This window comes from Corapipo altera, unplaced genomic scaffold (genome assembly GCF_003945725.1).
Source record: "Corapipo altera isolate COAL_440 unplaced genomic scaffold, ASM394572v1 23, whole genome shotgun sequence".
Lineage (NCBI taxonomy): Eukaryota > Metazoa > Chordata > Aves > Passeriformes > Pipridae > Corapipo > Corapipo altera.
The window spans coordinates 22,625,066-22,740,503 of record NW_020884878.1 but is presented as its reverse complement, the minus strand read 5'-3'; the positions used below and the strand labels follow the sequence as shown (position 1 = coordinate 22,740,503).

General features: G+C 38.0%; 1 protein-coding gene across 1 annotated transcript; it reads left to right on the top strand.

The window, feature by feature from the left end:
• The first annotated feature begins 5,493 nt into the window (after nucleotides 1–5,493).
• NUBPL (nucleotide binding protein like) lies at nucleotides 5,494–89,886 on the top strand. The gene is made up of 11 exons (XM_027637989.1): nucleotides 5,494–5,631; nucleotides 6,563–6,701; nucleotides 12,279–12,313; nucleotides 24,883–24,973; nucleotides 37,924–37,963; nucleotides 38,054–38,144; nucleotides 57,692–57,785; nucleotides 70,519–70,604; nucleotides 76,140–76,260; nucleotides 79,331–79,413; nucleotides 87,706–89,886. The coding sequence occupies exons 1-11, from the start codon at nucleotides 5,494–5,496 to the stop codon at nucleotides 87,766–87,768; spliced, it is 981 nt and encodes a 326-aa protein (XP_027493790.1). The 3' UTR covers nucleotides 87,769–89,886.
• The last annotated feature ends 25,552 nt before the right edge of the window (nucleotides 89,887–115,438 follow it).

Genomic DNA, 115,438 nt, shown 5'->3' with positions numbered 1-115,438 from the left:
AAAAAATTTTGGTCCTGGTTCAGCAGTTAAGAACCAGTTTACATTGAACCTCTGGCTCAATGTAAAACCCTGAGGAAGAGTTACTTACCTTCACACTTGAGGATTAATCAGAGGATTGTGTTCCAAGAATTGGTGCTCTGGCTCCACAGTGCTGGAGTGCCTCACAGTTCTATGTGATAGTGCTTCAAACAGTTTGCACAGACACAATAAGTGTTCTTAGATCACATTTATTTTCAGCAGAGATTGATCCTTGCACACCAACCTCTGGAGCAAGCTGCTAGTGTAAGTGGTCCATATTGTGTAAGTGATCCATATGCACCCAAAGTGCATCAGTGCCCTTCTGAAATACCTTGCACTGCTAGTGCACTGGAATTTATGGGATAAGCATTGAATGACCATGGAACAAAACTGAACTGATTTAGATTAACCAGATTTTAAAAATAATAACACCGAAACAAGTAAAAATTGATGTAATGTTTCAATCAGCCTCATTGGTCAAATAAGATTAATTTGCTACACAGAACTCATTTAGGCTCAAGGTTCTGATGTTAACAAAAATGCTTCCTGTGAAACACAAGCTCATTACTGAGAAAAATGAGTGAAAAGCAGAATTAAAATGATTTCAGAAACTGTGGCTGAATGTCACTGTGACGCAGATCAGTGGTGTCAAATGGTTTACTGAAGCCTTTAGGACAGTGACCATCATTTTTATTCTGTATTTGTACAATGTCTAACACAACAGGACTCTTTCTGCCCCTGGGACTTTTATCATTGCAATTTATCTCCATCACTGGAAAAAAAAAATAGGTAGGAAAAAAGAAAGAAAATGCCAGTTTTCCCTCAATGTTTGTGAAATATATGGCAAAGATTAAGAATACTTTCAAAACCTCTGATTTTGTGTTTTTTTCAAGTGTGGAAACACTGTTAATTTGAATTAATTCCATTCATGCAAGGAATATCTATCTATCAGGTACCTAAGAAAAATTATGTAGCTTTGTTACAGAAGAGCATATTCAACAAAATAAATCTCTTAATTTTATGCACCACTTCCTTAAGGCGGGAAAAATTGCTGTAATATCAGCCGCATCTTCACTGTTACTGTAGTAAGCAATATTAGCCTGAAGAACTTGATGACTGACTTCAGAAGAGTCTAGTGCCAATTTAAATAAGGTTTTTATCTCTTCTTGACTGTGAAGGACTGCACTGACTAAAATGTCCACAGGAAAGCAATATACAAACTAAATTGGTCTCAATTCTGCCAGACCTTCTTCCTCATTTATCAAAACCAAACTAAAGTAGACAGTTGCATTTTTTTCTCAGTTTAAGGTTTGGCAATGCAATTGCATCTGATGAAGTTACTTTTGTGGTCTTATATTTATTGGAGATAGTAATACACGTGATAAAGAAAAATGAAGAAATTGTTATTGTTTCTTCTGTGTTTTCATTGTGCTTGTTAAGATGTTACAGTTTCAAGCACTGCCATATATAATGAACATTTTTCTTCTTAAACAAGGTAATATTTTTTAAGAAAGCACAGGTAAACCTCCATTGTTTTGTGTGGATATTTGAAATCAGAATCTGTTAAAATCCCTTGGTCCAAATTTACTTTGCAACAACTGCCTCTGTATCAGTGATGTTGACCTTGCTGCCTAAGCCTAGCAGAAAAAAGACATTAAAAGAGAAATTCTAATGAATGAGAGGCAGTAGTGTGAGATATAAGGACTCTCCTCATATATGCCTGCAGTTGTTTTCTCCTCTAAGGCCTGAAATTCCCTACTTACATGTTTGTAAGATGTGCCTTACTGATACATCAGGAGCCTGTTACCCCCAAGTATGACACCGAGCCAAAATGCACAAGCTCTGTCAAGCTGATGCTGATCTGTGTAGACCAGATCAGTGTCTCAGCATGAAGTAAAGCAGCCTGGATGTTGCTTTAATTTCCACGAGGAGCATAGCAAAGGTAAAGCAAAGAACTCACACCAGTGGGCATTTTGAAAAAGCTTGGGAACAACTCCAATTTAAAAAAGCATGGAAAAAAAGGGAATGTATTAACCCCAGGTGTTCTCCTTGCTCTCTAGCAGTCTGACACTCAGATGGAAACAGTCTCTAGCTTTTAAAATGCAATCACAGTGAGGGTTTTCCTCGCTTCTCCTGAAGTGCCATATTTTAGGGCATTGTATCTTATTTTACTATATTACAATATGTGGAAAATTATCTAATAATTTAATGTATTCATCTATATTTCTTAATCATGCAACATCAGCCTCATTGTCCATTACATGAGCTTTGAAAACTGGCCTAAAATTTAACTATGTAAGAATTCCTTTCTTCATGAACCAGCATTTTAAATGTATTTATCTTTAAGGTGCCAGGGCTGGCCAACCAGCCAGGGAAAAAAAAAAAACCAACAGAATCTGGGACCTCCTCCCCCCCATGCCACACGCTCACTCCAGCATGCAGTGGTATACCTTTGTGGCCAAAGATTACAGGTCTGGTCATGAAGCTAAAATGACCCCTTAGTTTTGAAGAACATTTTTTTAGCCACTCTTTAATATGATTTTTAGTTCAAATTGTGACCAAAATAGATGGCTCATATGAGAAAGAGTTTGCAGTGTGTCTTTAACTTACTATATTATTAATATGGTACTATGCAAACATCCAGAAATGAGAATGGAAACACAGGGTTCCATCAGCCTTGAAAGCTTACGGTTTTGATAATATGCTCTTTTTTTAGCTGCTTACTTCCTACTGCATACAAATCAACCTAATTATCTACCAAGTAATTTTTCAAATGTTAATTAATTTTTAAAATTTGGAGTCAGTTTGGCAACAATTTTTTCCTAGCTATACCTGGATACCTGTAATTGATTTTAGGTGGAGAAAGAATATATTTAAACACACAGCAATCTAATTTCAGACAAAAATCAATTATATTTTTATCATGTTACTGTTCAGGCTGAATAGCAATTTAAAGTCTATGAAATATTTTGTTACATTTACTTAAAGAAAACTTTATCAATTTGCATTAAAACTAAATATTGTGTCTTTCATTTTGTTGAACTATTGAAAAGTCTGAAGTGGAATTTTCTGAAAGATGCAGAGATTCCTGTAGTTTCCATTTCCATCAAGACTTGAGTCTGGCAGTAAAAACGTAGTTAATTTTTGGTTGCATTTTCTTAGACTCATATTTTAGCACTGTATGTGGACTGCAATAACATGCCGGGCAAACAACATAGAACAATATTTTCAAATGTTAAAATTTAAATGGGACACCCAGAACAACTATGAGAAATGTATAATCCATAAAACTGTCTCACAATTATTAGAGATGGTGAAACACTACTCAGTCAAACCACAATCAGTGTATTCCACTAAAGTCAAGGTATTTTGAAAATGTCGCCTTTATTGCTGAGTAAATTGATTTCCTTTCTAATGGCCAAGTCCTACTTTTCGTATTTACATTCAGTACAACTTACTGCCATATTAGCTACCCTACTATTAACAAACCAATGCTAAAAGAAATTATTAAAACTAAAAATATTGAGAATTGTTAGCTGTTTCAGTTTGTGCTAGATCAGCTTTACAAAAAAAAGCAAGCCCACAAAAATATTTGGGGATTATTCCAATCAGTGTTGGAGCTATTCTCAAAATTAAGCAGTATCTCATAGAATATTTTGCCATACTCTTTTCTTTGTATAGACTTTGAAGTGATGCCTATCTAAAGTGTATTCCTACCAGTGATCCTGCAGTACCAATTCCATTTATGTGAGATGCACAATATTTTGCACTTTAACACTGCTTCCAACTGATCAAAGTAGAAAAAACAATTATGCAAATTTCCTGCAATGCAAAAGGTAACATGGTTTTGCAGTGAAAAAAAGGTCCTCAAGGCAGATCTATATTGCAGTTTCAAAATGAAATGGCTTATTGATTTTCAGTATTCATTTGTGTTTTGGTTTGACAGTAGGGTAAATTATTGGGAAACTATTTGACCACTTCAGGTGTCTGTGCTGGCTATGCAAAATATGAGAATTGCTTAAAGCATAGGAAAAAAGTATTTTTATAATTATAATTTATGTGTTTTAGCTGAGCACTGGAAAATTGTGGGTTTGAGCAAAATGCTTGATTAGTGCTTTTAATAATAAAAGACAAGAAATAACATTTAAAATAGTAGTGAAAATTCCACTCACTGTGAAAGAGAGGAAATTTTTATCATAATAATGCTTTAAACTGATGTAAAATCCTCTGATCCATTGCATATTACAACAGATACCAACAGAAGACACTGTATTTTATAGTTGAAAACTAATGGCCTGAAACTGCCAAGATCTGAATTACTTCTGTAATACCACTCAGATGAATAAGGATTGTTCATGGAATTGTTGGGAGCAAATAATGTCAAACCGATCTAATTTCCTTCCACAAAGTGGTTGCAAGCCTTGTAAATGGGGGAGAAGCAACAGATGATGTGTCTTGAAGCTTTAAACAAATCTCACTGAATATAAGGAATAGAAATGTGGTTTTGATGAAACTTTTACTGAGAGAGGGTAAACTGGGTGGAAAACTGAAACTGTGACTAGAACAATGATCGGTGCCAAGCAATAAGACAAGAGGCAACAGGCAGAAAGTGATGCAGAGGAAGTTCCACCTCAATATGAGGAAGAACTTCTTTACTGTGTGGGGTTACTGAGAACTGGAACAGATTGCCCAGAGAGGTTGTGGAGTTTCCCGCAATGGAGATACTCAAGAACTCTCTGGATGCAGTCCTGTGTCATGGGCTCTTGGATGGCCCTGCTTGAGGAGGGAGGTTGGACCAGATGTCCCACTGTGCTCCCTTCCAACCTTACCCATTCTGTTATTCTATGCTTCAATATTAGCATTATTAAAAAAAACCAACAAAACAAAAACCAACACAAACAAAAACAAACAGGTGGCATCTGTCTTGGCTACAGGTGTCTTTGTTCTTTTACCTAATGACCCCAAGGAGAAAATGGGATATATGTATTTGTAGAGAATACAAACCAAGACAGGACCAGGCTCTCGGCCAACCATTTTGCGGGCCAAGATGAGAACTCAGAAGGCATCGACAGGCCGAGGGAGCGCTGCAGAGAGCGCCAGAACGACCCTCTGCGGGGAGAAGTACAGCATTATAAGGAGCAAGTCCGAACCAATTTGTAATGCGTGTGGTCACTCGGTGCTGATCCCTTGGCCCCATTTTCCTTACAGACAGAGGCAGGGAGCCGCCTTCCGTGCTGCTGCTTCACAGTGCCACCGCTTGTGCTCTCTGCGGGAGGACCTGGGTCTCTTCCACCCAAGTCCGGGGCCGCAGCAGTTCTCAGCGCCAGACTCTCACATCCAGCAAGCCGCTGTCTCTCCCGGGAACAGCCAGCGCCACCGCCTCCTCCGGGGCTCTGTGCCGGGCGGAGCGCGGGGCGGGCCGGGGCGCGGGCAGACGGCGCCATCTCAGCGCGCCGGAGGCGGGGCGGCGGCGGGATGGCGGGTCCCGCCTGGCGCTGGGTGCGGGGCGCTGCCCGCCTCCTCCCCGCCGGCGGCGGGCGGGCTCCGGCAGCGCCGTCGCGCGGTCCGGGTTGCGCGCCCGCCGCTTGCAGCGCTCCGTTCGCCGGCTCCGCGGTGAGTGAGGCGTGAGCTCCGCCGTGCGCCGCGTCCGCCCGGGGTGGGAGGGGAGCGGAGCGGCCGAGCGGCGGGCTGTGCTTGCGGGCGCGCTGCGGAGGGCGGCAGGCGGGGGGACCGCCGTAGTCTGGCTCTCCGTGAATGCCCTGACAGACCGTGTCCTGCGGTGGCCAGTTCGGCAGCAGTATCCCTGCGGGAGGGGATGCGGTCGCTGAAGTCTAAGTCTGTGTCTAGGGCAGTGTCGGGCTGGGCAGAGGGAGATGGGGTCTCCCTGCTTTTTGCCTGGATCTGAGTCCACTCCCAGGGAGGAGCGCGGCGCTCACCGCCTTTGGCGGTGAAATTGTACCTTCCGGGAGCAGGTGGGACGCTGCCCGCGGGGATGCTCCACTCGGCTGCTCGCTCCGTCCTGCCGCGGGGCCGCGTGTGGCTCCTCTGCCGCAGGAGCGGCGGGGAGGATGCCTGTGGCACGGCTCGGGGCGGGCACTGACGGCCCTCGGGACAGCTGCCTGTGCGGCACCGCCTGCCCTCGGCACCTCGCGTTCCTGCTGCTTCGCTGTTTGCCGTGTTTGTTGTCCCTGAAACAACTGTGCAGAAAAGACGGCTAGGTTTGGGCTCTTTTTTTAAAGCTTCGACTTTTAAAGGAGTGCTTTGGTTTATTTCAACACAAGTCCTTTTTTTTTTTTTTCTTTTAGTTTAGATGTTAAGATCGATCATATTTGAGTCTAAGCAAAATGCGACTGGGGTTACTTTTAATTGGGCCCCTTCCCTGCCCGCCGTGTGAAACAGGCTCCCTTTGGGAGAGCCCGCGTGCCAAAGGCTTTTTTTGGACTAGTAGTGACAATTTCTCAGTGTGCAGGCGGGTTCCTTCTTGTCAACTCCGCGAAAGCTGCATGTTGATGCATACCATTTACTTGCATTCTGGTTTTGTTAGTCCGGGGACGACTCTCTTGGGGACAGACGTGCCCGGATCCTGTCACGCGGGCTGCCAAAGCAGAAGCCCATAGAAGGAGTTAAGCAGGTGGTGGTCTTGGCTTCTGGAAAAGGGGGAGTTGGAAAATCAACAACAGCAGGTAAGATTTGACCTTTTTTAATTGTTGACTTTGCACATTTTCTATTACTTGGTAAAGAATATTTGGATGCTCGTGTCATTAGCTTGTAAATTGATTCCACTAACACTGCCCTTTATCTCTGTTAAGTCCCATTGCAGCCATTGAGAATCTGTTTGGGTACAGAAGTTTTGCCTTTAAATAAGATATAAATGGAGCAGACAGCTTTGAAATAGTATCTAATAGTGCAGTGTTGTCCTGAGACAGTCTGCTATAAGAGGCGATGTAAGCTGAGGTGAATGGGATCATATGGTAGTGCGGTGACACTTGCTCTAGCAGCTTAGGTGTGCCTGTACAGTGCCTCTCTGTGAGCATGGTCATGTGCTCTGTCGAGGACACTAATATTTAGAAAGGCTAAAAATCAGGACTGTCCAATTTTCTCAACTACTTATATAGCTGTTTCATAAACAAAAGAGGAAACAGTAGTTGTAAACCACAAAACTGCCTACTCCACCATTAGGTTTTAGATTAATTGTTCTCTAACTGTGCAGTTCCTAGGTGGTAGAACGAGATAATTCATGGGTTACCTGTACTGCAGAAATTTTCTTGAACTTAAACAATGATGGCAAAATGGAAAAATAATCATCATGCCAGCAACTGTGGTAGCCTTCTAAGATGGGGTTACAGTTGTGGTGGATGAGGGAAGAGTGACTGGTGTTATCTCCCTGGACTTACGTAAAGAATTTGGCTCTCTCCTGCACAGCATCCTTTTGTCTGAACTGGAGAGACTGGGATTTGATGTACAGACCACTTGGTAGATAAGGAATTGGCTGGATGGTCACATTGCATCCAGGTTTGGGTCCCCCAGCATAAGAAGGACATGGACCTGTTAGAGTGGGTCCAGATGAGTGCCACAAAGGTGATCGGAGGGCTGGAGCATCTCTGCTGTGAAGACAGGCTGAGAGAGTTGGGGTGGTTCAACTGGGAGAAAATAAGGCTCTAGGGAGACATTATAGCAGCCTTCCAGTATGCTTAAAGGGAACTTATAAAAAGGAAGGAGAGTGGCTTTTTACATGGGCAGATAGTGATAGAACAAGAGTGAATGGTTCTAAGCTTGAAGTGGAGAGATGTAGATGAGATGTTAGGAAGAAATTCTTTACTCTGAGGGTGGTGAGGCACTGGAATGGGTTGCTTAGAGAAGTGGTGGATACCCTGTCCCTGGATGTGTTCAAGGCCGGGTTGGATGGGGTTTTGCACAACCTGGTCTAGTGGAAGGTGTCCCTCTCTATAGCAGGGGTTTGGAGCTGACTGATCTTTAGAGTCCCTTCCAACTTAAACCATTCTATGATTCTGTAACAGTGAAGGTAAACTTCTTTGAAAAGGTCGTGTAAAGTGTTAGAAATTTGTTTAAAGATCTCTTTCTTAGCATCTAGATTGGAGAAGAGTCATGCTTTAGTTGAATGATGTCTACTGTTCATGTCCAGTTGTTGAGAATAACAGATGGATATAGCTTTTAATTTACCATTTTTTGTTTTGTATTTCAACCGTGCTTGAAAAGGGCTGTTGGATAATAAATACTAGAACAGACAAACATGATACCTGTACTAAAAGTAACTATACTTGGAAAAAAATAATTTCCTTTTTTTTAAAATCTATTTATCTATTATCCTATACATAGGATACACATACCTATACAAAGACATGCAAAATAATTAACACTTGCATTTCTTAACCATCAACCAAAAGGTACATCATTATAATTCATGGACTGGTTGTTTCAGGTAAAATACCAAATAACTGTTTGTCTGTCAAAAGTTTACAAAATGAACATAATTTGAAAAGTAAATTCAGACTATTCTTCTTGTGTCTGCAAACAAATGTGTGAATTCAAGTTCTGCTAACTGGCACCTATATGTAATTTCTACATAAAATATAACATATGTATAAATAATACTTAAAGCTGGGAGAGAGTTTGTTCCCATGCATTTAAAAATAAAAAATCAGGGTTCAACAAGCATTAAATAAGAGATTACAAATGTAAATGAACTGTTCAAATGTAGCTGTATTGGACAGCCTTTAATGAATGTATTCATTCATAATATTGAGAAGAAATCTATATTCTTGTTTATTATAATGAGAATAAATTTAATGATTCAGAGGAACAACAGAAGATTAGATAACTAGTATAAACAAAAGTATTGCATGGTACCATTACTGAATTATGTATTTAACATATTCTTTGTAATTGAGGTTTGTGGGAAATACGTTTGGGGAAAATTCTGCTGACACATTTTGACAGCAGGAATTTAGAAGAAAAGAGAATAGTAAGCACCTCTAATTCCTAAAGCAGTACAGAAAATAGTCTTACTGCTTGTATCTCAGAAAGCCTATCAGAGTTCTTTTTCTTGTTTTTCTCAGTGTGGTAATGTTTTAATTGCTCTGGATCTCCATTTCTGGACAAGAGGATCTGCATTCTGGTCAAATTTGTCAGGGCCATTCCTTCACCTGTTGGATAACTCTTTCTGTTTGTTGCATTTGGCTTTCATGTTGTATTCTTTGTTGCTTCCAGTGCTTTTTGGTCTTCTGAGATCAATGCAGTCAATGATTAGAAGCAGTTGTGTTATAGGAAATATATTTTTCAATGCATGTTTAAATGCGTCAGTTGTTTTTTGTTGTTGTTTCTTTTTGTCTAGTACAAGTCTTGGATTCTTTGTTTGTTTCCTGTGTTTTCTGTCACTTTCCTATCAAGTTGCTGTCTTTCAACAGCATCCTTCTGTGTTTACTCCATCTGGCCAAAGTTTAGGGTTTGTGGTGTTATGTTTTGGTTTTTTTTTTATTCTTCTGTTCCTTGTTTTGCATTAGCCTGAACATGAGAGTGCTGAAGAAAATTGATCCTGGCATGAGAAGAGGTCAATGTGTGGTCTTGAAAGAAGAGGCATTTTTTATTTATTGGAAGTCTTGCTGTTTTCAGCTGTGGAAGTAAAATAAAATTAAAGACTGATGTTCTTGCTCACATTTTGACAATCCTGAAGTTTGGGGAAAATAAAACTACTTACTATGTGGGCCTTCAGACATTTTTAGCAAAGACTAACAGGCTGAGATTTGTTAGTATTGTTCAGGAAAGCTGATACATTTTACCATGTGTTGACTTTATCTCAGTCATATTAACTCTGTTTTAACTTTTTTTTCCTCTTGCGTACTTTTGTTCTGCATGTAGGATATACTCTTATTGAAACTTTTTTGATTTTGGGCCTTCTCTACATGTTAAAATATTCTGATAAATTCTATTTCTAAATGGCGCTTACGTTGAGACATAAGTATTGAAAGCTATCTTTCAGAGTTCATCTAAATTATCTATACATATTTCATTGATGATGTATATTAACCGTGTCACAGATACAGGCACACTCAGCTGGTTCTATATACGTCTAATTTTGGACCAAGAATTTTTATTTGTGTTGTTAGCTCGGTGTTCTGAGACTTCAACCGTGCTATTCCTAGGGCCAGTTTGAATTTGGAAATTAGAAAGTACACGGTAATAAACCTTCCCACCCTTGTGCTGATTTCAAGAAGACTAGAATCGTAGAATATCCTGAGTTGAAAAGGACCCACAAGGATCATCAGAGTTCAGCTGCTGGCCCAGCTCAGGACCATCCCCAGGAGTCACACCTTGTGCCTGAGAGTATTGTCCAAATATATCTTGAACTCTGTCAGGTTTGGTGCTGTGACCACTTCCCTGGGGATCCTGTTGCAGCGCCCAGGCCCCCTCTGAGTGAAGAACCTTTTCCCAATATCCAAGGCTTCATGCCAGGTTTAGGTTGGATTAGACTAACTTGGATCAACCTGTGCATCATTCCTGATACTGGTTGGCAGGTGGAGCTGCTGGTTTAGCATGAGTGCTAAACCCATGAGTGGAGAGGCTATGGTTAGAAGTTGCCTGCTTAGAAGTTGTATAGACTTTCTGGCGTGTACTGCCTTGCTCTCCTGCACTCCTGGCTATAGGAACTTAGTAGTTAGGGCCAATATGAATGTTTAGGGTCAGGTTAGGTCCTATGCTGCATGTTTACCCCCTCTTGGAACTGACGGTAATACAAATACAAGGGAGTGCAAGATTCAGCTGGGATTCAACATCAAGTGTTCAGCTAGATATCTTGCTAAAAAACTTAGGTTTACGTGCTATACTGTTTCCCTTCTTTCCCTTCAGTAGTCAAATATTTTTTATTGAAGAAGGACTGTGGATCATAAATTAATTTTCACACATGAAAGGTGTGTAAGAAGAAGATAGATGTATTAAGTGATTTTTAAGACAGTCTCTATCTTCCTTCAGATATGAGTTGCAGTTGGTCTCCAACTTTCAGAAGATGAATTTTCCCATGATTGATTTGGGGAATAATTAATCAAGCCTATGTTTAAATAGCAAGTTGAAGAATAAAATCTATGTGCTTTATTAGCTTAGGAGTAAACAGAGGTTGTGTGCCTCTTAGAGAAAGCTGTACAGTTGTCCTTGTTAACGCCCTGACCGTTTTGTTTGAAGGAGCTTACCTTTCTCAGTGCTAAGTTCTTCCAGATGGGAATCTGGCTCCCCAGCTTGTTCTCAGAACCATTATACTCTTCTGGTAGAACAAGACTGACTGCAGCTTACCTTTGTTGAAAGGTTGTGTGGACTGACAAACAGCAATATGTAAAGAAAACAAAAGATGTTAGCCAAGAAAGAGTTGTGTGTGTTGGGTTTCTTCTTGTGGTGTGTGTTGGTTTTTTTCCTAAAACATGTTACTGCTTGCATTATAAAAATTACTATTTGTTTATACTGAAGCTTCTGGGAGGTCTTCCAACATAATTGAAGCTGGTGAGCCATTAAAGATACCATTTCTTGCATGTTATGGGAATTAAGTATTGATGGAAATATAAAAACTGTAAACAAACTCAGTCTTTTTAGTTGCTTCATCCCTTTTTGTCTGTTTCTTTAGTTGTTACAGTTGCTTTCAGGTAGATGTGATTTTGTTTTCTGCCATAAAAATCAAGTGAAAAGCATACCTTACACCTTGTTCCAGGAAACATCTGTGTTCAATATATCACAAGAAATCAATAATAGTGATATCATCTTTCTGGTCCCTGTGCTTTAATAGTTCATGCCAATACTTACCTAAATTCTAGTTTTATGAAAGTTCACTGGACACTGTTACCAGTGAAGGGTAAAGGTTATCAGTGACAGGGTGAATTTAGTTTTGTAGTACGGCATCCACGATTCAGAAGTGGGTACCTCAAAAATTTTTCCTTAATGTTGTGCTTTGGCAAAATACCGAGATTGTTTTTATTTTGCAGTGTCCTCTAGAAACTTAAGAGTTTGCAAGTTTTTGCAGATTAAGTTTGTTCACTTGTTAACAAATGTGGACTGAAATGTGAGTGCTGCTGCCACTTAAACAGAAAATATTGTAGAGGTGCAAGAAGCTAAGAACCAAGATGATGATGCAATTATTAAATAAGTGTCATGTATTTATATTATATTTTCTCATGTTAGTAATGATAATGTTCTGAATATGTAGGAATTCAGTTTTCCTGGATTTAATCTTTTTGTTTTTTTCTCTTTTCTCTTTCTTGCAGTAAATATAGCCCTTGCCTTAGCAGCAAATGATTCGGTAGGTAATTATCTAATTATCAGCCTTAATGTGAAATGTGTGTCATATATCAAGTGGTTACTGCTGAGGGCAGTCACATACATTAAATGTATTTACTCTGACAGTTAATTTCTTTATTTGTTTTTGGTGGACTTCTGAGTTTCTGTTAATTTGTTTATATTTTATCAGTACCATCTACTTAGTAGATCTCATCCTTTCTCTTGGTTTGGCTGTGTCCTTTCCCTTGTGTGTTACTGAGTTCAACTTCAATTCTACAAGAATGTATAGATGTAGTAGAGGATGCTTGTGCAGGTTGGAGACACTTAACAGATAATTAAATTCTATCAATTCAGAACACTGATTCAAAAATATAGGTCCAAAGATTTAGTTTTTCTGGAGGAATTATTATAAAAATACTTTATATATAAACAGCTATGGAAAAAAAAAGAGCTATGTATCTTCCCTAAAGCTTGGAAATACTTTTTTTTTTTAATGAAAAATTATCATTCCCCAGTTTGGTATTGCTCAAACTGTTACCTGGACTATAAATAGACGGTGGGAACCATTCAAGTGTAAAAACCACAGGTGTTCCTTATGTCCACCTGCTGCTACAGACTGGGGGTAGTTCCATTGTGCACATTTATTGCCACACATGTATACTCAGCAGCAAGCCTCATTTCCTATATGTGAGTGTATAATGCAAGTTTTGTGCTCATAAAACATGAAGTAGAAAGATCCTCAACTACTTTAATCAGATAAACGTAGCATCTTTTTAATGTTGTAAAAGATGAGTAAAAGAAAACAACATGAAGAAAGAGCGAGGTTTACATGCAATCTGCACACTTTCTGTAGGAATTTTGTATAAAGTTAAAAGAAATTTCCATAAACTCATATTTAATAAGAAGAGTGTTTAAAGCTGTTAAATGAAATATGTACTGTTTGTGATGGCATCTGATCTTGTTATTTCACAGTTTTAATTCTGTGTTTTAAATAGGCTGTTGGAGTAATTTGGTTTCAGAGAAATCTGTCATCTTGAAAGCAAAACTGCTTGAATGGTTCCTTCTAATTAACTTTAAAACATGGCATTTGCTGTAATACTTTTGTAAAACAAATGTGAGCCTGCAATGTGATCTGTTGTTGGATGGCCATTGAGTAGCTCCATGGAAATCATGGCAACTAATTGCACATAACTTTCGGTACCAGTTTGTGTTTTTAAGATTGTGTCTGATACTTTTTGAACAGGGAGATAAAGCATCTCTTAGTAATTCTGACATACACAAGTTTTGGGATTATGCCCTTTGTTAGGAGTTAAGCATCTGGCTTTAAACATAATAATGTGATATACCACTTCTGTAGCCCATTAAAACACTCATGAAGCGCACAAATAAGAGAGACCATAGTCTAGAATGATTGAAGAGGTTACTGCTGGAGTTATGCGGCAAATCAGAGACTGAGAACTAATTTTAAATGAAATTGAGCCAAGAAAGTTAAGCAAACGCAGAATGCGCCTGCCATTTCTGATGTTACGATTCTGAAGTTGCAGGCCAGTGTCTGGTGGATGTTAATCAATGAAGAGGAGCTGAAATTGATGAAACAGCTGTGACTTGCATGAACCGATGGTCCCGAGTTAGCAAGCTGCTACCTCGGTGAAATTGTGCATTGATGTCATCATCATCATGGCTGGGCTTCGCGAACGAAGATTTGCGAAGGCTCTGTCCACATTTGTTACAGGCATGCTGGTGGCTTATGAGGCATTGATGTAGCTACAAGTTAGAAAATATGAAATTAAGGTGGATTGAATAAACTCAACTCTCTCTTGCCTGTTCATGCATTAATTTTTTTTTTTATTATTATTTGTTTGTTTTTGTTTTGGGTTTTTTTGAGATAATGATGCGTACATCATGTTTATGTTTAAACTTTGGCCTCGAAGTCACTGGTGTATTCATTTGTGTACTCACATTGATTTCAGTTCACTAATTTTGTGAGTCAGGCTTTTGAAGTGAGTATCTCAGGCTTTTGAAGTGGATCTTGTTCCAGGCTAGGATTGTCCAGTGCTCTGAATTGTAGAGGTCATTGCAATGATCACTTTTCTTATGGCGAATGAAGCTGTAGTGGGTTGATCTTGGCTGGATGCCCTTAAGTGCTCACCCAGCTGCTCTATCACTACCTTTCCCAGCTGGAAAAGGGAAGAGAGAATAAGATGGAAAATGACTCGTGGGTTGGGATAAGGCACTTTACTGAAGCAGAAAAGTAAAGCTTGTGTGCAGAAAAGTGAAGTGAAAAATAATGAGGTTTATTCTCTACTTCCCATCAGCAGCAATGTCCGGCCATGTCCTGAGAAGCAGGACAGAAGCTTCAGTGACTCATAATGGTTTCTTAGCAGGCAGCCATTGGAGACAATGGATGCCCCCCTTCCTTCTCCTTTCCTAAACTTTTATATCTGAGCTGACATCATATGATATGGAATATCCCTCTGGTTAGTTTGGGTCAGCTGGCCTCGTTGTGCTCCTTCCCAGAATCTTGCCCTTGACTGGGGAAGGAACGTTACATACTGATGCTGTGCTCAGCAGAAACCAAAACACTGGTGTGTTATCATAGAATCAGCCGGGTTGGAAAGGACCTCTGAGATCATCAAGTCCTTGATCCACTTCTAGCTACCAATGCAAAGCACAGTACTGTGAGGGCTACTATGGGGAAATGAACTTCAGCTCAGCCAGACCCAATGCAGAAGTAAATAAGGAGGTTTTTTTCCCAGAGTCCACTGGTGCCTCCTGCTGAAGTTTATAGTGAATTTCTTTATCGTCAGGTACACAACAGTGTATGCCTTCATTTTACGTTTAATAACTACTGATTATGGATTACTTCCCATGGTTTTTCTTCTCTTCACTGCTTTTTAAAGTTAGTCTCTTTCAGAGGAAGCAGTAATGATTATGTGAGTAAATCAGAGCTTCAGGAGCCCCCGCAACCTATTACAGTCCTTATATCTCTTATAAGCAAAAAACAGATTTATTGAAACTGATCTTGGACTTGATGTACTGCTTAAAGGAGGAAAAAAGGATTCATGGAGGAAGATAGATCACCATGACAATAAAGGTCTGTGCTTCCTTCATTAGACACAGTCTGTTTGCGTTATAAATTCTACGTTTGTAACTCAACTGTTCTTTTTCTAAGATAATACAGGTCACAGACTGTTGAGAACAACTGTTTTCAGGTGAGGGTGATCTGTAGAAGATGCTTTCAGAGGAGACTGGATTAGAGTAGATTCTTGCTGTGTTCAGTGACAGCCGTTATGTCTTGTTTGATAGTCAAACTAGAAGATTAAAAGTCAAAGCATAAGGATTTTTTGTCCTCTTGATAAAAGAAAGCATCCTTCCCTCTTCTCTTGAATGTCTACTTTCTATAGTTAAAAAAGCAAAACCAAAACCCCACTGTTTCTACAGATACTTTTTTTTTTTAATATGGAAGCTTTTTCAGTTATTATAGTGATTGTCTGAAATACTAGGGCATCAGCAGAGGCTTGGACATTGTCATGGTCGCACGGTGTTATTGGCAGAGCTGAGATTAGAATTCGGGAGTTCTAAGTCTTGCATAGTGGTTTTCAGTCTGTTTGGCGTATTTTTACCTCATGGTTACAGAGTAAATAATTCAGTACTGGATTTCATTTAGATGCCTAGATACCATGTCCAAGACAGAGTAGGGGTTTTGGAGAGGTTTTCTTTTTTTCCTTGTTTGATTTTGGTTTTTGATTCAAAGCCAGGGAAAATAAGCAGGACAGCCTCTTATGCCTTCCTGGAATATTAGTTTTTAGGTACCCTGGGTTACCTGTTGTAGATGGATTAGTTAAGAAATGTATAAAGCTCTTGGGCTTGTACCAAGGCCTACAAATCTATACAATGTTCTTTTTGTGTTAAGAAATAACTTAAAGTCTTACCCTTGTGTCCTGTTTTAAATTGCTTTCTTAGTTTGACAGCTGATTCTTTTCATTCTTTTGATGTATCAGCAGTCAGTTGTGCTCCCCTAGGAGCGCTTGGGAAGAATTTTTGGGTTTTGTGCCAGGACGATTCATATTCAGACTAGAATGACTATTTATGAAAGCTGCCTGGCCAGAGACGATTTATTATAGTAGAAACAAGTTGAATTAATAGATGGCAGCAATAATAGGGTAGAGATTGCTTGTTTATGAACAGAGTATTTTAGTGAGCAAACACCAGCTGTGCATGACTAAGGATGGCACAAATCCAGTTGGGAGGCTGTATGCTTGTGCTGTCACTATGAGGCAAGCTCCTCAGTCAGATTTCCTTTGACTTGCCTTTTAGATGCAGGAGGATTTACATTTTTCATTATAGGATGAAATGTTTTTGTTGTGAGGGACAGAGGAGCAAGAAGTAAAACCATATGGAACAAGTTAGCATGTAAGCAGAAGCAAGTGGCTTCTGCCTGCAGTAGTGGGGACATGTGGTTAAAGGCAGCAGCTATTCTAGCCGAGCTCTGCGCCAAGGGGTTACGGGGTCATGCAGACTAGGACCAAAATTTGGGATGCATCAGGGGTGATTTGAGCTCGGGGAGTGGCCCGCGTTCCCAAGCAAGCCCGTGGGTTGCTGAGCAACGCGGGGATTTCGGCAGGGCCCGGCCCTGTCCGTGTCCGTGCGCGCGGGGAGGCGGCGGCCGGCAGGGGGCGCGCGGGCAGCGGGAGGCCGGGCACGTCGTGAGGGGGCGGCAAGGGGGGGGGAACTGCAGCGCAATCGCTGTGAAATGGCACAAGCCACTGTAGTTTTCTTTGTAAACCAGAAAACTCGCATGGATATCTGCCCAATATACACATAGGCGAGTAAGAAGTTTCTCATACATATATGGCACGTTACAGCACAGAAATGACGTAGTCAGGAGTCTTCATGGAATTCAGTATTGTGATACCAAAATTAATTTTAATTTCTTCGAAACGTGTATTTAATAAAACACACATTTTGAAACTGCTCAAAAGCCACCCAGCTTACTTTCTTTACATTCCAGCTTTCTTCCTCCCCCCAAATATTTGGCTCCTGTAACTAAGCTGTTTGTACACAGTGTAATATTTGACTGCTGCATTCATAGATGACTTCACAATGTATATACATTTCTTGCTGGTAAAGAAAAAATCCACGTGGGAGGACAAACAAATCTAGAAGAATTAGGACAATAATAGGCTCCTTCACTGAGTAATTGTAGTGTGAAAGCAGGTTTTGACCTGTTTTGTCTTCCTCCTATGCAGCTTTTCTAATTATTAGGGTTTGATTTCTAGGCATCTCTACCTCTGTTGCTTAGAGAATTAGCAGACTTTAATTGCTGTAGATAAGGTCTTCATGCTTGTTTCTTAATGCTATAAAGTGTCAATAAAGGTGGAGATGCTAGTTAGAATTGATTGGGATTATTTTGCAATGACAGCTTCTAGATCAGCTGAGAAAATGAGAGAATAAAGCTTTAAAAATCTGTCTGTTTTTCAAGTAAAACATGAGTGAAAGTAAAAATATTTTAAAACATAGACATCTTAAAATGTTTTATTTAAATCAGATAACTATATGCTTAATTTGAAGAAAATTTCCCCTTTTCTATTATGAAATATTGCCTGTAGAGTTAAATACCCGTATCCTTAGTCTTCAAGTCATTGAAAGCCTAGTGCAAATATCGCAGAGACTGATGTGAAAGATGGAGCATGTTTGTAATAATTTGACATGCTGTGAAAGTGGAGAGGCATCTTGTAGAGATGGGGTAATGTTAGGGATTCTGTTTTGGTAATTTCTTTTTCAGTGGTGCTATATTGAATTTTTTTTTAATGGGATACATAATGTGGAGGAAGGCCAAACAAGGCTGAATTACTGATATCTGATTATTAAGAAGCTTGAGTAGGAGCTAATGCAGACTGCTATTGGAAGGAAAAGGACTTTTAAACCAGTAGCAGACTGAGCGTTTAAACCAAGTTTGTGTTTCTAGGGTAGAGAACGAGGAAACTGCAGTGGTACATTTTTGGTTTTAATCCAATTTACAGCTAGGCACTTAAATATTGTGTGCAGCTAAAAGAGTTAGAGAATTAGGGATTAAAAGATGGCTATTCATTGTGTCAGTATGTCAAATGAGGAATCCGTAGTCTATCCTGATTTTAAGTTCCCTTTTGTCCTGTGTGTTGCTGCTTGCAGTTTGGGATTAGCTCTAAGTCTATAATGACATTAAAAGGGTAAATTGAGAGTCCTGGTGGTGGATTAAGAGCACCAGCTTTAAAATAACTGGCACCCTCACTTAGCAAAGCTGGAATCTCTGTCTTTGGAATGGCTGCAGCTACTGAATGCTGAGAGCACTTCTAGTGTAGGAAAGCCTTCACCATATAGAAAAACGACAGCTCATTAACCTGTGCCTCTATCCCTCCCAGGCTGAACACCAGGGAATTCTGGTGAACTGCAGAGTTTACTTCAAAGTAAAATACCATCCACTAACATCCAGTGGGGATATGTATGCCTTACCAAGTATGGAAAAAGTCTCAGATAATATGAGCAAAAATGAAATTAATGCTGTCAAAGAGTCTCTGGATGCTTAGCAGTAACGTAGGCTATGTTGATTAACAGCTATTTATAGCAGCTTCTTGAGTTGCTTTTTTTATTCTTTTTCTTTATTCTTTTTTTCCCTTTCTTTCTGTTGGTATGAAGTCTTTAATCAGGTCTGTTCCTCAATAAAGCATTTGGCAACTTGGAAGAAATTAATATCACCATATTCTCCTCTGCACACAGAATTATGTGGGGAAGGATCCTTTGTGATATGTGAATAGAACTGGTTGCATTTGGTTGAAAATTTGGTACTGGAAAGTGTAATTGATTTCATTGTTAATATTCCCTGAAAGACAAAAAAGGGAAGCTACATAAAGAAAGTGTAGGGAGAAACTAAACAGTTCTGAAGTGTCTTTTCAAAAAGCTAAGAGGACGAAAGATATGTTTCATTTTGTCATGAGTATGGACTTATGCCATCTGAACAAGGATTGTGTATAGTAAAACTTACCTGCCTAAGAGAACAAACATAATAGCAATTGAATATTTTCTAATCTGCATGAGGAAAAGCAAAGGAGGCAGAATTTACTGGTTTTTTTACAAGACCTTTCTCTGCCAGGACTTTGTCTAATATGGCCTTCAACAGCTTTATTTTTTTCCCCCAAAATAATTATAACTAAATTTAGATCTTGAAAATTGTTGGTTTAGAATACAGCTGTCTTCCAAATCTTGATTGCTTTGCTCACAAGGCAGTGGCCAGGTTCAAGGACTAAAGTGAACTTTAATTATATTGATAATCTTGCCAGAGAAGGTAAAGGAAAGGATCTTTTTAGTGAGGTTCTCTATGCCTGTATTTTGTACACTGCACAAAATGAAGCTTTGGAATTGTCATCTTTCAGGGATATATGCAAGAGTATCTTTATCTATTGATGTAGCATTTGGTTTCTTGTAAATATAGAATCTCTACCTGGTGACTGTGAAAACTTGTGTAGGTGAGAGAAATTTCTGAATTGCAGTGAAAACTTCACTGTATTGGTACTGGGTTGAGAGCTGCAGTGATTATATAACTTATAATACGTTATGCTGAATGTTTGTCAGAAATCTTTAGAGAGGTCTAATGGGGAAATTAATGTCTTGCTGAGAAGATAAATGGTAGTGAAGTAGAAAGAAGTATGTAGTCCATGATGTAAAAGCAGAAGATGAAGAGGAATTATAGTTCCTTATCACAATCCTTTATTCTGTAAATTTTTTTGGTGATCTTAAGCTCGCCAGTGATCAGATGAGACCATGGCAGCCAGTACCAGTGCTGCAGAAACAGCAAATCCTAGTGGTAGTTAGCCTACGCTAGAGAGTGTTTATCTAGAGAGGAGAGAAATCTTAAAAACATTAGTAAGAAGGTAAATGTGCACATTTCTGAGTTTTTAAGTATAGTTTTTGCTAACAAGAGAGTACTTTTGTGTTTTCATGTGCCGACAATATATTTAATTTTAATATTGTGTTCTCTGCCTGATGGGATTTTGATAAGGCTCCTATTCTGCATGAAGAAGACAATAATTCTGCATGTGTTAGTTTGTATGTTTTTTTTCAAAGTATCTTCCGGTGGCCAGGAATTACATGATTAAATCATATGGGAATGGTTACATAGTCAGTTGTATCTTGAGAATTTAAGCTGTTTAGAACTTGCAGTCATCATCATGGCTAGGCTTCGGGAATGAAGATTTGGGAAAGGCTCTATCCACATTTGTTACAAGCACGCTGGTGGCTAATGAGGCCAATACGACATAGACATGTCCGATTGCAAAAGGCACAGCAGAAAGACTCCTTAGGTGGTATATTCTGCAAGACACGATTCTTTCTGCGTTGCCTTTTCTCCTCAAGAGTGATCCTGCGTGCGTTCTCAAAGGAAGCAGCAGCGTTATAGATGGTGTGTCTCCAGACCTCCCAATTGGAGGCCAGAGTAGACCAGTTATGTTGATCAATATGGCCAAGGCTAAGATGTTGTTGCAGGGAGTCCTTGTATCTTCTCTTCAGGGCTCCTCTCATGCGGCAGCCAGTGGCAAGTTCACCATAGAGCAAGATCTTAGGGATGCAGTGGTTCTTCAGCCTTGAGATGTGTCCTGCCCAGCACAGCTGCGTTCTCAGTAACATGGCCTCAATGCTTGTGACTGCTGCTTAGAACTTGCAGTAAAGCAACAAAAATGCACAGGTCTCTAGAAAGTATTTTCCAAGTGTAGTTAACTTGAAGATTGATTCAAACTTTCATCCACAGCTGGGCAGGTGGAAGGAAAAGGACAAATGTTAACTTGAGAACAGCTGTTTTGAACTTGGTTATTGTTATGTCGTCTGGAGAGATGGAACGCTGTTTGTTTAATAGCACAGGATAGAAACACGTTTATAAGGAGAAAATGCAGCCATAAGAAGATAGTGGAGTTTTATTTCCTGAATCCTTTCCCTGCAGAGTGCCAAAGGTGGCTGTAGCAGTGGTGTATGCACTGCTCTGAAAAACACTTAGAAGCAGGGGGAGTTCTGCGTGCTTGAATGTGCTTTATGTACTGCATTTCTATTTGTATAACTAGTATTACTTAAGAAGAAAAAGATTCAGCGTCAGAATGATATGTATATGCATATGGAAATGATGTCAGAGGGCATAGGAAGAATCTTAGGGCTTTTTCCCCCCCCTCTTTTTACTTTAAGTTGCCTTCTTGGTTCGGCTTGTGATCCCCTGTAGTCTGTTTCTTCTGCCCAGATGTTCTTTTTTACCTTGTCTGATGTTATGCCTGGTTTTTTAGAATTTTTTTTAATACAGCAGTGCTTTGAAAGATGTGCTTGTTTTATATGAGGTGTGAGTTATATGGGGGAAACACAATTTATTAAAATTTAATTTAATTTTTTAATTATTGTAGCATGCATCTGGATTACATTTCAGTCAGCATGAGAAGTATCTGGTGTTGGTAATTCTGATGAACAGTTTCATGTTGTAGCATCCAGGTGTGTGCATATTATTTCTTCTCTTGGGCATTTAAAACATTGTAAATGCTGGAAGAGATGATCTGGACTGTGCTGTGCCTGCCTTAAAAGATCCCTTGGTAACTGCCATAATGTATTTCCAAGATAGTTAAACCTTGAGTAAAGGGTTATTATTGGTATTCTAGGGATGCTTAGATACTGCAAAAGGAGGGATAGCTGGGAGAAACAAAACTCAAAACCACAGCTTATTGGACCAATGCTTTGTGTATAAGCTGCTACTTTTAGGCAGTAAGAATTCTTACCTAACATGTTGAGTTGCTTGGTGAAGAAAAAAACCCCTGCCTTAGGCTATCTTTAGTGAGGTTCTGCCAGTGATTTAAAGATTTGCCAAAGGACCTTTCTCTTATAATCCGGTAGAAAGCACCGTGCTTACAGGAACACTTGTGGTTTTGTAAACGTGAGTTGTAGAAACTCGAGAATCTGTTAATTATTTTTCTGTTTGAAGACAACAGTTTTATTGAACCATATCCATGAACACAAACAGTGCATCTCGGAAACTGGCACTTTCCTTACGTCTGAGGAAGTGTGTACATTTTTTTGAGAAACTGTCAGGTTTATTGTATTTGCCTGAAACAAAGATCAGCTTTGTAATTTGGAGTACTAGCTGAATTTGGAAAGTCTTCCTAGGTAATTGAAGGATGTTTTTCTCCAGTGTGCTCATATCTATTCAGGAAATTTTGTACACTTGTAGATACCTTCCTGCTGACTCCTAGGAGTAAGTGGCCTGTACTGGTGAAGACCTGATTATGTCCAGGAGGTCATAAAATGAGTCTAATTAATTTAGATCATCTTAAATCTTCAGTCCCTTTAGGCTGAAAATAAAACTGTAGTGAGTTGTGAGATCATTGTAGCCAGTCAGTGCATAGTCACAATCCATGCTGGGGGTGGGGAGAACCCTCAAAAAATTGAGGGAAAGTATGTCAGTCAAGTGTAAAAGACTGTAGGTGTTCCAGCAAATATTTACTTTTGTTGGGAAGGAATTAAGTGGCACAGCCCTTAGATGATGTTTTGATGGGTTGGATTAGCTGCTAACACAGATAAAGGGGCTGGGTCATGAATCTTTCTAATCTGTTAAAATAATGCATTTTGTACAAGAACAAAGAAACTCTAATGCTCTGTTGATGTCTTTGAAGTCTAACATAAAAACGAGTCTTTTCAATGTTTTTGAAATCACAGCTCTCATGCAGTAGGAAAGAAGTAGAATAATTTCTTAGAGGAACTCCTGAACTTTTTTCTAGTAGTTTTCACAAGATGTTATAAAGAAAAAAATGTTTAAAAAAATCTAAATTAAATAATCCATATAATTACATGTGCTTTGCTCTGTTTAATAAAAAGTACATTGAACAACTGAACCCAAATTTGGTTGATTTTTGTAGTAAAAACTTATTTTTCAAAGTACATAGTAGATAAAATACGTTAATACTTTTTTTTTTTCACATCTTAGTTGTAAAATTTAAGATACATTTGTCTTATAATAGGTAAATTTAACACTGCAAATTGTTGAGCTGTTAAGGGTGTCTTCAGGATTCAATATCAACAGCTTTAAAAAAGAGAAGGAAAAAGAAAGCAACCTCTACAGAAGAACAATGCCTAGAAACTCAAATTATTACATATAGGTTAATGGTTGGACTTGATGATCTTGGAGGTCTTTTATAACCTAAATGATTTTATGATTCTATGATATGTTGTACTAACAAGTGTCAATCTTGCTTCTCAGTTGTCTGGTCTTCTATGAGTTAGTTTCCTTATCTTAATTGAAATTCAGATTTATTTAGTAGCAGGGGCCTCAATACTCAAGTTTTTAATCCAGGTACATTTCTCGTTTAAAAAACTGCAGTAAACAAACTGATTGTGATGCCACAGAATGTACTTCATGTTTAGAAGTTCCATTCAAGGATAAAGATGCTGTATACTTGCATTAAAAGCCTTGTTGCACTCCTCTTCTAACCAGAAACTCAATAGTTATCACTGAGCCTTTATCTTTCTGTCTTTCCCATCAAAACTGTGATAACAAAATGGCTTAATATAAGATACCAAATTAGGAAAGCATCATCCAAAAAGTGAAGCCCACATTTTGAAACACTGACAGGGGAAGTCTGATTTAGCAGTGTTGGAAAAGCTCCTATTGCTGCCTTAACCTTTTAAACATACTTGTTTGCAATTTTGCAAAATGTTGAATACAGTTAGCTTTTTATATTAGAGAAACTTGACATTCAGCACTTTAAAGGGCTTGCTCTTTACTACTTAATTTGCAGAACTTGGTAATTCATAGTGTGTCTTGCCATCTGTAGGAAAAATAGTTTTAATTTCCCCAATATATGTATGTATATCTATAAAAATGAATATAGAAAAAACTCTTCTAAGTCTAGACTACATAGTTGAAATAATTTTTATTTAAAGTTTATTGCCTGATGTACCATGTGTAGCTGAATAAACCCATTTTTAGCATACTTTTGTGTAAATATATTTGATTAAAATGTTATGCCTGCTTAATTAACTTCAGAGACTTGCATTTCAGTAACTTCAGAATGTCTGCAAAAGTTTACTCTGGCCACTTAAGTGGAAGAAAAAAATGTTTTTTATGTTTTTCACATTCATTATGGTCACTGGTGTAATTTAAATTGCATAAAGTTGAATATATTTACAAACCTAATTTGTTGGTTTTTTTTTTTTTTTACAATAAAATTTGGTACCTTTTTTCAAAAGTTAAAATATTATTTCCGTATAAATGTACGTGGAGTAGAGAGAACATTGTTCATAATGTTTGGTAATATAAAGTCTGTGGTCTAAATTATGTAAATAAGAAAATGTGCAAGTGAGGATTCTGTGTATTGGAGAATCTAGATTTTATAAAGATGTCTTACCCAACTTGTAGACATTGTTATGTTTCATTCTTCAACTGCAATTTAGAGAGAAAGGAAACAATGATAACCGATGTCTAAATCAAGATCCTATTTTTATTTCTATGGACAGTTTTGAATTTTGCTCAGCTAATAATTCAAAAAGGAAGACATGTTTTGACAATTCCTTTTTTTTTTTTTGTTCCTTACACAGACAAAAGAAGTTGGTTTACTTGATGCAGACATATATGGACCTTCAATTCCAAAAATGATGAATTTAAAAGGAAACCCTGAATTAACACCAAGTAAGTGGAAGTGATTTTTCTTCCTGTCTTCTTTGTAGAGGGATGAGCATGGTCCACTCCTTGGTGCTTCCTTGGTGTGGCACAGAAGGGATGCAAACAGAAGACTGAGTTATTTGTTTATTTATATATAGTATTGAGATTGCTTTCAGAGCTAGCTTGTACAATTTGGGAGCATATTCAGGGGCTTATTTTTTGTTAATCCACAGACTTTGGCAGTTTCGTGGATTATCACTGTAGACACTGGAAAGGCCATCTGGGAAAGGAAGGTTATTTAGTAGTTTTAAACTTGCTGTACAATATCCTGCAATAGAGGACCTTCAATTAAAGAACAAAACCCAGTAATCTAAGGAAAAAGAAAACATTAAAAGAAATAAGAGAAGGATCATTACAGGAGCTTGTACAAAATGTCATTAAAATGATTCTGTTTGGTCTCTCTTCAAATGTGCTGGGCCACTTGAGTAATTTGAAGTTGTGTGTGTGTGAATGCAGTGCAGAAGGTAAAGACATAGATAAAACTTCTACTTTTCCTTCTGCTAGGAAGAATTCTGGGGAAACATAGACTGAGGTAGGAGAGTCTTGAGAGAAATAAGGAAGACCTAAAGTAGAAAGGTTGCATCAAGTCTAGATACCTTTCAGGAATTTAACCTTCACCCAGGCCAACCAAGGATGAAACTGAAGAACAGCTTTATCTTGATACCATATTTAAATAACATTTGAGTGTAAGGCAGTGTGCTTTTTTGGGGTGGTAGAGACACTGTGGCGATATGGTTTCTTTAGTACTTTGTTTTCCTTGTCCTGTGATAAAGTGCATGCAATTATAAAAATTAAAAACATGTAACGACAGACAAAAACAGTCCCACATTGTAACACCTGGTCTACACATTAAAACATACTGGGATCCTATGAAGAAAGTAGAGATTGGTCATACTTGTCAGGGAGGGATCAAGGTTGTCTACCATTTCAGATAGGACATAAAGGCCTTTGGTGAAGTAATCAACTGCAAATATCCATTAATGTCTGTGGGCAGTAATTGCTAGGTAAAAGGGAAGTTAAATATTCCTTCTACTTCCTTTCATGCCATGATCTGTCTTTATCATAGAATCGTAGAAAGGCTTGGATTGGAAGGAACCTTTGAAGGTCATCTAGTTCAAGTCCCCGGCAATGACCAGGGACATCTTCAATTGGATCAGGTTGCTCAGAGCCCTGTCCAACCTGATCCAGTAATATATTTCCATGTACTGATGCACTGCATGTGCTTGTATAGACAGCTGTCAAATTGAGTACTTTATACATTTAGGTACCTGGCTTACAAATACAGGTTTAATTTAGATAAATTTCTAAGAGAGGAGGAAAGTACTTAGTTTTATTTGTTGGATTTTTGTTTTATCTTTTGAAGTCAAAGGCTAATTCTGCTGTGTGAAAAATAAATAACTAAACTTTTACATGTATCATCAGTAGAGTTTGACTTCCTAATACAAATTGAAGTATTCTTGCATTCATTTGTACTTTGTCACACAGGCTGTGTTTTCCCATAGTGGATTTTTTTACTATGAATTTTGCATTTGAAGTGCATCATGCGGTATGAACACGAAAAGGCCTCTTTTGTCGTGTTCATATATCTCTTTTCGTTTTTATGTGACATTGACTTTTGTTTCTCCATTTTTTTCTCTCATTGTCTGAAATATTGATTAGATAACTTAGAACTTCTTAGTCATCTTGCTCTGTATTTTATAAATCCATACAAAATTTAAATTTTCTTATGATCATACAAATGAACTTGCTAGGAATGCTAGAACTTAAGAGTATATTCAGATATTGGGCAACTCAGTTTTGCTTCAGTGACTGTAGATATTTCGGTAAACAGCTGAGAACTCACTATGAGCTTTTGTCTCAACATGTTTCAAGCATTGTTAAAAAATGCAGAATTCAATGTAATAGAAGAAAATTGGAGGATTTTCCTGAACTGAAACTGCTGCTGTTGACTTCTAAGCACTAACATTTTGATCACTAAAATATATTCATTCTTGTTCTATGTGGAATGTACAAGTAAATATCAGGATTTAAAGAACATACCTTTTTTTTTTTACCTGACAGAAAAATGAGTTTGTATCTTTCAAAAGCTTGACACATTACACAAGTCTGCTGAGAGAGACGTGTAGTAATTTGGTATGAATGATAATAGGATAGAATTTGTATTTCAGGGATTTTGTTCACTTCTCTGTGCGCTTTTAACTCTTGAGTTGGTGAAAGTGCTGTCAAAGATGGTTTAATTGTGAAAATTGGAATGTGGATGGTGTAGGAAACTGAAATTGTGAACTTCAAGGATGCCTTTAATGAGTGACACATACAATAAGCTCGCAAAGAGATGATCCATTGTAGGTGTGTGGTGAGATATATAGATATATATATAGATATATATATATATAGATATATATAATGTGTATATATAGATGTGTATATGTATATATATGTATGTATAGATACAGAAATGTGTATGACCCTTGTATTTTGGTGTAATGAGGGTTAGTGTTATCTTCTGATTTCTTACTATGTTTTCTAGAGTAAAACAAGCTCTGAACAAATTCTGCATAGCAACTGAGAAAGCCCAGGCAGTTCTGTGTAACTTGTATGTATGAACTATGTCTACACAACAATAAGTCAATTAAAAACATTTTTAATAGCATAGCAATCAAAAAATATGTTTAATGTCTAATGCTGTCTTCATTGTGAGGCCTGGATTTGAAAATGAATCTGTAGAATAATCCTGGGAAGTTCTGAGCGCTCCTGCAATCTTTGATTTCTATTTCTTTTCTCACACGAGCAGTTGAAAAGGGATTAGAGATGCCTGGTACAATACAAAATAAGTCCATGCAGTAACTATTACTGCTGAATAGAAATTATTATGGTTATGCTATTTTTATTTACGTATTCAAAATGAATTAGGAGTTCTTGTTGAGGAGAGTCTGTATAAATGGAAGATACTCCATTAATTTAATTTTGCTAGCTGTAGTACATTGGAAACTCTGCTAACATTTAATAGGCTGTCATTCAAAATACTTTAGCTAAATGGTCAGAGAAATATTGGTTAATAAGTTCACAACTGAATTTAATTAGCTAATGGAATTATCTAACTATGGAATAAATTTTAACATCAGCTACAATGTATACACAGGGCAATGCTAATAACACAAGTAACAATAGCATTTATTCTTTCCTAAATAATTTACTGAAAAGCTGTTTTCTGGCTTAGTGAACTGCATAATTTTTTTTTCTTTTAAATCTGCCATTTAAACTAGTTGGCAGAGAGTAAAAACTATTATATTGCCAAAAAAATATGGCCATTTTGCCAGACAAATAAGTTTCTTCAGTTAGCTTAAATGATTATGAAGGTTTTGGTGGGCAAATCTTTGACAGTTGACTGCTCTCTTAGTATTTCAAACCTTTGCTCATTTTATGATAGCTTCAGTGTCTCTTCTGTTTCTTAATAAAATGGTATATTCAAAAGATCAGTAGTGGGTATCTGTTTTCAAAATTTAGAATGAAAAGTAATTTCTGAGGGAAAGCTACCAGTGTTTGTAGGTGGCTCCATTGAGTCTATATAATATTGTGGCAGCTACAGAAATGGACACTTGCATTTTTTCACTGGGATACGTTTACATGTCTGCTACTCTTTAGACTGTGATAGCAGGCTCTTGTAAGAGAAAGTGAATATTTAAAATAGTTGTGACTGTTAAGATGTCTGCTGGAATATAAAGAGATTGTGGTGCATCTGTTTGAGGGTTATAAACAGAAAATTTGGAGTGGAATAGTTAAATAGAAAAAATATTGTATGTGTAGCATATTTATTGTGGTAATCATGAAGAAGTTTCTTGATCTTGCATAAGAGCTTAAATTTAAAGATACAACTTGAGGTCTCCATGTCTTTATCATGCTCTACCAATGGCACTGCATCATGATTGATTCTTTCAAAAAAGTCATATTTGCTATTGACACTACTTCATGATTTGTGAGCAAGTGTTTTTTAGATTGTATATAGTCTAATAATATCCTTTATTGATTCTATTTTCAAAGAAGTCTGAACTGAAACCCTGTGTTTTACTTTTGGTAATGTCTTATCCCAGTTTATCTGGATGGCTGAAGTAGAGTAGTCCCATGTGTCTTACATGGGACAAAATAGTAATTCAGAATGTTGTAATTAGTTGTGGTTTATATTTTGGAGGCTTTTCCATATATGATGAAGCAGTTGAAAGCGAGAAGACTACTTAAGTGTTAAATATTTTATGTGAACCTTGACTGTTACCTTCAAACCTGTAACAATTAACCTCAACTGGTTTAATACAGCTATTGATGAGTTCACTTGTGGCAAAAATTTATGATCTTTACTTTGAAGGTAAAGGAGATGGAAGATACCCAGTTCTACAAGGAATTAGTTATAGTGCATACAGTTGTTAGCTGCTGTTTAAAAAAAAAACGTGTAGGGGATTAATTTATTAAAATTTTATTCTTCATTATACATAAATTATACAATTAGAAAAAAAAAGGGCAAAAAAGTATAAGATAAAAATGTAATGTAGTAACTAAAGCCTCTTACTGAGAGCAGTCTTTTTGGATAAATGGCAAATCAAATTTTACCAAATACTATTCCAGTATAAATTACTGAAACACTGTGACCTGAAAAAATACATTTGAAGTCCTTGAAAGTGGAGTTGTATTACTCTTCATGTTGTTAATCCTGCAGTGCAGTAATTCTAAGTGATTTGATATGGATTATTAGCAGATATTCATTATATTATGAAGTTTACTCATTAAGATACAAATGGTTATTTGGTTCAACTTACACAAAAATTGGAATTAAATTGCAAAATGATTTTATTATAGGAACATGATAGATACACTTTTCATTGTACATAAATAAACAAAAGAAATTAATCATTTTTTGGTACACTGAACACATTTACCTTTTTGCTTATTTCAGAGGAATAAATGTTTCCATTGCTCTTCTCAGCTAGAAGTAAAATGGAAAGACTGTAATTAAATCTGAATTTTCTCAATATTTTTACCTTGCAATTTCACTTTCATGGTTTTTTTCCTCTCTAGGTTTCTTGCAGTATTCTCCCTCTTTCCTTCTCTGCAGTACAATGGCGTGGCTTTCCAGAATAGAGAAATAAAGCCCAATATATCAAAAACAGGAAAAAAAAGTGATTTAATCATTTCCCTACAGAGACCAGAGGCTAAAAGTGACAGTAGGAGTTTAAAAGCCAACATCTCTTTGCTTTAGTTGATAGTCCTAATCTTGTAAAGTGCACAGAACTTCACCTTAAAAGTGATGAAATTAGAATAAAATCACAGAAGGATGTAGGAGGAGATTCATATTAAATGCAAAAGGAAATATTTAATATACACAGGAACACATTTTTTTTTTAAAGTAGAGAATCAACAAATTTACTGTAGTTTTAATCTATGTCATCAGTGTCCAGTGTCAGAGTTTAACCCCAGCTGGCAACCAAGGCCCGTACAGCCACTCACTCACTCTCATAAGGAAACTAAAATCCACACACACAAGCAAAGCAAACCCAGGAATTCATTCACCACTTCCATGGGCAGGCAGGTGTTCAACCATCCCCAGGAAAACAGGATTTCATCCTGGGTAACGGTTACTTGGGAAGATGAAATGTCATCGCTCTGAACATCCCCCCTTCCTTCTTCCCCCAGCTTTATATGCTAGGCATAATGCCATGTAGTGTAGAGTAGTCCTTTGGTTAGTTCTAGTCATATGTCCCGGCTGTGTCCCCTCCCAGTTCCTTGAGTACCCCCAGCCTGCTTGCTGTTGGGTTGGGGTGAGAAGCAGAAAAGAGCTGGACTCTGTGGAAGCACTGCTCAGCAGTATCTAAAACATTCCTCTGTTATCAACACTGTTTTCAGCACAAATCCAAAACACAGCCCCATACCAGCTACTATGAAGAAAATTAACTTATCTCACTCAAAATCAGCACAATTACATATAATCCTTTGAACATTTTTTTTCTCCCATGTCTTTTCACCTAAATTTCTTTTGGTTTTGGGTCTTGTTTACAATGTTAAACCTAGAAAGGCTGAATTGACTCAAATGTATTGAGTTTCATAGTTTTGTTTTGAAAGCAATTAAAGTCCCTAGTTAACTGGAATTGTTTTTTGAAGTTGGGTCTTGGATTGAAGTAATGTGTAGTGAATGTCTGCCGCTTGGGTTCCTGCTGCTCCCTGTTCTGCACTGCTGGTGTCTGTCACCCTGTTACGTGACTGACTTGGGCAGTCCCCCCGTCACACCAGCAAGTCAGTGCTTCGGATGACATGAGCTTTCCCAGAGGTTTTGTGTGTCAGGACAGATACCTTGAACTGAATGTTGGGTTAGTCTGTTTCATTCCTCGTGGATATAATGAACTAAAAGGACCCACCCAAATTAGTCTGATAAAGCTTTTGATCCACTATAAATAATTTTTTTGGCTCCATGGGGATCTGAGAGCTTTTCAAAATGTGAGTTATTTTAGCAATTGTAAGAAAGACATTTGTGATGGAAGGTAGTGGCATGATACTTAAAACTAGTCATGTGTTACTATTTTAAACCTAACAAGTCAGTGCTGCTTTAAAATGTAATAAAAACAAAGATGTGACTAAATCACGACTTGCTTTTGAAGTATAGTCTTCCAGCAAGCAATTAATCCTTTTGCTTTTACATAGGACTGATGAAGTCATATCTGCTAAACTCTTCTGTTAATGAAAAAGCTTTTACAGAGCTTTCTTTCCTCTGCAGTCTATCAGGAGGAAAAAAAGTAGAAAACCTGCTCAGGTAATGGGACTGGTACACTCTGTAAATATGAGAACCAAATCTTTTGGGAAAAGCTGCATTTCATTATGTGTATGTTTCTTGAAATTGAACAACGAGTATGGAATAATGCTCTTGAAGTCTCATTACTAGTTTGCTTTGGTTAAGTATTTGTGATGTGTTCATGGTTAGATAACACTGTTAGTCTGGAATGTAATGGGCAATCACAGCCTTCCTTGTGTGGAGCTCTTCAAGCTTAAAATACAAATTGCAGTATTTCTGGGGCAATCCTGCAAGTAAAGTTATAATACAGTGTGAAATCAAGCTTGAAGTCTCAATTAGTCTGTCACTTACTGTAGAATATTCTGGACTTCTGGCACAAGCAGTTAAAACAAGGATTTAAAATTTGTGACTTTGACTGACCTTTTGGTGACAGCATCCTTTACCCTCTGACATAGATTGGTGTCTCTGTGTTTTATTGCAGGATACCCTGGGGCCCCGTTGCTATTCATTCCCTTTCCCTCTGCTGCATTTCTTTCCTCTTTACCACTCTGAGGGAATTCAGTTGCCTTTGCTTAGGAAACTAGTACTGCTAATGGAGTATGGTGTCTTGCTGCCCCTTCAGGTTTCTTCCTCTGCCAAATCTGCTAGCCCTGTACAGATCTCAGCTCCCTAAGGCATCCAGGGTGGCAGGAGACATCTGTATTTACACAAGTAAAGCCAACCATTTTGTTACTCTTCCTGTCCAGTGTTTCTTCTCTTTCCTCCTTTCTCCTCCTTTCCCACTCGTTTCTTACTTCTTTCCCCTTCCTGATACTGGAAAGCCTATATAGTCTGAAGCCTTTGTGTCCTTGGCTGGAACCTGGATCCTCCCTTTACAGGATGTTGGCCTTGGGAGGTGCCTTTCAAAATAAACAGCAAATAAGTTCCTTATATTTGTATGTAGTGACAGCCATGTGAGAATTATTATGTTGGATGTATGCTGTGTGTGTTGCAGTCCTAAGTTAGATTGTGATGGTATCCTGTAGTCACTGCAGGATATGAAACTGTGTACAATTAAAATCCAGATGATGCAAAATATTTTGAAATCTTATAAGTGACCATGCTGAAAACCTATTGCAGCTTGTCTGTATGTATGGCACATTGAGTTTGTGTCAGGTAATCTGGGTTAATGTACCGGACCCCAGGCTGCTCTGCAGTGTCTGTCTGACTGGCACGGTGGCCGTGTGTTTCAGTGTGCCAGATGTCTTCTGTGTTTCAGGCAGTGAGTTGTCACCAAGATGTGAAGAGCTGGGTAATAGCAATTTGTCATGAAAACCCAGCTAATGATGAGCTGTGCAAACAGCAGCAGAACCTGTAGCTTTTGTATAAACTATGATGAAGTATCAGCTTGCTCAAATTCTGATAAATATATGCAGAGGAGTTACGGTGTGGGTTTTATTTAAATAAGGTACTGTAAAAGATGGAGTACTTAAACTTATGAGCAATTCAGAAATATGCTTTTAAAGCTGCTGCTTTAAATGCTGCTAAAATGTTATTCAGAGACTTAGGTATTGTGAGCAATATGTAGTGTAACTTTCTAAGCCTTTTCTGATGTATGCTCTTTGTGCCTCAGTTTGCTTTTTAAAGTTTAAATTCTTTTAGATGTATTTGGGAGTTTCAAGTGAAAATATGTAGCTTCAGCAACGCACCTAAACTGTTCAGATCTCCTAGATGTTTATTACTTGTTCACTGCATGCTTTCCAACGCTGGAAATGCTTCAAGTGGAGCTGTGGCTCTATTAGAATATCTGACCTAGGGGAACACAGCGTAGGTCTCCAGATCCATGGGATTCTTGAATAATCTTGATTCCATCATCTGTAAATGAGATAATAATTTCCCATCTTAGAAGCATGTTGTGAGGTAAAAATGTTCATTTTAGGTGCATGAGTGTTACAGAAACAGAGCTTGTATAAAAATTAAGAATCAGGGAAGTCACATTCAGAGCGTAGCCTGGAGCTTGCAGTTGTGTCTGTGCTCGCAAAACTTCGATGTTGGTAGTGTCTTTGGAAACATTTGGAAATGTGCATGCAGTGAGGCTGTTTTCAACTGGAAAATAACACAAATGTTCTACTTTTTCATAGGTTTAGCTATGGAAGCTAGAAGAACTTTAAAACAGCAACTTTGCTGCTTAATGACCAAAATCCAGTTAGGACAGACAGGTAACTTTGAATATTAAGATTTATTGAAGACAAAGATTAAATAAAATAATTACTAGAAAGAATTATAGAAAATTTCTGATCTTACATTATAGTGGCAAGTTCCAAAAATAGCTGAGTATAATAGGAAATCTTTAACAGGGAGGAAAATCTGGGCTTCTAGTGTTCTCCTCTCTGGTTTGTTTTTTTTTTTTTGGTCTTTGAAGTGGTAAAAGAATCCCAACCTACCCTGTAGTTCAGACACTTGAAAACTCAAAGCAGCTCCTCTGCATTAGTGCTCATTGAGTCAGTGAGCTCAAAATACCTTTACTAGGATGTTACATGATCCACTATATTAATATTTAATAATTATAATATACCTTTGCTTTTCTTAAACAGTATAATGGCTCCTAAGGAGGAGTATTCTGGAATAATTATCTTTACTTGCTTTATAAGACTAAATGTAAGCTTTTGCTTGCTCTAATGTATCCATCAACAGACCTGTTCTGAAACTAAGCCAAGAATCGAAGTGGCTCCTTGTAGCTTAACCCTGCTGTGCAGCCGAGCACTTGGTAGCTGCTGCCTGAGAGTGATGGGGAGAGAACTGGAAGGGTAAAACCTAGAAAACTTGTGGGTTGAGATAAAGACAGTTTAATAGGGAAAGCAAAAGCCAGACATGCACAAGCAAAGCAAAACAAGGAATCAATTCACTGCTTCCTATGAGCAGGCAGGTGTTCAGCCATCCCCAGGAAAGTAGGGCTCCATCATGTGTAACTTACTTGGAGACAAACTCCATAACTCTGAATGTCCCCCTATGTATTTCTTCTTTCCCCAGCTTTATAAGCTGAGCGTGATGCCATGTGATATGGAATATCCCTTTGGTCAGTTGGGATCTTATGTTCTGGCTGTGTGCCATCCCCAGTTCCTTGTGCACTCTCAACCTGCTCATTGGTGGGGCGGTGTGAGAAACAAAAGGTTTTGACACTGTGCAAGCACTGCTAAGCAATAACTAAAATATCTCTATGTTATTGTCACTGTTTTTATCACAAATCCAAAACATATCACCATGTGAGCTACTATGAAGAAATTTAATTATCCGAGCCAAAATTATATATATATAGCTCTGTACCTACTTTCTGTGCTGTACTAATCCATGGCCACCATTGAACAGCTATGTCAGCCTTTTCAGAGAAGGAGTGAAGTAACTCAGTTACCTTGGCAGGATAGTCTGCAAGGCTTGATGTTTTTTGGGAGGGAAAAAAAGCTTAGTAAAAAATAATTCCAAAATGCAGAAGATCCATTTTCATTACATCAATCTCATTCTTCCCCATATGAGTAACAATCCAGCCTTCAGACCAGTCCTAGAGATCTTCTAATCAGCAATCTGCTATAATGCTGTTACAGATTTGCATGTCTGCCTGTTCTAGTGCCTTACTTTTATTCTGTCAGAAAAGGTGCTCTGTTGATCTTACTGATCTGATTTTGTATGTTCAGAGAAAACACAACATCCTTTTATTTAAGGCCATCAAGCTTACTGGAAAATTGTAAATAAGGCTATTTCATAGATCTCTTGGCATAGGTGGCATAGTATTGCTGTGTGTTGTGATTTTAAGAAATCTGTTTTGTTGTGTGTTGACTTTTTGGAGCTGTATGGAAGGTCTCTGATAACAGAGAAGCATAGTCTCAAAGCAATGGGAATTTGAGATTGTTACTGAGATCTCATTAAGCTAAATATTCTTTGCGTGTTATGTTTTAGAAGATGTTCACCAGTCCCAGGGCAAAGAAGGAGAGGGAAGACCTGTTGCTTTTGATGAGACAAGGGTGATTACCAGAGCCCACTGAAGCACTTGAGATTTGAGATAGATAGATTTAACAACAGAGGCCCCTTTGGTTGCTCTGTAGATCAGTGTTTGTCTATGCACAGCAACTCTCCTGTTTTACCCACCAAAGTGAAGGCAAGGGAGATCTCTGAACGTGTATGAGATTAGGCTGTGTACGTAGTTTCTCTGCAGAAGAAATGGTCCATGCAGGTAGTGGATGTTGAGATGTTAGCCTCTTGATATTTGACTGACATAGTGCAGAGCAATTGGATTGAACTGAGAAGTGGCTTTAGCATTTTGATAAACTTCCCAGAATAAATGTATCTTTTCCATTCGTCTTACTCTCCTGTTCCTGGTCCTCATGTGCTGAACATCAAAAATTGCCCTCCCCTTTTTGTTTCCATTTTTTTGTCTTAAAATTTTTCATGGTAAAAAATGGAGACTGTGAATCTGCAATGATATATACTCTTGCAGATACTTTTTTCTTCATACTTTTTTTAAAACCCTCTCAGATAAATACATAGTCATTTCTGTCAATATTTCTAACTTGTGGCAATGTATATGTTCTTTATAAGGACACCAAAGCAGTGCCTAGAGAGGGCTCTAGGCTGAAGTTCAGGTGTAATCAACCTCTTCATAACAAAACTGTCCTACTGCAGGGGAAGAAGTAAGACTGTGGTTCCTAGAAATTTGGTTAGACAGCATAATGCCACCAAAAGAAACCCTGACAAAACACTGAAGAGCTGCACAAGTCAAAAAGAGTTCTATGCACCGGTACAGTGTACCAGTCCAAGACAGTCTCTTTTCCAATAATAGTTCCATACTCATTTCTGAATGCAATAGTCATGCAAGTGGTTTGTTTAGCTTCCTATTTTGTTCTTTTTGATTTGTAAATCAAAACATCCAATTTATTTTCAACTGTATTTCTACAAAATTACATGTCTTGAATGCCCACTTACTTGATTGCTTGAAAGCTTTCATCTGTAGAGTTTAGCTGTTTAATTTGCGTGCTTTTGGTTGATTTTTTTGAATTTTGAGTTCAGCTTTGAATGTACTGCATTACATTCACATTGTTTTTATTTTAGTCTATCTATTTCGCTTTGGGTGCATAAAAGGTTTCTGTCTAATATTTTTTTTATTGCTTAAAGTATTCTTTCTATTTTCTGCTGGTTCCTGCCTGTGCATGCTCTTAAAAGACATCAGCTAGACCAAAGAAAATTCCTTTTGTTCTTTTGTATGTGTGTGCATGCCATTTTGAGATAAGGTGTGGAGTTAGGTAGCAGAGACTATAAAGAGGAGTTTTGGCTTTTGCAATGTTTTGTTTTGAATGCTCTCTCCTTTTGTTTACTTTCTGCTTGCTTACCCCTTTACCAGCAGTACAATTACAGCATTTCCTCCCCTATTTTTATTCTTGACACCTGAGAGCATAGGAATATGAAGCATGACAAGGACATTACCTCTGCAATATTCAAATAAGCATCTTTTGTCCTACAGAAATTTTAGAAGTCTGCAGACTACTACCAGCCTGAAGAAATCCAGGACTTCTTTCCTTGAGCTGCTGACAATGTGTAATTTAGGGGTGTCTTTATTTAGTACCTCTACTCTGGGTTCCAAAGCAGACTTAACAAAAGGAGATAAATTCCCAAAACTCTAGTGTGTTAATGGGAATGTTCTTCTGATTCGTGAGATTGATGAATAACACAGTTTAAAAAAAATATTTAAAATCCCATCATGTTGTAGGACTTTGGTTTTGTTCTGATATAAATGACTCAGTTTAGTGAAGTATTGCAAGAGTAGAAGGCTGCTTAATAGGGAATTTATGCTTCACAGCATGGAGATTTCATGAAAATAGATCAAGTTGGTTTTGGCAGCACAAAGTGACATTATATTATGGGCAAATAAATTGTTATTTTGGCAAAAGATGAATGGTATCAGTAAAATGTAACAACCTAATTAAAAGTGGGGTCAGATTCTTGTATAGGATAGGTAAATGTGTACTGAAGGGGTGAGAGGGAAAAACAGACAACTGTTTAAGAAGAGAGGAAAAACTGCTCTTAAAAGATAAAAAAATGTATAAGCGTATTTCTTTAAAAAAAACCCCAAAACCAACTCCCCTTCAAAAAAAAACCAAACCCTTGTTTGCTTCTGTTTTAGAAAATCTAATGAGGCCCCTTAAGAACTATGGAATCGCATGGTGAGCATATGTTTTAATTTAAATCTAACTTCTTTTCAGATACACTTGATATTGTGCTGGAAAGCTTAAGTTTTTGCATTGTTGTTTCAGCATGTCTATGGGTTTCTTGATAGAAGAGACTACCCCGGTTGTGTGGAGAGGGCTCATGGTAATGTCAGCTGTTGAAAAATTGTTGAGACAGGTAAGGACTTAGGTACATATTTATGTTTCAAACTAATCAGTTATTTTAAAATATATTTAACTGATACATGAGTGTCCATGACATTATTTCATATGTTAGTGGTGAGCATTTTCCTATCTTGGTCTTCATAAATTCTTAAGAATTTACTCTTAACTTCTGGTAACGGTACTTTTGCATTTACCTATCCCCTTCAAATAGAGCTGTTGTTACATGCATTTGATGAGTGAATTGCCCCAATTTGCCTGCCTTCTCATTCCATTTTATGTTTCTTTATGCATGAAAAAAAAAAAGGCATTTTGAAGTTGCCTGAGGACTTGAATGTATAGGTATCTGTGCATATCTACAGCTGTATTCCCTTATGTGCTTGTTAATTCACCAGCACTAAGAATTCCTAGATGGCATTTGACATGTGACAAGTACAGGAAAATGCAGATAGATCGTTAGTTAATAAACTTCCTGGCATGTAGAAGCAGGGTGGCTTTTTTATTTTTTTGACAGGGTTTTTTTTTCTTTTATTGTGAATAGGTCTGTGAAGTGCTAATGAGACAAACAGCTGAAAAAATGCATTAAGGTTGTGTGTTTAGACTTTGAAGTGACCCAAATTGTCCACAGCTGACATCCATTTTAGGGATCTAATGTCTACAGCTTGGAGATCACAAAGTTTCTGTATGTCGTCTTTAAATGCCTACAAGTCTTATGTTCCTTTAGCAACTGAAAAGAATATTTTTTCCAGCCTTTTTCCATTTTTACAGAATTCTCCTCTAACATGGATTTTAGAATAGTGGCACTCATTACTCTAGTTAGAAAAGCCAAAATTTTGAGAGGAACATCTTTGTCTAGAATTGGCTTCTGAAAGTAAGGGGTATGATGGCAACAGCTGTGGAAGGCTGTTCTGACCTCTTTGTGTGTTGCATTGCACTGACCAGGCTCACAAAACCAGAATGTAAAGCCTTGAAGGCAGAGCTAAAGTTAGCACCTGCTGTATTGGCATGCTCAGCCCTGAGAGAGTGAAGACTGGCAGGCACTCCAGTACCCTTACGTCAGTCAGTGGTATCCCCAGGTGGGAAGCCTGTGCCATCATTCTTGTGGAGGGTGTGGATGATGCCGTGTAATGAGCTTGTTGCTCCCTAGCAACCAGTGATGCAGATACATGCTGTCTGACCGTGCTGTGGGAATGAAACAAGTCCATCAATGCTCAGGGCATCGCTGATTTGCCTGAGAGTGGAACCTGAATTCTGAAAGAAGAAGGTTTTACAGCTAAATTTCTTCCCACATGCATTTTGCTTCTGCATGATGACCAGGATAGTCTTAAATTTGTACTGGAAAAGGTTGTTTGAATCTACTCCTTCAAAGAAAGAAGCTTACAGATCAGAGGGAAATGCAGAAGGTCTATCAGATGTACAGATGGTTTTTAGAAAAGAAATAATGGATTTTCCAGACTGAGACATGCTATTTTATTTTTAAAGCTGTACTCTCCCTTCTGATGTGGCTACTAGTCAGTCTCAAGAAGAGGTTAACTGTAGGACCAATAGTTTTATAACCTTGGACACCTAACCAAGAGAGAACAACAGCATGTGATGATGCTTTTAAAGATACTGTCATTCCATTTTATATTAGTAGTTTTGTGATTTGTTGGGGACTTTGAAAATTTTTCTTGTTTTTTTCTTTATTTGTTCTGGTTGGTCTTAGCTATTAACTTTTGTTTGACCGGATAAAGTTGCTTCTAAGAGTAAAATACTTCAGCTTGTATTTAACTTTCTAAAACCATATTTTTAAGAAATAGCTGCTTTGTCTCATTAGCTGCATAGAAACCATTTAAATTAGCTCCCTAATCTAGATTTGTAGGATAATATATGTGTAAGGGGCCCCTGTGCATTCAGGCAGGCTGATAAAATATTAAGTTCTTAAAATAATTAATTCAACCAGATAGAAAACACAGAGGTTCCTAGACTTCTGTGTTAGAATAATTCTTGGTATTTTATAATTTTTTGTTGTTGTTGTTATGTGATGGAGAGGTTTTTTATTTGTTTTAAGAGCATCAAGACTATGTGTTCACTCTGTAAATAACTTTGGATGCTTGTTTGGTTTTTTCCATATGAACAAATCTGTTTTCCAGAGTTTGTCATGCTTCAGGTACTGCAGTAAAGCATTTGAAGTTCTCAGCTTCCAAATTAATTTATGAGGATTTGTTGACTCATAATTGATCTGTGCCTGTAGTGAGTATTTAAATGCTTTTGTTTTGCTTGGAAGCTATTTAAATTTCTGAAATTCTTGCTTTGGAAAATATATTTGTTAAATATATATGTTATACTTTGTTATACTGCATGTAACCTCACTCTTTGTAATACATGTATATCTGTCCCTCTTTGGTGCGTGAACGGCTTTTCAGCACAGTCTAGAGTCCAACCTCATTATTGTCTCTTGTCAATTCTACTTTCATATGGCCAGATTGTATGTCACTTTTCAGATAAGATGTCACTTTTAAAATCTAGGCTCTCCTTTTGCAACATGTCTAATCTGAGAAGGTACCTTGGTTCCTGTGTTTGTATGGTGTCAGACTGGTAGATAACAGGCAATAATGTTGAAGACCAAAAGTAATGCTTGGTGTTTCACTGGTGATCCATATCTCGTGAGTAAGAGTTGTTTTCTGGAACACATCATACTGTTTTCCTTCAGCACAGTTTGAAGGAAATATGCCTTATAATAGAGTTAACAGTTTAGAGTACTATATTACATGCATTACCTCTATATTGATGTGTTTGTGTCAAATTAGTATATAAATGGAAAAATATAGCATACTGCTTCTATAACAAAAGTATTGGTCAATGGAAAAGAAGGACAGTGATGATTTTAAGTTGTTGAAAGAACAAGAAATACGTAAGGAAATTATTTTTCATCTGTAGCAGAAGTGAATTAGGAACAGTAATAGAATATTTGATCTGTATAAACATATTCATAATTATTTCCATTAAATATGTTTCTAGTTTACATGCCTTGAAATTATCCATAATTCTGTTGTGGCTAAGAAGTGACTTCTTTGTTAACATAATTAGATGTACTGTAGGCGCATTTACACTGCAGGGTGGTCTTTGTCACTTGTTTGGGTTTTACCTTTTCTTATTTCCCTGTCACAGTTATCTTCACGTAAAAATTCTTTCACCTCTGTTATCACTTCCTTTGAATCTTGCTTGTCTGTAGGTGAGATAGAGGGTTTTTTTGTTTACTTAAATTTTAAAAGGTAGTTCTTTTCTCAAAAGGTATAATATAAGCCCAGGTAAGGAAGTTTTGATCATTCTCCAGTGTCATCTATAGCACTGAGCTTTATCAATTCAGTTTTCACTTCACATACACTTCAGAAGCTGCCTACTCTTTTGTCTAGCCCTGTTTAGCACTTGTTCCTTCATTCTGTGTGTCTTGATTCAGTGTTATGGTATTGGGTTCAGATTAAACAAGCTACCTCAAAATGTATCATCTTGGCGTATTTGTTGTGGAAGTGATTAACCTTAGGCTAAGTACAGTAAAGATAGAATTTTTTTGAGAGTCACCTAAAGCCTGTACTTGAACAGTAATGTGTCTGAAAAGCTCTGTTGAAATAAGTATCAAGTAGACAGCTAAGAATCTTAGAAATATAAAGATTATTAAAGAAAAAAAAAAGAGAAAAAGGCAAGCAAAACTTGTTCTCTGATTTGAACTGTTTTTGTGACAAGGATTTCAAATAGTCATTACCACTGTCCCATACAGTCTGTATGGTAAGTTTTCTAGTACCATTCTCATTTTTTTTCTGAGGACATCTTGACAGGTCAGTGGCAAAGGAGCAATTGGAAGGGTGCAGGCATAATCCTGCTGTATGCCTTGCAGTATATTGTGGCAATTATTCTGCCAAAAGGTCGGGAGAGAGGAAGTGAGCAGACTGTGGGTTGTGAGATCTGGGATATTTCAAGAGCCTCTCTGAGAAAGCTGCCATAAAAGCAACGGTTGAGTGAATGGCACAGTAAAAATTTATGTATAAAGATTTGGGATTAAATTAACTTGGAAATAGTAGTAGTATTTAATTTTGGACAGCAAAGACTATGGAGGCTGTATTGTTTTGAGTTTTTGATCAGTCTGAAGTGACTGATCTCTATAGAGGAAATTACACATGTTCAATACTGGTTTTGTTTGACATATTAGCAAATTTTTTTGTACAGTTGCTACTGAGAAGTGTATATGTAGTTACTGGCATTCTTCTTTCCACCATTTAAATTGGAAAGGTTGCATATGTGGATTTGGGGGCAAATTTTCTTTAAATGTGGTTTATTTAGCTATATGTTAATGCTGCACATGGGAAGATAAAAATGGATAAGGTATTGAGAGCAAGTGTATTTATACTCAGTAAAATAGCTACAACTGACTGTTTTACTGGACACATTCTATGCAGCGTAATGTTCTGTATATGGTGCCTGTACACATCAGTCTGATTTCGTTTGGCATGTATATTCATAACACTGTGTTAAATCTTATAAATTCTTCATCCTGTAAATTTGCACAGTTTTGCACCATCTTACATGTCTGTGTGTGTAAATACATTTTTTACTAACAGAACAATGGAAAAACTAGGGAGAAAGCTTTCCAAATGAAGAGGAATAATGTGTATTTGATTTGGAAGAAATACACAACAAAAACATTTTCAGTAAAGCAGTTATATACTACATGCTGAGCCATTTGCCTGATTGATTAGTATGGTTTGCTAAGAGTTGTCCTTCGGCTTCTGTTTGTGTCCATGTACTGTCTTTTTTGTCTCACATTTTTTTTGCATTGGCTTTAGTACTTTACTGCATAGGAAATAGACCTTTGTGAAACTCAGTTTTAAGACATCTGTCTGTCCTCTGTAGTGCGTGGAGAATGATAGATTGATTGTTGTGGGTTTTTTTTTTTTTAAATCTTGCTATCAGTGTCAGCCCTGCATAATTTACAGTCTGAACTGGACTAAGAAAAATTTGAAGATGGTAGAAAAAAGCACCTTAAAGTAACAAGCTACATGTGTAGAATAATTTTGATAACCAGTTTTTTAGAAGAAAGGCAAGCAGGAATGATTTCAGGAGCGGACTCTGGAGATATGAATTTGAAAGCTAGCATGTTTTTAAGTGTTTGCTAAATAGGAATAGTGGTGGTACTTACTTACATGGAAAATTTCAAAATATGGACTACAGGAGAGACCTAATGCCATTCTTTTATTCTTTTCCACTAATAAAGAAGTCTGTTTTTTCTTTCTAACTGCTGTAGATTAGATGCAGAAGGGGACATCGGTATTGCTGCACTGAATATTGCAATGCCTAAGAGGCAGGTGCCCTGCCTTGCCCGAATGGAAAGTTAAACCAAAGCCTAGGCTGGAGCTACTACATACCTGGAGTGGTGGGAATACATCACTTGTCATTTCCAGTGGTACTATCTGAGGGATTATTTTTCTCTCCTGGATTGACCTTCATACTCTTTGGCAGTGTCTTAAAATAATAGGTGCAAGCCTTGGATTTTAAGGATAGCAAAAACTTGTTATCCTTCAGATCCATTCTCGAGCAAATTGGCAGAAAGTTCCAATTTTACTCTGTTTTGTCACTTAAATGGTAAATGTCAAAGATGAAAGCATTATAAGTGTGGGCAAAAAGCTGTATCTCAGTAGTATAAAATGAGTGAGAGTGTATTAGTGGATGAGAGGGAGTAGCAAAATGGGATTTAGCTGAGAATGGCACGTATTGGGTCGGGAGGAAGACAACAGTAACAAGCTGATGGCTCTGATTTTTTTGTACCTATATTTTAAATGAATTGAAAGGATGCCCAGAATAGTAATAGTGAATCAATGCTGCAATTTATTCTTATTGTAAATGTAAAGAGCAAGGGAAGAAAGCGCACTGCAGTGAAACCAGATGATTATTTTTTTTTAGTATGGATTTTAGCACTTTTTGGTTTAGAAAGGGTGCTCTATCAAGAGATTAACATTGAAGGCATTTAACTTGCCTAATTAATTATGGCACTAAATTCTCAAGACAGTAAAGTAGTGAGATGCTGCAGTGGGAAATTGTAGCAAAGGGGATCAGAAACATGAATAACTCTTAGTATTTGTTTTTCAAACTTTTGTAATCTTTTAATCTTTTAGTACACATTTAAAAGTCTGTGGACACTCATTTGTGTATCCACAGAGTATATGTACCAGAAGCGTATATACTTAATGCAGATTAATATTGTTCTCCTTTTTCTATATTTTGTGTTTTGGCAACATGTTTCATCTTAAGATATTTACTAATTTCAAAATTGACATATGTTTCACAATATTAATGTATTTACCCAATCTGCAAGTAATTGAGGCAGATAGTCAGTAGCAGGTTATTTACAGTTTGCATTTCATTGAGCTAAACAAAGCTGTGCTTATATTATAAACTACAATATTTATATTTACAGTGCATAATTCTGAAATACAGTAGTCTCACCAGGTGTCACACAGTGAAAAATTTGCCAGTGTTTCAGCAATTACAGAAATATTTCTTCTGTTTATTTCATATGTTATGAGTTGCCTTAGCCTGAGAGGGACATAGAGCTTGTTAGTTCAGGCTAAAGTCTGCCACCTTATAGTTAGGGGGAAAAAAAAAAAGAAAAAGTTGAGACATCGCTGTTCTTCAGAACAATAAGAGCAGTTGCGTCTTAGGGAGTTGGAATGCTTTTCCATTTTTATTTTTGTGATCCAAAGTACAAGAATGAAAAGATCAGACATTCCATCCCTACACCTAAGTATTATGTATTTGTTCTGTTTAGAAAGATCAAGATGTGCTATTGAAGATATTTTGAAAAGAGGAAAAACACTGAACTTTCAGTGCTAAAATTGCACTTTAATATGTTACTAAGATTGCATCTACTGCTGGCAGATGGTAAACAATAACTCTGAATACTTGTGAGATTTTTTTTTTTCCGAGGTTTTTAATGAGCTTTCATTTAAAACAAGGAAGGTCAGTTTTCATCCCTTGTTTTATCGGTGAAATTAAGGAAACTGTTTCAAGAGCAAGATAAGCAGAGGACCTACTCATACCTTATAAAAGAATGTTTTAAAAATTCTTATACTCATTTTTTGTTATATTTATTTTGCCAAGACTAAAGGACAAATAAATTAGTTTCTTCTCCTTCAGAACTTGCTGAAATCAATGGAAATCTTGACACTAATTTCTACACCATGCTTCAGCTGCAATGTTGGTGTTTAGAAAAGCCTGTTACAGGAATTTGTATAATCATCACTAATTTGCTCAAATGCTAATAATCGCCTGGAAAGGTCCTGTCTATCCAGAGAGAGCTGCCTTAACCAGTCGCAGTCACCATGTACATGTTTAAAGAATATGATTGTTCTTCCTGGAGATAAGAAACTAAACATTGATGCAGAGATGTACTGCAGCCAGATGTGTGGGAGATGATAGGAAGCTCCTTCTTTCCACCCCTCTGCCCTCCAGTTAGAGTACTCCTATTGTCACCCTTTGGCTTGAGTGTTCCTGTATGTTTTGAGGTGGCTGTGACTGAACCGATATGGGCTTGATTCTTTTTGTTTCCAGCTGAAGCTACAGAATCTGTTCTCTTGTCTTTCTTCCCTTAATGAAGCAGGATCCGTACAGATCCCTGTTGCTTTACTGGCTTGCGTTAGCAGCTGATACGAAAAGGGATTATAGTCTCTGAAAGGAGTTGACAATCACAGAAAGAAGTGTTAGGAAAGCCAGAAAAACACAAACCCATTAGCCAACATCTTACTGCTGTACTGGAAGCGTTTGTAGTAAATGTATTTTAACTGTCTTTGAAGATTAAAAAAAAGGCAAAAAAAAAAGCCTAAGAACATAGTGAGAATGTATTTACAGCAAACATTTCTTGGACTGGTTCCTCAGCTGTCATGACTATGACTGTGCAGTTACTGCTGCTGTGGGAACAGGCTGCGAGAGTGTTTTCTTTACTCTACTTCCTCTCTGGTCTCTCAAACAGATTACACAGGTATGCATGTGTATGCCCTCTTTTGCATAAAACAAAAATACAAAACATGCAGCTGTTTTGCTGGGTTCATTGACTAGACAGGAAGAAATGGCAGAGAGCTCATGGTGTCTCAGAATGGCTGTGCTGGGGCTAGATTTTTTTTTTCTTTTTGTTCTTTTCTCTTTGTTTCTTTTCTTTTTTCCCCTTGAGGTTTTAAAGGAAACAGTTTTGAGGTTTAAGGTTTTTTTGCAACAAAGACTTGAATTTTGTGCCTAAATGGCATCCAGCTTCATTCTTAGAAAGAGGTAGTGATTTAAGCATGATCTGAAGTGTTTGCTGAACAGGAATACTGGTGGTAGAGGAACTAGGAAAAGAGCAGGCACTGCTTGTTTTCTTTTCTAAATGAAACTTCCATTATTTATGTGAACTTTTTCAAAAAATAGAAGACACCTAATGCCACTCTTACTTTCTCTGTTCTTATCCAGTAATAAGGATGTTGTAGGTTAGATGCAAAAAGGGATGTGAGCATTGCTCTGCTGTGCCTAAGAGGTAGGTGCCCTGCCTGCAGGAATGAAAAGTTGAACCAAAGCCTAGCCTGGAGCCACTACATACCTTGTATGGTAAGAATACATCATTTATCGTTCCCAGTGGTACTGGGGGGTTACTTTGCCCTCCTGGAGGTACCTTCAGGCTCTTTGGCAGTGCTTTAGCAGATAGGTGCTGTATCTTGGAATGCTAAAGTTTAGAGCTTGGGGTGGAATAAGTGGATATTAGTGGTATAAGTCAATGGTGGTAGGTTCACTAACTGGAAGTCAACAGTACTGAAGATGTAGGAGGGCTATTAGGAAAATCCTATGGGCTGTGTCTCACTTTTTCTCTGTCCTGGATCTCAGCACCTAAATGTGACCTTATTGGACAGCTACGTGGAGTGGAGATTAAAGCTGAAATTGAACATCTTCTGTTAGTTTCTTTCTTTCAGTTGAACTTCACAGGCTTTTTCTCTGTTCACAGTAGCAGTCTTGGAAGCCTGGACATGGGGGCTGAAAGTTCGGTACTTTCTCAGTTTGGCATTTAAGACTGTATTACCTGCTGCCCAGGAGAGTGCCCTGAAATCACATACAGCAGTCAGAACCTGAACCAGAACTACAGCTGGTGATACAAGATTCTTGGGGCCAGAACTAGACACTTGAAGGGGGGACATGATCAGATCTGTGAGGAAATTCAGTTGATCTGAAGTTTTAACTTTCCAGGCGAACACCTGACCTACAGGCCTTATGTAGGGTCCTGATTGCTTCTGTGACTTTTGCATTCTTGCTTACATGGTTGCCACTTGCTTGGGAAATTAAAACTCACATCTTGCTATTCATAGATAGGTTATCTCATATGTCTAATTATGATATTAAATAGCAGCAATTATAATAACAGAACCACAGTCTTTATGATTTTGTTTTTGGTTTTAGTCTTTTGTTTTTTTGATGGCCACAAGTGCTAAGCTTTGTGTTGAATTTAGTGTTACCAGTGGCAGGTGCATTTAGAGCATACCTGCTAAATTGGGCTTGTACGACTTGCTCTTTTCTCAGAAATGTGTGTGGATCCCAAATGGGTTGAAATTTTCTGCTCAATGGAGATTGAGCAGAAAGGGTTGCTTCTGAGTGTGCAGATGGAGCTCACCAAAGCTGCTTTTTGGGCATGTTTTTTTCCCATTTTTCAGCCTTTCTTTTTCATCTTTTTGATCAAAACAAGAGTGGAACCTCTCCATCCCTGAACATTGATTGAACATTGATGTATTGTTTACCATTGCACACTAATTTTGCATAATGTATAACAATCAATATAATTGTATAAACAGCTTTTAAAGTTAATATTGAATTTATATATAAAACTGATTGCACGGAGTTGTTTTTTTTCTTTTTAATATTCCAGCTTGCATTCTGACTGCTGGAAGCTGACAGATTGATCCTTCACTGAAGCTATCCTCCCATGTCTCTTTGGCTCCTAGAAAATAACTGCAGATATCTAAGAATAGCAGCAGGGTTTGTACCAGTATTCTTTGTAGAAAGTGATTATTTCTCACATCCCAAGTGATTGACACAAATGTAAAGTAATTGTGCTTGAGGTACCAGAGATTGGTGTCGTGGGTTTTTCACCCCTCCTCCCCCTCTCTAACAAAGAAGAAGCCTTCCTTTTTTGTACTACTTATGAAGCTGCAGAAGATGTTTCTCCTCTTAGTGTGTTTTGCTCCTACAATAGTATCTTTTAAAAGAAGGATTATGTTCTCCTAGCAGAATGCTATTGTTGGAATACAGTTCTTACTATGCAGCTAAAGTGGATACCCATTTAAAGTACATTTTCTGCTAAATGTAAACAGCTTATTCTGTAGAAATTAAATAAGAACTGGAGGTAAATTAAAACCCTAGGAAGTGAATGAAAATATGAAGACTGTCCCTTGCTTGGTAGTAATCACTGTATGTCCCTGAAACTCATGGTATCAGCAGATTCAGCAAATTATTTTAATTGGATTTAGAATACAAGTAACACTTCATTGTTTCAGATTCGTAACTGAGGACACTGGTGAATGCAAAAGTATGATTCTGTAGGCATAGCCAGTATTTTGGCGATCTGTATGTGATGCTTTCACAGATTATCTGTTGTCTGATTTGTAGTAAGTGCTGTTAATACTCTAGGAATAAGACATTCAGTACATCTTTAAATTGTGGCTGTTATGTGTGTGACTGCAAAACGTGTACAATTTTAAAATGTATTTATTTTCATTTTGACATCTTATCGGTGTCTTTAATGCACTTTGTGTTCCCTTTGTAAGGACAATGTATATGCAATTTTTCTTGCTCCTTTCTGACCTAAAGGCAATTTTTTAAAAAGATAACATATACCAACTTCACAATGAGAGTTCCATGGTCATGAGTCTGCTCTACTGGCTCTCACACATGCTCCTGTTTACATCTTTTTTCACACTCTCGAATCTTCCTGTATAGTTAAAAGGTTCTATATTTTGTGCAGTATTATTGTTAGTTCTTGTTGAAATTATTTATTGTTGTGCTCTGAGATAATTAAAACATACTTTCCAATACTGTTTTCATTTTCAGGGGAGAGACTGTTTTGAATGCTATGACTGAGGAGGATATGCTTGTGAATTTAAGTACAGAAATTTTGGAGGATGAATCCTTATCCATATTTGTGAAAAACTAGTTATTTAAAAAAAAAAGGAAAACCAACATTTTATTATTGAAAATTAGTGTTTCACCCTAAGGCTACTTATTTTGAGATCTGATAAGATCTTACCAGGCAGAAGACCAGTCTCCTATGTATCAGTTCAGTCGTCTACATCTAATTGATTCTATTTCAGTTTTTCTTGCACTATTTATGGTAATATTGAAGGGTTTTCTTCAGCAGCATTTTAAGTGACTTGAATAACATCTATCATGTTATTTTTTTGGGTAGTCCTTTTTCAGAAGGCCTTAGACTGCCCTCTGTGGAAGTTCTGTTTTCTGTACAAAAAAGTCTTATACATTGTGTTTGAGAAACAGAATTTTCTGAACTTTTTAATTTAATGATTTTTAGTTTAAACTCTAATGTAAAGTCAGTGTCTCAATGGTGGGCATGAAATGGTACCCATAATAGTCTGTTGGTACCCCAATAAGGAATTGATAATTTCTTTTAATTGTACCAGAATATGAACTAAAGCTTAAGGAAGTTAAATAACTTGTGAAGAAATTTAGGAACATTGCTTTGCATAACTTAAGCATTCAGTCTTTATATATCAGCTTTTGACATCATTATAGAAACATAGGCTGAAATACATAGAGGGAGTGGACTTAATAAGCTTCTCCCTTTTGGTATTTGTTGCCAACACTTGTAATATTTCCTTCTGTTGTTGTTGTAGGGAAAATCTGAATCAGACAGCTTATATAAATTTTATAAGCTTAAATTGAGTCCTGATAATACTGCCTGAAAAATGTGTTGTTGGCTTGGAGTTTGATAGCTAAACAATGATTTTGCCTTTGGGTATTAGTAAAGAGAACTCAAAGAGAATTTGTAGTTTAGTTGATGTGTAACATCGCTGTATCTACCTGGTGATTGGTTTAATTAGATGATGGGATGCTAGCCCACTTCTGATTTGGTTACTATTATATTACTTTTGTGCTTAATTTTATTGCAAGAAGATGTAGGAATAGACATTTGCCTCATTCCATATTTATTTTCCCGATGTCATATGAGAGTAGCTGAACTACAGACAGTTCTGTGTTGTAGAATCTGAAAAAAAAGAGAAAGTGTATTTCTGAAGAAAAGTTTCTGCAAATTACGTAGCGCAAACTGTGGGTCAAGGGTAGAGAGAGCAGCGGACCAATGATCAGTCTCAAGACTGAATCCATAATAGAAGTTTGTCTCTCAAACTGTCATCTTTTAGAGAATAAACCCTGGGAAATGAGTCACATCTCATGAAAACTCTTTGTAGTTACAGCTTGAGCCTTTTATACCTGGTAGAGCTGATACAGTTTCTATCAGAACTATTCCTTTTCAGTCATCCCCAGACTCTTGTAGACATACCAGGCTGCCCCACAGGTGTGTTCATCTTCCCTTCAAGCTGACACGATGTTGACTGGGCTTTCTGAAGAAGCTTGGTGTTGACTGCCTTCTCTGTATCTCCTGGAACACCCTGCAGAGAATAACCTCTTATTGTGGTCGTCTTTGTTGTGGCCTTCTGGCAGTTTTTTAGTTTCATAGGTTATACAAATGGAGGTGACAGAAACTTCAGGTTACTGCATTTTCCTTCAGTTCTTAACATTATTAAAAGCCATCAGGGAGGAAGAGGAGAAGGCCAGTTTCTGTTTTAGTTGTCGAATTGAACAGAGCCTTGGCGTTCTTCTGAGGCACTTATTTCTAAAAGTTACTCTTAGTCTATACTGAGACTGAATAGGAGAATTTCCTTCTCATTATGGAGATCTTTGTAGCAAACTGTTCTTATGCTTCACCTCAATTTCTCTCTGAACTTGGCAGAACAGACTGCTCAGAAATACCTTAGAGGGAATTTGAACTGTTGCAGTGCATCTGTTTTTCATGGTGTTAGATTGCAAGGCTTTGAGATCAGTTAAGCACCAGAGGACAAGTCGAAGGGGCAGTTGTCTTTGTTCAGAAAGTGTTGAGTTGTGTTAAGCACTGTAGCATATCCTGTTATGATACTACCAGAGAGAAAGTTTCCACAGGAGCTAAAAATCTTCTGGTTTGTGTCTGGGGAATGTCTTCTTTCTTTATCAAATACTTGTGAAAATAAATTAAAAAAATATGATTAAAATGCCATGTGTCATTATACTATTCCTAAATTATCTGTTTTCTTACCTTGTGAAGCTAGTTACTTGTTCCCAATGTCCATGTATGTTTAAGCAGAATCTTTTAGTAATTTTTCAAGGAAATATTTTCAAATACATGTTTGTTTGTTTTTTTAAATATGTGCTTTTTATTTTAAAGAAGTACTTTATCTTAACACAGAAATACATGTGAACAGTTATATAAATCTTCATTTAAGAACGTAATTTCTTTAATTCGTTCAGCTGTCTGGCACTATTAAATCATTTATATGCACATGAAGCAGTTAGGAGGACAGATCTGGCAGGAACAGACCTTAAGCTGCCTGCAGTGTAGCTTTTGATGCTTTTCTGATACCCATGTTCAGAGTTTGGCTGGCTGCTGCCAAGTTCGCACCTGCATAATGCTTAATTGAAACTCTGCGTGTATTCCTCTTAATAAGAACAAGTAAATAATGTTTTCTGTTATTTACCAAACAACGAAACAACAGTATTATTTCAAGTCACAAGTAGCAATTCATCTTCTGTGCTAGTATTCTATCATTTCTGCCTCATGCACAGAGGATACTCAGGCTTCATTTCTCAGTAGAAATGTCATCTGTATCTCTATGCTTTACCTTGGGTTTAACTTGCTATTTGGAACCCTTACTCAAAATGCAGATCTGGTGTTTTGATTATGGATTGTCACATAAACAGAATGATTGATTAAAGTAATTTACATAGAAGAATTCGTGGTGTTTCTGAGCAAGGGAAAATACACAGAAGCACATGGCACTTAATTACATTGCTTAACAATAAATGTCAAGTTAAACCTTTTTTAAAAAAGATGAATGCTATACTTAAGGAAAATGGAATTACATTTCTATGGTTTGAAATGTTTTACATACTGTATACATTAGAGGGACAATGATATTAACAGTTCTGTACATACAAAGGTGCTGACAGATTTCAGATGGTACAAGGCAAGGTTTTTAGCTGCTGTCCACCTATTGCTTGCAGAGGGAACTCGTTTACTGTAATATGCTGTTAGTCTGAGCTCATTTACCACATTTGCATACAGACACACTTCTTGGAACTGATTGAGAACATGAGGACTAGTGGTTCTGATTTGGTAAATTTGTTGTATATAAACAGGATTTGCATTCAAATTAATGTTTTATATCACAGCCTGATTATACTTTCCATTTTAATGATGTTGAATAAATGGCTATAGTAGATTTCAGAAAGCCACTCCTCTGGTTTTATGTTCCAATTGTAAATTTAATTAAAAATGTCTTTCCCCTGTTTTTTTCTCCTATGCTGAAATTTAGTAACAGACCTGGAATTTCTTCTCCTATTAAATGAAATGCTTTGCAGACGCTGCTGAGCTCTTTGGACTGGAAGTCAGCTTAAAGAAGACAGAAGTTCTCTATCAACCTGCACCTCAGGAAGTCTTCCATCATCCCCATATCACCATTGGTCAATCAGAGCTCAAATCAGTCCAGCAGTTTAATTACCTAGGCAGTCTCATCTCCTTGGATGGTAAGATTGACGGAGAGATAGACAACAGGTTAGCAAAGGCATATAGTGCCTTTGGAAAACTCCATAAAAGAGTTTGGCGAAACAAACACTTGAAGAAGAGTACCAAGGTCAGTGTTTACAGAGCCATTGTGCTGTCTACTCTTTTATATGGATCTGAATCATGGGTCATCTACCGCCACCACCTGCGTCTCCCTAGAACACTTCCATCAGTGCTGTCCGTACAGTCCTAAACATCCACTGGTCAGATTATGTGACCAATACATCTGTTTTAGAACAAACAGCAGTCACAAGTATTGAGGCCATGTTGATGAGAACACAACTGCGCTGGGCAGGGCATGTCTCAAGGATGAAGGACCACCGCCTCCCTATGATCTTGCTTTACGGTGAACTTGCCACTGGCTGCCGCACGAGAGGAGCCCCGAAGAGAAGATACAAGGACTCCCTGCAACAACATCTCAGCCTCTGCCCATAACTGGTCTGCTCTGGCCTCCGGTCGGGAGGCCTGGAGACACACCATCTATAACGCTGCTGATGCCTTTGAGAACGCACGCAGGATCACTCTTGAGGAGAAAAGACAACACAGAAAGAATCGTACCTTGCAGAATATACCACCTAAGGAGTCTTTCTGCTGTGCCTTTTGCAACCAGACTTGTCTATCTCGTATTGACCTTATTAGCCACCAGTGTGCTTGTAACAAATGTGGATAGAGCCTTTCCCAAATCTTCGTTTGCGAAGCCTAGCCATGAAATGAAATGTACACTTCTATAACAAATTATCCAAATTACGTTAAATAATTTGTTTAATAGAAGATTTTCATACTGCTGTAGTTCTGTGGGAGGGTAACGGAGAAGCAACTGAACTCCACAGTGTTCATCATCTACCCCTTGCAGAATAGAAGCAAATAAAGAGGAAATCCACAGAGAGAAATGAGGTGACGTGCAGAGTTCCCAACCTAAGTCTGAGCAAATGCGTATGTCCAGAGGATACCACTCAGTAGTGGGCAAAAACACTAGCTCAGTTTTTTCCAGAAATTATGGCTATATTGTTGTGGTGCAGCTCTCCCTTCTTGCCCTGAATTACAAATGAAAAAGAAGAAAATGAAATCGTGAATTAACTACATCCAAAATAAAAAGCAACATTAGTTTTAATGAGGAGTGGTTTTCCAATCTAGTGTGCTATCTGACTTTCACCAGTTCAGCTCCACAGCAGTGGCATGACTCAGAGAGGTTTGTAGAGGGTAGTTCTCTCATGTGCTCAATACTTGTGCATCTTGTCATCTTTACTGGGGCCTTTTCTGAACTCGTGCGATGAAAACCTGTCGTCTTCTTACTCTGCACAGCGGCAAGACATCCTCTCCACTGCTGAAAAGAACTAATTTCTTTTTTTTCAATCCATGAATTTAAAGAAAATATGTGAATCAAGATGTTTTCAGTGCCATAAATTAAATAAAGCATTATAATTTAATTGCACTATGTGTTAACAGAGTATTTTTCCTGTTGCCTAGCAATGAGATTTGCCATGAGATTCACCATGTGCTTAAGATTCCATTTCTAACATCTGTTTCCAAAGGTTGTAACTTTATTAAAAATCATTACTCATAGGACAATCCAGAAAGTGCATGTTGGATGTTATGGGGTCACTTATTAAGGAAGCTTGAGGCAAGAAGCTCTGGGGCCCTCTTATTTCTTTACCCTTTCTCCCATTTTACTGTATGTGGTAAACTCTGGAAGTAACTTTTTGAGCAGCAATTTGTGTTTCCCCATGAAACAGAAGGTCTAGGAAAGGCTTTGAGCGCTGGTGTTTGAGGTCATCTGCATTAGCGTTGCACAAAGTAATGGAGTAGGTCTGGATATTTTCTTCGGGGGACCGTAGTGCTTGGTATGTTGGAGGATCACATGGAACCTGATGAGAAGACTAATGCTTGAAGAGATTGGAGGAGCAATACCTCTGGTAAGAGTGAAAAGAAAAGCTATAGGCCAAGCCTGGAAAGTCACTTTGTTTACAAGAGGAGCTAGCTTAAAGTTAGGGCCAGCAAGTGTATGCAAAACCAGACAGCTTTTAGCTTGGGGATAAAACCCAGTGTATTTAGTTCTTGTTCCAGTTACCTTTGATAAAGGATGGGGTTTGGATTGTCTTTACTACTCCATGAGGCAGTGCTGTACTTAAAAGGACTTGAATTTGAGTTCATGGAGAAAAGGGCTTAAAAATACTCAACATCCAAGGTTTTTTTCTGAGAATATATCTGAGAAGCAAGTGTTTTTGGCATACAAAGTTATTAGAAACCATGTCAGAATAATAGCAGTGCTCTGCTGCTCATAGTTGTGTTTCCAGACTGCATCTTGCTGCAAGGCAGAAAGCAAAAATCCGGTTTGTTCACTGTATTCTATAGAAGCATTTAAGGAAGGAGTATATGATTACTGGACTTGTAAATTTGGACTTAACAAAAGATGCCAGGACCAGCCTTCATGAGGACATGTGGGAGGAAGGTATTTTGAATTAATCCTTTTTAAAAGCTAAAACTGTCTGTAACTACCTAGTGTTTCGAAATGGTTGTGATTATTACAAAAGATCTGGGTTTGCATATTGAGCTTTATGAAGTTTACTTATAGAAGATAAGTATAAAAGAAGATAAAAACATTCCCATGTTTTTAGTTGTGAATCTTCAGGGAATGTGGATTTACTCATGTTGTAAATACTACTTTTTAACATCTATATAATTTCAATTTGTCACCTTTATAATCATTTATTTTTAATTAAGAAACATAGAAATTTGAAGTTCATGCCCTCAGGTGAGCAAAGTAATTTTTACTGGAAAAGGAGGCATTCATAAATACTGGCATTTATCTGGCATTATAAGCATGCAAGATTAGATAAGAAAACCAAAGTAAAAGACAGACTTTTATTTAGATGAACTGGCTTCTCTACCCCATGATTGTTTCAGTATGTATATTTTTGCACATATATGTAATCTTTCTTTAGGGTTATGTAGTCTCAAAATAATTATTAATATATAATTATGAATGCTAATTGCTTTTAGAAATCTGTTAGGCGTATGTCATTTTTGTTGATAAAATATAGATCATATAGATGACCTAGATCAATATTAAATGTGAAAAAGTAAAGTGCAGTATTTGCCATGGTTGACATAAATGGCATTTCCTGTTTATCGTGACTGTCTTAGGCACTACTTAGTATTCCTGAAGCCTTTGTATAGAAAATGAGGAAAGGGAGGTGTGCCTGAGAGTCCCTAATTTAGACATTTAAAGTTCGAATTTGCAACTAATCTTCCTCATCCCTCTTTTCTTATAAGTGCTCTGAAATCTTCCATCTTCATCAGCCTGCCGTGAAAAATTCCATTTCTCACTGGAGTGCACATTGTGTTAGTGATCTGGATTTCACATCGCATGTGCTTCCCTAGAAGATCATCAACCATACAAGAACTGAATGAAAATGAATGTGTTGCCCTGACAGGGTCTAGTACTACTATCATGATAATAACTAGGGCACTGGCAAAATGTTGATTGTTTTTTTGCTGTTAAAATGACCCTTGAGGGAATGTGTAAAATACAGTGCTCTAGTTTGGCATATTCCTGTATTAAAGCGGCTCGTAGGGTTGTATCTTATATATGTCGTATGAGTCAGAAACATACCATATAATTGCATTATGTCTGTGTAGAGGGGAAAATGAGGGGGAGATGTTTATGGGTCTTTATTTTTAATCTGGTTTTGATTTCTAAAGCTTCTGTAATGCAGAGATGAAACACCTTATACATTACTGCTGGCTAGTGAGATTGTACTGGTATTAACCTGCACCATGTCAGAATTGATTTGAGGATCTCCCAAAGCTTAGTTAGACTGTTGGGAAATGGTTAGGCAAAGTATAGCTAGACTTTACATTATATAGAGTAGGCCTAGGACCATTTCTGTTCTTACGAAAGAACATTTATCACATGTTCTACCATGCTCTAGAAAGAGTTATTTGGCTCTCCTGGAAACCTGTCCTAGTAAAGAACATAAGTAATCACAGCATTCTCATATTGGAGTCTGATATCTTTAATGGTTGCTCTCATTTGATGTCTAGCAAACTTTGTTTTTATTTTGCGATGTCTTATTTGTTTTGTAAGTTTGTATAATTATACCTGATGATTTTAATTTAACAAATCTGGGGTGTTTTGTTTCTTTGTTTTTTCTCCCAACACCTCTTTTTCCCTAGGAAAAAAATGGATAGTGATGGCTCTAAGTTTCTAACAACAAAATGGAAAAAATTTGAAAAATATTTATGTGTAATTTCAACAAGTAACAAGAAGGAAGCAAAAATAGTTTTAAATTAATGGAAACAATTCCTAAACCATATTTGTTGCACAAACCCCTGATTTTTAGCCTGAATTTTACCTAACATTTGCTTCTAACCTGTGATACTGCAGCTGCAAAGTAAGAGTCTTAAGTTATTTCTACTTTTTTGCGGGGAAATGATTCAAAAAAATGATGCCAATGAAGTTTATAGTAAAATTGAACTCATAGTTTTAAGTGATCAGCAAAGATTATGTCTCTTAGAAAAATAATGTTTGATCCTGTGCTGAAAGAGTGACTAAGAAGGCATTGGAGTATTAGTCTTTTGAGGTGTCCTGGGTTCACTCTTTGTGCGTCAGAGGAAACAAGGACTGCACTAAAACACAAAGTGCCTTAAATAAAAACACTTAAATCTTCACATACATTTTTATTGTTGTCTTTTAGGTTGACTGGGGTCAACTGGACTATTTAGTAATTGACATGCCACCTGGGACTGGAGATGTGCAGCTCTCAGTATCACAGAATATTCCAATTGCAGGTATGTGTTTTGCTTGACTGTTTCAGAGATTTGAAGTTAGTTAAGTTTGGTGGTGTAACCTAAAGAGACCACAGAGAAAAAAACTCCAGGCCAATTTAGTGTATAAGACAAGATAAAAAGAGCAGATCGTTTAATCAGGGCCTCAGGCCCAGGGAATACACATGGCGCATGCACCCAGGCAGTGGTTCTGTGACTTTATAATAAGGTCCATCCAATCCCAGATTTATCTACCTCCTGGATCTGCCCAGTTCTGCCCCCAACATGCCCCTTTGGGAGTTGGGTCTGAGGTCTTTGGGAACCCTTCTTCCTCATCTTCTTCTTCTTCTTCACAGCATGTATAGTCCTTGGAGCTCCTCCAAAGTTCTGGGCTTGAAGGTTGCTTTTGTCTGTTCTGGTATCTTGTTGTTCAGGCCTAGGGTACGATGTTCTTGAACAGAGGTGTTCTTCTACAATTCTACCTTGAAAAGAAGACTAAACACGCTAAAGGAATTTAGAGGGGTTTGATATGAAATGGAGTAGTAGGGTTGAGTATGTGTAAACTACTGTGCTAAAGGGTGGCATATTATACAGGTACATTAAAATCTACATTTACTACTAAACTACTTCTAAAATCTACAAAAAGCTAAAAAAAATCCAAAAAGCTCTGAAAAATCTTATTTTAAAATGCCAGTCAAAAGTTCTTTTAATTTTCTTTCTAGCATGCTAAGAAATTGTTTTGTCAGTTGTGTGGTGATGAAAACATTATCAGTGATTTTTAACATGTTAGCATTATGGTTGTGTTACTTTCTTTTAAGCTAAGTTTTGAAAAGATTGAGAAGTCGAGTATAGTTCTTGAAGGAAAAACAGTCATGCCAAAAACTGGTGAGTTTTGTAGTAGAAAATTTTCTTTGTCTGTACCTTACTACATAGTAAAGCTAATACAATAAAATAGTTTGTCTTTATGATTGCTTTTTAGTTAGAAGGTGTAAATGCTGTTAATTCACAACATTTATTCAGATAAACTATTCAGCACTGTAATACACTAATGCATTCTTTTTCCTCTTGTGTTATGAATTTGACTTTTTGGAGGGGGTTTAAACTTCAACAGATCAATCTTGCCATATGTAGGCTGCGCTCTAATCTCATTGGTTTCAGCAGGATTTAGAAATACTGCTTCTGAAAGAATGCTTGAGCATCTCACGAGGTCTGATAGACTGTAATGGTTTATTACCTGTCTGACGTACTTCAACAGAAGCATTTGTCAAGCAAACATAAACAATGTTAGGAACTCAGTGGTAAAAAAGAGAAAGCAATCCTTAACAGTCTCAGGAAAAATTTAATAATTGCTGTGGCTCTTCACCAGGAAGGGAGTCCATGGGATCTCCTTTCTGACCAGTTGTCCAGATCATACTAGACAAATCCCTAACTGGCCCTATCTAGTGTTGCCAGTAGAAGACCTCCGGAGACCTTTTCCAACCAAAAATTCTGTGAATCTCAGTTAAAAAGGCATCAGTAGGACCACTTGCTCCGGTTTTAATGGTATCAGACAAGTATGTCAATACAAACCTAAAACATAAGCATCTTTTGCTGCTCTCATTCTTTTCTGAGTGCAGACTGGCTTGTGCACAGGCCCTGTTTACCTCCAACGCTCCTTTATCTCTGCACTGTGGTGTCAGTAACACACTGAAGTGAAACCACTAAACATTAAATTGGTAGAAATGTTTCCACTTGCATGTAGAACTCTTACCAGAATGTCTATAAATTTAATTAATAAAGAATTGCATATCTCTAAAGCTTCATAGGATAGGATTAAAGAGTAAGCTAGAGCTATAGGTAAAAGACAGGGCCATCTCTAAGGGGACTACAGCTAATGGGTTTTGGGACACACATCCAGCTTTCACAGCAAAACCATTAACAGGACACTGACATCTGCAGAATTGAAAGGAGTCTTTTATCAGTCAGGCAGTACCTTGTAGCTTTTTCCTTAACGCAGGTATGTCTCAGCTTCAGTCAGTCGAACACGATAACCACAGTTACTCATATATCTAGAAGACAGATTTTTTGACAAATAGTTAAATTTAGCATCAAGGCTGTGTGGGTATCTCATGATCTTCCATGATGTCAAGTTCAGGAAAATATAAATCTTTTGGCATATAAAACTAAAATGTTCAGACAAATGCTAACTCAACCATAACATAATTGCCCTAAAATGGTTAATAATCACAGGAGGTTCTCTCTGCTGCCTGTGATTGTGTTGAGTTGTGGAAGGGAGCATATCAACAGAGTTGTGATGAAGAATATAACAAATTTTTCCCAGAAGAAGTAGAAGATGAGGCTTCTAGTGCCTCAGCTTATCTGTGACCTGGAGCATATGATAAAAAGCAAGCTGATTCATACCCATTTTCTTAAATACAGTGCTTAGTAGGTTGCACGTGTGAGTAGAAAGCAGGAGGACCTTTTACTCCTGGTATTTTAAGCAATGAGTTGAAACATGACAGTGGTACAGAAGTTTTTGGTGAAGTAGAATTTCATAAAATCATGTAAAATTATGAAATTGAAGAGTTGTGGATTTATCTTTGGGAATGATGTTATTTGTTTTTTTTAAAGTACATTAGATATTGATAATTTCTGTTTACTACAGTGCACTTAAATGTCCTGATTTAACATAGAAAAGGTCATTAGACTGTCATGGTTTGAAATTGGCCCCCCTGAGAGGCTGGGGGACTCAGAGGTGATTGGGTGCCAGGGCAGTGTTCCCTGGAGAGCCAGTCACCACTCATGTTGTTCTCTTCTGCTCAAAATCAGCACCGGAAGCTGTTGGCAGTTTTGTCTTGGTTGTTTTGCTGTTGGTGTCTGCTGTGTGTAGGTGGACAAGGCCGGGGTGGCTGGGCTCCCTCTCTTCCCCTCCCGGGGGGAGAGGGGAGCCCTGCGACCCCCCAGCTCAGCCTTTGGCTAGAGTCAGCATTTGGAGTGTGTGCTGTCAAAGAAGAATTTCACAGCACCTGAGGTAAGAGGGAGGAGGCTAGGCCTTCTTTTCCCCACCTGCAGCTGTGGGACGCTTGGGACAATGCATAACTGAACTGAGCTCCCTGTGGCCAAGGCTAGGGGGCTTTTTCCCCCCCACTACATTTAGGCTGGTGGGGGGTGGATTTTAAGGCTCAACATTTGAGCAGAGCCAAGTGGACGGGCTGATAAATCAGCTCGGTGCTCGGGAGGAGAATCCCAGGCGAAATTGGAGGCGAGCCAAGAGCTTGAGAACTGCCTGCCGAAGCTGACCGGGGGGAGCTGAGAACTGACGTGGAGGAATGAAGATTCCAAAACACAGACGGTTGATAAGCTACACTGCAGCAGCTTACGAATCAAGGTGAGACACCGAGAGGGAGAAATCACCAGCAGCAGAAGAGCAAGGACTCAAAACTATCTTCTTGGACTTCGTGAGGAGAGAAACTACAACAAACAACTTGAACTTGGTGGGGGGGGAGCGTTCAGGAGCCCAGAACACTCCCACAGCAAAAGACTGTGTTACGTATCAGCCTTAAAGGCTGCTCCTGGACTAAAGTTAAAGGAGGGACTTGAAAGGACTGACTGATAGTAATGTAATATATATATATATAGTTGCCTTTAGTTTGTATAGTATTTATTTGTGTAAATAAATGTATATACTTCCCCCTTCCCCTACAGAAGCCTCTGGCCTGAAAGTTTCTCTCTGTTGTTAGGATAAATTGTGGGAAGGAGTGGGGGGGGAAGCCTAAAAATTGGATTTTAGATTTTTCTAATGTGGCTCAAACTGCCACAAGACTATGGATCTTCAAGGGATTGTTGTGCCCTTTCCACACAGAACTGTACACGGCCTTCAGGAGTGTAAGTGGTTGTGGTGGTACACTGGGTCCTCTGGGACAAAGAGGTGATGGAAATTACTTTAATCATGTATTTCTTCTGAATTTTGCTGATGTCTGCTTTTGGAAGGTCATAAAATCTTTCTGACTGATACACTATATCAGTAAATGGAAACTTTAATTTTTTTTCTCATAATACTTACATCTTCAAGCAAAACAATTTTTCAAAAGTTGAATTTTCTTGCTAAGTGTAGTAATGTCCACATTCTTGTGTAGATGTAACAAAGTGAAGAATTAAGAGTAAATAATTTTTATGCTGTGTTTTTGTTAGTTGTCCACGTGATTGTCAGAAACCTGTGGTATTCATACCTGTTAAATCAGGTTTTGAGGCAAGTCAAAGTAGACAACATGTTGATCTTAAAAAGGGAAAACAGGTTTAAAGCAACAACAAGCAATGCAGATTTTCTTGATATGCCATAAAAGGGGATATATTCTTGCCCATGTCTCTCTTTAAACTAGAGCTTCCTGGCATAGTTTTTAGCTTTTTTTTTTTATTTATTTGGACAAGTATGGGCTTTTAAAACTTCCTAACTGAAGACAGCATTTTGATTTGAATTCTGAAATGTCTTCACATTGTTCTTGAAGTTGTTCAGTTCAGCTTATTACTTTGTCAATCCTAACGTCATAAAATTAGGAGTGATAGTATCACTTTACGTTTGTCTTTCCCATTAGTTTGTTTTGTTGAGCCTGCTGAAGTCTTCTGCAGTTTAAAAAAAAGAAATGTATTCTGCTTTTGATGAAGACAAATACAGCAGAGAAGGAGTGATAGGATTTTTAATTCCCTGTGCTCTTACTGGTTCAGTGAATTTGTGATTTATGAAGAATTTTCTCTGTTGTTTATTATGGCTATTTTTCACCCTCATTGCAAGGGCTTCTTTTTGTACAGCTTGAACTGTGCTTTCTTCTTTTGCTCGTTACTTGGTTTCTGTCTCTTTGACAGTCCCTAGTGTTGTTTAGCATGCTTTTATTTTCTTCAACTTAGTTCCTTTCAAAGATGTTGAAGATAGTGTTACACATCTTGATGATCATATCTTTGGAGCAGTCCACAGAATTTGTCTGGCTTGAGGACACCATTTGCAATTCATATTTTCTAAGCCCTATGTTGTCTTTTACTTTGTTGTGGAAAATATTTGGTGATGTGCCATTCTGTTCCCTCTCCAGTTTTCTTGTTCTTTCTTTCTTTATCCTTTGAAGATACCTTGGACAGTCATGATATTAGTGGAATAATTTCTCTATTTTTCCTCAGAGGCAACATATATATCTTAGTTAAGTAAATTTAGAAGGGCATTATCTAATTTGCATGACAGTTGTTCTTTGATTTGCATGCATGCATATGTGAGATACAGTATTTGCATTATGGTTTCTTCATTATTAATCTGTGCTTCCTAGGGATAGGCAGTCTAGAATATTTTTATTTTGCCTCTAAATAAATTTACAAAACCTGCACACATATTTTTGCCAGCCACTTGCAGATTTTTCTGTGTATAATGAGTGTGAATATGAGAAAGAGTACTGGTAAAGATGTTTTGTTTGGGATGGGTTTGCCCAGTTGGGACATCAAAAACTGTAGCATCGCAACATCTGACAATAAGAGAGACTTGAAAAGAGACTAGAGCAATACGTAACTGGTAAAAGCAATACAAGATATGCCTTATAATTCCAGTTGTCATTAAAGAGCATATCAGCTGCACACAACTTTGGCTGGAGTGACAGTTTTGTGTGGGTACTTTTCCTTCTTTAAAAGAAGATAGAAAGAAAACTGCTGTGAGTTTTGCTTTTGATTTTATTCGTCTTAGTCGCCTTACAAGGAGATGCATCTTACTTAGCATATTTGAAGACATTTGGCATTTTTAAATTCTTAATGTAGTGTGATACACCAAACTGGTGAACCAAACTATTTATGCATATTTATGTCAGTGTCACACAGACCAGGGTGTAGCCTTTGCACAGCTATTTTATAGCAGTGTGTGTGCACTCAGGAGAACCAAATTCTTCCTCAACATATAATAATGTACAAGAACAAGGAGTTCAGGTCATGATTAGATGGTTTCTTCAAAAATGAACATTAAAAACTGTAAAATGAGAATTTGAAATCAGCTTTAAAAAAAAATATTGTTGATGTTTTATTAAACTAAGTGTGATTTAGCATGACAAAGAATTGTGATTTGAATAAAGGTGTCTTTTTAAATTACCTGAAATTGCAAGCTGAGTAGGTATGGTGCTGTTCTCTTGTCTTTCCAAAGAAAAATGATCAAAAAAAGCCCAGTGCTGCAGTACAAGTTGTGTGTAGCATACAGTTTAAGATTAGAGGTGTATCAGTATTCTGTCATTGCTCTTTGTATAAGTGTTTGTTTGCCCCTTGTGGTGTATCTCTTCCTTTGATGCAAACCACAGTGGCAACACATCTGATCTTCTTTCCTTTTAGTTTAACAGTAATATATGTTTTTCTCCATTTCTGAGCTTGCTTTCTTCTTCTGTAGTGAAGGTACATAATTAGTTTCTGCAGTAAATTTTTGAAGCTATTTTATGGGAGCCATTTGGGTAATAGTAAATTTTACTTGATCTAATTTTGAATGGCAAATATTTTTAATACCAGATTTTGATGTAGATTTACTCTTTGTTTTGTTCTGTATTTTGATATTTTAAATAGCTGCAGGAAAGGAAAGGTGTGTAGGTTTAGGATACATTGAAAAGCAAAGAAAACCTTAGTCACACCAGTGGGAATTTTAAAACGATTCTTTATATTCATCCAAAAATAATTGCTGAAATAGTTTGCTTCTGTTGGCATAATAAATGTACTTGACAAATGCAAATTATCGTCAGGGGTGTCTTAGCTTTGGACACTCTTGATACTTCATTATGAACTGCCAGACTCAGTAGACTCTGTAAACTTAATTTAGAGACCAAAATACAGTATGAGTTTACACATTAATACCTCATACTCTTTCAGTATAAATTTAACTCCCGGCTCATAGAATTGATGTAACACACATTGCCTGCGGAAGATGAAAGGATAGTGTATTCAGTGCAAGTTCTTTAAATTTTATCATTCCTGAAAAATAGTTTCCAGATATTGAGGAAAAAAGCTGTGAAGTACAGCTTTGAAAACTGGGGCTCTCTGAGGTCTGGCAACAGCGGCTAAGTGTATGCTAAGTGCTAGATTAGCTGCCATTGCCTCGTTTTTTAGACCAATCATTCTGAACAGGAAGAACAAATGAACCTAGTGTTTAGCTGACAATTCCTAAAGCTGAGAGAAATTTATATGAATAATGCTACTGTGTTCTCTCTTCTAGCTATTTCTTCTAAAAAAATAAATATTCAGATCTGCTCCTTACCATCCCCACCTCAAGAGGAAAAAGGTAAAGAACAGAATGGTTTGGGGAGCTGATTGAAGTAGTCTCACTGTTGTAATTTTTCTGCAGTAGAATTACTCTTTTACACAGTTCTCCTCTTTGGATTAGGACCTCTCATTTTTAAAAAAAATCGTATTTGTCAGAGAGACTGTTTGGACTTTGCTCTTGCCTAGTACAATCCTCATAATAATTTGGACATGATTGGTACATGCCCTTGAAAGCAGGAGGTGGAAGGGAGTAGAGCAGAAAATGCTTATTCCGATGGCTAAGGAAAAGTGTAAAGTGGCAGTGTCTGTGAGGGAGTAGCTTTTTATTTTATGCCTGTACTTTGCAGAGAGTGTTTGTTCACAGATGTTATTATAAATGTTTTCGGTGTTCTCACTTCTCTAAATAAATATTTCATTGTAAATTGCATTAGTGTGACATATGTATTCAGTTTGCCATGACTAAAACAAAACATTTTAACACAGTGTAAGTTGTCTTACAACATCTTTTTCCATGTGGTCTAGTGTGAAATGGATGTTATAATACTTACCAGTCAGTTTAAATGAGGGCAGTTTAGCTTTAGGGTGACAGCTTTATCCAGCTTGTGGTATTCGTCTGCTCATTGGTTTCACTCACAGTTTGACTTAGCAGGAGGAAGAATCTTGCTCTAAGATTTCTGTTCTCTTTTCGTGGGCAAATCAGTAGTAGTGTCCTTATGTACAATTACTTGCTAGTTCTTGGACAGGAGAGGATGTGTTGGAAACATACACTGTCTGAACAGGTGTTCAATGACTCCTCCAAGAAGAAAACAGTGAGTACGCTGGAGGTGTGACACAGCAAGCTGGAGGATCCAGCCCTTGGGACAGTTTTGAGCTGTATTATGAGTTTGAAGTGAGGACCCTGTAATGGAAAATCACACCAACGGTTCTTTTAAGTTGCTAGTTGTGATGAGATGTCACACACAAAAGCTAAAGGAACTTCTTTATAAGGTTTATCCAAGGAGATGAACAGTCTTCTAACGTTAGTTTATCTATTATGATTATCTGTTATCATTTGTTCTTGCAAGACTTTTTTCTGCATCTTCAAGTGCAAAGTGTATCTGTATTTGCAGGCACATTTTACCTATGAAGTAAAAAGAAATATAATAGAAGGTCAGAGGGACTCTGAAGAGATCCACTGTAGAGAAGATTCAGGTTAACCAGGCTATTTATAACTGGAAAGTCTCACCTAGAAGTTTGAAATTAATGCATTGGAAAAGGTAGCAAAAGCTACAAAAAGCGCATGAGTGGTGGGTTCAGATCAGACCATCTACAGCTGCATTGAGGCCTGCATGTGGTTTCTTGCCAAGAGCATTCAGTGCCTGTCAGTCAGCAGATCTCATTATTCTGTGTCTTTATCCTCCAGAATTCTGTGTGTCAGTCTTCCTGGTCACTTACATTTTCCAGCTTTTGAGGTGGCATTGTTTGCCAAGAGGGTGACATAAGACACAGTCTGATACTTGTGTGTGGAGGGATCCTTAGTCATCTGTTTGTATGAGAGGCACCTAGCCTGGTCCTGAGGTCTATCTCTAAAGACACTACAGGGAAGAAAGAATATATTATAGGGATCCTTTTCGTCCTAAGGTAGACCTTCTACATTGCTGTTTATCAGCTGGTTTTTAGACCTCTCTGGTTTTTGCTTGGGTACAAATTGACTATAGCTAGGGATTGGTGAGATTTCACTTTATGCTTTGTAATTCAGAGTATCTAATGCAAACTTTAATGGTGCATTGAATATAGGTGATATTTTCTATACACAGGAATTATAGGCTGTTTAAGCGCTTGTAATTTCCTGAACACCAGTCCACCCAAGGATGAGTACCAATGTGCTGTGTTGGCACACCTTTCTTTTTGTGAGGACTGAGGACCCGGGGTTGAAAAAGAAAGGGAAACATCAATGTTATTATAGGATACTGTTAGTTCTATCTCTATGTATCATGTGTCCTAAGGACAGTTAACATAGTTTTTGCTAATGCAGTCTCACCTTGACTGCTGTGTCCAATTCTAGACTCCTCAGTACAAAAGAGCCATGTAGCTCCTGGAGCTAGACCAGCAAAGGGTTATGAAGATTAGGGTACTGGAGCATGTCACTTATGAGGAAAGGTTTGTGAGGGAGCTGGCCCTGTTTAAACTGGAGAGAAGAAGACTGAGAGGGGATCTTATCAATGTATATAGACAGCCGAAGGGAGGGTGTCAAGAGGAAGGAGCCAGGCTCCTCTTGGTGGTGCTGAGCAATAGGAAGAGAGGTAATGGGCAGAAACTGATGTACAGAAAGTTCCACCTGAACATGAGGAGGAACTGCTTTACTGTGTGGTTGACTGAGCACTGGAACAGGCTGCCCAGAGAGGTTGTAGAGTCTCCCTTGCTGGAGAGATACTCAAAAGCTATCTGGACAGAATCCTTAGTAGCATGCTCTAAGGGACTCTGCTTAAGCAGGGAGGTTGGACTAGATGACCTCCAGTGGTCCTTTCCAGCCCTACCCATCCACAGCTTCTGTGTGATTCGGTGAACATGCATCAGCTTTTTGTCAACTGACATACAGTGAAATTACAAAAATAAATGGAATGCTTGAATAAGTAGATGAGTCAGTTAAATATAAGTGTGCTCTACTTAGATGTCCTTAGTATGCTCAAGGCACAGAAATTATTCTGCACACAACTGCAAACACAGAATTTGTAGTATGTTTTAATGTACAATGTGATAGCATTATAGTTTCTGCAGTTTCTGTGTTCAATTTGTCAGCCTTAGTCTGTCTCATTCAAACAGAGACTTCTGTAAACGTTGCACGTACTGCTTTGAGACACTGTGTACACAAATGCAGTCATATTTCATTCCCTTATTGATTAAAATAACTTTACTGTTTGATAGTCCTCTTAACCATGTAGAGTCAAGATAGCAAGGAAAGTGTGGGCTGTGTTCTTTCTTGCTTATGATTTTAATCACTTTCTGAATTAAAAATATGCAAACTTATTCAGGGAGGGGAGCACCATGAAAAGTCTCATTTGCCATATTCAGTTGCTAGTAAAGGAAATAATGCTGCAAATAATTTGAATTCTTGAACTTCAGGTTGGGTTTGCTGGACTAGCAGTTGTACCATAGAAAGAGAAAAATACTTACTTTATAGGACATTGGTATAAGTCAGTACAAGCTGGCTGTGAATAAATTTTGTCTGTAATCCAGCTCAGAGTGAAAAGGAAAATAGGAGAGAAACATCTATTACACCCTCAACAGCAGCTTCTTGAGCATGCTGGCTTTCATCTGTGGAAGAAACCATGCAAATTGTCCATAAGCATAATTTTAACTCATATATTTCAGAAACCAGAGGGTTTTTGTACAGAGAGTTGGTATTTGTGGCAGCCAAAACTCTGCATTGTGCCACTGGGTCTTTTTGGCATTTTTGCTTTTTCCCTTTGGATGAGAATTTGTTAGTCAAAAATAACTCTCAGTGAAACTGCTTGTGGTCCTAGTGGGTGTTTTTTTGTTCATAGTCTCCATCCTTCATGCTATGCCAATTATTAGATTCTTAAAAAAATTACTAATGAACCAGAGTGCATGTAAGCTTCTACACAAAGATCCAGGAGATCCTGAGCCAGCATCTTGAAAGAAGAACGTGAATAAAGGTGTACAGTAACTAACGTGAGTGTATACACATAAGGTACAAATTTCCAATTTTGTTGGAAAAAAAGCATTTATAAGCTTTTTGTCCAAGTATTGAAAGATCCTTGTTCTACAAATACACAGAAAACTCAAACAGTCTAAATTATTTAGCTGTGGCCTGCGCTTTTAGGGAAAGGTATATTCATTTTGTGAAATTAACCCTACATTTCAGTGTTGGCTGAAAAGTGTAACCCTGTGTTTAGTGAAATGAGGAGCTAAGGTGGATTGGATGTAACTGAATGGCTTCCACATTATTCTTTGTGATGCTGTTGGAAAGAGGTTGTCTTGGCAAAACCAGCAAATTATTCGAATGCCAGAGTTTTAGTGAACAATAGGGAAATTGCATTTACTTGGTACATTACATATGCCATTCAGTTTTTGGACTTGTTTATAATACTATATAAGGCAGAGATTGGCAGCTTTTCAGGAGTGAGGTGCCAGGTAGTATTTTTCTTTCACAAATTAGAGGTTAAGAGTGCTGGTTGAAAACATTGAAATGCACTGTCAGGCAGTGTTTGGAAACGGCTGGCTGTCAGGCAGGCAAGGTGCCACCCGGCAGGAGGTGGATGGCATGAGGGGCAGGGCTCCCTGTCCCAGTGCTGCCAGAGCCAGGAGTGCTCTCAGAATGCCAAAGCTTCTGGTGCTCCGGACCCTGCCAGTGATGCCAAGGTTGTATGCCTCTGGATATCTACCTACCTCTTTGTTTGCTGCGTACACCAAGGATTGGAAACTGCAGACCCTGTAGTAAAGTCTCTCTCAAGCATCTGAAATTGTCTGTTGTAGTGGCTGTTAGTGTGAAGTTTGACATAAATTTCCTGTGCATGGTTGGCTTAATGCCACTCTACATTTTTCTGTAACAGATACTTTTGACACTAGATGATCACAGTGAAATCAAAGCTAATTAACTGACCAGTAATGTCCTCTGGCACATTGCATTTTTCTAAAATAGGGATGAGCATGAATGGTTTTGAGGAAATAATATTTGAAACCCCTGAGCGTATGGAAAAAGATGCTCTTTGTGAAGTGATGTGGAATATTCTAATGTCTCTATTGGTTTTGCAGGCTGTATTAATCAAGAAGTAATACAATAATACACTAATACAGTATATGATAGTAACCTGTAGACTTACTTTAGTTTAGAATCTAATCTTTGACAAAGAGCTCTAGCTGTTTTATATGCTTAATAACTCTTGGAAGTACTAATTATCAGATAACCTGTAGCCATGTCTGAACAGTCTGAACACTACACTTGATTCAAACCTAGTGCAAGTGTGCATGAGTTGGCCTCTTTTTGTTACCGTTCCTACAAAGTCACTGGTGCTGTGTCTAGTGTGACGTGTTTCAAGACTGTGCCTGTCAGTGCTTGTATCAGAAGGCATCCAGGTCCGGTCTGATTACAGGCAGCTGCCTCTTGATTTTAGGACAAGGCTTATTGTTAAATTAAAAGCTTTCAAATGTAGTTACGGCATGAGACAGTTACTGCGTAGATATTCCCAGAGTACCACTTCTGCAACCTGTCAGCATATGGACCACATTGTCTTCTATCCGTTGTCATATGACAGTAGATAATTTTTCTCATTTAGAAAATATAAATGGTTTCTACATAGAAAAAGTTTTGATGAAAATATTTAAATTATTTTTATTACTTCATATCTTATCTCTTATTTGGTCATTGCATTATAAAAAACATGGCATCACTTTCTTCCTTAAAAGCATATAAATGTGTGACTACTTTGAAGTAGTAGTATGTACTAAATAATCAAAATATTTAGCAATATAATTAATAATACACATTTAAATGGGATTTCATATTTTCTTTACCTAGGAGCTGTGATCATCTCCACGCCACAAGACGTGGCTTTATTGGATGCACGCAAAGGAGCTGAAATGTTTAGAAAAGTCCATGTACCTGTAAGCCTCTATGTTAAAAATATCAGTATATTTTTCTTCCCCAAAATGTAAAAAAAATTTCATATAAGGCAATGGATGAACATTCAGAAATCATTTGAATTTCGTAAATTCTTGTTAAAAGAATTGGAATCCATCTTATATCTTGGAACTTGCTTTAACAGAAAGGAAAGATTTTTTCTTAGGCTGAGGTCATAATAATATGTGATTTCTTTTATATCAGTTTGTTTAATCATGTGGAATGGATCAGGTTGCTAAACAGAGTATCCTATGAAGTAATGTGTGCTTTTCAATGAAACCTGTCTTACTATCTCCCCATTATATGTCCTCTTCATCACTGTCTGTGTTAGAGCTTAAAATCTGAAATTTCTTGAAATGTAGAAAAATCATATATTGGTATGTTCTAAGAAGATTTAAGATTTGGGGAGATAAGCATGTTTAGAACTGTCACTTTGCCATTTGAAGGGCTCTGTGACTATCATGACAAGTAGAAGGCTGTATAATCACTATTTTTCATGTGGTTTGTAGCTTATATCTTGGCTTGCTTATTTGGGAAATACAAAATTTAAGAATATCCACAATTAGGAGAAAATATTAAACAGGCTGACATCTTTGACTAGATATCTTCTATGTGTGCTACAAGTATCTAAGTCACTGAATGTTATACTTCAGAGTATGTTTATGTAGAGATTAATTTTTCCTTTGAAATGGGCATTCATGAAAAAATAAAAACTGAAATGCTTCGTTATCATAAACTGTAAAGAAAAAAAGATGATTTCTTTCTTACCTGTGTGAAGGTTACTTTTGCTCTTTATTAAGAAAGGAGATTTCTTTCATAGCTAGTGCTTTGTTAATTTAAAAAATGCAACAGAAAGTTGAAGTGACTGCTTTCCTTTTTTTTTAATTTACAGAATAGGGTAACAAAAGAAATACTTTGATAAATTCACTATTATTAACTATTCCTTAAACATATTTGCATAAAAATAAAAATATAGTAGCGTTTATAACTTGCTGCTGGAAGGAAAAAAAGAAGAATAACATATGGAATGTTTTGTTTTGATTCTTTGTTTGGGTTTGCTAAAATTATGTAAAATAATTTTCTTCAATTTACATTGTGTTCAAGTCAGCACTCTGCTGAAGTTTGCTTTTGTTTTAATGAGCAATTACCAAGATTGCTTTCTAAGACTGTTTTGTTCAATGTTTTTGAAGAGAATGGCCTCTAAGGAAGTCATGCATTCTAGGATAGGCTTAACTAACATTAATTTGGCTAGTTGTAGATAAGATATTAAGTATCATCTATTTTGGTTCGTTGGAATTTTCGGATCTTGTTAAATCAAATGAAAGTACCAGTAAAGTTGTTATGTCAGATGTGAATGGGCTTGAACCAGTCATGAGGTCTTGGCTTTTTCATGATGCTGCTTCATTTTATTCTGCCTTTGAATGTACGTGAGTACAGGTGCATCATTTACTTCTGTTTTAAAGCAACTCCTACCTATGTATTCCATTTCTAAGTGTCAGCTAAATCTGAGGATCTAAAGAAAATGTAGTTACATAATTTTTGATGGAAAACGTCAAACCTAAGGTTTACGTCAAAGGGGTGGAATCTGTGGGACTGTGCTAAAATTATGTATCCTGATTATATAATTGACTGATCTTTAAAATTCTAATCTCTAAAATCTTTAATCTTTAAAGAAGTGCTTGCAAAGATTTTATTTTTCAAAGAAGCAGAGAGTACATAGGTTGCAGAATTATGCTTTTTTATATTTAATGAACTGCAGTCTCTCCCGTGTACATATAGGTCTGCATATACCACCTGCCTCTCATACCTACTGTCATGAGTTATCAAAGACTCAGATGACACATGTAGCGTTACCACAGTAAAGTCACAATTGTTAATGTTCTTTGTTTGTCCTTTACAATATCAAAATTAAAGTAGAATAACTGAAGGAACTGATGAAAAGCTGGCAATGAGAGCGTTAAAAACAGGATTTTAAATCAGCGCAAAATTTTCAGTCCTAGGACATGGTCGTTAAAAGAGGAATGTCATCTCTTGTGCAGTGGAGCACACCTACACTTCCAGTACAGAAGGGGTTTTGCTAAGTGGTGCTGACTCCTATCAGAACAAGTTTTTAAGATTCTTGCTCATTATGTGAGTTTGGTCAACGTTTTCTTGCATTCCAGAGGGTGACTCAGAGTGAGTAACTTTGAGTATTTAGGAAAAAAATTGCCTATTTTCACCTGCTGAAGTTGAGTTCAGTTCAGTATGGTTTATCTCATCAATCATATCCCTGAAAGAAAAAGACAGGGTTTTAGTTAAATCTGCAACTTTTTTGGAAGGTTATGTTGTGGATTTTTTAGGTTTCGAAAAACTGCTTAGATAAACTCAGCTATGTATTTCCTTCTAAGTTATACTAAAATTGCTTGTTTGGCTATGTTCTTTCTGGTATATCTGTAGTATCCAGAGTAGCCAGCCAAGATTATGGCTTCATACTGGGAGCAGATGTTAGAGCCAAAAATTGCTCATTATAAGATGAAAGGTAGGAAGACAGAAGTATTGTGCATGTTTACTTGAAGCACTACAGTGTGAAGTGACTGACTCATGGTTACGTAGGAAGTTGATGGCAGACTGAGGAACCGTAACCCATCAGATTGAAGTCAGACCTCAGCACCATCCATCCTTGAGTACAGTGAATGACTTAAATGGGTTTATTGTCTCCTGGTGTAAATACTGAGAGCTTTCATTTTCTTACTGTGTTTTCTCTAACTTAGAAGGTAGTATATTTGGATTTAGGCATGGTTTATTGTGTAACCAAAAGGTTAGTTAAGCACAAGAAATATGTAAACATTCAGAAACCGTGTGCAGGTAACTCATAATGAAAGGTTTCTTCATTTCATGTTATTTCTTGATAGATGTCTCTTCACCATTTAAAGTAATGATTTGACTAAATGAAATTCAGTTCCATGCATTATAACCATACTCTCCTCTGCTGCAGTAGATTAGCTCCTGCATTATGATTCATATAGTAAATACTAGTTTTCATGTCATTACTGAGCCAAGTTTACCAAGAAATGTACAGGAAAAGGAGCTCACTAAGGACTGGAATAGTATTCTCACATGCTTACGGGATAGTTTGTGTAACAGCTGCTTTGAATCTGTTAAAAGTCTATTATTTGAGCAGGGAAATGAGAGTTATTACTGACTTCATTAGCAAGACACATTACTTTGTAGATTTAAAAACTCTGAAGATCGTAGTGAACTCTTTTCCTTCTTTAAATATGTGTGCAAAAATATGCATGGTAAAAATACTTCAGTAGGAAAGTTGTGTGTTTGCACAAATTTTGTATTAAAGTTAGTATTTTTAAGTTGCATCTTAATATTAAAAAAAAAATCTTCATACTCTGGAAGAATAATTTATGTATTAATAAATATGCAATACTCATTGGTTGACAAAGAAGACCAACACTAAAAGATTATTGTGTAATGCTAGAACATTATTTGCTTTTAGTAAGGTCTGTTGAAATGGAAAGAAAAAGGACACAGTAAATAAGGCCTCTAAAACTGATACAGCATTGGAGATACAGCTGTATTTCAGCATTTGCATTAACTGTGGCAGAAGGACTTCTTAGTTATTAGGTTATCAAAGAATTAACAGCATGGTTGTAATAGTCCTTAACTATTCACAAAACAATAGTAGACTACAAAACTTTTTCTTTGATTGTAAATTTGCTGAATTATAAATGTCATGTGACTACTTTGAAGAGAACAGAAAGTTGAAAATCCAAGATACCTGAAAATGAATTAATTAAAGTGTACATTTCAAATTATCTTTTTTTTTTTTTCTCCTATGCTGTCAAAAATGGCTTCCCTGTATCCTGGTGAAAATAATATTTTTCTTTTGCCAAATCACACTCCTTCCTGTGTCCTTCAGTTTACCAACACAGTGAAAATTCCATGACTCAACTTTAAGGAGAGCAGGATGAATGCCTGCTCAATGGTCATCCATAGAAGGCTGTGGCCGAAGAGATCCCTTGGACACGTAGTATGTCGTGTCTCTCCTAGTTTAAGAACTGGATGAGAAAATTACCTACAGCAATGTGCCAGTAAATAGAAACTTGTTCCTCTTGCTCCTCTTGCAGTCTCTGGGAGAGAGTAGAAAGTGGGGAAAGTCAGTTTGTGGTATTAAATTGAAAATGGGTAATTTTTTTAAATGTTTTTATTATTTCTTAAAGTGTTCCTTGCTTAAAACCCTCTGAGAGTTTTATATAAGTAAGAAAATACACCTCATGGTGCTATAGAAAAAACAGGTGACCATCTTTTGATAATTTTAGCTTATAGATAAGGAAATTTTTATTAGGATATTGTAAATAACATGCTTTTTTATTTTTAAGTTTGGTGCCAGGAGCTGTACATTCACTTTTAATTAAATAACTATATTTGTTGGTTGCATTGAACACTGGTGCATCCTTTTAGATATGCTTCATTAGTGTAGTGTTTATGTTTCTTCTCTAATAACTAGGCCAGCTTGTTCAAGCACAAAACTAGAAGGCTCAGGGAAATGTAGAAGTACAAAGTGCTACAAAGTAAATAACAATATAAAATATATATTCATATTTTTAAAACTTGGCCATAGTTTGTGTGACATATCTAGATAGCATATAAATCTGAAAATGAAGTATTGCAACATGTAACCTTTTAAAGCAGGTCTTGTGTTAATTAACAGATGGGTAGGAACTTTCACCCTGTAGCATTTGAATGCTGTTTTATCACTTCTGGAAATTCTCCTCTGCCTTAGTGAAGAGTTTTGTTCACTAGGTGGACAAAATGAGATCAGTGCTGTCATTAGCATTATTGTATATTGTGAAAGAATATTTTTTTGTGTGAATGATTTCACAAATTTTCATTTGGCATATTTTGTAAGGATAATGTTGAACACCTGGCTTCAACAGAAAGGTGTCCAGGATGTGTGTATTAATTGTTATGCTGTGGTTTTTGCCACTTAGTTTCACATAACTGTTTCTTATGTTTGATCTTTAAAACATGTTTCTGCTCTTCAGAAGAATAGCAAATCTGGTTCTTTTGGAAAACATTTCCCTACAGGATAATTTATAAAAATACCTTAAAAGCATATCTGATTGTGTAATTCCTCGTAATGGTGTGTTTTTATTTTGTGTTTCCTGAAGCTGCAATATGCAAAACTGTAAAACACAGCATGGAAATTCTTCCAGTATTCAGAGTTTGAAAATGAAATACTGGCAGGGAGAGTTCTTGGCAAGATAGGCCTGTGCAAGAGGTACTTTTCGTTACAAATAAATCTGTTAGTCTTTGAGAGGTATAAATGTGATAAAATTGAAATAATACACAAATGATGGTGCAACTGAGATGACTAATAAGTGCTGATAATGAGTCTGATTCCTGTTTTAAATGAGTACTCTGTGTGAATTTATAGTTGATAATCTATTCTTTATTGTCAGAGATGAATAATGGAAATACCGGTGCTTGAATGCCAGGTTTGAACATCCTTTCCTTTACTTTAACAGGTTTTAGGACTGGTTCAGAATATGAGTGTTTTCCAGTGTCCTAAATGTAAGCATGAGACACATATCTTTGGAGCTGACGGTGTAAGAGATCTAGCAAAAACCCTTGGGTTGGATATTTTGGGTAAGAATATAGAAATGTTTTTATTTTTCAAGAAAAATTGAATGGTGTGTGTGAAGCATGAACTGAAATATAGAACTGCATAATCCTAGATAACTCTGTATTCAGACAGTGTTCAGATATAATAGAACTAATAACTAGTATGCTATGTTCCATGTCATTCTTGTAATGGCAATGCTGACTGATTATGAAAATTCTTGAATAGTATCTTAAATCTCTTTGTATTTACCAGCAATCCAGAACGTGAATTGTTTTGATATCAGTGTGCTGTATTACCTGAAATTGATTATACAGCAATTTTTACTAATAACCAAGAATTCTCTTTGGTCTTAGGACAGACCTAAACTCTGTCCAGTAATGTCAATAAATGTTTTCTCATTTATTTCATTTAAATGAAATGAGTTGTTACATATTGACTTGGTGGAGACCTTATAGCATCCTAAAGGGGCTTATAGGAAAGCTAGAGACTTTTTGCAAGGGCAGGCAATGATAGGGCAAGGGGGAATTACTTTAAACTGAAGGAGGGTGGATTTAGGTTAGATATTAGGAAGAAATTCTTTACTGTGAAGGTGGCGAGGCACTGGCACATGTTGCCCAGAGACATTGTGGATGCTCCATCCCTGGAAGTGTTCAAGGCCAGGTTGGATGGGACTCTGAGCAACCTGGTCTAGTGGAAGGTGTCCCTGTCCATGGCAGGGGGTTTGGAACTAGGAGATCTTTAAGGTCCCTTCCAGTTTAAACCATTCCATGATTCTGTGATTAGCCACAATTAAATGCATACTTATAAGCTAAAATATACGTGAATCTTGAAAATATACATCGCTATTTTAAAAAGGCATGGTTCAACCTATGCTGTAAGTAAAGAATATAATGCAACATAATTAAGTTGGTAAATGGGATAATTACATGCACTAATGATGTGTTTCCATGTATTACTGTAATTATCTCAATGATTTTCCATAGCTAATTCATTAAAAGGAACCAGGAAGCTCACTTAGAAAGATCAACATAGAAACATCAAGGTCTGACATAGACATAAGATAGCAAGGCAACACATAATTAAAGACATGCTTTTGGGCTATCTTTTAGTTTTCTGAATATATAATGAGTTGTGATCGGGGCCCAAGGGGGCTTCTACAGTCCTGGTTATGTGGATGGATGCAAATGCTCTGCAAGCAGTTGAATCAAACATGCATTTAGATACACAGGCACAAATGATGTACCGTGCCATTGGTCCCATAGGTGGTTTGTGTTATTTCCTATGAGGGAAGAACTGATTGTGATTGTATTTAATTAGGAGTGATGTGAGAGATGTACAGATTTAGCAGGGAATAGATGAGATATATGAAGAAAATGAGAGTGAAGTTTAACTTCAAACTGTCAGTGAAAGACCACACTAAGATTAAGAATAATGCCTCAAGGGTTAAATTTAGAATCACAGTGCTTGATCTGATTAGTGCACTCCTCCTTCCAGGGATGACCATTATATAATAATACCATATGGTATTGTAAGAATTACTGCTTACAGATTTTACATTAATCTATCCCAAATGGAAGTTCTATTTCAATGTTATTTGAATTCTGCCCCAAAGCCTTGAGAACTTATTTTTACATATGTATCTATAATATATATATATATTTAAAATTACTATTTCTAAATTTATTTTGCTTATATTTTGCAACATGGCTATTCTGTTTGTTTAAATAAGAATCTAGTGCTCCTTTGAAACCTGACAAGGTAACATCTGACAAATTCCACAAGGTAACAATGTGCAGGATTGAAAAGTATTTTCCTTCTACTTGCTCAGAGTCAGCTGCTATTAATTTTACCTAATACTTCATTTATTTTTGTTTGTGACAGAAGACAATTAACAGTTGCCAGAACACTTTCAGGTGTAGTTTATTATTTCATATACTTCTGATTGTCTTGTCTTTTTACTGTTCCCTAAAGGAAAGTGTGATAAGGTTTGTGAGAAAGAGTTTTGTGCTGCTGATTTTTCTCTCTCTTTCTCTGAAATTTTTTTTTCTGAAGTTTAGTGGCCATAACTGTGTTTTGTTTTTATTCCTGCTTCCTTTGCATTCTGTTTTTTTCTCTCTTAAACTTTGTCAATTTTCATATAGTTTTTTTAATGTTTCTTTTTCTGCATACACTGAACCTCAATAATTTACACTAGCTTGGTTTGAGTTAAATAAATGTTGCTAAAATGTACAAATTAAACTGATACAGTTTCTGATATCAGTCAGGGTTGAACTCAGGTAGGCTGTTCTATCTGCATCCATCCATGATGTAAAATGTAGCTGTGTCTTCCATTGAAAGAAATTTGCTCTTCAATTCACTTTATAATTTTTTATGTAGCAATGAACTAAACATAGGAACCTCTAAGTTTTTTGTAGTGCTGAAATCTGTATTTTGGAAAGTATGTTTCAGAATGGAAAAGAGCTGCTAATTGATTCTTCTTTAGAATGTTCCTTTCCTCTCTGACAGTTCCCTGCTCATTATAAAAGCAGAATATAAAGAAGATTTCTGTTGGAAAGAAGAATGAGCTGAATAGCTGTCCACCTTTGAATTGAATCCAAGGCCTAATAAGGGCAATAACAAATGCTATTATTTGGAAATTTAGTATTCAAAGAAGTCTTTGAACAGTGATTAAAATCTTAAAACAGCACAGAAAAGAATATACAATGAGGAGATAGGCTAAAGAGTAAGTTGCATGATGAGCATTTTCCCAAAACTCAGGCAATTCATTTAATGTATGCAAAATAATTTGTATCTCAGCCTGTGTTTTTCTGTGTGTTTGAGGCAAAAAGCCCTGCCTTCTCTAATAAATGACAATGCATGATCCTTCCTATTCAGAGCATGAGAAGTCCAAAATAGTTTGGCATTATTTATTATGGATGTAAGGAAACTGTACTGCAGCCAGTATTCATTTTAAATGCTAATTCTTGGAGATTAAGTAATTCAAAGAATATACTGAACTGAAATTTGATACCAAGTTACTTCAGGGCTATTCTGAAGAAACATTTGAGAAGTATTAGATCTTCACATATGTGTATCTTGGTATTTTTGATGCAGGAGACATTCCACTGCATGTTAATATCCGGGAGTCGTGTGATTCAGGACAGCCTGTTGTGATTGCTCAACCTCAAAGCGATGCTGTAAGTTCGGTGCATTTCACTTAAAGCAACAAAAAGCCCCCCTCCGAAAATGAGTGGAGAGGGCTTCTTGGTATTGCTGTTCAAAAAATGTGTATCTGAATGGAACTTAAGGAAATAAGATAAAAGAAGGTAGTATCATGAAGTAACTCAAGCCCTTGATTTTGGAATGCTGGTCATCCGTTCTGCTTCTGTGGGTTTGGTTTTGTTTAATTAGGCTGAATCATTCGGTATAATGAAGATTTGATCCAGGTCCTGGCATGCCAAGAGGAGGAAGGTCAGTGTCAAGCCTCATGAGACCTTGCAGCTAATGTAGGTCCTCTAAAACTGTCAGTTGAGCCTTTGGTAGCTGAGCCTGGAAACTGTCAAAGGGTCCTATCCAAAGATGTTTGGAACAAAACCTGCGCATTGTCAGTACCTGAGTTGTTTTCAGCAGGAAGTGGAGCAATTTACACACAGAAGGAAATGGATTTTTCTGTGCGTTCACCATAATATTTTCTTGCCTGTGGAAAGTAGGAATTGGTGAGGTGGTGAGAGTCAATTACACAAGTCTGTAAAGAAAAGCAGTTGTACATACAGAACTTCATTAATACTGATAGAGTAACATTTTCCTGTCTGGTGTTTTCTTTCTCCTCTGCTGGAGTTTGTCTGCCAGGCTCTGTGGGACAGGGTGCTGTGCATAGTATATGGCATGATGCAGCCTCACTTTTGACTGCTGCTTAGATGTTATAGTGAAAAAAAGTGATTAATACTGATAATAGATGGTAGAATTAATTCAAGATAAGGTAGACTGTACCGATGGTACATTCGTTTTTTAATATCATGATTGTTAGGCACGTGCTGAAATACTTTTTTCTTTCCCAGTGTTTTAGAAGATTAAATAAAAAGGGAGGACAGGATTAACATTGTCAATCCAGTGTTTAATAACACTGATCGGGATTCTGGAGGAACAGTGACAGTCTTAAAATTGTAACACATCATTTTGTTTTGAGAGAGAAGCAGTAGCGCTATTGCAAGTTGATTTCTAATTGAATGCAATATTTTTGCTAGACTTGGGCAAGGCCCATGCTGTGGAGTAATGTAGTGATCTTGAGTTCAGGTCCTTGTGAAAAGGAATCCTTATAATCCATGTGGTAGTTTCTCTCTGGAAGGTTTGATCAACAGTGTGAAGGTTTGAAGGATGCATGGCTTTGGTCAAAGTTGAAATAAAACAGCTGAGCAAACTAAGATGGAAGGCTCACAGCTCTCAGTATCAGAAATCTGTAATAACCAAGGGTCTGTAGCTTGCTGGACTATTGATCTGAAAATTCAGACATGGAGAATAGCATTCTGAAAATAAAAAAACACAAAGTCTGTGTTGCCATCTGTTTGTCCTTGAACTATATTCTTGATAACAAAAGGATGGGTTATAATCACCATTTGTGGCAATTAAGTTAAATATGAAGAGGAATAAAGATTTACAAATATGTGTGACTCTGGGGAAAACTCTTTAATATCCTTCTCTGCCATTGCATCTGTGAGATAATCATTCTTCTCAGAGAATGAGGTTTTCTTAAATGTCACTAATCTCTACAGAATAAAAAAGAATTTCCCTTTATCCTTGGTTTGCTTCTCATTTTAAAGACAGAAAAAATATTGTTGTTCTCTTATATTTTAAAAGAAAAGAAGAAAAATTAAATTCTTAGTACATATCTGATGGTGGAAGAGGTCATATAAGGTCAGATTCTGATCTTTAATACATGACACTCATCATCATGTTTCTCAAGTAAACTGAAATTGTGGCTATTCATGCATGAACAATCACAAGTTTTCAGATAGAGAACAATATCTGCTGAAATTATCCCTGCTCTTGTCTCTTAAATGTGCAGGGGATTTTTATGCAAAATTCTGAGCTGATTTTGTTAGAACACACAAATCAAATACAGAATCATAGACCTGAAATAATACTCAGCAGATTGAAACAGTAGGGAATAAGGATGGTGATTTACTTATTAGAAACCCAGCATACTGTCACACCTTCTAAGCTCTGTCAAGCCTAGAATAAAGGGTGTTTCTAAAATATGCCAGTTAATACTTTTTTTGCTTACATGTCTGCTGTGGGGTTCAACTTGCCTTGCAGATATATGAAAGTATAGCTCTGACTCTACACTAGAATTTCAAAATGTGTAAGCAAAGTTGTGTAAATTCATTATTTTAAAGCTTAAATGTAGTTAGTGGAAAAGAGGGTTTACAAATGACCAAGAAATTGCTAACAACTAAAAAAGAAAATTACTTGTAGAACTGTGCATGTTTGAACTTAGAAAGTCGTTCCTCAGGGAAGGCACAGAATACACAAGAATAATCTACTTATGGAAAGGGCTGACAATATAGCTAAAGGATATGAAGGTTTAATGGCTGGAGTTCTCTTCTGGTGAAGCTTGAGGCAGTCCTCAGGGAGAAATAAACAGTGCTGGTAAAATGATTTTGCTCTTGGTATAACATTACCTATGCTAGTGTTTCTGTCAGCTTAGTTGTTTAAATTGTGGCTTTTTCTTAGCACTCTTCATTGACAAAACTTTGTTATGTGCTGTAGAAAATTGAATATGGCTGTACTCGCACGTCAGCCTAACGCAGCAGTTGAGAGTGACCAGAGGTCCTCTACAAAAAGCTAATAATTTCTTAGTTTAATCAACAGTGAGGACTTAACAGACCCTTCTGGAGATTAGTCGAGCATTTCTCTCCTCTATCAGGCTGTGAAGGTGGATTGGCTGCCTAAAGCTTCATTTTTTCGCTCACTCAAACATACAAAAGAGTCCCTAAACAGCAAAAGCTAGTAAAGGAAAATCATGAATGGTACTAAAATGGAAGAATGGGGGAAAAAAAGTAGGGTAAAAGGTAGAGTTAGGGAAAACAAATGAGGAGTCACTGAAACCAGGTGAAATTGATTATGCTCAGATGTAGAGAAACCTCTTATGGACCATGGGAAGGGGCCAGCAGCAAAACAGGTGTTTGGAAGAGGCATCCTGAAGCTTGCAGATAAGACATACAGAACATGATTAATTGCAATGCAGTCATTGTTCCACCAAATGAGTTGTTTAAATGCCCAGTGAATTCTCCATCAACACTGGGAGAAGAGATAGGGGTTGCTAAGATCTCTTCCATTTGTGAGTGCAAAACCCAGAGTGTGGTGGTTATCTTGTGCAGAATTCCTGCTAGAAGCTTTTGAGTGTACCACAGCCTTCATGGCACAGTGGATTTATTATTAATACCTTGGTAGAACAGACAGGCTGTCTTTGACTGTTGAGCACCAGACTCCCACCTGTCTTAAGGCTGAAGAAGCAGCTCAAACAAGTACGAAATACATTTGCTGTACCAGTGTGTTCATTCACATCCTAAAAGTTGGGATAGACATTTCAGGGAAGAGACATGCTGGAGGCTGAAGCCAGTAGTAGATGTTGTCTCTCATCTTCTTGTCTTGGGAATGAGATGTTTAAAAAAATATTGTGGAGGAGAGGTGATACACCTCTAAGGTTCATCAGGGATAATATATTCAAGACAGCAAAGAAGTCATGAAAGAATGAAGTTTAGATGTCACCTTTTCGCCCTTCTTCGTTGTTGAAGAGATGGTGACACTTCATGACAAAATATAGAGAAGATGACTGCTTTTGGGGGGAAAAAAAATCAAATTCCAGGAAACTCATCATGGTCAGTTAGTTCCTTAGTGTTTTCTTGCCACATGTTGTTATGGAAAGCATTTGGAATGTATTAAGGAAAAATACTGAGTTCACCCTTGTGTTCCATAAAAATCAGGTAGAGTATACTGGGAAAGCAAGGAAAGGTGAAAAGAAGCAAAACCAGTGAATTATATATAGGTAGAGTGTTGGAATCCCCATATTGCACAGCCTTTTGCATGTGTGCACGAACTTATACGCAGTGTGGTGAGGAATTTATGACTTGGATAGAACAGCTAACCTTGTCCTGGAGCAAGGAAACCAGGACCTGTGGCTGAAAAACATGCTTAATGTCATCATATCCAGTTTGTGATAAAGACCAGTGTATAATACAGACCCCACATACTTCTTGAGGGAAGTTCTGTTACTATCTAGCACACATTTAACTATGTGGAATATATTCAGCACTCTTGCAGCTTTTGTGTATTCATATATAATGGTGAAGGATTTTTAGTCCGAAAAATTGCACACTATCTATAAGAGGAGAGGAAAAGCCCAGTCAGATGGAAAGCAGGGACACAAGGCATCTGCAGTTTGACATAACAGAGCAAAATAAGTCTGGTTAAAAATCCCTTTTCAATTAGAGCAGAATGTTATAAGCCTTACTGTGGTGTCATCCAAAGAGATGGCTGAAATTTGTATTCAGAAACACTTTTCCTGTAGAACTCTGTGAAAGGGTGATGTGTAAGTAGGGTAAAAATGTACAGCCTTTTAAAACTCGCAAGAAATAGTTGGAGAAAAATTGAAGTACTGGTAGCAAATAATCATAGAATCATATTTGGTGGTGTTTAGCTGTCATCAATAATTCCATTTAATGAGTGGTCAATCTATTGTGTAATATCTTTAAAGAAAATCAAAACCCAAAGAAGGCTGCATGATATGATTTATAATATACCTTATTATCAAGGCTTCCTTTGAATGATCACAGTAACATTTGGTATGTGTAGGTTCAATTCCTTCATTCGGGGTGTAGGTAGTACACTATCAGAACTTCATTTATGGTTCTCTCTGCTGAAGGAAATTCTGAGTGGTAGGTTAGTCTGTTTGAAGGCTGTTACTGTGCTGCATTTGATTTGCACTGTTCTACTTAACCATGTTTTCTGGACAAGATGTCTTTTTAGATGTCTGTAAAGGTATCTGAGTGATGTATATGCATAATGGCACCTTGGGATATCAGTGTTACCCAGCTGAGGCTCCCTCAGAGAGTGGCTTGGTTGTTGCAACTGCTATTATGTAGGATTAACAGGAAATTTCCCATGAGCACTAGGGGTTTTTCTTTAAGATTTTAGTTTCATAAATGCAGCTTACTTACCCACCTCTTTAATTTCATGTTATAATGTGTGGATTGACTTTTATTGTCTCATTAAGTCTCTTCTCTGAGCTGAGACTTCTGGCAACTCCTGCCAAGCTGCAATGTACATGCAAAAAAGAATCTTATGGTAGAACTGCCCAGAGGAGGAGAGAGTGGGGAAAGGCTCTGGACCTCTTGCAGCAATCAAGAATTTATCTGGGTGACATGAAGCTTTTATCTGAAGTGGCAGCTTATTTAAAGCTGTGTTTATCATCACGCTTTTAGCGCCTTCTGAGTTGACCACAGTAAAATACAGACATTAGAGGGCAGCTCCAGTTATGCACTGAAGGCTGGAGTTGTGTCAAAGTAGCAAGCAATTTCCATGGAAATTAAAGTTGTTTAAAAATCTGATTGAACTGGAAAATGGACTGTGGTTGAGCAGAGACTGCTAATAAGAACAAAAGCTACCAACTGTTATTTTCATGTAGATGGCAGCTAAGTCTAGTATGTGATAGTCACTATTTAATTAGTTGCTCATGGTTGCTAGCTTCCTTTAGCAATGAGCAAAGTATAAGCCCTAAAAGCTCAGTTGAACACGTTTAAGTTCATTTTCCTTCTCTACAGGTATAGTAGCATCCACAGCATTTGATATTCCAGACAGTGAGGACTTGCATAGATTCTCCTTTGGATGGCTGGATAAAGCATCTTAATGATCTTGGAGTCTTGCAGTAGAAGTTAGAAACCATATTGGTACTTGGATTTATACTCTTTGGTGTACCAGGCCTGCAACTGTGTGATGTATCAGTATGCTTTTTCTCAGTTGCTGGTCTGAAGTGGTTTGAGTGAAGGCAAATGTCATATCAGGTCCTATGTGTTTTGACTTTGTTGATTGTAAATTGGGTTTTGTATTTGTGTGGCCATTGCACCAGATACTGGAAGCCACTAAAGTGAGATGGTTTCAGGCTAAGAGCTGCACTTCAGTGGAAGGCAAACCTGCTGGTCAAGCCAAATCAATCCAATCCAATCCATGAGAACAGGGCAGTCTCAGCTGTGACCTGTGCAGTCTGCTTGCAGTAATCTTAGCAGTGATGCATACTTCCCTCACGGATAAGATTTTTAGGGAGAATGAAATTTCATAACTGAAAGTCTCATATTTCTCTAAGATTACTGTAGGGCTTAATTAGATGAGCTAATAAATAGCTAATAAATATTTAGCAGGTAAGACCAATTGTTGATAACTGTAGGGCTAGGTAACACTGGCATGCTGGCTACAAGGAGTTGTACCAGGAACCTCCTGTTGCAAAGTGGCAGATCGCTGCTTGGCAAATAAGAGTCAGTGTACACTGGGAAATTGTTATTCAGACACTCACTAACAGTATTTTTGGGGAGAAAAATCTTAAGTTTATTGGGATCTTGACATAGGGCAACATTTATACAAGCAGTCAAGTCTGTTTGTGGTGGATTTATAATTCTGTGTACAGTTTGGTCAACTCTGGAGCAGAAAAATAGCCTGGGCAGTCTCTAGAAGGGGCCAGATTTTCTATGCAGGTTGTTAATTGACTCATTAAGATGCATGAATTGATTTGTGCAAAGTGGGAGCTGCCTGCGGGACTATTCAAGAGTTCAAAATTCCCACCTGGAGTGCTCCTAGACCAATTAGTCAAACATTTAACTGCAAAGGCAGCTTGACTTCAGTCAGTCACATTATTTCAAGTTAGTCCATTATCTTATCTAGGAGAGTGGTTAGTTGGGGAGTAGCTGGACCACCCAGGGAATTAGTATCTGAGTGAGGTGGGTGTTGCATACAAGCTGTGTTACCCAACTGCACTGCAGTTGTAGGCGTAGGTGTTTTAATTTCATGGTTGTGAATTAAGTTCTATAGTTCATTCTATAATTCTTGCCACAAAGTCATGCATATGGGAGAAAACAATTCTACCTTGGTGTCTGCCTTCCTTGCAAACTCAGAAAATTACACTGCTTTAGTTTTAAGGTGATGTGAGCACTGAGACTCTGAGGTGCTGGGGCTGGCAGTGCCAGAAAAGAAAACCCTACATGCTAGGAGCAATCCCTAGAAAAGAGGAGATGTGAATAGTGCATGTCCCTGCAAAAGGTTGACACCTGGTTCAGACCAGTGACCTTCCCTCCCTTCCCCTCAAGCTCTGACCTCTGGCATGTGTCAGTTCGTTATCTATTTTAAAGGCTCATCAAGGATACAAGGTCTAATTCATGGTTAGAGCTGTCTGAGAATGCTGCAGGAGGCAGGAAGGATCAGTGCATTTGGGGTTACTGTAGGAATTTCTTCTAGTAAAACAGGGAAGGTTGTCAATATGGGAACCATATTCAGACTTACTTGAGAGGATGGAGAAGTAGGTTGGTGTAGTGGGTTGACCCTGGCCAAGTGCCAGGTACCCACTAAAGCCACTCTCTGACTCTCCCTCTGCAACTGGACAGAGGAGAGAGAAAAAAACAGCAAAGGATTCGTGAGTTAAGAGCTGGGAGAGGTCAGTGACTGATTACCTTCTTCATGGGCAAAACAGACTCAAAGTCAGGATAGTACCTAAATATTACTAACAGGATAAGAGCCAAAGAGCGAGAAATAAAACAGTCTTAAAAAACACCTTCCCCCCACCCCTCCTTCCATGTTCTCCCTCCTCCCCCCCGTGGTGCAGGGGGACGGGGGAATGGGGGTTATGGTCAGTTGCTGTTTCTGCTGCTGCTCAGAGAGGAGTCCTTCCTCTGCTCCCAAACCCCACTTCAGTCTTTGGAACAGATTTCTTTTTTTGAAAATACTTTAATTTTAAAAGTCTGAATAGGAAATTCTGTAGTGCAGTCTAGTCTGTAATTAATTAATTGTCTCAAAAAAAATTTTTTTGAATGTTTTTGTTTTCTCTGATTCTCTGTCCTATGCATGGTGCATGTTGGTTGCCATGGTTAGGGAAGTTTATAATTAATAGTACCTGTGGGACTAAAGAGTCTTATTCCTCCTCAACACTTCCAGGAGACTGTTGACTTTGTTTGCTATTAAAGACAAATTGTTGAGTCAGGTTCTATTCTTAGAATAATAACTGAGTTAAATTTTAAAAACTCCCTCTCCCTCAGTATTTTAAATAATGCTTGTACTTATTTTATGTATTAATGCATCATTTTTCCGGAAAACAGACTAAATTGGACCCATTTATTTAAATATCTTTGGTTTTCTTTGAAGGTGTGTGAAAGAACAGATAACTAACGAGATGTAAAATGTTCCTTTTTATAGAAATGAAAGGTGCTAAATGTATGTTTCTGTTTTTACAGGCTAAAGCCTATCTAAAGATAGCTATGGAAATAGTAAGAAGACTGCCAGTACCTCCTGCTTGAAGTATTTACCACAGAAACTTGCAAAAAAAGCCATCTTTGTTGCAACCAATGCAGAAGAGTCCTGCTACCTAATAATGGGGAGGCCATACCTTAGTTTTAAGAACTTCTTTAGGAGTTAATTTACCAGAGATTAAATTAAGATTGTGATATTTACTGGTTTTTGAATCATTGCTTGTCCATGTCCAAAGGGATTGAAGTGTGCAAACAATGATAGACAGTATTTAACTGCTGAATTGTAACATCATCAAGCATTTTTCACGTATGCTATTTTATGAATGAAAACCAGCCTCTCCACTCAAGGAGAATGATGAGAGGTATGCCAAAGGGTTAATCCTGCTTAAAAACTTAAATTTTCAGTACTCTTAATTTCTTTCAATTTTGGTTCAGCTTTTACATAGTTAACTATCAAACTGACCTTAAGTTCTGCAAGATTTTAAGAAGAAAAGTCAGTTGTGCAACTGCTGTACTTTTTGTGTGTTCACTTTATAAGAAAATTTTAAAAATTCCACATATACTCTGAAGAGTTCTTGTGGTGAATGGTGATCAGATTTATTCATTATCAGATCAAGTTCGATCATGAGGCAATTCATGGTTTAGTGAAGAATGGATTACATGACCCTGAGGCTTATTTCTTGACTGTTTTGCATTATAATGAACCCAGACAGAAGACCAGGTAACCGAGGTCTTCACTGAAAACCAGATGTTTTGCCTGAGCTCAGTTTGGCAGGGAAAGCAAATGATCAAGATAAATTAAATTTGTGATTGCATATTCCTACTACAGTGCAGCAACTTGGAATTTGAATATAAAGATATATTTTTGAAGTAAAGAAATATTTGGTCTTCAAACTGCACGGCCTTCTGGTTTGTTTTTTCATTGCCTTTGATCTTTATTTTTGTGTTAATGTGTGGAAGTGAAAGATTATGCCTTCAGGGAATGAGTTTCCATTTACAATTAGATGTTTGAGTTGACATTTAGGCTTTTTCATTTACGCAGTCAAGTATCTTAAACATACATGTTAACCATACCATACTGTGAATTTAACCATACTAGGGAGTTCTGCTGTTGACCTCTGTGGAACCAAGGTTTTCCCTGTATTCCAAATACTTATTCAGGATTTTGGATGAATTGTTTTTTATTATTGAAGTGATACAGCATAAAAGTTGGTATAGATTTACATTAAGGATATTTAAGTAATATGTACTCAGAATTTGCATGGAAAAATCTAGGCACAAATGATGAGTTGAATTTCAAGCTTAGGTGATTTTGTAAATATGTAAATTACATAGTCTAAAACTGTGGATTTTTTACTTCAAGTCAATCTCTGAACCTTCTTCGCCTTCAGCCTTCCCTGTGCAATCTCATAGCAGTGATCAGTTATTTCAGTAGTATATTATCCCAGGCCTGTACATTTACAAAAATACTCACTTCCTTTCAGCTGTCTGATATATTTTACAAAAATTAAAGCTGGCTTTGTGTTCTGCCCTTTCATACTTTATTGATAACATTTTTTACAATTAAATTTTATCTCTCTATGTTTGTTCACTTTGCTTTACATATCGTAATTGCTGATATACCTGTCTCTAAGTAATCCTGTGGTGGTTCTGGTATATTATAACCATAAATTTCAGTTGAAAAACTGGGATTTCTGGCTGGTTTTTAATTTAAGACAGTGATATAGTCTGAATTGTTAGCATTTGTTATTTTCATTCTGTTAAAAAGTTTTTGAATGTCTCTGACATCCAGTTCATGTTGAGACTGGATGAACAGTCAGTATACAGATAGATAGTTGTTTGCTTTCCCTTTTGTTTTTTTTCTCATTATTTCTTGGGTTAGTTGAAGGATGAAATTTGCTTTCAAATGTCCTTTTATTTTTACTCCTTTTTCTCTTTTTTTTCCCCTTTTAATTAAGTACTGTGGTTTTGCTCTGTTGAATCTTTCAACTGCAGAACTATTTTGAATGCCTTTATCAAGAAACTGGTTCTAATGATTAAACATAGTTTCTGTGCCAGTCTCTGAAAATTCATATTTAGTTAACAGTTTTGTGGAAGGATTGCACAATGTAGTAAATTTATTGATTGAAAATTGTCAGTCATTTTCAATAAATATACATAGTTGTACAGAGTTGGTTTAAGTGTGTTTAAGGGTAGCAATGGTCAAATCAAACTTAAAATGAGAACGTATTGCTTTACTTCCCTCATTCTCATAACTGAAAAATTGTTTCCCAGCTCTTCTCAGGGCATTAACAGAGTGTTATTACTGCTTAATGTTATACAAACACATATTCATATTTTTATATTACATGTATATATGTCAAGTATATATGAATGAATTCTAGTCAACATACTACATTTGAAATTGTAATTCATAAAATCTTTAATGTGAGTTGTATGAAGCGGTGTTTGGATCAGTTGGAGGTTTAGCAGGAGAAAGTGGTGTTTAACTATAGTTTATAAATATAGATTATAGACTTGACACACAGTGCTGTTTGCTCTTTTCAACTCCAGTATTTTACTTTAATCTCAGTGATATTTTCTAGTGTACTAGTAAGTGGTTTTCTAAAAATGGTAATCCTAACAAGAGGGCCTGACTTTCCTGATGTGTATGGGTAGGTGCTCTTTGCTCAGAAGCGATAGAGACTTGCTGCAAAATTGCTGTGATCATGGGTTACTGGCACAGAATTATTAAAGTCTGTAGCACTGTGAGCTACAGTTATACACTGGAAAGTCCCACAGAGGAAGGAAGAGAAAGAAATAGGAGGGCTAGGGAGGCATGGGACCAAACCGGCAGGAATAGGGGCAGAGGCCAGTCAGTCCCAGTTTACCTCCTGTGTAGGTTAACAGGAAGATCCTCAAGAGCCCCTTGCGGCTGTCAGACTTAGTTTCGCTTTCACCACATGGCCCTTTATATGGTGACGACAGTTCCTGTGTTTGCAGATAATTCCTGCTGTTTCTTGGGTGAGGAGCATATGGGCTGTGTCTTAAGATAGTGTATTTCCTGGCTTTTAGAAGTTTCGGTTTTGATGAAAATTAAACTGAAAGAGAGTATAGAATTGTTTGAGTCAGTGAAGTATATTGCTATAAGATTTTTACTAATATGTTCAGCTCATTGTGAATTGTTCAGCCTTTGAGACTATGGTTTGTGCAATACTTCAGATGCTAGACTTCTCACAAGAAAACATTTTTAATTGTTATTTGAAGTTATGAGAGAAAAGTAGTTTGCAAGTCAGTTTACTAATTCGAGTTCAAACTACAACCCATTGTAGTTGCTCTGATTGGTGATCATGGTTATGAATTAACATTCATACAGAGAAGAAGTGGCAAAGCAGGTCATCTTCAGTATATTAAGGAAAAACTCCTGTAGTTTGGACCTTACTTCAAATAGTTAGATTCACTTGGATCCAGTTCAGCAGGTGAAACCCTCTATAATATCTTTCCATTAGTAAGTGTGGTTTTCACCTTGACCTGCTCAAACTCACTGTTAGGTTTTTCCTGTTTGTGGTGAATGCAGTTGGTGCTGATTAGAAAAGGCTTTGATCTGAGGCAGCTGCCGTGTACTGGTTTGTTGGTAAACTGTGTTCAGGGCCCCCTAATATAAACCAAAGGCTGCAGTCAAGGCAGCGGCAAAAGGGAATAAATAAGAGGTGAATCTTGTGCCAGTGGGAACATCTCTAGGTTCTAGAGAGACTGCCTGTTACAGGGCTTGCCAGGTGCAAGAATGTATGTGGAAGAAGAACAGCAGAAGAGCAGCAAAAGAGAAAAACCCTTGTGTTGCTTAGGAGAAAGATTAAAGTGCTGTGAGAGGCTCTGTGGGCTACAGAACTGATGAGCAAAGGTTAAGGCACAATTTAAAGGGGATTTTGGTACTTGCTCAGGCTGTGCAAAGCTTCTGTCAGAGCATCCTCAACCCTGAGGCTGACACATGAGCTCAGTACCCAAGTACCGAAGTCTGCAGGCAATGCTCCTGTCCTTCCAGATGCTGCTGGGGGTAGGATCTCCATGCTTGTTTTTCCACATGGTTTGCAGTAGTTGTCCAAGGTGCAAGAAACTTGTTCTACACTCAGGTTTAGCTAAAGATTCAAATTTGTAGCTCCTAAACTTAGAAGAGATCCTCAGCCAATTGGCTTAGTCTTTGCTAAGGACCGTCATGGAACATGCAGCACTTCTGATAAGCCTGTATTGCTTGTGGAAAAATAAGGAACATAGTCCTAATCACAGCTAATTATTTTTAGCCTAATGACTTGGCTGGGTTTTGATCTTGCTCCCAGCCTTATTGATGTCTTTTACCTAATGAGACTGTGAATAAAATTATCAATGCTTAGGCTAATGCCTGGCATTTGAGCTGCTTGCTGATGTGAAATAAGGCTTTGGGGTTTTGCTTTTGTAATTTTGATACCCATGTGTCATTCTAGTTTCTCATGGCCACATCTGGGCCTATACTGTTGTCATCGATTTTATTTAACGGGAATACTGCCTAGTGGAGATGGTTAGGGGGAAAGGCTTCTGCTTAAGAATGCTTGACCATAAGATGAATCTGAATTGCTGATTTAATTTCAAATTGACTTATAATGGTAGGAGTTGTAATGATAATTATGTTTTATTTTGGCAGCGTATCAGCCAAGGCCCCGATATGTCAGCCACGTATCACAAAAAACACAGCAAAAGAAAAAATTAATTCCCAAAGTAGTTTTCAACCTAAATTTAAGACTTGCTTGCCTTTTTTTTTTTTAACCTCTGTTTTGCATTATAAAGATATTAAGTCTGAAGAAAAGGTATATTCAAAGGTCTGTATTTTTCCATTAGCTTCACATATTCAGAGAGGGTTTTTTTTTTTCCAGCAAGAAGAGGACAGGCACAGCCTGTCCTTATGCACCTGTTCCTCTAATTTTCTGTTTGTATGGATCTGAGTGTGGATCTGAATACCCACTTTAATCACTGCAAATAGATTACTTCTCCTAGGGAGTGCATGAGTCTTCGAACAAGCTAGTGGGGAGGGAGAACATCTGTTGTCCTTTAACATTGTTTTGAGGACTTAGACATCTATTTGAAGTGTTTTCACTCATACCACTGGGATTTTCTAAAACTTGTGTTATTTCCTGTGGTCCAGAGGTTGTCTCTTTTCTTTGAGAGAAAGGCCGGAGACTCCCCATTTTTGCCTCTGCCATGTATGCTTCCTGTTACTATACAAGGTCTGTTTTACAGATACAAACTTCTGCTTACTTTTCCTGCAAAGTGTTAGCTTATAAATCATGACTTTCTAATGACATTTATAAGTACTTTTTAGGGACTATTTCTTTCCCCAAGTTAATATGGAAGAAATACTAAAATGTATTTTTAAAGCCCAGTTTCACTGCATATTTAGGAGTAATAAACAGGGTGAGAAACTATCCTATTAAGCCAAACCCACTGTAGGTGTAATTTTGGAGTGTTCATCCACTTTGTAAATGTTGCAAATATTTTTCATCTCATTAAGGGAAAATGTTAAATGAACTAAAGTTCAGGAGCCTGAATGTTCTCCTGCTCCCCAGTAAGCATTTGAGGGTGACGTGAGATCTGTCTGTAGGCTGTTTTCTGCATTGATTTATCTGCTGAATCAGGAAGTTTATACCTGTCTCTTCTTAGAGGGGGAATTTCCATATAAACGGGGTTTTGTCTGTGATTGGCTTGAGGCCTCTAATTAATTACATTTCAGATGAAGTGGGGAGATTATGGGTTTGTACTCCCTACTTCCGCCTGTAGGATATTAGGGCCCAATGGCTATTTTGGAGAGTTATTTTTTAGAACAAGTTTTAAAAGGCTGGAAGAATGTGCCTTGTAAGCATCTAGGCTTTGAAAACTTAGTCTAATAACCCTACATTTATTTGTGAGTGCCAGCACTACTGGCATCTCTTTTGTAATGCCTTAATATCCTAAGCTTTTAGGAAGCCTGTGAATTGTGGCTTGTTTGTACTTTTTTATAAATGCGTGTTTTACAAATGCATTTCTGCTTAACACAGACAGTGTTACTTCATTTTTGTCTTAATTTCTCAACAGTGTAAATAAACCTCTTTTTGTAAAGCAGTTTTCCTTGCCTATTGGTAACGCATGTAGAAAGTTATTCCTCTAGAGAAAGAAATGACAGGGCTGTATGATGCTGAATACCTTCTTCCCTGTCAGGTTAATACAGGAAATTGTAGTTGTTGTTTCAGTGAATATTGTTGGTTTCATTACCCTGATGGGAAATATATCTTCATTAAAACAAAATGAAACTGCTGATAAAATGTCTTTTAATTATTTAGAGCTTGTAGCTCATGAACTTTGAAAACAGTACACTCTAGAGTAATTTCTTTAAAATATTCCCTTTTTAAAGAAAGTAGTGGTATTAAAGATGTTTGGACAAGCTCTTAGCTGTTGAAATGGATTGCTTTCCACTGCCTGAAAAGGTCTGCCATTTTCACAAAGAATATGAGTCAGTGAAGTTATGTATTATTGCCCATCAGTGCCTGCGTACAGAATCCTAAGTATGAGTCTGCAGTAGCAGGTGACAGGAGGGTAGAGAGATGACGTACCAGTATTTGCCTGGAATGACCTCATGCCAGGAAGCAATAGGAATTTGTTTGGCAAAGCAAAAATAAAAGCAGGGTTACATTTTTAGTGAAGGCAGATGGGTCAGGGCAAAGCAGGGAATTCGTCTTAGCTGATGAACGCGACTGGCATATGAAAGGAAATAAAACATTATACTTTAGAAATGAAATGGAAAACTAATCTTTTCCACTTCTTCCAGAAATATATGGCCATGTGACCTGGGGTGCCTGGCACACTGGGAATGTGTTGATTCTAGTGCTTCAGAAAGGTGACAGGACTCAGCAGATCATCAGGAGCCCTCATTTATGACACAATTTCTGCATGTTAGGGAAGCAATTGAAAAATGTATTTACAAGTGAATTGTTGAACACAATTGCTGCAGAAGGTTACTTGAGGAATTAAATGTCTCAGTTCTTGCTCAGTCTGCTTTACATCAGATAATGTGCCATCTCAAGATGGTCATTTATTAAAGTTAGCATTTTAGCTGTCTTTACCACAGGAGCTGAAGTTGAATGCAGTAACAAGATATATATTATCTGCAAAGTACTTCTCGTGACACCATCGTGATACCAAGTGTCAGGAAAATTTTGAATACCTTACTGAATTATTGTACCTGAGCTTAATATGCAGTAACTTGAAGTTTTATTCTTTTCCTGCCATTTTTTCTATACAAAGTGTATCATGTTTATGCCTGTTGTTTGTTCCTCACATAAAGATAAGAAGATTTATGTACAGGGGCTCTGAGAGGGAATTTCATGCTTTGACATGAGATTATATAATTTTCTTCAAAACAGAATGGTCAACAATAGGGTTGTCTTTGTTTTCTGTTTTGTTTTGAGAACTAGGCACCAGAAGATAAGATACCAATTGGACATAACTTTGGATAGTCAGACTGGAGTTCTTCTAACCAGGCGCTAGTTGTATCTTGAGAAGACAAACACACAAGCAACACAAAGCTCTTTTTTTTGAGTATATGAATTTCTTTTGTCATTGGCATGGAAAAAATAAAGAACTGTGGTAGATAAAATATAATCCTTTGATTTGAAAATCATATGAGTTAATTGTCATGGTTAAGGATCATGAAAATACACCTACTGAACCCAGGTTTTTTAATGCAGCATGTGCATATGCTGGCCCTGGAGGAATCAGCAGCATTCAAACAGAAGTTATTGCCTCTTAAGTAAACTCCAAGCTCATTCTGTGATTTGCTGTTAAGAAAAGTCACACCCTGAACTGTGCCAGCATTGAACCTTTAGACACAGGAAGTGACTCACTGAAATGTTTGTTCTTCACCTTTCGATCTACTCTCCTCAGGAAAACAGGGATCTATTTACTCCACAGTGTGTCGGTGCTTCTTATCAGACTGTAAAATATCCCTGCCAGGCCAGGTATTGGTCAATATTTGTTAGTAGCTGGTGTTCTGTTTGTAGAAGGCCAGTTGCTGTATATAATACTTGGGAAGCATGTTCATATTCTGGTGTAGACCTGGCAGTTGTTACAGGCCATGATCTTTGCTTTGATTTGCTTTCTATTTGAGTAATGCTGCATTATTTGCAGGCAATGTGTGGCCCTGTAATTCGAAAGTGTTACCATTCCCAAGATAAAATCCTGCACTGAGAATGACCCTCTGGAAATGACACTTTACCCTTGTAACTCCACCGCTTTGGGAAGAGCTCTGCATGGGCACTTGGAGAGTGTGGCAGAGCTGTCCACTTTCATGAAGGACTTACTTGAGCCTGTTAAGACACAGAGGTAGCTGAGGATCAACAAAATGGTATGAGGAAATAGCCTGCCATGTTATGTTTGAACACAAAACTAGTAAGGATGGAAATTTGGAGGAAAGCTGGAATCTCTCTGCTGTTTGTGGTTTGTTGACACTGGCTGTATGCTAGGTGCCCACCAAAGCATCACCATCACTCCACTCCTCAGCTGGACCGGGGATGGAGAATATAATGGAAGGCTCGTGGGTCAAGATGAGGACAGGGAGAGATCACTCGCTAATGACAGTTGTGGGCAAAACAGTCTCAACTTGGAGAAATCATTTTAATTTATTACCAATCAAATCAGCATAGGTTAATGAGAAATAAACACAAATCTTAAAATAGCTTTCCCTCATCCTTACCTTCTTCCTGGGCTCTGCTTCATTCAGCTCTCTACCTTTTCCCCAGCAGCAGCACAGGGGGACAGGGAATGGAGGCTGCAGTCAGTTCATCTCACATTGACCCTGTTGCTCTTTCCTCCTCGGGGAGGACTCCTCACACTCTTGTCCTGCTCCAGCATGGGGTCCCCTTCCACAGGAGATAATCCTCCACGAACTTCTCCAAAGTGAGTCCTTCCCATAGGCTGCCGCTTCATGAACTGCTGCAGTGGGGGTCCCTTCCATGTGGTACATTCCTTCAGGAACAGACTGCTCCAGTGTGGTTCCCTTTGCGGGACCACAGGTCCTGCCAGGAGCCTGCACCAGCGTGGGTTTCCCACAGGATAACAGCTTCCTTTGGACACCTCCACCTGCTCCAGTGTGGGGTCCTCCATGGGCTGCAGGTGGATCTCTGCTTTGTTGTGGTCCTCCATGGGCTGCAGGGGCACATCCTACCTCACCATAGGCTGCAGGGAAATCTCAGCTCTGGCGCCTGGAGCACCTCCTCCCACTGCTCCTTCACTGACCTTAGTGTCTGCAGAAGTGTTCCTCTCACATTCTTACTCCACCCTTCTCTGGCTGCAACTTGCTTCTGCCCAATAATTTTTTTCCCCTTCTTAAATACATTATCCCAGAGGTGCTACCACTGTCCAGCAGCATGTCCATCTTGGATTCAGTACCTCTCCTGAGGTTCAACTGCAAAAATAGGAGAAGGAGTACATGTGTGATTGGCTTCTGTTTAAATAACTGTAAGTTTTGGAAAAAAACCTTTACTATTCTAATGTGCACTTGTCAAGCACTACTTCAAGAAAAATGTGAACACACTTCTAACTACTGCTTTTATTGCTCTCCAAGTCATTTTGAAAGTATGTTGTTTATAATCTTAAAAGAACTGTTTTCTTTTAAAAAGCGGCAGTGTTTAATATGTTCAACTAAGAAAACTCAAAAACTGTTTATGACATAATTTTATAGTTTCTGATGGGGCATATGAAGTCCATATTTTCTATAACCTCTGCTCTATAGCTTAGTGCCACTAAGATACAAAATAATAGAACCTGGCATCCATGGGGGGATCCAGAAGGGGTCAGCATAAATTGCAAAGTAGATTTGTTGTTTGCGTTGTAGCATAGAGAAGGTAAGAAGTTGCCTGCATCTCAAAGGCAAGCGCCAAGAGTAGTCATCTCTCTGCAAATTAGAAAAATATTTCACTCCATGATGTGTTGTGGAGGACCAGATCACTCACTCTCTGTAGAAAGCCAGTTAACAACTTGATGAGACAGCAGCAGTGTTCCCCTAGCAATGAATGCTGAACTCTTCAAGAGGATTATTTCATTTTGATTAAGATCATTTTTTTGTCATGACTGTACACAAACTATTTGATTCAGTCCTTGAAACTGCTGGATTTTTACCTCCAGGGATTCTGTCCCACAAGACATCCAAGACTTTAATTTGGCACATGGTCCAAAAGTCATGGACAGACCTCCAATCTGAGGGGCACAGCTCTGTGTGTACATGGGGGATGCATGCATTGGAGGAGTTGCATTGTGTCACCCAGGAATCTTCTACCTGGCTCACTTCAAGCGTTGCTTCCCCTAAGGGAGTTTTGAGCATTTGTGCTCTTTTAATGAGCTACATTGGAAGATACTCTTGTGAAGCAGCAATTCCACAGGAGCTGAAATACTGTCAAAGCTACTTCATCCTGGAACTTGTATTAACTGCTCATTACCAGTGTTTGTGCATATGGGCCTACATACCAGCTCCAAAGCCCTCTACTCAGTGCAGATGGTCAAATGCTTCTGACAGATAAAACCTCTGTTCTGAATCGATGGTCTGAACACTTGCAGACTCTTTTCAGTACTAGCTGTGTAGTTCAAGACTCAGCTATTCAATACATTACACAGCAACCGGTGAAGAATGAATTGGATACTGCCCTTACTATGGGAGAAACTCTTAAGGCCATACAGCAGGCGAAAACTGACAAGGCAGCTGGGGTTGATGGAATTCCACCTGAAGTCTGGAAGCGTGGGGGCCAAGCACTTCATACTAAATTTCACAAGTTTGTGGTGCGCTGTTGGTAACTAGGTGAACTACCATCAGACCTTCGTGATGCAGTCATCATCACTTTGTATAAGAAGAAAGGAGATAAATCAGACTCTTCAAATTACCGTGGTATTACTCTGCTCTCCATTGCTGGTAAAATCCTGGCAAGAATACTTTTGAACAGACTAATACCTGTGATAGCAGAAGGAATTCTACCTGAAAGCCAGTGTGGCTTCAGAGCCAGTAGGGGTACCACAGACATGGTATTTGTTCTCAGACAACTGCAAGAGAAGTGTAGGGAACAGAACAAAGGTCTCTATGTAACCTTTGTTGACCTCACCAAGGCTTTTGATACTGTGAGCAGGAAAGGTCTGTGGCAGATTTTGGAATGTTTAGGATATCCCCCCAAGTTCCTTAAAATGATCATCTCACTCCATGAGGATCAGCACGGCCAAGTCAGATATGGCAGTGCACTTTCTGAGCCCTTTCTAATATCCAATGGTGTGAAACAAGGCTGTGTTTTTGCACCTACTCTGTCCACAGTCTTTTTCAGCATGATGCTCCAAAGGGCCACGGCAGACCTCAATGATGAAGATGGTATCTACATTTGATACCATAGCAATGGAAGCCTTTTCAACCTAAGGCGACTGAAGGCCCACACTAAGACCTTAAATCATCTTGTTTGGGAGCTGCTTTATGCTGACGATGCTGCCCTCATCGCCCACACAGAAGTAGCTCTGCAGTGTTTAACATCCTGCTTTGCAGACGCTGCTGAGCTCTTTGGGCTGGAAGTCAGCTTAAAGAAGACAGAAGTTCTCTATCAACTTGCACGTCAAGAAGTCTTCCATCATCCCCATATCACCATTGGCCAATCAGAGCTCAAATCAGTCCAGCAGTTTAATTACCTAGGCAGCCTCATCTCCTCGAACGGTAAAATTGACGGAGAGATAGACAACAGGTTAGCAAAGGCATATAGAGCTTTTGGAAAACTCCATAAAAGAGTATGGCATAATAAACACCTGAAGAAAAGTACCAAGATCAGTGTTTACAAAGCCATTGTGCTGTCTACTCTTTTATATGGTTCCGAATCGTGGGTCATTTATTGCCACCATCTACAACTCTTAGAAGGCTTCCATCAGCGCTGTCTCCATACAATCCTAAACATCCACTGGTCAGATTAGGTGACCAATACATCTGTTCTTGAACAAGCAGCAATCACAAGTATTGAGGCCATGTTGCTGGGGACACAGCTGCGCTGGGCAGGGCACGTCTCAAGGCTGAAGGACCACTGCATCCCTAAGATCTTGCTTTATGGTGAACTTACCGCTGGCTGCCACACGAGAGGAGCCCCGAAGAGAAGATACAAGGACTCCCTGAAACAACATCTTAGCCTTGGCCATACTGATCAACATAACTGGTCTACTCTGGCCTCCAATCGGGAGGCCTGGAGACACACCATCTACAACGGTACTGCTTCTTTTGAGAACGCACGCAGGATCACTCTTGAGGAGAAAAGACAACGCAGAAAGAATCGTGTCTTGTCGATACCACCTGAGGAGTCTTTTTGCTGTGCCTTTTGCAACCGGACTTGTCTGTCTCGTATTGGCCTCATTAGCCACCACCGTGCTTGCAGCAAATGTGGATAGAGCCTTTCCCAAATCTTTGTTCACGAAGCCTAGCCATGATGACCAGTGTTTGTAATTTTGTATTCTTCAGCTGTTTTGGTGTAAGCAATGTCAAGTGATCTGATAACAGCAGAAAATCACAGTGCTTTCAGAGGGTTAGATGCAGTTTAAGTGTATTTCTAGCAGTTAGTGGTGATCTGCAGACTAGCGTCTCTTTGTGGGGGTCGCCATTCTGCAAACCAGTCCAGGTGCCAGCCTGATGGCACAGTTTGTCAGGGCACTGATGCTGCTGTTTCAGTTCTGTTGACTGGTCCAGCTTCATGCAAAACAGGTGTGGGGTAGTGCTGCTCTGCTTTGGGCCCCCAGCAGCACAGGGGCTCATCAGAGTCTGGTGCAGTGATTCAGGTGGTCTTGCTAAAGGGAAGCTCATGTGGACTGCAAAACATTGTGTACATATTGGTGTTTGTAATATACACACTGGACCAACCCCCTTCCTTGTGTTACAGGGGCTCAAAACACAACTCCTTCTGAGAAGGGGGAAATTACCCCCCTTAATTCACTGAGGAAGCTATAAAATGGAGGTGCTTTTCCTAGCATTTCTTGGTCTGAGAAATTTTCCCAACCAAGTGACCCCTTGGGAGACAGAGTAGGCTGTGGGAATGGGCCACCAGCCTGGGGCTCAGTGACAGGCTGAGCCAGGCTCATCTTCTAGGGCCCATGATGAGGGTACGGCCCAGTCCTGCTACTTCCTGGTGGATTTCACTCTCTAGTTCTCTAGAGATTGTAAATCAAATACATGTGTTACAGATCCCTTTTGTGTCCTGCCCAGCACTTCCTGCCTCTTCCTTGGGACTAGTGAGAGATGTTTGTGTAAGGTATGGTCTGTTTGTATGTTCCACACTTGATGGAAGGGGACAGTCGTGACAGTTTCAACAGGGAATGAAGCTCTGCATGCAAAGCTGAGTACTGGGAGTACATGGAAATACCAAGATACACAGGAGTCTGTGTGTTTGCAAACTAACTGCAGATTTTATTTAAAGAAAAATGTCCCATAGCTGCATGGTTTTCATTAGGAGGCAAGGAAGAGGGAGAGCAGGAGTGCGGATTTGTGGTTGCACAGGGAAGCTCTCACACATGTAACTAATGCAATAATTCTCTGAGTTAGAAATCTAATCTAGCTCCTCTCTTTCAGAGAAGGACATCACATTTTTTTTTCTCACAATGACTGTGAGAATCACTCTTCCTGCTATAACTTCCCAAAGTGAAGAGAGGTTTCCTATCATAACTTTAATCTCACTATTCTATTAGGGTATAAAATAACAGCCTTTACTAATACAAAAGGAAGTAAATGGCTTTGGGGCAGGTTTTTTACCCAGAAGGTTCATTCTGCACTGCAAGCATCTTAGAAATCACCGTTACATTGTTGAGCTGTTATGTCATGTAGAGTCACCTTTTTGACATTAAAGTCATGGCTCTAAACTCTTCAGCAGCTCTGCAGAAGCAATTTTAGGGTGGGATGACTCCCATTGTCTGATCCTTCTGCTCCATCAAGAAGGTTATTTCTTTAAGTGGTTATAACAGAATGAAATAACACATAGCTATTAATCTCTTGATTATATTATTGTCTTTGATAGGAATAGGATTAAAAAATCAAATTACATTTCTTAGAAATTTGCTGGAGTACTTCTTGCTTCTTTGGAGCTAGCCCCACAACACATGTAAACTTTATTCATGGAGGGGCAGGTACATGAGAAATGAACACTCATTCATAAAAAACCTTTCCCTTCTAAAAACCTTCACTGACTTTTCTTTTACCTTTCATTATTTAAAAAAAAAACAAAAAACACCACCACCCAAACCTCCCTGGTTTCTTACTTTTTTTCCACTTTCTTTAAATGACTCAGTTATTATTCAACAGAGAACACTGAGCTAGGTCTTAGGTATAAGTTCTAAATAGCACAAAGCTTTGCAAGTGGCAGCAGCATTTGGGTGAAGACTTTCAGAATGCACCAACCCAAGCAGGTATAGTCATTTCAGGTGGATTCCATTAATTTAATTCTTTATGAGAAAATACCTTTTTTTTTCTTGGCTTTATCTTCATGACAAATACCAAGAAACTTATGTTCCTTGGTAATTTTATATTTATATGCCTACCCATACAATCTGTTAAAATACACTTTTTTCAAGACATTTATGTGTTCTTTTAAAATACATATACATTCTTCTTCACATTTTCAAAACGGAATTGGTAATTTGAAGGCTTTGATTTTCAAACTTGAACGAATTACAGCTTATTTCTTAAGGAATTTTATTCCAAATTTTAGTATATTGTATACCAGGCCATTGTTAAAATTATGTGCATGAATTTGAACTGCTATGACAAAAATGAATAGGTGTGCAATTGATCTTTTTCTAAGTATATGAGTGATAGGATATATACCACATATAATTGCTTCTAAATCCAACTAATTTATTGTGACTGTGTTTTTGTAATGTTCCCTTCTGCAAGCTTGCAATTTATATTTCAAGATATAACATTATAACATTAGTTTGACCCAGCTTATATTAATATTGTGATTTCAAAAAGGAAAAGGGAGCAATCCTCCTCCCTCTTTGTAAAGCATAGCTGGTGTGGCTTCGTACAGTACTGAATAAGAGATTTGCCTTTCAACCTCTGTTCTTTTTGTCCAGTTTTGAGGTGGCTTGTTCAGATGCCCCTTGGGTCTTGCTTCGAGATCTACAAAATAAATAGATTTGTCACAAACGTTAGCAGCAGAGGCAAGAAAACTTCTGCCTTGGTAGATGTGTCACCTGAGAAATCCACTCTGTAATATTGCTAGAATGAAATACAAGGAGATGGCACAGATCATGGCTTGGATTAGGCAACTGTCACCTGGAGGAGGAAAACTGGGCCCAATTTTGTAATGTTAAAAAAAATTACACTGAAGGGATGAAATTATCTTGGTCTCCAATACAACTACCTTGAATATGGTTTGTACCAAAAGATACCATTTTCATTTGCATCCTGAATACTTGAGGCCTGCATATCTTGAAGGTATAATATTCCTACCAAAAATACCCACGTACTCAAATTTAGCATACAAAAGAATCCCTGCTCCAGGGAACAAACAGGTCTGAACTAACTGAAGGCCTGTGAAGAGATGTAAACCTGTCTGTAGGAAGGGATGCAAACCATGCTACCAAAACTATTTGGAAGATTTCTCAGTTGAGGTTGCTCTGTGCCTGTAATTTCAGCATAAGACATTTGTGTAGCTACTTCTATGTACAATACTTGGTACATTTATTTATGTACTGTGCAAGGTAATGCTCCAATTTACTTTGCATACAGGCCTGACTGTGTGTATCCATGCTAAATACCGGCACTTGGGCATTGCTGGTGTCACTACCTGTGCCCACGTGCAGCAGAAGTTTCTGCTGTCCCTCACGCTCTACCTTGATAAACCTGAGTTTGTCTTGGGGAATAAAGTGTACTTCCAAAAGACCTGTAAGATCAGAGATACCTCCTTCAACTATTATGCTGAAATAAGCAAATCAAGGCTGAAACTCACCACTTTTGAAGAATTCTGTTTTCCTATTCCTTTAGGTAGGAGCACTGTGCTTTTCTCCTCATCACCGTTATGATGGTAAGCTTCTGTTGGGTTTAATGCTCAGTTGGTCTTTCTGGTATGTGAGAGATAGTAAAAGAAGAAATAAGTTTGTGATTTAATATTGTCTCCATAGAACAATTAAAATACTTCTGCCATTAAAATGATACTGTTTATATCGATTCAGCTGTCTGGGTATGACTCCTGTAATTTTTACAGAATGAGGGGCTGGCAAACAATTGGTTTGGAAACTGGGGAGTGGAAATCACTTCTTATGAGGAAAGGTCACCTTGAGTGTGTATGAACAAATACTGCCAGATGTTCTTTAAGAACGAGAGGGAATTATCCATCACTTGTATTTCAAAGTTGCTTAGCATGGCCTTATTTTAGTATTTACCCCACACAAACAAACATCTAAAAAGTCTTCTGCTTGTGTTCATTAACATAAACACCTTCAACAACACATTGAAAGTGACTTCTACATCTGGTTGCCTTGTAATTTATTAATAAACACATGCTGTTCAATAAATGATTAATTTTTTTTTAAAAAGCATTAAGAATTTATGTTTGAGGGTTTTTTTTTCTTTTCAGAGAAGTGAAAAAAATACCTTGGAATTTGATTTTTTTTCTCTTTGTATCTGCTGTAGATATCTATATTTTCTATCAAGATACAAGCACAGAAGGAAACTTTGCAAAGGTCAAGGAAAATATCTTTTCAATACAATGAGACAGTGAAATGCTGAACAGAGAACCCAACCCTGGAAGGTCAGCATTGACTGTGAATAATTTAAAGAGTCAAAACCAGTATCCAGATTTGCTTTATGATACTGATTTAGAGTGATGGCCTCCAACAAGCAGTCCGGTCATCCAGATTTTTTTTATGATATCTGTTATTAGGATTTTTTTTTCGTTTTCCATGCTGAGATGTGGTTAGTTAGAGTTTACATTTTTACCACTTGGATTTTGTTTCAAGGTTATTTCCATGTGACTTGGGGCTTTGATGAGGTAGTTACACCCTCTCTGTTTCCAATATACTTTTATGATATACCTCCTTATATGCATGGCCTATCTACTATAATTATCAAGTTGGCACAGTCTGTGTATGGCCTGTAAGGGTATCTTGGCATTTGCTGAGTTTTGATTTTTCTACATAATGTGAATTAATGGAAAATTTTACATCTCAAAGTTACTTCTCTCATCTGCTGATCTAAACAGCATTGCAGAGGGAGCATTATGAAAATAGGAATCGAAGTGAGTGACAAAGGAGTTGACTGTAAATTCTTGGTATATTTGCACAAGTTGGGACAATTAAAGCTAAGCAAGAAACGAAAAATGACTGTGAAGTAAAAAACACTTTTAATACAGCTTGAAAATAGATAACTTCAGACACCAAAAGGTTCCTCTCTTGTGACAGCTTTCAAACAACTCTCACAGACTTCAGCTGGCACCAGCTGATGCTATAAAGAGAGAATTCAGTCATCACTGCCCTTTTCTGGCTTTATTTATAGGGGAGAAAGAAGTCAGAGTGGCTAAAATGCAGCCAGCATAAGGTCTCAAAAAGGTGAGTATTTTAAAACACAAGTTTTACATTTCTTGATGTGACTTCCATTCTAGGCAAACAGAAGCAAAGGTGAGAGCAGAAAATTAAGAGCTAATATTGACTCAGAGTGATCTTAAGTTCAGTACTGCCAAACCTGAATTTGCAAACCATCAAGCTGCATATAAGTCATGATCTGCTTAGGGAGAACTAAAACACTGATGAGGCAGCCAACCAACCAACCAACCCAAACCACCTTTTTATTTGCCTATGGTTTTTGAGACTCTGTTTAGGACTATTCACAAGTTTCTGCAATTGTGGAGACTAGAACTGTACCAGTTTGTTTTAATGGAAGTCAACACAATAAACTCCCAGAGCTGCAGTATAAAGGGAAAACAAATAGGAGTATTTTAATGAAATTGTGAAAGTTGGCAAAATTGCAGGTTGTGGAGATACAGGACAAAACCCCATTGTTGTTAAATTATTGCTTAGGTACTGACAGAAAGGATTAGCTTTTTGTAGCCTTGTTTTAGTGCAACTGCTGTGGTCATTGGATGAATAAGGTTGTAGATAGGGCTAATCAAAGGAAGAGAAAATCCTGTAGCAGCAAACAGGCAGTGGGTGCAATGTGACAAACTATAACTATTACGTGAATGAGGATCTCAGACAGAATGCCTCTTTGAAGGAGCTCACTTATCTCCTGAAAAATGTGAGCGACTTTGCTGGATGCAAGCATCCTCATGGCCTCTGACATCACAGAAACACAGAAAATTACCCTCTTGGGATGCCGCCCCTTACTGCAAGCTATTTACTCTTTCAGGAGGCCAAAACCTGCCTGGGTGGGGTGGGTGCTGCAGGAGTCCTAGGCAGGGGCAGGATGCTGGATGGGTGATGGTTTTTATCACTGCATCTAACTTCCTTCTGATGCTTGAATGAAACAGCTAGTGAGGGCTCTATGCAATAACCTAATTGCTCTGATGTCTGCTCTTTTGTACCATTACATATAATATTGAGACTGAAATAAGCTGTATCCCTGATGCATCAGACACCAGGGCAACTGGTTGGGAAACTTCTGAAAAACAGTGTTTAATCAATAAGTGGTGACTGAATAAAACCAAGTCTTTACATGTTAATTTCCATTTCTCTTCCTTCTCTCTCTGGCTCCTGCCCTCCTCTCCCTCCTGTCTTTTTGTCCCTTTTGTTCTGCCATTGGTCAGTGCTGCAATCTTCCCATGCCTATAGCGTCTCTTAGTCCTAGTTGTGCTTCTTGCCAGACTGGCATCAAGTGTTCAGAGATCCAGGAAGTAAAACCTACCCAGAGACCAAGGAGTTACTTTACATGGCTTACACACAACCTCTGTATCTACCTTTTTTTAATTCTTTGTCTGTTTAATTATTTTCTTAATTTAACATGTTGACAAACAGGCTTTCTGCCTTTGTTTCCCTTGTCCTGGGCCCTGCTTCTGCTGGACTGGTAAATATTTTGAATTTTAAAGAATTAAATTTTATTATATGTATTTGTAAATTCTGCTGAGCTTTTTACCTTCTCTTAGAATCCTTCATTATGGCAGTGCTCTTAATGTCCTCAGATTCAGGCACAGTCTAAAATGTGCATAAGCAACTAGGGAAGTGAAGGGATGAATGATCCATATGAATTTACTTTTTTGACTTTTTGTTTGTTTTTTTTTTCCTTTATATGTACTGCTTTCCTATTTGTATGCCCTCTTGCTTTGTTCTTCCTTGGTCTGATGGAAGAGTGCCAGCACAAAGAGCTCCTCAGTAACAACAGTCTGTGTGTGTGGTGAAGGGCAAAGAGGTGAGATGTTCCACCCAGGATAGAGGGAGAGATGAAAAGAAGGACACACAAGGAAGCATATTAGCAGCATGAGCATTAACAACTGGTATCTACTAAACACATGAAGGCTGGTGTTTCTGGCCAACTAAAATGTCTTGATCACAGTTGTCAACTGAGCCACTGTGTTTTCTATATAAATTTAGAGGTATGGCCCAAAATTAGTGTGTGGCAAGTGACAGTTCTTAAAGTTCATCATTAGGTTCTTGTACTATTCATATGTATGTCAGATATCCCTTCCATCCTTAGATTCCAGGGTGATTGACTGTTCACACGGGCTAGGAAAGCATCAAACTGTTCACACAGAGTAGATAAGTTTTCAGAATCTCCGGCAGGTTTCAATTTCCATTAGCCCTTGGTGCACCTAGATTTGACCATACTTGTTACATCCCACCAACCCCTGTCTACTCCTTAGTCGCAATATCCTCAGGGTTTCTGAAGGTTTTGTAACTGTTTCGTGAACTGTGAGATAATGGATATTTGAAACTGATCAGATCAGTGCGTAAAAGTTGTTTTGGGAGCTCAGAGAATCACTTGCTCCCTGCTTGTGAGGAGCAGTGCTGCTCCCCTCCTCAGTTCTCTCATGGGTTGCATTTGGAATAATAGACCTGGCTGCTTTCCAACAGCTGCCAAAAGCAGTGACCCAGAGCTGCACAGGGTGAGGAAAAAGAAGGCACCACTGTCACAACTCTGGGGCTGAAATGGGTTTTGTGAGACTGGGTCATAATGCTCCCAATTGCAGAAATGATAGAAAGAGAACCAGTGATAGAATCATCTCTGCACTCCAGTGTCTTTTGATAAGCCATAATCTGCTTTGGAAGCTTATTTCTGTATGCTAATAAAATTGAATTGCATTTCTGAAAGTGTCAATATCAGCACAGTATGCAGACTTGTATACAGACTTTTATAGTGAAAAAAAGAGTTCATAGCCTTTTTTACTCTAGTAATCGCTGCTCTTAATTAATGTCTTTGTTATCTCTCAATTGAAATAATACTGTGAGCTACTCGTGCTTCCTGCTTAGCTTTACTTAATCGTCCAGACATTTGACTCAGCACTGACTAACCTAGATGCCAAATCCATAAGCTAATACGTTCCCTTGCTCTCAGGGGACTGGTAACAAGCTGCCCATTTAATGCTGAACACGTGGGGAGCGGCTGCGTGGTGTGAATATGATGGCCCAGCAGACTTGTTTCAGTGCCAAAATGCTTCAAAATCAGACATAATTTTTCAGTGTCACATTCCCTTTCAGGGAACTCTCCTGACACGCCCAGGCTTGTTTTCTTCTTTCTGAATGACCATGAGGTGCTCAGAGATGTGGGAAGTAAAACCTGCCCTGGGACTTGGGAGGGCTTTGCATGGCTTGTCTGCTGCCTCCCTTTCCTTCCAATGCCAAGGTAGCGATGGCCATGAAAGCAGTTAGATGCCCCCTTTACCTCCCTTCCCTTTAGCTTCACAACAGCCTCTGAACCTGCATTTTGGAAGACTATACTAGGAGATGTAGGACTGAAATATAGATATATTAAGCTGAAAAAGATATGTAGAAATCCCAAATTCTTTCATTAAGGCAGATAGTAACAGCTGGCATGCTGACAGTGCAATGCCGTGAGTATGACACCCTCACACAAAACACAGCACACTTCCCCTGTGATCTGTAGTTCACAGGGGGGTGTAACCAAGGCGTTTCACTGGGCCTGCTCAGTTACCAACCTGCACATACAGCTATCTAAAGCTGTAAGTAACAGCAGTGCAGTGTGAGGCTGCCTCTGCTTCAGCCTGTACTTTGTTGCAGTTGTGAGAGACCAACAGTATAAACAATGTGAAGTTTGCAGGTGGAGGGAATGTCTCAGGAGATCAGCTGGGAGAGCTGGAAAAACCTGATCAAGCCATTCAAGGAACAGAAGCTCCAGTTTAAACTCACTATACCGATTTTGCTGTAGTACTGAAGAAACCCAAAGCTTGTTCAGCCTTTTCAACTCTACCAGCTGCTGTAACAATAGATGTTACCTCTACCTTTAAACTTTACAGGCATTGAATTTTCCCTCCTAGGAGCTACACAATTAGAAGTTGCGGGCCAAGTTTGCTGAAAGGAATAGTACTTCCTAGCATCACTGGTTCACTGGCACAATGGACTGGATCCAGTCTGTCACATTTCTTCGAAGCCCCTTAGGTGAGACGACAAAAGCAGCTAGATCTTCCCACCAAGGTGTCAGAGAAACTCAGCATACTAGAAACACCAAATTAATGTATTTCCTAGGCAGTTACCTGGTCTCTCTTCCCTCTCAGCACAGCTCACTTTTCTGGCTGCAGTGGGCAGTTCAAGGGTAACAGCAGACTCCCCAGTGTCCTTGGTTATTGTTGGGTAAATCTAGCTTTATAAAAAGCAAAGAGTGAACAAATATGAAATAATAAAGTGAAGGGTGAGAACCAGGCATTGGTTGTATTGAATCACATCATCTATCATGACTTTTGCTCTCTTTCGTCTACTCTATTTTTATGGACAGTATTATTCTCTCACCTCACGTTGTTCCTGTAGCATTGCACTGTCCCATACCTTTCTTACCTTTGTGTGGGGTTCTACCCTAGTAAAGCTTGCAGGAGTTTTCCTTCACTTCAGTATTCATACCCATCTTTATTTTGCTCCCCACTGCTGAGGATGGAGCAGAATCTACTGTGCTCTGGTTAGGTAGAATGAGATATGGAAAAAAAAAAAAAAAGAAAGAAAGAAAAAAAGGGTGGGGAGCATTTCTTTCCTTCCTGCAGGGTTCAGCAACATTTTGAAACTTGGGCTTCATTAGGGCAGTGAATGGGATGTGGTATTTTAAAACTAAGCAGAGTCCATAGCCCTTTCACAGTTCATAGTATCATGGATGATTGCACATTGAGCTCTTAGCAGTTTATTAGTCTGACGTTTCACTTGCTTTCACATCTTTGAATGATGATTTCTGCATCCCCAACAAGATAGGGAAGTCCCAGAAACAGGCTTAGTATTGCATATGGTTGGAATGTCTGGACAGACATTTTTCTTTTGAAAAATGCTTATTTGTTGAAACTGAGTTGTGCAGGGGACACTGAGTTTGGTTGGTGGGTTTTTTTCACACTTGCATTTGGTTGTAGTTGATGCTATTATAGAACTCTGATTTTAGTTGGTACAAGAAAAAAAAAAGGTGAAAACAAGAATGAAATGTTTTGGTTTACTGGATTTTATTGCTGTTTTGTGGGAAATTCCAATTTTTCAGTCCACTCAGGAATGAAACAATTTTTGCAGCTTCAGCTGTTCACACGAGACATTTTGAAATTGGCCAGCACTGTGTGCTGGTCTGCACTGCTCATCCACCTCTTTCCAGCTGGCTGTGCTGTGCAACTTTTTCTGTGGTCAGTGGTGTGACCTGTCAGGAATCACTAGAAAAGTTGTCTAAGTATCAGTCTGGAGAAAAGACTGTGGCAGCAGTAGGCAACTTCTGCTGAGGCCAGGCAGAAAGGATGCTTGGCTAATGGAAGGAGGATGGAGGAGCATTGCTGGCTGCAGTTCTTGGAAAGTCTGAGGAGAGAGTTTCAGTAATGTTATTTATTATTTGCATGGCAGTGTCCTCTGCAAAAAGGAGAGGAGACAATGAGAGTCCCTAGGAAAAGAAAGCAGAAGAACGGAAAGGAAAAATAAGGAAAAAGTTGATTGAGTTTTCTCATTAAGAAAATTACTGAAAACTTTGTTAGAGGAAGAAAAGGGAAAAAAATTAAGGTAAAGGAAGCAAGATGTTGTCTTCAACATGCTGACAGAAAAGACAGGGTGGCTGTGATTGAGAAGCTACAGAAACTGAAATGATAGAGAAAAGTCGGGGGGGGGGGAAGGAAAGAGGAAAATCAAGTGAGAAAACAAAGAATGGTGAAATTCCCTTCCTAGTAATTTTGTGGAAACAGTGATTCTGGGTATGAGGTGCTATTTTCTGTGTATTGAGAGAGTGATAAACACCCTGACTTTTGGTACATTTTCCTGTCAATTGCAATGTCTTGAGAAGCATATTTCCCCGAAGTCTGATAGCAGGAACAGGTTATGCTGTGAAATTCTATCACTTCTAATTTATCTGGCCACCATGGATGTCACAGGGAAGGAGTATCTTGCAATTAGTCTTTAATTATATGATTAGTTAATAGGGTTCCCTATTAAACACTGTGTAACTACGTGGAGATTACCATGTAATTACTTTGAGTAGATCCAAAACTAATTAGCATATAACCTGTATTCTTGCCTTGTGGTTTGGAAGGCTATAATCTTGTAATGATATGGTACTCACTGTGTTGTTAGCCTGCCACTACACGCTAATTTCCATGTAGTTAAATGCACAGTAGCTTTCATACAAGTAGTTTTTATGTTCTGTTACCAGTTGTCCTATAAACTTGTGCCTCTGTTGGCATTGATAATGACTTAAACCAATTACATTTTCAAATTGCCTATGTGAAATGCTTTGTTATACCCTTTGCTTGCTGCTATGCCATAAACTCAGCTGGATATGAACTATAAAAACAATCTTGAGTCAGGTGACTTGATTAGTTTCATTCATTTGCTCACGGCACCAAATCTAGTGCACAATGCACACATCCATTTTACTGATGTTTACTGTTCATTTGTGGAAAGCAGTTGGTTCTGAGTAGTAAATGCTGCAGGTAATGCACCAGTTCAATAATCATAATAAAATTGTGTATACTTTAAAGATAAGCATCCCTGCCCAAGTTTTAGTGGAGGTAAATTCTTTCTGTGTTGTTTCTCTTTTAAAACTCAGTGGAAGTATTGGTATTAAGCAAAGCTAGCTTGCTTAATAAACAGAGGCTAGGTTATATCTTTTAGCACAAGAATAAAAATATTTTTTAAATAATGGCTCTGGTTTTTTGCAATTCACTTTCTAATGCAGGGATCCATCATATCTCTCAGCTAGGATAGCACAGGAAAAATGACCACTATAAATACAGTTAGGTTGATTTTTCCTTTCCTTTTCCTTTTCCTTTTCCTTTTCCTTTTCCTTTTCCTTTTCCTTTTCCTTTTCCTTTTCCTTTTCCTTTTCCTTTTCCTTTTCCTTTCTCTCTCCCTTTCCTTTTCCTTTTCTCTCTCCCTTTCCCATTCCCCTTTCCATTTCCATTTCCTTTTGCCTTTCCCTTTTCATTTCCATTTCCTTTTGCCTTTCCCTTTCCCTTTTCTTTATCCAGCTACCCAACATCTGCCCTCCTGCAATGCTCCCCATATGTTTTAGTTTTCCCTGAACCCAGAGTAACCTCAAACATGTAAATCCACTCTGTTGTCCCCCTGATGTCCCACCCTTTGCTCAGAGGGTGTTGCTAAGCCCAAGGAGGACCTTGAAGACACTGGCATTTGAAGTGCTGGGTGAGCAATATTAGGTTGTGGTTTATTTCTGTTACCCAAATGGCTTGTGCCCTGTTAGAATTCTGTCACCTGTGCATGCAATAAATGCACATTCCTATGTTCAGGCTGCTTGGGAAATTATTCAGCAGGAGCAGACCTGGGTGGAGGTCAGATTGCTGCAGATCTCACTACCAGGTCTCTGTATCCTTCACTTTGACTGTGACATTCTGCTGTGTTTGAGTGTGTAGGTTTTTTCCCAACCAGTTCTGCATCCATTTTCCAATAGTTTTATCTTGAATATTTCCCTAGCCTGTTTGTGCTAGGGAATGTCATGAGAGACAGTGCCAAAAGCCTTAATAAGTCAAGACATATGATGTGCACTTATTCTTTTTCTATCTGCCATGTCTGCTTCTTTGACAGAGAAGGAAATTACAATAGTTCAACATGACTTGTGCTTGGCAAATCCATTATTGGCTTTTATTCATCTCTCTTCCCCCCCCTTTTCTCTAAGGTTTTTGAAGTAGTTTGTTTATTTGCTGTTTTTCCTGACTACTTTAAAGGGGTTTTTGCTCCTGAAGCCCTCTCTGAGTTTTTTAATGTATTACATCAGTTATCTTAATCAAATTCATAATGTCTTCCTATTAACCCTTTCTAGTGTGTATCTATACTATCAAAGCTACAAAACTCTGCTGCTACAGTATTTACACAGACTGGTCTGAAATTCACTAGCCCCTCCATTCACCTCTTTTAAATAAGAGCATGATGTTGCTCTTTTTTCCTTTTCCTAGACTTCATCATTGGCTGTCCGTGAGCTCTGAGAGTTAACTGCTGGTGCTTGCGACACTGTTTCACATCTTCAAGTATCTCGTTATGAAATCAGCCTGACCAGCTGAACTGAAAACATTCAGCTTCTCTCTAATATCTTTTTTGCTCTTCTAGGCAAATATATTAACCCATCTCTTGTTGGTACTACTAGTGTTAGCAAACTGACTATATGGATTCAATTCTTTGCCTCATGCGTATCTACTGGCAGCTTTCTTCCCCTATAATCAGCAAACTAACGCTTTTCTTGGTCTTCTTTTTAGTAATAACCTGTTTATACAAATACACTCTTGTTGCCCAGGATGTTTCTTCCTAATTTTATTTCATTCAGTCCTTCTCTGATTTTGCCCTGCCTTTATTTTATATCCATTCTTCTATGACCTAGCTTTACACTTTTGAGTATGTTTCCTTCTTGTCTTGAGGACAATGAAGAGCTTATTATACAGACAGATGAGGAGATGACCACCACCTTATACCTAAGTATTCTGAATATTGAATAGGTACATGAGATGTGTAAATATAAGACCACATGGAAATTCAGATGTACAAGTAGACACAGGTTCAGCAGAACTAGAGTTAGAGAAAATTTTCCTGAGCTACATGTAATCTTTACAGTGAAGTGCTTGGTTTTTGCAGCAGTTAAGGTCCAGCTTTGCTGCATGTTGTTTCTTGGGATTGATGATGAGAGTTATCATTTCAAAGAAGCTCTAGAAACAGATCAGGCTGTAACACTAGAGAACAGAAGACTCTCTCACCTTGCAGGAAAGCTGCAGGATAAACTTGGAGGCATCTTTTATCTTCCAGCTTGTTTGTATCAGTCTTCATTTTTCTGTCATTCTTCTCTATCTTGCATTTCACTTTTCTTGTCTATCTTGAGGTGTCAGAAAACTGTGAAAATCCATGTGGAAGCTGGGAAAACCTAGCATGTCACAGGCAAGGGTAGAAAATGGCACAAGTTAGCAGGTACCCTTGTCTGTGTTTTCTGTTAGTAGGCTGAGAGTAAGCCAGTGCCTATGAGGTTATTGTGGTGGAACTGGGATCACTGGTGGAACTGGGATTCTTATTACCAGAGAGCTGGAAGCTGCACTAGTGATAAGGTCTGCTATGAGGTCCTCCTTGTCATTTTGTATGAAATCAAGAGCACAGTGGGACTGCACATAGCACCTGAGTCTCAGATGCCTATACAAAAGGAGGACAAATGAGGAGAGGAGCTTTGGCAACTCAGTTGCTTCTATTTACTTGAAATCTTTGAAGGTGACAAAACTGTGGTCTCTTTACCAACATTGCAAAAAGAATCAGTTTCTTTACCTGTGGATATACTTATGTCCTGATATCTACTTTAAAATAAATGATCTGTAATGAAGCTGGTTTCATCTGGGGTGCCTTACTGAAACCTGGTGTCTGATGAGAAGGTGAATACAGCATTGTCCATCTTTGTCTGCTCTCTGATCTGTGATGTACTAAATAACCTTGGGCACATGTTGTGCAGCTTGTGCTGGCACTGAACCAGAAGCAGCTTTGTGTGTTCTCTAATGAGATCAATGCTTTTGAGGGAAGACTCGGCGCTCACTCTCAAGTTTAGTTCATGATGTTTTGTGCTGTCTACCAGTAAAATATTTCTGTAGTACTCAAAGTCTGGCTACCTGGAACTTTTTTTATTTTTTTGTTAATTTTTCTTCTGTTTTGGAAAAATCCTTGTGATTTAAGATGATACTGTTCTGGATGTTGAGTACAGACATAGTGGTCTAGACTCTTAAATGCAGGAGAGGGACAAATCTGTGGGATATGTTAAGTTCCTGTCTGGGAACAGGTGCAGGCCCTTTCTGGGGTAGTAATGAGGATATTAAAAGAACAATGACCTAAAATGACAGAAGTTTAGTAGCTGACAGTAAGAACAGGTGGAATTCACTTTCCAGCAGCATATAAAATATGTCAGTGGTATTCAAGGTTTGATTTCTTCAAAGTTCCTTTTCTCACAAGAGCTCTGGTACTTTCACCTATTTTGAATGGCGATGGAGAGAACATCCTGGAAGAGTCATAGCACTCGTAGTTTACTGATATCTTCACTAGAGTTGTAAAATGACCTGTTGACCATGTGATGAAGCTGAAGGACTATCCTGGGCCCCATTTCCCCTCTCCA

What these genes read in the sequence shown, in the direction of transcription:
- NUBPL (XM_027637989.1), top strand. Translation starts at nt 5,494, where the DNA reads ATGGCGGGTCCCGCCTGGCGCTGGGTGCGGGGCGCTGCCCGCCTCCTC. An exon ending in TGGAAAATCAACAACAGCAG is followed by an intron (nt 6,702 to 12,278) that starts GTAAGATTTGAC and finishes TCTTTCTTGCAG; the next exon opens with TAAATATAGCCCTTGCCTTA. An exon ending in CCTTGGGTTGGATATTTTGG is followed by an intron (nt 76,261 to 79,330) that starts GTAAGAATATAG and finishes TTTTTGATGCAG; the next exon opens with GAGACATTCCACTGCATGTT.